This window comes from Mesoplodon bidens (genome assembly GCF_964165515.1).
Source record: "Mesoplodon bidens genome assembly, chromosome: 5".
Lineage (NCBI taxonomy): Eukaryota > Metazoa > Chordata > Mammalia > Artiodactyla > Ziphiidae > Mesoplodon > Mesoplodon bidens.
In genome coordinates this window covers 17066603-17210781 of record NC_138161.1, presented here as the reverse complement: position 1 = coordinate 17210781, position 144179 = coordinate 17066603, and the positions used below count along the sequence as shown (strand labels likewise).

At 37.4% G+C, this 144179-nt stretch overlaps 1 long non-coding RNA gene across 2 annotated transcripts; it reads right to left on the bottom strand.

Annotated features, from left to right (window-relative positions):
- Window positions 1-62172: 62172 nt before the first annotated feature.
- Window positions 62173-125981, bottom strand: LOC308618013. Of its 2 annotated transcripts, XR_014015948.1 has the most exons (9): window positions 125896-125981; window positions 121102-121178; window positions 113494-113672; window positions 87651-87719; window positions 76847-76883; window positions 69255-69333; window positions 67333-67479; window positions 65304-65405; window positions 62173-62293 (listed from the first exon to the last, which is right to left on the bottom strand). It is a non-coding gene; the product is annotated as an uncharacterized lncRNA (long non-coding RNA). The 2 variants fall into 2 exon arrangements; XR_014015949.1 differs by lacking the exon at window positions 113494-113672.
- Window positions 125982-144179: the final 18198 nt, after the last annotated feature.

Here is a 144179-nt window from a genome sequence, read left to right as displayed (position 1 = left end):
TGGTAGGGCCCACCTTCTCTTGGGTGCAATCCCATATTTTAAGGAGGCAAGACCTGTACAATTATGAGCTTTGATGATTGATTAGCAACTTGTCAATGGAGCAAACTCCATGACTTTTTGTGTATTGTTTTTTTTTTGTATCATAGGTTTGTTTTTCCAATTATAGCTTCCATTTCTTAAGTACTTAACTATGTGCCAGGCAATAAGCAATCTATGTATTTTTTCCTTAATCCCCATAAAGACCATATTAAGTAAAATTAAGACAATTTCAAAATAAAATGCACTTGACTGACATTAAAGCCATACGCTTCACTTGAAGGTTGTTGGACTGAATCAAGTCACAAGTAAATTATCAGCCTCCCCACCCACACCCAAAAAGGATTGATTTTAACAGAAGACACAGTGAGTTTCTTTACAAAATGTACCTCAAATCTACTCTTTCCACAAAGCCAATGTCATCACACCAGACTGTAGTTGCAGGAATCTCTCTTTTATCATTCCTTGATTCATTTTACTTAAGAAGCATTAACTGAACACTGATCCAGGAGGTGTTGGGCTCTGGGGTCCCTGGGGCGTAAAGATAAATGTGTCTCAAGTCCCGTTTATAGAGGGGCGCAAACCTGAATGATAGTGCATGAGCAAATGTGTGGTATTTAAGTCCGTGTTGGGGCAAGCTCAGAGGTTATTCCTCTCATCCCCACCCGCTCGCTCCCACACACAAATGTGGTGGTATGAACTGAGTTCTATGTTGTCTTAAATTTAGCATCACACGTTATATTTGGACTAATTTTGTTGCAAGTAATGAAAGTCCTATGCACATTATTGCAAGCTTAAAAGAGGAATTCACAGCTCCTATAGCTGGGAATACCACTGATATAACTCATGAGATGGAAGGGGAACATGCAGAAACTGAGACCCCTTTCAGCATCCACCTCCTTACTCTGGTTTTTATTGGTTTCTTTCTGTAGGCCACTCCTCCCCATCTAGCTGGAAACATGCTTGCCAGCAACCCAGTTTCACATCCTCCCAAATGAAAAAGATAGTTTCTCTTTACATGTTGATATGTTAACTGGAAAAAAATCACTCTATTTGACCTTACAAGGGACATATGGCAACCCCTAGACTATTTGGGCAAGGTCTGTATGACCTGTGGACAAGAGACCCACAGGAGGTTGAGAGGCAAGGCAGAATGGGCTTGTCAGGGCATATGACCAGAAGGAAGATGCAGCTATTCTGAGAACACAGCCCATTAGGATCACTCAACGTCTGAAAGCCATTATACTATATAAATGTTTTTGCAAAATGAAATGTTATACATTAGGCCATCATGACTCACATTTTGTCCACTATACAAAAGTCTAGAAAATGATAGAAACTAGAAGGATTGAAAACCTATTTTAGGGATAAAATATACTAAGTAGGAGGGCATGATCTCTTTCCATTCTTGTTAAAATCACTTCTATAAGAAAGAGTATATATGTTTTTACTCTTGTCTGGCTCCACTACAGTCTGGCATGTAAACTATGCCACATCTTATATTTTGTGAACCAGAGGCCCTGCTCTTTTTTATTACCTTAGACTTTGAGGAATCAGCAATCACAAGTGCCTCTATTATTTTTCTCTGTTCAAAAGCTCTGTACACTATGCCTAAGGAATCCAGTTTGGGATATATCCCTACAAGCCACAGGTTCTTTCCTGCCAGAGGATCAGGAAGAAGAGGGTGGGGGGTGAGTGGTGATCAAGGGACAGGATTGGTGATGACAGAGCTTAGAGCAATCACAACTTTCTCTTCACCATTTAGTTTTCTGTTTTCTTTCCCTGTGCAGATCTATCTCCACTACTACTTATGTTAAAGAAACACAAATGTACCCATGATTTCCTTGGGTAGTTTTTAATGTGGATTAGCTCATTAATAAATCACATGTCTTTCCTTTCTCTCTCTATCATTACATAACTTACACAACACATGAAACAAAATAGAAACATTCGTGTAGACATGACAAGCATTTATGCTTTATTTCTCACATAAGTGTAGTTATCCCATTTTTGTCATCAAAAATGTGTAATATTGAGAGCAAAAAGAAAGAGGAAAAGAAAGAATGTAAAGGAGGGGAGGTGTGTCATTTCTCATTTGCATTTCTGGATCTCTTATCATCCTCATCACCCTACCAGACCTTGGTTTATGTAACCATTTTCTAATGCCAGCATTTCCTACTCTCTAATGATAAATATTCATCTCCTATCTTCTGACCTCCTCTAATCTGCCCCCTTGAAACTAGGGAGACCTAGAGCAGAGACTATGAATGACTTGTTATGTAATTTAATAAAGAATCCAGGAACACTTTGAAGGAGCCCAGAATTCACTGAAACTAACAGTGTTTGCAGATTTGAGTTCTATTTCACTATAATCCATAATCTTTGGAATCTCTTAAACCTAACCTAATTTTTTGCACTGTAAAGACCTTGTTCACCAGAGAAAGTACTGTATAATAAATAGCAAGGGAAGAGTACAGGGCACATGTGCGGTCATAATTCAGAAAAGAGAAATTGCACTATTGTAACAGCACAAATGAGGTCATTGTGGTGCCAGGGCCGTAAGAGTCAGCATGCTCAAGGTGATAGCCACTAGCCCTTGATCAGCAATTTCCACTTAGTCAGACTCATGACCAAGGACAGAGGGCAAAGCATGAAACACATATCAGCAATAATTCAGGAGTAGAATACTGGAAAACTTAAAAAAAAATCTACTTGGAAACCAGAGATAAAACTAGGAACACAGGCCACAGCTGAGAGAAATGAAGCTAAAAGTGGAGAAACCATGGAGGAGCTGAGTCACAGGCCAAAGTACAAAAGCCAGGGCACACAGCATGAAACACCATGAGTCAGCCATCCTCTGGATAATGAGCAAGGAAAAAGCTGCCCTTGGGAGGTGCTGGATAGCTCTGCTTCTGAGTCTTAACTTATCAGTGACCTGGGGCTGCTTTGGGACCTGCCATCTGATACTTCAGAGTCTAGTGGACACAAGGACCCCCCAGGAGAAGTAGCTTTAAAAGAATTCAGATCCCACCAAAAGAAGGAGGGCTATTATTCTAAAATGTGTTCATATAATAAAGAAATAAGATCTGAGAGCAGACATTGTATGATTTCTAATCTTTTAAATTTAAGGTATGTCTTATGGCCCAGAATGTGGGCTATCTTGGTGAATGTTCCATGTGAGCTTGAGAAAAAAATGTGTATTCTGCTGATTTTGGATGAAGTAGTCTATAGATATCCATTACACGCAGTTGATTGGTGGTGTTGAGTTCAACTATGTTGAAGGAAGGAAGGGAGGGAGGAAGAAGGATGGAGGGAGGGAGGAAGAAAGATGGAGGGAGGGAGAGAGGAAGGAAGGAAGAAATTGAGAGGGAAGATGGGACCATATGGTAGCGAACTAGACTGCCAAGCTGAGGACTTAAGTCAGCAAGTTCACACCCTGAAGTTTCTTTGGAGGAGTAGAATAACCTCATATAAGCAGAATTGTGTACATTGAAAAAGATATTTTCTGTTGTACTCTGAACCTCATTTACATTTAAAATGTCTGATTTAATTGTTGCACAGTAATATTTTAAAATCTCATAACATAGTAGAATTCATAAATCCTATAAAATGCTATGATAATGAAAAGCTAAAATAATTGGTAAAGAAAATAATCCTTTTCCAAAATTTCACAAACTTGCTTCCTCAAGTTATTAATAGGTATTAATAAATATATAATTAATAATTAAAATATATTCTTATATATATGTATGTGGATGTGTATTCCAGTAAGTTTGAGAAACACTAGGAAAATACTTAACAGATTTCTTTACTTCAGAGCTAATGTTATTTACATCTCCCAAAATGGTATCTATTTACATCCTTCTCCCAAATTGTTTGACCCTGTACAATTTGTTCTTGAAATACCTGGAGACATCTTTCCTGGAGCTAGTATTCATTGAAACATCAGTTTGAAAAATTCCATTTTAGTTTACTGGTTTGTTCCTAAGAAACCAAGCAGTTTCACTGATTCTGTTCACTGAATGGGACCATTTGGAATAAAGGAAGCATTCAGGGGCAGAATCACCATCTCAAAATTGCCAAAATCTTGGTATTTTTCCTCAGAAAATGGTTCATGCATAGTACACAAAATGTCTTGTGGAGGGAATGATTTCTTGCTTTCAGGATTCTGAAGGCACATCAGGATCTTTTGTTCTCTTGTTGGAATTACTTTCAAATTCCATTTTAAAAGCTACTTCTTAACTGGTGGCCACAAAAGTTTATGTACCTTATGCAATGAGTACATTTTCAGACACTGAAAAATCAAGAACTGTGATATAAACCTTGGAATGCATCTTGGTTTTCTTTTAACCTTGGTCATGAATCAATGAATTGTGCTGATGCTTGAAATCCAGATTTACAAAATGAGTCTAATAATCCCTATTCTTCCACTAAAATGAGTCAAGGAGGTGAACGTTTCTGTAAACTGTTTAGCACTCTGCAGACGTAAATGGTACCAATCAGTAACTTTTGTTATAAACAATACATTTAGCACCCTTATTAAACTAAGTAGCTTAATCATTGAAATAGTTTACTCACCTAAAATTGCATACTCTTTGGGTATATATCTACATCAAAACCAAGGTCACATAAATAAGAAAGATATAAGTCAAAATCCCCATAGATTGTCAATTGAACTTAAGTCACATTGTGTAGACCTGCTTAAGTATCAGGACAACTCATCCATTCACCTATAATCTCTTGAATAAAAACCCAAAAAACAGGAAAATTTCCCCTTAAGGTTGCATTATTCACATCATCTCATAAACATTTTATGTAACTGATTCACTCATGCTGTTAGCTCTAATTTCTTGTTGACCTCATGTCACTATAAAACTGTGACTGGGAATAAAGGGAGAGGATTGGATATAATGTCTGTGACACAAAATATGGACTCATATTTGACCTAGGCACAGATTCTGAGTATTTTTATATTACTATGCAAATTAAAAGCATGCTGTTGACGCACATAGTCAATAAATCAACATGAAATATTGGGTTCCTTCCCTAGTTGTCCTCTTTACCAGGGTTTCTAATAGAAATCCCCATATTCCAAACTCAGCTCCTTGAGACCTCAAATCTGAACTTAATCATTGAACTATAGTCGTTGTTAAAAAATGTCACAGCTGAATGTTAAAAACTGGTAAAAGAAGAAAGATCTGTTCCCCAGGCACTTTTATCTGATTTCTAAAAATGTACTTGATAGGGTTTTGGGTTTTGTTTTGCCTTTTCAGATGACTCTTGAGAAAGAAAAACTCTCAACATTTACAGCAAGAATTTAAAAACAAACTGAGCAAGACACCAACACAGGGTTTGAACCTACTAACTGGCTAAAAAAGTAAACCATTTCTCCCCTCCCCCAAAAAAATGAGTAATTAGAAAATAAGCTTCAATCAAAGCTTAATCTATATGTTTTCTAATGCTAGAAAAATAAAACAAAACCAGAAGATCCAAATATTTTGCAAACACAATCTAGACAGTTCATTTGCTTCAAGTCCCTGATTTATAGACATTATAAACAATTGGGCAAAGCAATAGACTGCTGGAGTTTCTTCAAAAGAATGATGCAAATAGCAGGAAGAAAATTAATAAGCAACAGATGGACACATGAGCATTCTGTGTAACTGGCTGTGAGTACAGCATGTGCTGTTTTGTTTCTGCATGTGTCTCTTTGACATATGCAGTATTTGTATCTGTAGATATCATACAAAAAATCACCATCACCAAAGAGCTTGGATTTTATCAGTAACTATAATTTTAACAGAAGTGAGAAAGACAAATACTCAGAGTGAGAAAATATATTTTTCCTCTCAACAGAATACCCCATTTCCTCCAAAAACAAACAACTTATGGATAAGAAAAAGCAATGGTTTGCCAAAGAATCGACTGATGCCTGCAGTCATGAGGTAGTTTTTAAATGTGCAAATCAGTTCCATCCACAGGTTCACCTTTGATTCAAAGCATTTGGTTCTGATGTATTGAGGGGAATTTTCCAAACAAAAGTCTTCTTAATGACTGGGAATAAGTTATACCTCCACTCTCTGTCCAAACTTTCACCCTTTCCATGTCCAGTCGCTTATAAAAGTGATATAGAACTAAGAGACATGCAACTTGGGTTGAAAAAATAATCAGATAGAATATGCTTGTCTCCAGTTAAAAAAAAGGTTGTAGACTGTTGTCTTTTTATTCTTCATTCATAAATTCTAAAAAATACACAGTAAGTGCCAACTGAGCACAAGGTATGTGGAGCTGAGGGCATAAGTATCAGTTCCTATTTTCACAGAATTTGCAATCCAGCTAATAAAACGTAAAGATAAAAATATATTGAATAGACATAAAAATACGAATTAACATTTATTTAAAATACATATATACACATATAATGTATACATTTTCAATAAATTAGTCTGGCACCCATCTACCAAATAGTCTTACTAATTCATTTACTGTACTCTTTCAAATATTTATACATTATTTACTCAGCAAACATGTATTCATATCCCATGCCCAGATGCCACCACCTTCAACCCTGAGGTAGATATAAAGAGGCAAAAATATCATTACTTTGCAAAGTTCAAAGTCAACTAACTGAGACAGACAGGCAAACACTTATTAACACAATGTGGTAAGTACCAAGCACATAGTAGCTATTGAAAAGGAAAAAACGTTCTTGCTTTAACAAGTGAGACCAAAGAGCTATGTGGCTACAGAGGAATTGACTAATTCTGCCTGATAGGGCTGGGAAAGTTTCCCCAGGGGAAGTGGTATCTAACTTGAGTTTTAAGGGATGAATACACGTTTCCCAGGTGGCCAAGAGTAAAAAGGCTGTTCTGGGAAGAGGCAAGATCACAAGTAAAGGCAAGAAGATCCCACAAAAAATGTGTCACATAATCACTCATGCCCAATCTCAAATTTTCTTTGTGTGAAATTCTACTTCAGATGGATTTACTCTGTGCACTGTGTGCTCAGGGAATTTTGGTTATTCTGCACATGAATTTAAGGTTCTTCCTACTGTAGATAATTAGAAAAATAGGAAACTAGAAGTTGGGGAGAGGAAGAAGCAATAAATCATGAGGCAGAGAAAAAAAAAGAGGCAATGCAACAAAACTGTAGGAGACAGAAAGGAAGCCGAGGGAGGGCTAATCCCAAACCTTGCAACTGCACTTTTTGGTTTCTGGGTGGAAACATCCCTGAGGCTATGGATGGGAAGGGACTTTGTTATGCAGTAATCACATTCAAAATTGGCACCACTCAGCACTGAATTGGGAAATGGAGGTTGAGAAATAAGGACCACCCCAAGCTTGTTTTCCAATTCAGGCATGCATGTGAATGTCTGTGGAAATATGGTTAAACCAATGGTGAAGAAAGGTAATTTCAAGTCATAAAATCAGAAAGGCCTTGGAGATGTATATGGAAGACAGACACAGGGAAACTTCTGCACTCTCTGTTAACAGCATCAAACTAAACAAGTTCATAATGATTATATTATGAGAGAAGAAATATTGAAAAGTTACCGGTGATCAATATGTACCCATGCAATGCTATTATTATGAAATGAAGGTACATACCATGGTACCTTAGTGGTTGTTTTTATGGTTCTACTTTAATAAACATAAACTATACTCATCAGAATTTTGATTCTCATGATCTCATTTCACATAAGGTTTATAGAAATCTAACCCTAGATATTGAGAAAGAGACTACTGTATTATTTTCAACTAAACCCACCACATGCCATTTGGCTATATACAGAATACCTCAGGGGAACAGCAAGAAGTAAGTTTGGTAAAGTGAAACCAAAGAGTTTGAAATTTATCCCATAAGCAGTAAAAAAATCAAGAAAAAATTTAGGTAACTCTGCCTTGAAAATAATTGTTTATTACTTCCTACTCATCTTCACCATTGAAGGTTTTCATACAATGCTTTTAACTTATGTTGAATTTTCCTCAGAATGCAATAGAAATTTTATCTTTTATTGAGAACATATGCATTAAGGAAAGTGATATTACATGTGTATGAATACAAAATAACCAATTTTCTAAGTATAAGCATATAAATTATTCAGCCCAAAATGTAATGTACTTTGGGGTTCCTTAGTTGGGAAAAAAAAAGTCTTTTTTAACTGCATGCATTACTTCTTGGACAAATAGAAATTAGGCAGTCCTATTTGCCTAAGATTCAAGATCTCACTCCTGACTCACAAGGCCAAGTGCACTTAATAGATAGAAGGGAGTTGCATTCTGGCACTAGACACCAGTCATATGTAAACCATATACAGTAGTGATCTTCCTAGTGCCAGGAAAGCTCAAAACCACGTGAAATCAATTAACACTATGATGATGTTCTCTTCTCAAATTTCCCATTTGTTCTGTAGCCATTAGACACTGTGATCTTTAAAGTAGTTTTCCCCCTCTGTGCTGCTAAATGAATCAAGTTCTGCACAAAAGTAACCTATTTGTTTAATTCTCTTTCTGATTGTTGAAAGAAAACAAAATGTACTGGTTTATTCCTTAGGTAGTAATAGTAATTAACATTAATATTACTAATTAATTTCTAGACTGACCATTTAAAAATATGCTTACATGTTTATTGTGTGTCTTCTTCAGTAACTAAACTACCCAGACTCTAAGCAAGAAACAGTGGCACTCTCAAACTGAGTAATTCCAGGTGAGTTTAATAAAAGAACTATTTCCAAAGATGTGGACAGAACCAAAACTGGTAGTGGAGTCACCCGTGAGTAATGAGAGTGGGGAGCTCTCACCACTCTCAGAGCTAAAGGAAGAAGAATAGAGTGAGGTTCCCAGAACCCAGAAAGGTGACTGTATATAACAGGAGCTGTGGCCTTTGGTAAAGGGAGCAGTCAATCCACAGTGACCTAGCAAGTCATAAGCTAGCAGAGTAAATATCCCACCTTCATGCCTCTGTCTCCCTCAGTGGCCCAAATCAATCTGAAGCAGGAAGACAAGGAAGCTTTTTGATACAGTCCATACTGGTCAGCCTCAGTGGTGAAGCAGGGAGGTGAAGGGTGAAGAATGGATCTGGAGGGGTAAAGAGAAGCTATCTAGTGCAAAGCTCCATGAGGGTGAAGATAAAGTGTCTTGCTGGCTGTTGATCCCAGAACCTATCATTACCTGGCTATATCAATTTCCTAGGGATTCTGTAACAAATTACCACAAACTGGTGACTTAAAACAACAGAAATGTATCTTCTCATGGTTCTTGAGGCTAGAAGATTGAAATCAAGATGTTGGTGGGGTTATGTTCTCCCTGAAGCCTCTAATAGAGAATCTTCCCTTGCTTCTTCCTAGCTTCTAGTGGTGGCTCTTGATCCTCACGTTCCTTGCCTTGAGGCAGTATAACTCCAATATCTGCCTCCATCATCACACAGGTTTCTTCTCTCCGTGTGAGTCTGAATCCAAATTTCCTTCTTCTTATAAGGACATCAGGCATTTTGGATTAGCTGTCTACTCTACCCCAGTATGACCATCTAAATTTAATTGATTATATCTACAACAGCCCTATTTCCAAATCAGTTCACATTTCTAAGATACTGGGAGTTAGGATTTCAACATATCTTTTAGAAGGATACAATTCAATCCATTCCATTAGTAGACATCAAGAAATTTATGGAATAAATGGCACATTATACCATACAATATACAATAAGCAAGTTTTTTTAACAAAGTTTATTGCACATTTGCTATGCCACAGTTGCTTTGCTATGCTATGGTACAAAGGTAGGCATGTATACAGCATATTGCCTCCTCCATGAAACTCAGATTCTAGTAGAGGAAATAGATACACACACACAAAAATATCTACAAACAATAAATGCTGGAGAGGGTGTGGAGAAAAGGGAACCCTCTTGCACTGTTGGTGGGAATGTAAATCAATACAGCCACTATGGAGAACAGTATAGAAGTTCCTTAAAAAAACAAAAACAGAACTACTATATGACCCAGCAATCCCACTACTGGGCATATACCCTGAGAAAGCCATAATTCAAAAATACACATGCACCCCACTGTTCACTGCAGCACTATTTACAATAGCCAGGACATGGAAGGAACCTAAATGTCCATCGACAAATGAATGGATAAAGAAGATGTGGTACATATATACAATGGAATATTACTCAGTCATAGAAAGGAATGAAATTGGGTCACTTGTAGAGATGTGGATGGACTTAGAGACTGTCATACAGAGAGAAGTAAGTCAAAGAGAAAAACAAATATCATATATTAATGCATATATATGGAATCTAGAAAAGTGGTACAGATGAACCTATTTGCCAGACAGGAGTAGAGACGCAGATGTAGAGAACAGACGTGTGGACACGGGGAAGTGGGGGAGTGGGATGAACTGGGAGATTGGGATTGACATATATGCACTACCATGTGTAAAATAGATAGCTAGTGGGAACCTGCTGTATAGCACAGGATGCTCAGCTTGGTGTTCTCTGGCGACCTAGATGGGTGGGATGTGGGGATGGAAGTGAGGTCCAAGAGGGAGGTGATATGGGGATATATGTATACATATAGCTGAATCATTTCATTGTACAGCAGAAACTAACACAACATTGTAAAGCAACTAAACCCCAATAAAGAAAAAAAAATTAGGCAGGCAGAGAATAACGTGAGCCTGGAGCAGACAAAGATCCAGAAAGGCATCAATGCTGAGCAAGTCTTACATCAGAATCAAGTCTTAATCATAGTTATCAGGGCTCATATGGTCAGATTTCTAGGTTCTGAGAAGATCAGTAAGGCCACGGATCTATCCTGATCTCACAAAATTTCCTAGAGAGCCAATTAACTTTGGGGGATAGAAGAATGAGAGCAACTCAATTATTAGAAGTGTAATAATAATAATGATCATGATATTAATAATGTAATTTGACTACTGCTGGCCAGTTTATAGGGCATCTCATTATGACAACTTAACAGTGTTGGGGAGAAGATAATAGCTGTTACCCCATTTTACAGGTATAGAAATTTAAGAGAGTAATGTTGTGAATTTCTCCACATCATACAACGAAGGAGCAGGAATAATCAAGACTTAAATCCAGGTCTTCTAAATCAAATCCAAGATTTTTCTTCTATACATCATATTGCCTCTCCAAGTATAAGGTGGGAGTTTGGACAAAAGACACAAAGCAAAAAGAGCCTAACTTAGGAGCACTGGAAACAAGATCAGAGTAGGACCAACTGTTAAGCAAAACCAGGTAGCCTATGACATAGAGGTCTTTGAACCTCAAAGAAAGAGTATGTTCCCAAGGGGAAAGGACTAACAAAGTCTACAGTGAAAGCTATGTGTAACTAATTATAACAGGAAATGAGGACAGTCATCATTACAAACATATATAATGTCAAGGTAGTGAGCATAGTCTGAATACTGTAAAAAGGCATTTTCTAAAATAAAAGCAAAGTCTTCTTTTCTTGAAACCTTTGGTAGACAGTTGTCAATTCTCACTTGGCACCTAGGATACAATGAGACAGATCTGATGGCGTAAGTTCTGGGGAGAAGCTTTCTATGTGTTTATATTAGGTGAGTGGGTTTGTTTTTCTTCATCGTAATCTGTGAGAGGCTGCTTTTAGACAAGATCATGATACATTGTCATGCCCTTAACACTGAAATGAAAAAACTGAACCAAACCCACTTTGAGGGAAACTGGGACTGAGCAAAGTTTCACAGTAATGTCACTCCTACAATGCATCATCTACGTGACACAAAACATGGGATTCCATGACATTCCAGAACAATAAATTGCCTCCCACTTCTACTTTGCTTCCCACAACACACACAGACACACAAACACTCACACCAACTGTACTTCGACTGCAACTATGTACTAATAGAAAGGAAGTGAATGTTTATTCTTTTTTTTATTGAAGTATAGTCGACTTAATATTATCCTAGTTTTAGGTGTACACATTGTGAGTGATTCAATGTTTTTGTAGATTATACACCATACAAAGTTATTACAATGTTATTGACTAAATTCCCTGTGTTGTGAATAACATCCCTGTGTCTTACTTAGTTTATAACTGGTAGTTTCTGCCTCTTAATCACCTTCACCTGTTTTGTCCAGCCCTGCACTTCCCTGTCCTCTGGCAACCACTAGTTTGTTCTCTGTATATGTTTCTGTTTTATGTTTGTTTGTTTTGGTCTTCAGATTCCACATATCAGTGAAAACATACAGTATTTGTCTTTCTGTGTCTGACTTATTATACTTAGCAGAATATCCTTCAGGTCCATCCATGTTGTCACAAATAGCAAGATTTTTCTTTTTTATGCCTGAGTAATATTCCATTGTGTGTGTGTGTGTGTCTATATATATATATATATATATATATATATATATATATATATATATATATGCCTCATCTTCTTTATCCATTGATCTATCAATGGCCAGTTAGGTTGCTTTCATATCTTGGCTATTGTAAGTAATGCTGCAAGGAACATTGGAGTGCATACATCTTTTCAAATTAGTGTTTTCATTTTCTTCAGATAAATACCCAGAAGTGAAATTGCTGGATTATAAATATTCTTTTTACATTTATATGTATGTATATAAGCATCTGTGAGCATAAGCCCTTAGCTTCCATGCTTTCCTAAGTAGTAGGATCTTTTGACTGATAGAATGATCCCAATAATGACATAGGAAAAGGAGTTACAAATAAGATACAGGCTTATTCCTTGGGAAAACCAAGTAATAAAAAAGAACAGAAATAAAAGATTGGATGCTTATCTCAGAGACTTATCATTAAAAGTGAAAAGCTACCAAGAGAAGTAGATCTGTAAAATATTGCAAGTATTTGTGAAATCTTCCCTTCACCTTTTTGCAACTAATACATATTTTTTCAAGATAATAGAAGTAAATAAACATTTAAAGAAAAAATTAATGAAAGAGGGCTTTTTTTAAGGATTACTAACTGAATCAATTTATTTGCTTTTTTAATTTATCTCCCTTTCACCTTCCTCAGGTGCTTCTAAGTAGTCATCAAAGGCATAGGTTCAAGGGATGTTAATGCTACAAAGAACTTAGACATTACCTAGCAGTCCATTGGTTTAAAAATACTGTTTCCAAAGAATACTTTGTCCAAAATCAATAAAAGCCCAACATAAAATATGGCTTTGTGCTGGTTGAAATCCACTTGGGTCTTTTTCTCTCCCAGCCTCTATCTGTAATGCTCCCTAAAGGGATTCTGGGTAACTCTCCCCCAGAGCACTGGCTTATAAGAGTCTTTCCCATATATGAAAGAAAAAAAAAATGAGGTGCAGAAAGATGAAGGACTCCAACATCACAAAGGTGGTACATAGCAAATAAACATTTCTTCCTTCCTTTTTCTTCTCCTAAATTTGTCTTCTCATCCTTGACTCATTTTTAGATCTACAGAATGACTTCCCAGGTGAGGAAAACAGAAAATGGCACCAAATAACTGAAAACTGATTTACTTCCCTTTTCTTTCATTTCAAGAAAGCAAAACACCTGGCTGTGCAATGCAATCCCTTTGAAACTGACAAATAATCACAGAATATTTAATTATGGCCCATTTCCTGATAGTATCAGTTTTATGTGAACAGATTTGCAGCAATTAAATTTCTCAGATTACCATTTTTCAGAAAGTTCTCCATGTGCGTCAATGGCAAGGGATCCATTTCCAAACCTGTCTTGTTTCCTTAGTGAGTCAGTCTCTCAAAGCTTATATTGCAGTCATTGTTTGTATTAGTAAAGTAATTAATCCCTAAAGTAAGAAGAACAACTACATACAGTCTCTGTGAAATTCCTAGCCGAAAAAGTCATTTCAAATGGCTTGCTTTCCTACGTATTGCTTAATACTACCTAATCATGACTAGCACTGTACAAAAATATAGAACACACAGCAGAAGGCTATGGCAACAGTGGAACTTGGGAAAATATGTGTATTGGAAGAAAATAATATAATGCTGGTGAGCAATGAAAAGAATAATCTTGAAAAAAAAAGAAGGAACATATAAGAGTTTGGTGTATTGTGCTTTTCCAAACGTATGGCTTTATTTAGCAAACTTGGGACAGTCTATTTTTTCCATTATTATTACTTATGTGTCAGCAGGCATCACTTGGCCTTCTCCCTCTTAGGCCTGACGCTGAGTCAATGTTTAGAATCCAAACCACACATAAACTATTTTTCCCTTAGAAAGTGTTCATCTGATGACTTAATAAAAGTACTTTAATGGTTGGAAAGGAAAAAAAGTGTTTGTCTTGTTCTTTGAGATTGAAAGCTGCTTAAGATTTCTAGAAAATACTGAAGTCAGCAACATTCAAAAAGGAGAGTTTGGGGATGAGATCTCTCTACCTCTATGTTATTTTTACCATTTCCATACCTGGAAGCTGGAGTGTTACAGCCAGATGCAGAACAGAAATTACTACAGGAAGTGTGGCACAGGTGGCCAATTCTTACAGGACGCTGACTGCTGACTTCTAGGTGACTTTCTGCACATTGGACTTTGCATTTACCAAATTGTCCTGAGGTCAAGACAGTTGACCACTGACTCTAGTCAAACCAGGCAATTTCCGGAAAATCAAAGCAAAAGAGTGAAAAACTATAGCACTGAAGCCATGAATAATAACAATAGCACCACCAGCAATAATAACAGCAGATATTTTTAACATTTATCATATTCCAGCCACTAAGCTAAGCACTGCATGCATTGTTTTCCTCACTCTCACAACAACCCCTTCATTGCTGTTTTGCAGATGTGGAAAATGAAGCTTAGGAAAGTTAGGCAATTCATCCAAGTTCACAAAGCTAGTAAATCACAGAGTCAATATGAGAAGTCTGTTTTTCCCCCATCCCCCAAATCCAGCACTCTGTTTGTAATCAGTACAAAATACCACTTCCATCTCTGAAGAGAAGAAGCTGGACCAGATAGCCAGTCTGTAAATTCCAGGTGAACTCCTTCAAGCTTTTGATTTCACACCAAAAATTGTCTTCAAAATCTCTAGTAGAAGAGAAGTAACACATCATTTCCCAGAATGCATGGGAACACAGTCAGCAACAGCAATTTTCCTAATCCCATTTCTCAAAGCATCCTGTTCATCTGTATCCCATGTTCCAACTGAACAATTTCTGAGGGCTTTTCACCTTTCTGACTTTGTATTCACTGACATATTTTTCCTATTCTCACTACCCTCTCCCTTCTTGCACCTATACCTATCAAAATCCAAACAAGTCTATAATTTTCAGACTAAATACCACTTTCTCTACAAAGTTTTCTCATTAGATGACATCTGCTGGATGCACAATTTCCAATAACCAACCACATACATCCTGTGAGATGTTCTACATTTCTTCCTTATACACAACACAAGCAGGGGCCACACATACAAAAGACACAAAACTATCTAACACCTCTGTGTGCCTATTATGGAGATGGCTTACTTCCCTCTCACCCCTCACCCATAACCTCACATCAATTTTATCAAGTACAACCAATGATGTCATAATGCACTGCTCATTTGCTACAGTTTCTAAAGCACAAAAAAAAAAAAAAAAAAAGTGTAACTTCATTCATGGATGCTCCATAATTGTGAATCCTCATACAAATAAAAAAATGAACAATTCCAGGAAAACGTTGCTGGGAAATAATTCTGTCAAAAAATTCTGAAACAATAGCACAACCAGAGGTATGTGTGAATAATCATTTTGGTGACATGTTACAGTCATACTTCTTGTACTTCTGGTACTTTATACTCTTTGAGATTGTGTTTCAGTAACAGTTTCGTCAGCAGGAACTTTACAATCAGTGATCAAAGTTAACCATTTATCTAGGCTCAAAAAAAGAAACAAACCAACAAAGCCAATGATCATTACAATGAAGAGATTTTGTATTATATAACCTATAATCAACTAATATATCAAGGCTACCATAAGCATAAAACATAAAAATGTATCTGGAAACTTCAGATGGAAGGTGAGGGAATGAAAGGAAGACTAGGCTGATGAGGGAGGCCATGACAAATGTACAAGCAGAGGAGGAAGCTAGCTGGGGAGAAGGATCTGTGAGTTGATGTGCATTGGTAAGAAAGCACAGATTGCATGTTCTAGATGCAGACTTCTCTGCTCTCAGCACCCTTGACAGTTAGGCCTTCAGCGGGCTCAGCCAGGCTGGAAGAGTCCAAAATATTACCTAGGTTTTCCCTTCCTTAGAAAACAATAAAAAGTGTAGTGATACATTTTCTTTACAGTGAGGTCAATGTGACAGTTTGTCCTCTCAAGTTTCATGAAGAGTCGATTTCTTTTTAATCTGGTTGTATTTATATAAATTATTTTTATTTGTAGGGGATCAGTTAATAAGGATGTCTTAGAGTTATTTAACTCATAAAAATGCAAATCCTGGCCCTTATTCTAGAGACCGTATATTTGTGGGAGTGGCACAGGAGGGAAGAGCTAAAATTTGATCTGTTATAGCTCTTTATCTTCCCTGATATCTGATTTAGTATCATCATCAGGCATATCATATTATAGGAAAAGTGTGAACAGAAGCTTTGAATTCACAGCACAATTCTTCCACCTTTTTACAAAGTCTAAATGGTCTGAAGGTAAAAGAAGGATGATACATCCAATGTGGATATCAAATGGACATCAATGTGGATACCAAAGTTTTAGTATTTGAGAGACACACTTAGTTTAGGGTTTCTCCTTAAAAGATGGACACATTAAATTGACTTTCTTTCAAAGATTAGTTTATAGGCTGTTGTTTTGAGGCATAACTTCACCCTTTGTTAAGTTTAGTTTTACATAGTTCGTTTCTAAAATTGAGAACAGGTATATGACTCCCTTAATAGGCAAAACTACTGAATGTAAAACAGAAAGAAGTTGGTACTTAAGTCCAGAGACAACTGACCTCTTTAGTTCGACAGTACACACTGGGCATGGATGAGACTCATTGGTGATGTCACAAATCCTTGGTAGACCTAAGATGTAGGTAGGGAGAAAAGAAAAACAATGTAGAAAAAGACAAAAATAACAGTGAGAATTGAAATTGAGAAAATAAAGAAGAGCATGTTCTAAGAATGAGCTAAAGATGTCTCAGGGGTCATGTAAATTCCATGTACAACAATACATAGTCAAGGGACCCATTCTTCATGGAAGCAAATATTGTCCTTGGATCTATACTTGAAAATGCAAAACATCACATTATGGCTTTCAAACACTTTAACCTAGAGAGGAAAACACAAAGGCATTCCAATATAAGGAATACACTTTTCAAATGAATGCAACAGGATAAACAGTGACCTCTAATCTAAGTGTTACCTGGCCTGGAGCCAGGACAAATTAGCTCATGGCCTGGTGAACTGCATGTGTTTTTGCAGTTGCCTCAAGAATGCTCCACTGATGAGCCAGGCCACTGGTAACCGATTCCAAAGATACGATGCAGTAAATTGAAAAGATTTTTTTACCTTTCACACAGCTAAATTTTGGTTTTTTGCTCATAATTAACCCTATGATCTTCCATTATAAACCCCGCTTAATAGAGCTGGTTTAATAACATCCTGCCTTCTTATGGAAAATAATCAAGAAGTTGCTCTGTGTCACTCAAATTAAGGCTTATTTCCTTGTCAAATTCTTGTAAACGTACCATGAAATAGTCCAAAATAAACAGACTTGCTCAGATACAAAGGGCAAAATGAACTGTAGGACCATTAGGACTCAGGCCAGTGGTTCTCAACATTTGTAACAATTTAGAATCACCTGGGGAACAAAAAACAAAAAGAACTAACTTCTGGCCCTCCACCCTCAGACCAACTATAGTAGATATTGTGGGGTTGGACTTGGACATCAGCGTCCTTTGAAAGCTGCTCATGTGATTGTTATAGGCAGCAGGTTAAGTAGAGAACCGCTAGCCTATTTGCTTATGAGAAAGGCAGTGGGGTGATGGAAGGGAATTCACTCATAGATGGGAACTCAATCTGTAACTACACAAGGTGCCACTTGTGTGGTTTTGGGTGAGTGACTCAGTCTCTCTATGCTTCATTTTCCTCATCTTTAATATGGAGGATAAATATTTTCCCTCAGGTCCCCTCTGGGATTGTTTGAGGATCAAAAACTCACAGAGTGGCTTGCAAGTGACAAGTGAGTAAGCCAGGGCTCCCTCCCATTTGGATGCTCCCTTTCTCCCTCTGCTATTGACCTGACAGAAGCCCTCACAGACTAAATTATTTCTTCCCTCCATATTACCAAATACGGCTCTCTCATGAAAAGGAAGTAGTGGTTATTCATATTTAGGGATACTGTAAAATAAGTATTTGCAAATTTCTTCATTCTACAATCAAATTTTAATACCTCTACTATTAGCAATCTAAAAATATGTCTTGGATTATCTAATGTATATTAATAGGACATTTACCCTTAAAATAGTAATCCTCACATAAAAATAGACCTCTTGCAACCAAGTTTATTCTTTCATATAAAGGATCATTTTGGAAATCAGAAAAATGGTAGTTCCTAATCTTTTCATTTCTTTTTTCTTCACTCATGTAAATTTATCACAGGATCAACTGGATTGTCAAATATTTGAAGAATATCTAAAACTTCCAGAAAGACAGCATGGTAAAAACAAACAAACAAACAAACAAAAAACACTGTACAAACTAGTTAAGAGTGAGCACTGTACACATGTGGGCATGAGCTAGTACTTGGCTGGGTGTAAATAACTGATAATTCCATCTTAGAAAACTACAAATCCAGAGTCCCTGGATCACTTGCATACTTCTTACCAGAACTCTGTCATTGACACATCCACCCTTTTGCACGATTTCTCTCATTCAGAGTTTGTTTCAGGGAATGCCCTTCAAGCAATCAAACCATGCAGTGGCACACATGTGTCATATGGACCATAATTCACTACCAATTCCCATTCTTGAAAGAAGATGCTATATACATGTAGAACTGTTCTAGTCAGACTTCTTAATCATTGGATAGAAGTATCCAACAGCATATTGTGTTCAACAGCCTTATAAAGTCTTTCAGGGTGGTGACATCATCTATTTGCTAGGGCAGGTGGCTTGGAGGAGGAATAATCAAGGGGTTGCTGCCATGTTATCTCCCTCCTCTCCTTCAGAAGACATATGAATTTTAAAAATTTTACCAGTGTCTGGAATCCAAAAGAGATTAGGTGTAACATTTATTCTGCTCAACTACCAAACTTACACTAACCAGAAGAACCAAAACCAAAAGGGTTTGGGGGTTTCAAAAACTACATGTCTGCTCTTCATTCATTCATGCTCTTCATGCAGTTACTTACTCATTTAAAAAGCAATTATTAAGTTTCTACTGTGTACTAAACAATATGTGAGGTAATAGAGATGAGATAAATAAGACATAATTCCTCCCTTAAGGACGTTACAGTCTAGAATAAGGTTTCTCAACCCTAGCACTACTGATATTTAGACAATTCTTTGTTGTGGGGAAGATTCCTGCACATTGCAGGATGTTAACGTCACCCTTGGCCTCTAGTCAGTAGATGCCAATAGCACCCCCCCACCCCTGATCCAGAGTTATGACAATGAAAATTGTCTCCAGATATTACCAGCTGTCATTTGGGGGCAAGATAACCTCCAACTGAGGACTACTGGTTGAGATAGAGGAGATAGATATTGAAAATGCAATGAATGACATGGGTACAATAATAGAAAAATACATAGGATAAAATGGAGGCAAAGTGTCAGGAAATGCTTTTAGGAAAAAAAGGATTAGGAGTGTGATCACTGACCTTTCTGACTAAGTGCACTTGTTATTTCTACTGTAAAACTACCCAGGCTGGGGTGAGAGGCATCACATGAGGTAGGCCCTTCTTAGAACCCCAAATAGGACCTTCCTATTTGGCTTCTTATCCTTTCCAGCCTCCCCTGGATTGAAAGGGATAGTTTTCAAATATCCTTTTCAGTTCATTTTCCCCCTGAATGAAACTGTTCTGATGCCACATCCTCTTCTTTCCTAGAGCCCAGTAAATTTATTCACTCTTGCAAAATATTGCAAGAATGGCTAAGTAGAAGGAAAGTTTGAACCTCCCTCTGCTTCTGCATGGCAGGAGGGTGGCTCAGAAGGCCTCGTGTGCCATGTGGAGGTTTGCAAAGGCAGAAAAATTAAGAACTGATGATACTGCAGTGGACCACTAATGTAGCATGTGGCTAAAGTTCAGAGAGGTCTGCCAAGCCTGTAAGAGCCAAGGAGGTGTCAAGTCCCAAGAAAGAACCATTGTGGGTGTCCTTGCAAGGAGGAGCAGAGAACAGAGAAGAAATATGGAAGACTGGACATAAACAAAAGAAATCAAATGACACCCAATAAGTTACATAGGAAAAACCGGAAATAACCCGAAGGCATGTTAGAATTCCTCACTAGAATAAGGGTAATTGAGAAAGATGCTATTGGTTATAGAAAATAAATATGTTCCATATTCTTTGCCCATCAACCTTTTGGTTTGAAGACTTTCTATTCCAGAACACAAGAACTTTGAGATTGGAAATACAAAGTTCTGCTGGAGTGCACATCAGAGTGGTTTAAACAGGTCTGGCTACTCAGGGAAGACCTGGATATAAACATGTAATGTTGAACAGACATTGGAGAACGAATAGGAAATACCCTGTTGAAGACGGGACAAAGGAGTGTTCCAGCTAAAGGAATGGATGTGAGAAGCCCTATATGTGAGCGAGAATCAGGTGTATTTGAGAAGAGGAATATGTACATAGTGTTTCTAAGGTGAAGAGAGACATACTAGTCAATATTTATTCAGAATATATTATATCCCAGGAACTAAGCTAAATTCTTTATGAATAGCATCTTGATTAATTTTCATCACAAAACAACAAGGTGGGAGGTGTTAGTTTCCCTACCATTTAGCTACTGTTATCAACTTCTTCATCATAATCAGATTTGCATTTTAGAAAGTGTACAGGTAAAGGAATGAGCAAATGGATTAAGGAGAACCGATTAAGAAGCTTGCTACAGAGCACACACTAGGAGAAATTGAAGTTCCAGAGTATGTCATTAGTGTTTGGAATGGAAAAGAAGGGATGATTCATGAGTCACTTCAACTGTAAAGAAAATGAAAAAGACTGATGCAAGCAACTGATTTTTAAAGTTCAAAAGAGAGAGGAATTGAATGAAGCCAAACTTTCACCACAGAGAACAAACAGCAAACTACTACCACAAAGAGATGGATCAACAGGAGGTAGGAGGTCTGTCTGGGAGATGCAAGGATGTGAACAGGGGGAGCAGTGAAACAAGGAGCTAAGATTTGCACTGCTGAGTCTGAGGCATCTCGTAGCTTGAAATGGGGTACTAGAGCTTTGCAGTAAAAGATGTCTGAAGACATCGGTTTAGATGACTTTCATCTTGAGGTCAAAGTTGAAGTCCCAAACGTGAATATGACGGAAGGAGAGAAGAAACAAAACGATCACTGACAGTTGTGACTTAAAAAAAAACCCGTAGCACACATCTGTAAGACCACCCAGTCTTGCTTTCTGCTTAAACATTAACAAGTGCAAGGGCCAAATCAATACTGGTTTTGCTGATGTTTGCAGCTGAGGGACCAGGAAGAGTGACCATGATCTCAGAACTGCTTCTTTTCTATGGTTTTCCCTGATAAAACCATTTATATGCTTTATTCTCTCTCCTTACTCCTCTGAGAGCCATATGTTCATGTTATCCTACAATCATGTCCATGAACCTGTCTCTCTTACTTATTTCTCAACTGTGTCAAATCAGGTGGGAGCTTTGTGGGGGAGGTATGTATGTTTTAGTGTTGTTGGGACAAATAAAATAGTGACTCCCACTAAAGAACTCTGAGTTTTACCACTTGATATCTTTAAATGAATTCAATTTTATTTGTTGAAATGTCCCATCCCTGCTCTGTCCCAAAAAGAAGAGCCTAAATATGTAAATACTGGCAGGAATACAGCAGATGTTTAAAACTCTTTGCCTTTTCCTCATTATCTGTCTTTGGCTCATTCAATTCTGTTCACTTACCTTCTCCCCAGTCTGCAACTGCCAAAACCCCATCTTTCAGTATCTAGCCCCAGGAATCCCTTAGGGAAGCTGTCCCTGCTCTCTCCCAATGTGTGTCAATCACCCTGCCCCTGAGCACTTTACATCTCTCTTAAAGCATTCATTGTGTTCATGTATTTTGTGGTGTGTGTGTATGAGTGTGACTGTGATTGGAGCTAATGAAACAAACACATTGTCATATAATTAGTAACAATAGAAGGGCTTCATGGAAACACAAGCCATGAATCCTTTCACCCAGCCTCATCACTTCCTACTGAAAATAACCCTGTCAGTAGGAAAATCCCCCCATATTTGTAAATAGCAACAATGTAATCAGCCTTCAAAGCCTTCATTATGTTTCCTTATTGGTGATGCAGTTCTTCTTTCCATACGATGCAAGACATTGTCATAATTGAACCTTTGTATAATGGATTGGCAGAGCATGTAATCTAAACATCTGGATTCTTCTACACATGGCTCATTAGCTATTGCAGCAAAAATCAATATGAACTCTATGCTGATGTAATTAAATATGACTGGAAAAATACATGCTTCCATATTTTTGGTTATACATATGTATATATTTGACATACAATTCAATGTCATCACAGGAATTATTAAAAGAAAATTTTCTAGAGCCATGTCTGTTAACCATCATTGTACTACTTCCTGGAAGCAAGGGAAAAGTGAGTAGTGCTGGGCTGTCAGCCACTTCACCACATTGCCATAGTGAGAGAATATCTAATAATAAATAAATTCAGTCAAGTATCAGGATTTCTAGTCTGCTCTTTATGGTAAAAATACGCTTCAATTTGAAATTGTGCAGAATTGAGCAAAAAGAGGGTTTTTATCCAGTATTGCTTAATTTGCAAGAACACAAAAGAGGTGATTATAAATAATACTTTCACCCTCATTGCTGTCCTACTAAAGTGACCTGAAAAGTATGTGGCCTCACACTGAGTCAGAAAGAAAACACAGCTCATGAACTTCACAGTACTGGGCGAGCCAGCCTGGAGTAAAATCCAATAGCAAGGGAATTGAGAGAGAAGCAAACTATTACTGTTGCACTTTCACTCTTGCAGTCCCAATTTTGCCCTTTACAAGGCCAAAGACAAAGTAGTCCATACCAGAATTGGAGTGGCCTTTCCCTTTCAAGTTTCTGTAGGCATCAGAGCCTCAGAAAAGAGATGGCACCCTCCCGTATTTCTTCTTTTATAATTGTTACAAAGGGAGAAGCTACAGTTTTCTTTCCCCGTATTTGGTTATCTACCATGGAAAAATATTGTGTTACATATTTTCTCTCTTACCTGAAATCTCTCACCCTCATTCCAAACTACATAAATACTAAACCAAAGGTGGTATGCTGTTATTAATTTAAATCACCCAAACTGTCCTACACGGAAATAGATGTACAGGTTGTCTTCAATCAGATTTCTTGACCCTGAGATTTGCATACAGGGGGTTTGTTGGCAAGTCTTCACAAGAATAATATATGTAAAGGAGTGATGGAAGTAGGATTTTGCAGAGGGAAAAGTTGAACTGTGGTGCCGTTACACCAAAACTTCAGCATGGAGAATTCTGAGTTGAGGATGGTCCTTGAGAATTATCCCAAGCTAAATCAAGGGGGCCAAGTCTTTGGACTCCCAACTGACTAGTTATTGGATGCTGAGTTCTCCCAGCAAGGAAACATAACCTTGAGGGACGGAGTGTCCGTCTACCAAGGGCAATTCTCAGAGAGGGACAGAGCTCAGAGCCATCAGCAGCCAACATATTCAGGCTTGGAGAATGAGCACCTTGGCTCTGAAGATGGTGATCTGGATGGCACATAATAGTGTTCACTACAGTCCACCCTAATTTAAGATGCTTGAATCTACTTGCTGCTGGTAATAAGTTCTCCCCATCTAGGAACATCTTCTTCAGGATTCTAATTGATCTCATTTTCCAATGAAACTCACAAGAGGAAGGTTAGTAGAATGAACTACTGCTGCCCTTTCCACCACAGCTGTTCTCAAGGCTCTAAGTGATACTCATCAGTGCCTGCCTTTACTACCCATTCTAGATTCTCCACACCCTCAGTTTTACCTCTGTTGGTCTAGGTAGCTGACCCGTTGGGGTGACCCAAACTCTCATCTCTAAGGGATCTGAGTCTCTGGTCACTATGTAATTCTTGGGTCATGGCTGCTATACTTGTACATGACACCCCATCACGATGGAGTATGTGAGTACCAAGAAACACACCAGTGGATCAGTGGTGCCAAACTGCCCCAGTGTGAAACAGCAAACTTTCTTCCACTTGATAATTGGGGTCACCTACCTTGACATATCTTCTTTCCTTGCCTTCTTGTCTGTTGATATGAGGGGGCTGAAATGACCAGGCAACCATAATAACTTAAAGTTCAATAGGATTTTTATTTTGTCTCATAGTGAAACCATTTTCCTCCTGGGATCAAGGACCTCCAAAACACAGAGCCTAAAATTAAAGGAAAAGAAAGGTAAAATTTCCCTCAAGTGGGTCGTAGGAGTGGTGGCAAGCCGGGCCACTCCATTCCTATTTCTAGACCCTCTTATTCCACCCGCTGGGAAAACAATACCATCTTATGATCACTGATTTTTGTTATTTAATACACCCTGGAGGATGGCACTTCATCCTTCCAGGTGCCAACACAAAGTTGACATAGTTGTACCAAAAAAGGTATCCCATTCCACTTTCAGGCTGAGACCTTCTGGTTGGTACAGTATAACCAATCCAATTATACATTTATGGAACCAGGGATATGACTGCCATTTGGATATCAGTAATGAGCCCACCCACAATGAACATGACCCAAGCTAGCTCTTCATTTATATGTCCTCTCCAACAATGGAATACGATTTTCCCTGGGTATAACTGGCAGCTCAGAGCCTATGTTCAATTATCCTTGAAATGTCTACATAGTTTTTCTCTAGTGCATATTACCCAGATAATATTCATATGCCTCTTCAATGAAAGTTTTTTGAAATCATTACAATATAAGCATGTTGTGTTGCACTTTCTTTCTGATGACCATGACAACTTTAATAACTCTCCAAACAAAATCTAATACAAGGAAATACTACTTGAAATACAAGTGGCAATAATAAAATAAGTCACGTGTATCATTTATACTAAGATCAAAAGAGTTCAATTATGTATCTATATATCTATGCTTAGCTCTAACTACATATCTAATACATCTATTTACTTATGAATATACATGTATATGTATTTATATAACAATTCTGAACAATAGATTGTTAATAAACAACTGGTGCTTGTGTAAATGAGATAAGAAAATAGTCTCCTTACCTTGTGCAGGGTAGCATCAGTATGATTACTTCTATTTCCTGGCATCCAAAACTCTTCCCTCCCGGGCAGCAGGCATGGGTCTCATGGAAGTGTAATACTCCATATACTCTTCACACAAAGTTTCTGAAGAGCTACTGGGAGGTAACAATCCATGGGTCAAATTTCTTCATGCCCTGCCCTTCATCCAGATTATATTTTCAAGGATGTTTGTGTACTTAGCAGCCTTGGAAAATAGAGATAGATATCCCCCTCTGGAGCCAAAGGAAGGTTTGATTACAGACTTAGAAAATTAATGTATGTTTCCCTCCAGAGTAAAGGGCATGTTTGCTTACTGTACAGATTAGTAAAGATAATGTCTGAGACTTCCCTGATGGTCCACTGGTTAAGAATCCACCTGTAGGGGACACAGGTTTGATCCCTGATCGAGGACTATCCCACATGCCTCGGAGCAACTAAGCCCGTGCACCACAACTACTGAGCATGTGTGCTGCAGCTACTGAAGCTTGCATGCCCAGAGCCCATGCTCCTCAACAAGAGAAGCCACCGCAATGAGAACCCCGCACACCACAACGAAGAGTAGTCCCCAGTTGCCACAAATAGAGAAAGCCTGTGCACAGCAACGAAGACCAAAACACAGTCATAAATAAATAAATAAATAAATAAGTACATAAATAAATAAATAAATAAATAAAATAAGACTAGTAAAATGTTTATGAACATGAAATGTGTGGAAATTAAGTTAAAAAAAAAAAAAAAGACGAGTTCCCCAAGCAAAGGGCAGGTATCTTGCTTCCCATCATTAAAGATTTGAGTTCCCTAAATTCATAGTTCATTCCTGTAATGCAACCCACTACATGTATAGGTATCACCTGGACCTGTTTGCAACACCTGATGAGAAGTGTGTCTAAAGAACCAGTACAAAAATGCTGGGGCTTCCCTGGTGGCGCAGTTTTTGGGAGTCCGCCTGCCGATGCAGGGGACACGAGTTTGTGCCCCTGTCCGGGAGGATCCCACATGCCGGGGAGCAGCTTGGCCTGTGAGCCGTGGCCGCTGAGCCTGTGCGTCTGGAGCCTGTGCTCCGTGGAGGGAGAGGCCACAACAGTGAGAGGTCTGTGTACCGCAAAAAAAAAAAAAAAAAAAGTTAAAAAAAAAATGCTGATACTCTGGCTACTGCTATTGCTGTGAGTAATAAACTGCCCTTTATCTCTGACCCAGGGGTCTTGTATCTCGTACCAGCATCCAAAAATCTGTGGCAGGTTAATTTGTTAGTTTGCAAGTAGGATAAAAATCTCACCATCTTCACAAATCTAGACACTTCTTTATGTGATTATGCCAAGGGTTTATTCCTAACAGCAGTAAGAGTTATAAACACCATTGTACAAAACACTGAAGACAGATAGTAACAATCATCCACATACTTGTGTTCTAGCCAGAAAAGGGAAGCACTAAGCCATGAAGCTATTACCTTTCCCAAATCTTGTAACTATTTTGTGATGGAAACCAGAGCTAAATGTTGCTAGTCTGATTACTACGATGAGTTCTGCCTGATGAGTGTTTCTGATCTCTGTACTTCAGAGGAAAATCTTATGGAGTTTTGCATCCGGAGCTCAGTTTGGAGACTTTTATACACCTCTCATCTTCCAACGTTTAAACCTAAAAAGGGAATCACCATTGCTTTATTCCTATAAGAATAGCAATGTCGTATTCTACCATTTACACCATAATTAATTATCAAACTACTCTGACATTGGGACCAATGTTCTAACTCATCATCTTAGCCTTAGTTCCTCCAAAGCAGAGTCTGAGTGAGACAGAGGTCTGCATGCCAGGAATTTATATGCAAATGTGATCCCAACGAGCAGAAATGAAGTCCAGGAAAAGTGAACCAGGGAACAAGGGAAAGCCAGTACAAGGCTGCATCATCCAGATGGTCACCTGCTACAACTGATCCAGCTCAAACCAACAGGACTTCTGATGAGCCTTATGAAATGCAGCTTAGAAGTAGGAGAAAATATTGATCTCTAGACTTTTGCCCCCCAGCCCCACTGGTTCAAAGTGATACCATGGGCATTTTCTCCCTGAATTTCCAGGTTGCACATGTGTACAGACCAACCGGGTTCCCAGGGCAAGACCTAAGTATCCCCACAGTAGGAAACAGTAGATGCAAGGAGAGATGCTGTCAAGTCTATCTCATCTGAACACAGCTGGTGAAAACAGTGCTCCAAAACGATGCCTGAAATAACAGGTGGGGCTACAAGGACTGAGAGTGGTGTCCATGAGCTCTCTAAAATGTGCCTCTTCTGTAAAAGTTTTCGGTTATAAAAATGGTAGCCTCTCTATCTCTGATCAGAAACCAGCCACTGTGAGTCCTAACCATACTTCTCACCCACTAAAGAAATGCTATCACTCTGTTTCTTTGCACCAGCTATTTCTTAAATCAAAAACTCTGTAAAAATAAATTTTAAAAAAGAACTGTAAGGAAATAAACTGTGTTGGTTAAGTCAGTTTAAAAAAATGAATAGATAGACTTAAACAAAATGTCTGTAAAACATAAGAGTGAAGAGGATAAATTCTGGAGTTAGACTTGTCCTGCGATAGGTAGCTCTAATGTACATTGAGCAAGTGACTTAACCTCCTGATGCTTCTGTTCTCTCACCTGTGATAGGAAAATAGTAATCATACCTACATAAAAGGTTATTTATAAGGATTAAATATATTAATATTTGCAGAGCATTCTGAAAGGTGTTCAGCATGTGGTCAGAATCCATGAAAGTTATTTATCACCTATTAAATAAAACTTCATCATTTTTGATATTTTTTAGCTTAAGTTTAAGGCTAATTACAGAATAACAATTTCAATAAAACATATGGCTTGATTTGCTTATATTGGGGGTCTAAAATGATGGATGGGGAAATTCCCTGGTGTTCCAGTGGTTAAGACTCTGCCCTTTCACTGATGACGGTTCGGATTCAATCCCTGGTCGGGGAATTAAGATCCTGCAAGCCACACGGCATGGCCAAAAAAAAAAAAAAAAAAAATTGAAATAAAATGATGGATGGAATGTATTGAATTTGGGCAATATATAGTCCCAATTTGTCCATAACTTTGTAAGAAAGGAACAGGAAGACAATACCCAAATATGAACTTATACATCTATACAATTCCCTAAAGCCAGTGAGACTCCATTTTCTCCACAATTGCCTCTGCAGTCTCATCCCTATGCCCAGGTTTCAGGATGGTCCATGCATGTGCTGAGTTTTTGGTTCCATGATCACACCGTTCTTGCTCCCTCTTCATGACTCTCACAAGTTATTCCCTTTGTCTACAACACTATTTCTTCAACTCTCTGACCAATAATACACATTCTTCAGGGCTCAGATTCTCCTGCCACTGGGAAGCCTTCCTGGATCCCCAACTCTGAGCAAGCTTCCCTTCCTCTGTGCCCTTATGGCACCCCATATTTCCCTGTTATAGCACTTACCATCCAGCATTGTAATGACCTGCCTTCATCTGTTTCCCTCACTAGGCCAAATTCCACAGTTAATGTTTCATTTCCCTTATTTAGTTCAGTTCCTGGCACATGTAGACCTTTAAGAAATGTTAGTAGAATTAACAAAAGAGAATGAATAAACATATAAATAAGTTCATAGAACAAGAAAAGGCATAGAAGACACCAACTAGTTGAATTACACACAAAAAAAAATGACAGATCTGAACATTCACTTAGTTTTCTCATGTCTGTTCTCCAGTCCTCAGCCTCAAGGTGGGTTGAGCTCACACATGGTGGTGCCCTCCTCCTGGACTATACATTTGCACCTGCTCCTTCAGACTGATGCCTGACCATGCAGGTCTTCTACTGAGTTTCTAGCTTTGGCTGAGGCCAAGGAGAATTCCAGCTCCATCCTCTTTCCTAATAAGCAGGATTACACTGCTCCCTGTTGCCCTTTTTTAATGTGACCTCAACTACGGTCTTCATACTGACGTCCTTATCCTCTGTGAGGTGCATGGAGGATAAAATAGAGAGAGTCCAATCCAGGGATACAAACTCGATTGGTACAGTGATTGGGACATCACTTCAGTGTCACCAAAGACAAAAGCCACCCACTGCTCATTAACATAAAGTCATTTCCCTTAATTATCAATATTTCAGCAGTCTCTTTTCACTAGAATGTGATTATAATCCCAAATGATTCCTCATTATGAATCATGAACACAAACAAGAGGTACTATTTTTAAACTGAACTGAAGATTTTTAGGTCCTCTATCTTCTTTTTTGATGCTCTGATCCCCAGTCCTCATAGCCTTCCCTTAAAGATTTCTCCCCTGAGAAGAATCTCTACCAGCTCCTGTGGTTCTACAACTGGCCTACAAACCTACCAAGAAGAGAGATTATAAGGCTCAAGGCAGTGATTCTCAAAGTATGATCTTTGGACTACCTGGATCATAATCACCAGTGTGTGTATCCACAACTGAATGCAATATACCAGGTTTTATTGAGGTGGATCCCTTGAATGTCATCTTAAATCCCTCAGATGATTACTATACACACTCAACATTGAGATCCACAGGCTTGACTACTTCCAGTATTTTAAATAAAATAACCTTCAGACTTCAAAGTAATGAATGTCTCTCTATATAGAGCTGAACTGAAGGTCACTTGCTTAACTATAGGAATCATCCTGGCTCAGGTAATCATCTATGGAGCAGATTCACACTTTAAGATCAAGTGAATTAATGACATGATATGGAATTGAGAGCACACCAACTATGGAGGTTATTGACTCTGACATCTGACATCAGTTTAAACCTGAAGCCAGAATTTATGAGCTGCTTAGAGATATGTTTTCAACTTCTAGTAACTGAATGTTCTTGTGACAACAAACACAGCTGGAAGTGTATAGAACCTTCAGAGATTTGCTTGCCTGTGTGGTGGATATGCATGATTACCTGAAATACTGGAGAACTTAAAAGAAATATTAATGATGCTGAAGAATTCCTTCAAAGTTGAAGAATCCAGCTGTGGGTTGCATTTGAGTAACATCCAGAATTAATAAATTGGTGAGCAATGCCCTAGACACAACGGTGTCAAATAAATATACTAGTAAAGAGACAGTATCTATTTCATGAGTAAAAAAATTTTGAAGTAATCTCAGGACATTTTTCTTCACAAACAAGCCATTATTTTCCTATAAGGACAACCTCTTTGCTTGCAAAAATCATATTTATTTCTTGATCTGGGTAATTTGCATCTATGGTGAAATTCCTCTGAGTGAACACTCTATACAAGAAGTGAACAGCATATTAGTTTTTATTATATCAAACAAGGTGGTGATAATTTCCAAATGCAATCCTTGGACTGGAGGTTGGTTCTCACTTTGGGGAAAATTTTGTAAATTATTTTTACATGCTGAGAAAAGGCAGTCAATTCCCTCTTTCCCTATATACAGTTGTGTAATAAGATTCCAGAGAGAAAGAGAATCCCATCAAAGGGACACTTGATGTCCATCCACCTCTGATGCACCAAAAAGCTCCATCTTGAGTGAGCTGATGTGACAGTTTGCTAAGACTGAATCAGTATATGCCATCACTCACTTCAGAAATGCCAGAAACCTCTACAGGAATGAGAGATTAAATTACCCCTTGTAGGCACAACCGTATGAACATTATTTCAAAGGCATATATTATAGTCATTAGTTAAAATCTTTAGAAATAATACAGTATCAAGTATCAGATATTTCATAGACCCATACATTAATAAAAATAGACTTTTGTTCTTCCCAGAAGATGTTTAATTAAACAATAACAAGAAGAGCAAAAACCAGAATATAAGGTACGTTATGTTGAAAGAAATGCTGGTGCTTGGTATTTTAGCTTAGATTAATTATTTTTTATTCAGTAAAGATGTATTCATTGTTCCCTCATGTCTAATACCATACTAAATATCAGTAGTTCAAAGAACAATAATACAATACTGACTTTGCCCCCACATAAATTCAACTTCAATAGGGAGAAATAAACACATTAACAAATAATTATAATACAGTGTATGTTCATTGTCACAATATAGGAATGATTTTTTACATAAAGCCTTGGAGTTCTTATAAAGATACAATTTGAGTTCAGTCTTGAGAAATTAGGGAAAGTGGGAGACGAGCCTTTACACAAGGGAAGCTTCAAGTGCAAAGTCAGAACTGACTGGGCAAACACAGTTTATTCAGGTGCTGGCTGGAAGGTCCACAGCTGCAGCACAGAACAGATGAAGAACGGTGTCAGGAAACAAGGCTGGAAAGGTATTTTATAGTCCTCATGTGACAGACAAAGAGGCACTGAAAAAGTCACCCATGACCCTTCACAAAATAAAACTATTTTTCAACAGACTATTTTTTAAAGTAATTACTTAAATATTTCTCAATAAAAGTGGGCAACATGAAACGTTCCACCAAATAGGCTAAATTTGTTGAAAAATAATACAATCTTATGACCACATGAAGCTTAAAATTCCATTTACAGAATCATAAAAATTGCTTTTTGAAGTCACACGCAGTTCTGATAGTTCATAATTATAAGGAAACTAAACAGAAAGAAGACAAACTAGGTCAGCAATGTAGGGCACTAATCATCCGATTCTATTCAGTCTGTTTTAGAATTCTGAAGACTAATTCTTCCAACATGTGAAATTAGAAGATTGGCTTATTTCTAATCTTAGTAGGAAAGAAAAATAAAAATACATTCAAATTTTTGGAGCTAAAAATGGTGTGTAGGAAAACATAGGCAGAACACTCTATGACATAAATCACAGCAAGATCCTTTTTGACCCACCTCCTAGAGAAATGGAAATAAAAATAAAACTAAACAAATGGGACCTAATTAAACTTAAAAACTTTTGCACAGCAAGGAAACCATAAACAAGATGAAAAGACAACCCTCTGAATGGGAGAAAATATTTGCAAATGAAGCAACTGACAAAGGATTAATCTCCAAAATATACAAGCAGCTCATGCAGCTCAATATCAAAAACACAAACAACCCAATCCAAAAATGGGCAGAAGACCTAAAGAAACATTTCTCCAAAGAATATATACAGATTGCCAACAAACACATGAAAGGATGCTCAACATCACTAATCATTAGAGAAATGCAAATCAAAACTACAATGAAGTGTCACCTCACACTGGTCACAATGGCCATCATCAAAAAATCTAAAAGCAATAAATGCTGGAGAGTGCGTGCAGAAAAGGGAACCATCCTACACTGTTGGTGGGAATGTAAATTGATACAGCCACTATGGAGAACACTATGGAGGTTCCTTAAAAAACTAAAAACAGAGCTACCATATGACCCAGCAATCCCACTACTGGGCCAATACCCTGAGAAAACCGTAAATGAAAAAGAGTCATGTACCACAATGTTCATTGCAGCACTAATTACAATAGCCAGGCATGGAAGCAGCCTACATGTCCATCAACAGATGAATGGATAAAGACGATGTGGCACATATGCACAGTGGAATATTACTCAGCCATAAAAGGAAATGAAACTGAGTTATTTGTAGTGAGGTGGATGGACGTAGAGACTGTCATACAGAGTGAAGTAAGTCAGAAAGAGTAAAACAAATACCATATGCTAACACATATATATGGAATCTAAAAAAATAAATGGTTCTGAAGAACCTAGGGGCAGGACAGGAATAAAGAGGCAGACGTAGAGAATGGACTTGAGGGCATGGGGAGGGGGAAGGGTAAGCTGGGACGAAGTGAGAGAAGTGACATGGACATATATACACTATCAAATGTAAAATAGATACTTAGTGGGAAGCAGCCGCATAGCACAGGGAGATCAGCTGGGTGCTTTGTGACCACCTAGAGGGGTGGGATAGGGAGGGTGGGAGGGAGACACAAGAGGGAGGGGATGTGGGGATATGAGTATACGTATAGCTGATTCACTTTGTTATACAGCAGAGACTAACACAACAATGCACAGCAATTATACTCCAATAAATATGTTAAAAAAATAAGATATAATCCTCATCACTTAAAATATAATGAGGGAAAGAGTTGAGAATTTACATCAAAATGCTAAACATATTAATAAAGGTACGTAAAAGATATACTGGGAGTATCAAAGAAAACCTTCCAACCTCTTTGAAGGAAAGAAAAGATTTCACATGAATAGGGAAGAGCCTGGTAAAGTAATGGGGGAAGGAAATTTTAAGGCATCAGGGCACTGTTTCAGAAAATATTCATAAAGCATTTTACCATTTGATACTAAAGATATGGTACATCTCTTGTTTGTCCAAATATGATAAAACCCTGTTTTTGTGTAGTTTATATTTTTATTATTATTTATCGCAAGGTACAAGTGTTGCTTTTTTTTTTCAATTTGTTATTTTATTTTATTTTTTTTTACTTTTGACAGAGGGATGTTAGAGCCATGCTTACCAATTACGGTGACAAGGTATGGTGTCAGTTTGCTGTATACCTCCTAGAAAGTTAAGTTCCCTCTAAAGCATGATTTGACCACGAAATTGTATTTAGCAATTTTCTGTTTCATTGCCATTCATTTTATTCTTTGTGTTTCTGGCTCTTTTTTTTTTCCCCTGGATGCCAAAAGATACAATGATTAATACATAAAAACTCTGTGTCTTGGTTAACAAAAGTAGAAGAACATGACACTTGACAATACTAGGGCCTGACGGTTAACATCTGCCTGGGGATAGTCTAAAGCTATGTTGATTGAATCACAACTCAATCACATTTATATGCCAGAAATCATTTTTATAGCCTTCATAAACTTGTATTAATACTTCAAGGCTAGAGACAGAATGAGATGTTTCATTTATAGTGAGTTTGCTTACAGAAAATAACCATCTATGGATATCCTTTTATTTACTTATTTTTTAAAAACATCTTTATTGGAGTATAATTGCTTTACAATGCTGTGTTACTTTCTGCTTTATAACAAAGTGAATCAGCTATACATATACATATATCCCCATATTTCCTCCCTCTTGCATCTCCCTCCCTCTGAGCCTCCCTATCCCACCTCTCTAGGTGGTCATAGAGCACTGAGCTGATCTCCCTGTGCTATGCGGCTGCTTCCCACTAGCTGTCTATTTTACATTTGGTAGTGTATATATGTCCATGCCACTCTCTCACTTTGTCCCAGCTTACCTTTCCCCCTCTCAGTGTCATCAGGATGACTCTCTACATCTGCATCTTTATTCCTGTCCTGCTCCTAGGTTCTTCATGGCTTGATTTGTAACCCAAGATATGATCTATCCTGGAGAATGTTCCATGAGCACTTGAGAAGAAAGTGTATTCTGTTGTTTTTGGATGGAATGTCCTATAAACATCAATTAAGTCCATCTTGTTTAATGTATCATTTAAAGCTGTGTTTCCTTATTTATTTTCATTTTGGATGATCTGTCCATTGGTGAAAGTGGGGTGTTAAAGTCCTCTACTATTATTGTGTTACTGTCGATTTCCCCTTTTATGTCTGCTAACATTTGCCTTATGTATTGAGGTGTTCCTATGTTGGGTGCATAAATATTTACAACGGTTATATCTTCTTCTTAGATTGATCTCTTTATCATTATGTAGAGTCTTTGTCACTTGTAATAGTCTTTATTTTAAAGTCTGTTTTGTCTGATATGAGAATTGCTATTCCAGCTTTCTTCTGATTTCCATTTGCAGGAAATATCTTTTTCCATACCCTCACTTTCTGTCTGTATGTGTCTCTAGGTGTGAAATGGGTCTCTTGTAGACAGCATATATACGGTTCTTGTTTTTGTATCCATTCAGCCAGCCTATGTCTTTTGGTTGGAGCATTTAATTCATTTACATTTAAGGAAATTATCGATATGTATGTTCCTATTACCATTTTCTTAATTGTTTTGGGATTGTTATTGTAGTTCTTTTCTTTCTCTTGAAAATGCTAAAGAAGTTTCTTTAACATTTGTTGTAAAGCTGGTTTGGTGGTGCTGAATTCTCTTAGCTTTTGCTTGTCTCTAAAGTTTTTAATTTCTCCCTTGAATCTGAATGAGATCCTTGCTGGGTAGAGTAATCTTGGTTGTAGTTTTCCCCTTTCATCACTTTAAATATGTCCTGCTACTCCCTTCTGGCTTGCAGTTTCTCTGAAAGATCAGCTGTTAACCTTATGGGGATTCCCTTATGTGTTATTTGTTGTTTTTCCCTTGCTGCTTTTAATATTTGTTCTTTGTATTTAATTTTTGATAGCTTGATTTATATATGTCTTGGCGTGTTTCTCCTTGGATTTATTCTGCATGGGACTCTCTGTGCTTCCTGGACTTGATTGACTATTTCCCATATTAGGGAAGTTTTCAACTATAATCTCTTCAAATATTTTCTCAGTCCCTTTCTTTTTCTCTTCTTCTTCTGGAACTCCTGTAATTCGTATGTTGGTGCTTTCAATGTTGTCCCAGAGGTGTCTGAGACAGTCCTCAGTTCTTTTCATTCTTTTTTTCTTTATTTTGCTCTGCTGTAATTATTTCCAATATTTTATCTTCCATGTCACTTATCTGTTCTTCTGCCTCAGTTTTCCTGCTATTGATTCCTTCTAGAGAATTTTTAATGTCATTTATTGTGTTGTTCATCATTGTTTGTTTGCTCTTTAGTTCTTCTAGGTCCTTGTTTAACGTTTCTTGTATTTTCTCCATTCTACTTCCAATATTTTGGATCATCTTTACTATCATTCCTCTGAATTCTTTTTCAGGTAGACTGCCTATTTCCTCTTCATTTGTTTCATCTGGTGGGTTTTTCCCTTGATCCTTCATCTGCTGTGTATTTCTCTGTCTTCTCATTTTGCTTAACTTACTGTGTTTGGGGTCTCCATTTTGCAGGCTGCAGGTTCATAGGTCCTGTTGTTTTTGATGTCTGCCCCCAGTGCCTAAAGTTGGTTCAGTGGGTTGTGTAGGTTCCTGGTGTAGTGTACTGGTGTCTGTGTTCCAGTGGATGAGGCTGGATCTTGTCTTTCTGGTGGGCAGGACCACGTCCGGTGGTGTGTTATGGGGTGTCTGTGACCTTATTATGATTTTAGGCAGCCTCTCTGCTAATGGGTGGGGTTGTGTTCCTGTCCTGCTAGTTGTTTGGCATAGGGTATCCAGCACTGTAGCTTGCTGGTCTTTGAGTGGAGCTGGGTCTTAGTGTTCAGATGGAGATCTCTGGGAGAGCTTTTGCCATTTGATATTACATGGAGCTGGGAGGTCTCTGGTGTACTGATGTCCTTAACTTGGATTTCCCACCTCAGAGACACAAACCTGACACCCAGCCAGAGCACCAAGACCCTGTCAGCCATACAGATGGAAATACATTTCCTCTTGATTCTTGCATGTTCCTGGCCTGTGAACCTGCTCATGTTGGAGGGTCTCCTGCAGAGGCAGGGGTGTCTGTGGCTCACTGTGGGGACAAGGACATTGGCAGCAGAAGTTTTGGGAAGTACTCCTTCGCATGGGCCCTCCCGGAGTCTGCCATTAGCCACACAAAAGAGCCTGTTGTCTCCAGTGCTGGGTCACCTCAAGCCAAACACCATATTTACTTATTTTTTAAATCATCATATTTTTGAGTGTACTTGACCTGTGAGAAGGAAATATTTATTATGTCCTGTAAGTATAGGTTTTCATTAGCTATAGAACATATACTATGCTAGTTTTCTGGAAGGACATTTAGGCACCAAATACACAAATTAAGTACAGCTCTTGTCTGAAAATAAATAAATAAATATTTTTAATAAAAAGATGTGTAATTATTGGACCATTTCAGTAGATGTGAACAGTCTTCTATGTTCTGTTCCCCTTGGTATCATAGAGCACTTCAGTCCAGTATTCACAGACATTGTAGAAAAAAACTAATCTTATAATAAAGCAGGTATACAGGATGTGCTCTCCCACTCTCCTGTCCATCCTTCCTTCACCCATTCCACTTTAAGGCACTATCTTACTGCAAAAGAAGATTCTATAAAAGTCTATACCAGTTGACTGAAGAGCAATATTTATTTTTTAGAAAAGGAATCTTTATTGAAGTAAAGAACAGATGTTAGTCAAGGAAAGTGAGATTTTTGAATCTCCACCTTCCAAAATATGTTTTCATTTTGACCTTTTTAAAAAGCTTTTGTGACTATGTGTTCCCAGAATGCCTACCATTTTTAATTATTTCAATCACCACAACCATATGCTGTGTTAGTCTTATGTACCAGGATGTTCAAACTTAGAATATTGTATTCATATATGAAAAAATTAACTGCAGCACTGCATGAAAAATGAAATGAAACTATATGTTCTTGGATCATTTTTAGCAAATTTACATTAGCACTATATGTTTTTTCTCCCCTCTAAATGGACAGACATGGCCTGTATGTTAAGTGTTAAAGTTCAGCAACAGAAAATATATGATTTTAGTGAGCAAATAACCTACAGATAACTTTTAAACATTTTGCTTGAAACTTCCTAAATAATTATTTTAGCCATCTGCTTTGCTCTCATACTGGAAAGCCTAAGACATATGAAATCATCAAGGAAACTTATATTTCTAACCCCATTTTAAGAGTTCATCTTTGTGAATAAGCCATTCCTAGGACTGAAATTATTTTTCCAATAGTATCACTATATTGACAGTTTTAGTTTGTGATTTAGTATCCTTAAATATTCAACATTTTAAACAGAAATGTAACACTTGGCAATATCACTAGTTCATATTATACTAACCATTCCACTGAAAACAACTAGAAAAGATGAATAAAGTATTACAACTACACAGATGGATACAATTATACATTATATATACATAAATATATGTAAATATACATATACATAATTAAATATTTGAAGAGCTACTGAGACAGACAAGCCTTGAGGTATCAGGATCTAAGAAAAGGGAAGGACAAGAAGTTGAGTCCAAACATCTGGTTTCTCTATCCTCCAACAGACTTGTGCCAGACTTTAAGTAAAACCAAAAGATTAAGAAGCTGATTTTTTTTTTTTTTTTTTTTTTTTTTTTGCGGGGGCAATTGTCAAGATTCTGCCCTCGGGCTGCCCAGACGTTTCCAGTTCCTTCTTGTCTCATCCTAGCCCTGCCTTGATGTGGACTTGGGCTCAGCCCCCAAGTCAATTATGCCAAAATATTCAAGCCTCCTGTGAGAAGCTGATTATTTTAATATTCCATATATAAGTGAGCTCATACAGAATTTTTCTTTCCCTGTTTGACTCATTTCATTTAGCATAATGCCCTCAAATTTTATCCATGTTGTTGCAAATGGTGGAATTTCTTTTTTATGGCTGAATAATATATATGTATACATATATACACATACATATGCATATATATCTCATTTTCTTTATCCATTCATCTGTCAGTGGATACTTAGTTTGTTTTCATGTCTTGGTTATTGTGAATAATTCTTCAGTTAACATGAGGGTGCCTATATCTTTTCAAGATAGTGATTTCATTTCTTTCAAATATAAACTGAGAAGCTGGATTGCTGGATCATATAGTAGTTCTTTTTTTTAATTTCTTGAGGAACTTCTATACTGTTTTCCATAGTGGTTGTACCAATTTATATTTCTTCAAAAATGCACAAGGATTCCTTTTCTCCCCATCTTCACCAACACTTATCTTTTGTCTTTTTTATGACAACAATTCTAACAGATGTGAGGTGATATCTCATTGTGGTTTTGATTTGTGGTTCCCTGATGATTAGTGACATTGAGCATATTTTCATGTACTTGTTGGTCATTTGTATGTCTTCTTTGGAAAAATGTTTATTCAGGTCCTCTGCACATTTTTTATTAGATTGTTTTTTATTTTTATTTTTTACTATTGAGTTATATGAGTTCCTTATATATATTAGATATTAACCTTATATATGGCTTTTAAATACTTTCTCCCATTGAATAGGTTGCATCTTCATTTTGTTGATTATTTCTTTTCTATGAGAAAGCTTTTTAGTTTGACGTTGTCCCACTAATTTATTTTTGCTTTTGTTACTTCTGTTTTGGAGTCATATGCAAAAACTTATTACCAAGATCAATATCAAGGAGATTTTCCCGTATGTTTTCTTCTAGGAGTTTTACAATTTCAGGTCTTACATTTAAGTCTTCAATTCATTTCAAGCTAATTTTTGTGGGTGATGTAAGATACGGGTCCATTGTTTTGTATGTGAATATCCAGGTTTCCCAACGCCATTTATTGGAAAGTTTATACTTTCTCCATTGAATATTCTTGGCTCCCTTGCCAAATATTAGTTGATCATATATGTGTGGGTTTATTTCTGGGCTCTTATTTCTGTTACATTGGTCTTTTTTTATGCCAGTACCATATTGTTTTGATTGCTATAGCTATGTAGCACAGTTTGAAATCAGGAAGTTTGATGCCTATAACTTTAGTCTTCTTTCCCAAGGTTGCTTTGGCTGTTTGGGGTCTTTTTTGGTTCCATTTTTTCTGTGAAAAAAATACCACTGGAATTTTGACAAGGATTGCATTGTATCTATAGATGGCTTTGAGTAGTATGGACATTTTAACAATATTAATTCTTTTGATGCATGAACACAGGATAACTTCCCACTCATTTGTGTCTTCTTCAGTTTCTTTCATCAATGTCTATAGTTTTCAATGTATAGGTTTTTCACTTCCTTGGTTAAATTTATTCCTAAGTATTTTATTTTTTCTGATGCTATTGTAAATGGGATTGTTTTCTTTATTTCTCCTTCAGAATTAATGTATAGAAATGTAACTGATTGCAACTGTTTTTTTTGTATTTTGATTTTGTACTCTACAACTTCATTTATTTATTAAGTCTACCAGTGTTTTGGTGGAGCTTTAGGATTTTCTATATCAATAACTGTCATCAGCAAACAGAGACAATTATTTTACTTCTTCCATTCTTATTTGGATGCCTTTTCTTTCTTTTTCTTGTCTAACTGCTCTGGCTAGGACTTTCAGCACTATGTTGAAGAGGAGTGGTAAGAGTGGGCACCTTCGTCTTGTTCCTGATTTTAAAGGAAAAAAAATAGCTTTTCATGGTTGACTACAATGTTAGCAGTGGGTTTTTCATATATGGCCTTTATGATGTTAAGGTATGTTCCTCCTATATCCAATTTGTTGAGAGCTTTATCATGAAAGGGTACACTGTATTGACTTCTGTCAAATGCTTTATGTGCCTCTATCAAAAGTGTCATATAATTTAATCTTCACTTTATTAAAGTGGTATATCACACTTTTTGATTTCCATATGTTAAACCATTTTTTCATCACAAGGGTAAAACCAACTTGATCATGGTGCATGATAATTTTAATATACGTTTAAATTTGGTTTGCTAGGATTATATTGAGAATTTTTGCATCTGTATTCATCAGAGATATTGACCTGTGGTTTTCTTGTTTTGTGCTATTCTTATCCGGCTTTGGTATTAGGGTAATACTGGCCTTGTAAAATCAGTTTTGGAGTGTTATCTTCTCTTTTATTTATTGGAAAAGTTTGAGAAGCATTGGAATGAATTCTTCTTTAATGTTAAAGCTGGTTTTTAAAAAAAGTAAAGATATCCTAGTTAAAAAAAATCAAAGAACAATCTTTTGATCTTTATGTGAAAGTCTTCTTTTAATATATGTAAAGAGGAAACTGCACTCTACCTAACACCTTAAAAGAAACTTGAGTGATTGGAGATAAAAAGACAAGGAAGTCTACAAATGTTCTTGAGAACTTGGAACAGTTGTAATCAATAAACTTTCTATCATCAGCACTTCAAAGTAAAACTGTGCATTATTGCTGCTTTAAGATGTATGTTTCACTTAGAAAGGTATAACCTTCCAAGGCTGAACTAGGAAGAAACTGAAAATATGAAGGGAAAAATCACGTTATGAAATTGAAACTGTGATTAAAAATTTTCCAACAAAGTCCATGACCAGATGGCTTCACAGGTGAATTCTATCAAACATTTAGAGAAGAGCTAACACCCATCCTTCTCAAACTCTTCCAAAAAATTGCAGAGAAAGGAACACTCCAAAACTCATTCTATGAAGCCACCATCACCCTGATACCAAAACCAGACAAAAGCACTACAAAAAAAGAAAATTATAGACTAATATCACTGATAAATATAGATGCAAAAATCCTCAACAAAATATGAGCAAACAGAATCCAACAATACATTGAAAGGATCATACAACATGATCAAGTGGGATTTATCCCAGGGATGCAAGGATTCTTCAATATACACAACTCAATCAATGTGATACACCTTATTAACAGATTTAAGAATAAAAACCATATGATCATCTCAATACATGCAGAAAAAGTTTTTGGTAAATTTCAACACCAATTTATGATTAAAAAAAAAAAAAAAAACTCTCCAGAAAGTGGGCATAGAGGGAAACTGCCTCAACATAATAAAGGCCACATATGACAAACCCACAGCAAACATCATTCTCAATGGTGAAAAACTGAAAACATTTCCTCTAAGATCAGGAACAAGATAAGGAAATCCACTCTCACCACTATTATTCAACATAGTTTTGGAAGTCTTAGCCACAGCAATCAGGGAAGAAAAAGAAATAAGAAGAAACAAATTGGAAAAGAAGAAGTAAAACTGTCACTGTTTGCAGATGACATGATACTATACTTAGAAAATCCTAAAGATGCCACCAGAAAACTACTAGAGGTAATCAATGAATATGGTAAATTTGCAGGATACACATTATATTTGTATAACAACAGAAGTAATGCACAGAAATCTCTTGCATTCCTATACATTAACAACAAAAGATTAGAAAGAGAAATTAAGGAAACACTCCCATTCACCATTGCAACAAAAAGAATAAAATACCTAGGAATAAACTTACTTAAGGAGGTAAAAGACCTGTACTCAGAAAACTATAAGACACTGATGAAAGAAATCAAAGATGACACAAACAGATGAAGAGATATACCCTGTTCTTGTATTGGAAGAATCAACATTGTGGAAATAACTCTATTACCCAAAGCAGTCTACAGATTCAATGCAATCCCTATCATATTACCAATGGCATTTTTTATAGAGCTAGAACAAAAAATCTTAAAATTTATATGGAGACACAAAAGACCCCGAATAGCCAAAGCAATCTTGAGGGAAAAAAAAAAAAAATGGAACTGGAAGAATCAAAATCCCTGACTTCAGACTATACTACAAAGCTACACTAATCAAAGCAATATAGTACTGGCACAAAAAAAAAAGAAATATAGATCAAGATAACAGGATAGAAAACCCAGAGATAAACTCACACACCTATGGTCAACTAATCTTCGACAAAGGAAGCAAAGATATACAATGGAGAAAAGATAGACTCTTCAATAAGTGATGCTGGGAAAGCTGGACAGCTACATGTAAAATAATGAAATTAAGGGGGCTTCCCTGGGGGCGAAGTGGTTGAGAGCCCGCCTGCCAATGCAGGGGACACGGGTTCGTGCCCCGGTCTGGGAGGATCCCACATGCCATGGAGCGGCTGGGCCCGTGAGCCGTAGCTGCTGAGCCTGCACGTCCAGAGCCTGTGCTCTGCAACAGGAGAGGCCACAACAGGGAGAGGCCTGCGTACCACAAAAAAAAAAAAAAAAAAAAAAAAAAAGAATGAAATTAGAACACCCCCTAACACCATACATAAAAGTAAACTCAAAATGGATTAAAGTCCTAAATGTAAGACCAGACACTATAAAACTCTTAGAGGAAAACATACGAAGAACACTCTTTGACATAAACTGCAGCAAGATTTTTTTGACCCACTTCCTGGAGTAATGGAAATAAAAACAAAAATAAACAAATGGGACCTAATGAAATTTAAACGCTTTTTCACAACAAAGGAAACTATAAAAAAGACAAAAAGACAACCCTCAGAATGGGAGAAAATATTTGTAAACCAATCAAGAGACAACGGGTTAATCTCCAAAATATATAAACAGCTCATGCAGCTCAATACCAAAAGAACAAACAACCCAAGCAAAAATGGGCAGAAGACCTAAATAGACATTTCTCCAAAGAACATATACAGATGTCCAAGAGGCTCATGAAAAGCTGCTCAACATCACTAATTATTAGAGAAATGCAAATCAAAACTACAATGAGTTATCACCTCACACCAGGTAGAATCAGCATCATCAGAAAATCTACAAACAACAAATGCTGGAGAGGATGTGGAGAAAAGGGAACCCTCTTGCACTGTTGGTGGAAATGTAAATTGATACAGCCACTATGGAGAACAGTATGGAGCTTCCTTAAAAAAATAAAAACAGAATTACCATATGACCCAGCAATCCCACTACTGGGCATATACCCTGAGAAAAACATAATTCAAAAAAGACACATGCACTCCAGTGTTCATTGCAGCACTATTTACAATAGCCAGGTCATGGAAGCAACCCAAATGCCCATCAACAGATGAATGGATAAATAAGATGTGGTACATATATACAATGGGATATTACTCAGCCCTAAAAAGCAACAAAATTGGGTCATTTGTAGAGACATGGATGGACCTAGAGACTGTCATACAGAGTGAAGTAAATCAGAAAGAGAAAAACAAATATTGTATATTAACGCATCTAAGTGGAATTTAGAAAAATGGTACAGAAGAACCAGTGTGCAAGTCAGAACTAGACACACGGATGTAGAGAACAAACGTATGGGCACCAAGGGGAGAAAGTGGGGCAAGGAGGTGTTGGGATGAATTGGGAGATTGAGATTGACATATATACACCAATATGTATAAAAAGATAACAAATAAGAACCTGTTGTATAAAAAAATAAAATTAAAAATAAATTAAAAATAAATTTTAAAAAATGTATGGTTCAATGTTATAAATACAACAGTGACCACTAAACTCCCATTTCATTTGAATCCCTTACCACCTCATATGTTTTTTTTGTTAAATTGTCTCTTTTGTGATCTGAAAAATGTTATTTGGTGTATTTAATATTTGTATATGTAATAATATACTATATATATATATATATATATATATATATATATATATATATATATTTAATATATGTACCTCTTACCTCATTTCCATGCCAAGACTTAAGTCTACTGTAGGGTTCTAGTTGTTCAGACTGATAAAAATTGATGTTGAGATTGGAGAGGAGAGATATTTTTTAAATAGAGACATGCTAAACTGATAAATGAAAAGGAAAAGGAAAAGGTAGATGGAAGAGAAATAAAAGAGAGAAAAGAAAATGTGTGTTTTTAGAAATTCAAAGATTGTATATGTCAACTGTATTTAGGGCTTAAAGTAGGAGTTCTGGTGTATACAACCTCAGAGCACTGTGAACATGATGGATGATGAGAAACCATGAGGTGAAGGCTGCATGGCCTATAGGCCTCTACTGCTTCCAAGAAGTCAGAGGAGGACAGAACATAAGCTAGGGTTGCAGAAAAAGACCTAATTTTTCTACCCAGAGAGGATGAGCAATAATGAGTTGCCCTATTTTTCCAAGTCATCAAGGTGAACTCAGATGTTAATTTCTTAACACAGTCTTCCTTGATGTTCAGATTAAAGATATCTTTTGTCCTTCACTCTACCTCCAATACTTTATTCTCTAACTAGTTTAATAAATATAGTAGCTATAAATCTTAGTTCACAGATCCATTTTTAACTTTAATTTTTTAAACTTTAAATCCAATATTTTTTAAAACTTTAGATCTAATTTTAACGATTCCAGAGTTCCTAATCCACAAAGATGTTAAGAAAGTCTATCTCAAACAGTCCTGGAGCCCCTACCATCTCAGGGCAGCTCCAGAATCCAGGATGTTAATGGGATTCCTAAAATGAAAAAGGAGGTTCTCACTCCCTACCTATCATGGGCATGACTGACATCTGTGGTTTCTACTCAGTGGTGGTTTGGTGGATCTCTTATCCCAGGCTAGTGTTGAGATCCAGCCTCTAGGGTATCCTACCTAAGGGCAAAACCAACCAGAAGGGCTTGAATCCATGCTCTGTCTGGAGACCACTACTTAATTATCATTCCTTTAATTATTGATAATTCTCCATTTCCCCTACCCCAACCTGATTCTCAACGGTCTCCCCACTTCTCTATCCCTCCCCATTCTCCCCTCAGGATACCTATCACAATATCTTAGGTGGACCCTGATTTTTCCAAAATATGCATTTCCCCTTGGCATAGAGAGACCTATCTAACTATCTGAAAGAGGAAAATGGAAAAATGAACCAATTAGGTACCTCAGTTTTTTAGTCTTATCTATTCTTTTACTAAACAACTATTTTCTTCCCACAGGGAAACTTTACTTTTGATCCAGAGCCCATCCAGAACAAGATGGAACCCGTTCTCTCTCCTGAATTAAGAATAGTAACCCTAGCACTCATTCAAAAACTGGCTGAGTCTATTTGCCCTAATTCTCCTAAGCACCAGGTAGGTAAGCTTGGGTGCCAGGCACGATTTTTGCCTTTCAAAACATCTATGTCCCTTTGGAGAAATTCTTTCTAACTCACACTAGCTACATTCCAACCAGGGGAGCTATTAAGTTATTAATTCAATAAATATTTATTGAGTACCTACTATGTACTAAGCACTGAGAACCCTCACCAATATTTTACTTCTATGTTACTGTCTCCGGTAACCATGTTTTCTTTTGTGGGTGCCATCTTCCAGAAAAGGTAAGTCCAAATCTCTTAATATTCTTCTGAAACCAGACAGGACTCTTTCTAGGTATATCATAGGGTCTGATCTTCGCTGAGACAACATTTCACCATGTGTACTCCAGGCCATCAATAACAGTGTGATGGCTAATTATGTGTCAGCTTGGCTGGGTCATAATGCCCTTAAATGTGCTCAAACACTCTTTTGGATGTTTCTGTAAAGGTGGCTTTAAAGGAGATTATCATTTAAATTGGTGAGCTTTGACTAAAGCAGGCTGTTCTCTGTAATGTGGTTGGGCTTCATCCTATCAGTTGAGGGCATGAATAGAACAGAGACTGACCTCCCTTGAGCAAGAAGGAATTCTGCCAGGAGACTGTCTTTGGATTTGGACTGCAACTCTTCCCTGGCTCTCCAGCCTGCTGGTCCACTTTGCAGATTTTGGATTTGCCAAGCCTCCACAATCATGTAACCAATTTTTTTAAATCCATGTGTGTGTGTGTGTGTGTGTGTGCGCACATGCACACACATGTGTGTGACGTCTGTGTGTCTCTCTCTGTCTCTCTTTCTCTGTCTCCTATATATCTCCTGTTGGTTCTGATTCTCTGGAGAACCCTGACTAATACAGGTAGATAATGCCTATTTAAAGTGCCAGATCCAGGTAACTTTGTGATTGACCATGATAGAGTTCTCCCCCAAACCATGCAAAGTATCAAGTTTAGGCTTTTCATAGCTGTGATAATCCCCTTAGCCCCAACACAGAAGTCCTAGGAGGGTCTAGAAACCATGTGTTTCTAGCTTTCTAGCCTAAGGAGTGGAACAACAAATTCTACTTCCTCCTCCTCTTTTATCAGCTTCAGTAGTATTCAATAAGTTATTCTACCACATAAAAAGATGTGTTTTTGTCTTTACCACTAGACTGTAGACTCCTCAGGAGCATGAATCATATGCTACACACACCAACACTGTAGCACCAATACACCTATGGTGGAAACTCACACATAGTAGGAGTTCCATAAATAGTTGTTAGAGGAGAGAAAATTGAGGAAACTGTTTGCTGAGACACTGGATGAGAAAGGTTGGCCTAACTTAACCCCAAGAACTAACCCAAGCATGAAGGTGTATCTGGTTTAATTTTGCATACCTTCTCTGAAAAATGACTTACCAACCAGAACTTCACACATTGCAGTTATAAGGATGGATATTTTTCACTGACTCCAGTTCGCATGGTTTAAATATAATTTCGTTTTGCTGTGAACTTTATTTTCATTTGAAACTCTATGAATGTGAGACGATTTGAATCAAACCAGATGCAAGCATTCAGAATGCCCTGCACGTTCCTTTAAGCCTGTTTCACATGTGAAACAACTGAGTTTCACTTCACTTCAAGTAAACTCTCATCTGGAGTGCCACTTTCCTCTAAGGTCTTTCAAACTCCTCCACCATTACTAGGTGCTTTGCTGGCGGGGTGGGGGGTGGTGGGAATCAAATAATCTTCAAAAAAAAATGTTTTGCCCTTATTCCTTAAAAAAATTCCTTAAAATATCCCCCCTTTGGCAATTTTAAAATAATACAGAAATATAGGAGTAAGCAGATTTCATGTATGTGTAATGTTTGCATATTCAACTCACCCACACACACCAAGTGTCTTCTTAGTTCACTGTAGTTTATGTGGACCTATAATAATAGGCCAGTTCAGGAATGATGTCTGCCTTAACATTAACAGAAACGTGAGGACAAAGTTTTCCATTGTCTCATACCCTACTGTTTGGATATGTAAGTTTCTAACGTGGTTGGCACATGAGAGACGAATGATACTTGCTCTAAATTCAACTTGGAACCTCAACTTAGCCTAAACAAGATCTTTTTGCTTTTGCATTATAAGATTCACAGAGAACTCGAAAACAAATGAATTTGCAACTATAGCATATCCTCCTCAACTATTCTCATTTTTCATTCAAACTCTACTTCAGAAGTCTTATATCTAACATAAATGACCAACGATGAGTGTTCACATGCCGGACTAGTGACAGATGATGTCATTTGCCATCCAAACACCAAAGTGAATGGCCTCTATTCAAGTGAGTTCTGCTACATTCCTTTTAGAAGCACCCACATTTCATATGTCCATCTTTATACACAAAAAAATAATCAAAGGATGGAAATATCTTTACACAGCATCCACTTAGGGAAAATTATTTATAAAAAAAGTGAATGCAACAAGGAAAATTATGATATACATTGAAATATAGAAACATGGGAGAAAACAGCATTTTAGATCCATGATGGAAAATCACACAGAAACACAATGAAATGTAGTCCCTTTCTCATTTTTCCACTTCTGAATCGCTGTTGTGGTTTAGGGAGGAGAGAGAAAGGCAGTGACTTACTGCAAGCTGATCTGGCAGTCATGGGGGATCCACTGGATCACCTGGCTGGGTGCCACTGACAGTTCTGCTGGGATATTCAGAATACAGACTTTACAAAACTAATGATCACATATACTCAATGTCTACTATTGATACGTGCCAGGTGTTTTGGAAGCCTTACTGATTTCCTCAACGATCCTTTATTTACCAAGTGTCATTATGCTCATTCTTCTTATGAGGAAACAAGTTTAGCAGAAGCAAGTAGGTTGCCTCCCAAATCCAGAACCAAGAAGTGACAGGTCAAGATTCAAACTTTAGAACTGGCCTACTCAAAAGACCATGCTTTCTCCCACTATTAAACCTAAAAGAACAGAGCACAGGGCTCCTTTTTTTTTTCTTTTTAAATATCCCTACTCTACTGCTTATTCCTTAGTGATTCCAGATGTACACATTTCTTGGCCCACTCTAAATTAAAGATACTTAGTTTCTCATGTTTTAGTTATTGATCGAAGTAGTGAATTATATTTAAGAAAAAAATAACATAAAGTTGGCTAGGGGTGGGAGGGTAGGCCTCTCTTATGGGTTGAATAGTGGCTCCCCCCAAAATACGTTGAAATCCTAACCCTCATACCTCAGAATGTAACCTTACTTGCAAATAAAATCTTCATAAAATTAATCAAGTTAAAATGAGGTCCTTAAGGTGGGCTCTAATCCAATATGATTTGTGTCCTTATAAAAAGGAAAATGTGGACACAGAGACAGATAGAGGGAAGACAATGTGAAGACACATCAGAAGAAGATGGCCATCTGACTGGAATGATGCATCTACAAGCCCAGGAACACCAGAAATTGCCAGAAAATCACCAGAAGCTAAGAGGAAGCAGGAAGATATTCCTCTACAGTTTTCAGTGGGAGCAGAGACCTGTAGACACTTTGATTTTGGACTTCTACCTTCCAGATCTGTGGAAGAATAAACTTCTGTTGTTTTGAGTCACCGAGGTGGTGGCACTCTGTTATGGCAGCCCTAGAAACCTAGTAAGCCTCCAACAAATGAAAATCAAGAACTATAAAACCTTGCTACTCTTAGTGTGATCCCAGGACCAGCAGCACCTGCACCACCAGGGAAGACTGTGGAACCCAGGACAGACCGACAGATTCAGAATCTGCTTCTCACCAACCTCACCAGGTGATGCACATGCACATTCGTGGAGAAGCACTACTATAGAGAAGAGGGATTGCAAATGGGATAAACAGTAAATTTTGATGATCTGTAGCCAGAAAAAAAAAGAAGAGGGAAAAATATTGCCAGATGACACTTTTGAAATGCTGTTTGAGGACTTGAGGCTCCAGGAGGCAGGTGGAAGAGGAATATGTGTGCAGCTAGGCAGGAAGTGAATGTCTTCACCAGGAAAAGCAAAGACTATCCCTATGAAATATGCAGGGACCTGGAATGGCCAAGAAAGACACAACAGGAGCAGACCCAGGATGACCTTGGGAAGGAAAAGCTGAAAGTATGTTCAAAACCAGAGGAAATCTAAGAGGTGAGTGTGTGACAAAGGACAGATGCAGAAGTGCCATTGGCAGGCTCAGAGTAAAGCAGGTACATCTTCCTCTAATGTCTGAATAACCAGAGGGCTCCCGGGAGGCCTGGAACATAGCAGAACTCTTGGTTTTACAAAACCTTTTCATTAATTCCTATTAAGTAAATTTTGTCCTATTAACTAACTCCCCAAAAGTATGGAGTGAGGAGTGCTTCCCAAGGAGAAGCCCTAAACTGTCTAGCAGTTTCACCCAGGACCTCTGGGTCAGGGCTGGTGCTAGACTGGCTCCCTTCAAAACACACAGGGCTGACTCAAGTTGGGGTCATTTGCTGAGTTGTGGGAACTTGTTCAACACACACAGGAAGATAAGGGACAGAAAATAAGGGAGACATGATTGATCCCAGCTGAGATTTGGAGCAAGGGATGAAAATGCAAAGAGTCTGTTCCAGATGGCAAAAGTTCCAGAGTAGAAACTTCTCAATCTGAGTCTCAGCTTAGAGAGACCTCTGAAGTAGAGAATATTAGAATTAAATGCCCAGAAGCTGAAAACAGGTTGATGAAGGACTGAAATTGGTAAACCTTATCAGCAGCTTCCTTCTAAGCAGATCCACATCCTGGTGATAAAATTCTCATCAGTCTGGTAGTAAATGGTCCATACAGTTTCAAATTGAGGGCTGAAGATTCTTTATTCTTTTCTTTTCCCATTTATGGACATCACATGCCAAAAATCAATATATTACAGCAACAAAAAATTTTTAATCTTTGACTGGAAATAATCCAAATCTCTAGTTTTTCTCCAAATTCTTAATTTTAAGTCTCTCAAAGAATAGAACAACCCAATGAGTCATATACAGGCCTTTGCTTAACTCTGACAAAATCAAATCATACATCCATGTTGAATTCTTCACTTTATAGTAATTAAAATATTCACTAGAGATGAAAAATTTTAAATACACATCAGTAGAAAATTTGTGACAGAATAAAATAACTGTTTTATAGATTAAAGGGATTGCTGAAAACAGTTGTCTGCAATTATTCCATATGCGTTTACTTGGGATACTTATTTGGGGTAATAACTAGGTGGGGTGGCCCAAAAAAATCTATTGAACTATTAAGATGAACATTTTAAATAGTTCACTTCGAGAACAAATGAGATTGGCATATCAGCCCTTAATAACCATAACACGGATTGTAAAACACTGAAAGGCAGAAAAGAAAACACTCTGGAAATGCTATTCTCCACCACCTTCCCCCACACATACACAGCCAAGATGCCTCCCATTTTTTTAAACACAGGAAACATTTGTGGGACAAATGTAGAATAAGAAGAACTGTATCATGCTCCCAAGTCAGCTGAATTTGAAATAAATCAGAAGCTAAGGACACTGATACCCTTGTCCTATTTCTTCCTCTCTGCTTGTCATTTTCAAGGCCCAATATTTAAAAACTGCAGCCTTCCATGACCCCTTCCTCTGAATTTCAATTTTTGTTTCCATTTATTGATATGCATTTTAATGCATATAAATAGATGTTGTGGAGAAAATAAGATGACTGTCTTCAGACATTGGGCCTGGGATCTTAACCTTAAGATTATACTATTGGGCTTGCCTGGTGGTGCAATTGTTAAGAATCCACCTGCCAATGCAGGGGATACGGGTTTGAGCCCTGGTCCGGGAACATCCCAAAGGCTGGGGAGCAACAAACCCCATGTGTCACAACTACTCAGCCTGTGCTCTAGAGCCCATGAACCACAACTACTGAGCATGTGTGCCACAACTACTGAAGCCCACGCACCTAGAGCCCGTGTGCCACAACAAGAGAAGCCACCCCAATGAGAAGCCTGCACACCTCAACGAAGAGTAGCCCCCTCTCACAACAACTAGAGAAAGCCCGCACGCAGCAACAAAAACCCAACACAGCCAAAACTAAATAATTTTTTAAATAAAAAAGATTATACTATTAATAGTTCACTTATGTTATTATTTGAAACAGTCTGATTCAAAGAGTACAAGAAGGTTGAAGATTAAATGATGCATTTTAAGTAGAAAAACTACAGCCAAAATGGTGAACAAGCATTAGTCATGTCCCATCTTCATGCAGCAGCCCCATAAGGGGTCTGTGTGTACATGAAGGAATTCTATTTCTACCAACTCCTGGACTAAGAGCAGTCTCAGGATGACCATTGAGTTTTTTCAAAGTGTTTTTTAATCAAGAGTTTGACCACTGCTCATGTGTATACACCACTGTTGAACTTTCATTTCCCAGGGAAACCCAGTATCATTCACTGTGTTGAAGGACCTTTTCTCAAAAAGGCCAAGATGAACCTAATATTTGTCATAAAACAACTTTCCAAGCTGCCAACCTTGCCTTGGCTAAACAGTCGTACATATCTGTGGGCTTATGACTTAACAGCATCTCATTCCATGGTCTCCAGACAATTGCAGTGAAGCAGGGAAAATGATGTCAGGCAAAGTCATGTGATGCATTTGTTTCATATGGACACAGTCATGTTAGAAGTCAACCTCTCACTCCAAATGGACTCTTCAGAGCAGACTGGGACATCACTTTCCTTGTCATTATAATGTGCAGCACATCATCATTGCTAAGCCGGTTCCTTCTCTGCCCCCCTCCTTCACTCTGAAGCAAGATTGTACATGTAACACTTTCACGAATGTTAAAAACATAAATATGTTTTTCTGTGATTTTTTTGGCACTGCTTCATACTACCACTGGTTCCTTCCTTCTCTTCAAACTTGATGAAATCATAATGATTCATAATCTTTGGTTAGAATGGTTGTGCGATACACTTAGGTAGGGGCAATAAGCCTATTGTATTACCCAAAGAAATGGGTTTAAAAATAATAGAATGATGGCATCCTTAACTAAATCTAATGTGTCAGAGACTCATACAAGACTTCAGTCCTATTTGACACAACTAAAATTAAGCCAGCATAAATACCTTGAGCTTAGGAAACCACACGCTTTCTTTTCCTGTAGAGGAACAAGAGGAATCAGGATGATGACTGTCACAGATATTTTGGATAAGAGGTGTGACTCTAACCTATGCATCTTCAAACTCTGCAGCCAAGATGCTAACACTGAGGGCAAAATGACTGGAAACAAAAGGAATGAGAAATGATGAATGTGAAGTCTAATAATTTAATTTTAGTGAGTCATGTCAAGAGAAAACAGCATTTCAAAGGATCAAAAGGAAAGAAAAGGAATGTTGACAGTAGTCTGTGACCCAAATGAAGCAGAGAATTAATTACATCCTAAGAAGTAAAAGAAAATAAAGAAGTTGTCTAATTCAGTCTCTTCATTGTGCAGATAAGAAAATCGAGTAAGAAAAACACAGTGATCTACCTAAAGCCATTTGATTAAGAGCAAGAATAGAGATGTCACCCAAAGAACAACACTCCCAGTTCAGTTCTCTCTCTACCCTATGAAGGAAGATCCACACACATGAATAAAATTCTCCAAAAAAAAAAAAAAAAAAAAAAAACAGGGATAGATGGCGCCATTATAAAAATCTTATGGTTATTGGGGTTTCTTCTATGAAAGCTACATCTTTCTCTATATTTAATTAGTTATATCCTAAAATAGATGAATTAACCTACTCACTGAGTTAATTTCATATTTTCAGGGTGTGTATTTCAACTCTATTATTTACAGTGTTCTTTAAAAAAATAGAAATGTCCATAACACATACATATCAGGTTTGAACATCATTTTCTGTCATCCACCAGAAAGTGAGACAGATAAACACATTTCCACTCTGTTAAGATGGTGCTACCACCATAAACAATCACAATTCTAGCTTCTATCTAACAACACTCAAATCCAAAACTGATTTTCCACCCCAGTTTCCCCCTTGATTATTCATCACCTGGCACAAAAGAAACATGCAACATTTCTTCTCTCTCAAGAACATCTTTGAACAGAGAACACAGTGTATCATACAAATATCACATTGACTACAATCTAACTGGAAACCATGTGGTCCTGACATTTGCTGCTGTCCCTTCTTCTCTCTGCTAGCGCCATATGCAAAATTTACAACCTTCCAGAGAGTACTCAACTTTGCTCCAGGGACCCTCTGGTGGTGAGAAACCTCCTTGGGGATATATTTGTAGAGTTTTCACAAAGGCAAATTTTTCATCTTGAAGAAGTTTGTCAGCACTCAGGCTGCAAGTATCCAGGCAACTGTGAGATGAAGCACAAGGTTGGTCACAGGGCTGGAGAGAAAAGATGATAAGAATGTATGAATCAAATAAATGAGACCCATATCATACATTTGCCTAAGCTTAAGCACTGCTCTGACTGTAACACCTATTAGAAGAATTGTGAATAAAGAGTCACCTTCCAGAGACTTACACTCTTTATTTCTCCTGACTGCCTGACACCCAGTTCCAGATCTATTCCTTTGCATCCCTGGCCACACTCAGAAACCTGTCCTTCTGCACCCACCACTCTGCTCAGTCTCTTCCAACCCACCTTCATCACAGGGCATCATGTCTCGTTGTTAGGAGAAAAATATTCGTCTGAAAATGCAAGTGACTTATAACCAGACTTAACAGGTTCTCCTTCCCAGAGGCATATTACATCTCTGAAAAGGAACATGTTACCCCCAAGAAATGAGTTTCGAGTGCTGGGATTTGGGCTGAGATGTCTGGGAGCGCAAAGGTCCTCTCAGCACTTTGGAAATTATACTAGATGTTTTTTTTTTTTCCATAAACAGATACACTCAGCTCTAAGGTAGAGTTAGAATAATAGAAATCACATGAATTTAGGACATTTGGGACACTGGTTCTGGTTCCCCAAAGTGAGAGTCAAGTAAATCATTTTACCTCTCCTCTTCCACATATTCATCCATGAAGCAGGTCTCAGAATACCTACCTCAAAACACTTTCATGGAGATCATGAGGTTATTATATAGGTAAAAACATTTTACAAATATTAATCACCTTCATTAATGAAATTTATTTTCCTCATTGATGTTAATCATTAGGGAAGTACATCCTAGTGACTCTAATTTTTTTTTTCTTTTTTTTTTTTTTTCTTTTTTTTTTGTGGTACGCGGGCCTCTCACTGTTGTGGCCTTTCCCATTGTGGAGCACAGGCTCTGGACATGCAGGCTCAGTGGCCATGGCTCACAGGCCCAGCCTCTCTGTGGCATGTGGGATCTTCCTGGACCGGGGCACGAACCAGTGTACCCTGCATTGGCAGGTGGACTCTCATCCACTGTGCCACCAGGGAAGCCCCGACTCTAACTTTTTAAAGGTTTCTTCTAAAGTAGGGGTTGACAGACTTTGTCTGTAAAAAGTCAGATAGTAAACCATTTTGGCTTTGCAGACCATACAGTCCCTTCAACTATGAAACCCTGCTATTGTAGGGGAAAAGCAGCAATAAGTGATATGTAAACAAATGGACATGGCTAGATTTAACTCACAAGTTGTCTTTTTTTTTTTTTTGAAATAATCATGTTTTATTTTTCATCAATTAATATTTACTTAGTACTTGTAATAGTAGTAACAATCAAAAAGTTATAATGAAACAAATAGTGATATTTACTATATAATAGGTGCTGAGCTAGTTTCTATAGTTACAGTGGTAAAGGAAGTACCATATTTCCTTGGCCCTTAGATGCATGTTTTCCCCCCAATTTTTTTTTTTAATTTTTTAAATTAGTTTCTGCTTTATAACAAAGTGAATCAGTCATACATATACATCTGTTCCCACGTCCCTTCCCTCATGCATCTCCCTCCCTCCCACCCTCCCCATCCCACCCATCCAGGCGGTCACAAAGCACCGAGCTGATCTCCCTGTGCTCTGTGGCTGCTTCCCACTATCTATCTACCTTACGTTTGGTAGTGTATATATGTCCATGCCTCTCTTTCGCTTTGTCACAGCTTACCCTTCCCCCTCCCCATATCCTCAAGTCCATTCTCAAGTAGGTCTGTGTCTTTATTCCTGTTTTGCCCCTAGGTCCTTCATGACTTTTTTTTTTTTTTTTTGAAATTCCGTATATATGTGTTAGCATACGGTATTTGTCTTTCTCTTTCTGACTTACTTCACTCTGTATGACAGACTCTAGGTCTATCCACCTCATTACAAATAGCTCAGTTTCGTTTCTTTTTATGGCTGAGTAATATTCCATTGTATATATGTGCCACATCTTCTTTATCCATTCATCCGATGATGGACACTTAGGTTGTTTCCAGCTCCGGGCTATTGTGAATAGAGCTGCAATGAACATTTTGGTACATGTCTCTTTTGGAATTATGGTTTTCTCAGGGTATATGCCTAGTAGTGGGATTGCTGGGTCATATGGTAGTTCTATTTTTAGTTTTTTAAGGAACCTCCATACCGTTCTCCATAGTGGCTGTACCAATTCACATTCCCACCAGCAGTGCAAGAGTGTTCCCTTTTCTCCACACCCTCTCCAGCATTTATTGTTTCTAGATTTCTTGATGATGGCCATTCTGACTGGTGTGAGATGATATCTCATTGTAGTTTTGATTTGCATTTCTCTAATGATTAATGATGTTGAGCATTCTTTCATGTGTTTGTTGGCAGTCTGTATATCTTCTTTGGAGAAATGCCTATTTAAGTCTTCTGCCCATTTTTGGATTGGGTTGTCTGTTTTTTTGCTATTGAGCTGCATGAGCTGTTTATAAATTTTGGAGATTAATCCTTTGTCAGTTGCTTCATTTGCAAATATTTTCTCCCATTCTGAGGGTTGGCTTTTGGTCTTGTTTATGGTTTCCTTTGCTGTGCAAAAGCTTTGAAGTTTCATTAGGTCCCATTTGTTTATCTTTGTTTTTATTTCCATTTCTCTAGGAGGTGGGTCCAAAAGGATCTTGCTGTGATTTATGTCATAGAGTGTTCTACCTATGTTTTCCTCTAAGAGTTTGATAGTTTCTGGCCTTACATTTAAGTCTTTAATCCATTTTGAGCTTATTTTTGTGTATGGTGTTAGGGAATGATCTAATCTCAAACTTTTACATGTCCCTGTCCAGTTTTCCCAGCACCACTTATTGAAGAGGCTGTCCTTTCTCCACTGTACATTCCTGCCTCCTTTATCAAAGATAAGTTGGCCATATGTGCGTGGGTTTATCTCTGGGCTTTCTATCCTGATCCACTGATCTATCTTTCTGTTTTTATGCCAGTACCACACTGTCTTCATTACTGTAGCTTTGTAGTATAGTCTGAAGTCAGGGAGCCTGATTCCTCCAGCTCCGTTTTTCGTTCTCAAGATTGCTTTGGCTATTCGGGGTCTTTTGTTTTTCCAAACGAATTTTGAAATTTTTTGTTCTAGTTCTGTGAAAAATGCCAGTGGTAGTTTGATAGGGATTGCATTGAATCTGTAGATTGCTTTGGGTAGTAGAGTCATTTTCACAATATTGATTCTTCCAATCCAGGAGCATGGTATATCTCTCCATCTATTTGTATCATCTTTAATTTCTTTCATCAGTGTCTTATAATTTTCTGCATACAGGTCTTTTGTCTCCTTAGGTAGGTTTATTCCTAGATATTTTATTCTTTTTGTTGCAATGGTAAATGGGAGTGTTTTCTTGATTTCATTTTCAGATTTTTCATCATTAGTGTACAGGAATGCCAGAGATTTCTGTACATTAATTTTGTATCCTGCTACTTTACCAAATTCATTGATTAGTTCTAGTAGTTTTTCGGTAGCATCTTTAGGATTCTCTATGTATAGTATCATGTCATCTGCAAACAGTGACAGCTTTACTTCTTCTTTTCCAATTTGGATTCCTTTTATTTCCTTTTCTTCTCTGATTGCTGTGGCTAAAACTTCCAAAACTATGTTGAATAAGAGTGGTGAGAGTGGGCAGCCTTGTCTTGTTCCTGATCTTAGTGGAAATGGTTTCAGTTTTTCACCATTGAGGACGATGTTGGCTGTGGGTTTGTCATATATGGCCTTTATGATGTTGAGGAAAGTTCCCTCTATGCCTACTTTCTGCAGGGTTTTTATCATAAATGGGTGTTGAATTTTGTCGAAAGCTTTCTCTGCATCTATTGAGATGATCATATGGTTTTTCTCCTTCAACTTGTTAATATGGTATATCACATTGATTGATTTGCGTATATTGAAGAATCCTTGCATTCCTGGAATAAACCCCACTTGATCATGGTGTATGATCCTTTTAATGTGCCGTTGGATTCTGTTTGCTAGTATTTTGTGGAGGATTTTTGCATCTATGTTCATCAGTGATATTGGCCTATAGTTTTCTTTCTTTGTGACATCCTTGCCTGGTTTTGGTATCAAGGTGATGGTGGCCTCGTAGAATGAGTTTGGGAGTGTTCCTTCCTCTGATATTGTTTGGAAGAGTTTGAGAAGGATGGGTGTTAGCTCTTCTCTAAATGTTTGATAGAATTCGCCTGTGAAGCCATCTGGTCCTGGGCTTTTGTTTGATGGAAGATTTTTAATCACAGTTTCAATTTCAGTGCTTGTGATTGGTCTGTTCATATTTTCTATTTCTTCCTGAGTCAGTCTTGGCAGGTTGTGCATTTCTAAGAATTTGTCCATCTCTTCCAGGTTGTCCATTTTATGGGCATAGAGTTGCTTGTAGTAATCTCTCATGATCTTTTGTATTTCTGCAGTGTCAGTTGTTACTTCTCCTTTTTCATTTCTAATTCTATTGATTTGAGTCTTCTCCCTTCTTTTCTTGATGAGTCTGGCTAATGGTTTATCAATTTTGTTTATCTTCTCAAAGAACCAGCTTTTAGTTTTATTGATCTTTGCTATCGTTTCCTTCATTTCTTTTTCATTTATTTCTGATCTGATTTTTATGATTTCTTTCCTTCTGCTAACTTTGGGGTGTTTTTGTTCTTCTTTCTCTAATTGCTTTAGGTGCAAGGTTAGGTTGTTTATTCGAGATGTTTCCTGTTTCTTAAGGTGGGATTGTATTGCTATAAACTTCCCTCTTAGAACTGCTTTTGCTGCATCCCATAGGTTTTGGGTCGTCGTGTCTCCATTGTCATTTGTTTCTAGGTATTTTTTAATTTCCTCTTTGATTTCTTCAGTGATCACTTCGTTATTAAGTAGTGTATTGTTTAGCCTCCATGTGTTTGTATTTTTTACAGCTCTTTTCCTGTAATTGATATCTAGTCTCATAGCATTGTGGTCAGAAAAGACACTTGATACAATTTCAATTTTCTTAAATTTACCAAGGCTTGATTTGTGACCCAAGATATGATCTATCCTGGAGAATGTTCCATGAGCACTTGAGAAAAATGTGTATTCTGTTGTTTTTGGATGGAATGTCCTATAAATATCAATTAAGTCCATCTTGTTTAATGTATCATTTAAAGCTTGTGTTTCCTTATTTATTTTCATTTTGGAAGATCTGTCCATTGGTGAAAGTGGGATGTTAAAGTCCCCTACTATGATTGTGTTACTGTCGATTTCTCCTTTTATGGCTGTTAGTATTTGCCTTATGTATTGAGGTGCTCCTATGTTTGGTGCATAAATATTTACAATTGTTATATCTTCTTCTTGGATCGATCCCTTGATCATTATGTAGTGTCCTTCTTTGTCTCTTCTAGCAGTCTTTATTTTAAAGTCTATTTTGTCTGATATGAGAATTGCTACTCCAGCTTTCTTTTGGTTTCCATTTGCATGGAATATCTTTTTCCATCCCCTTACTTTCAGTCTTTATGTGTCTCTAGGTCTGAAGTGGGTCTCTTGTAGACAGCATATATATGGGTCTTGTTTTTGTATCCATTCAGCCAATCTGTGTCTTTTGGTGGGAGCATTTAGTCCATTTACATTTAAGGTAATTATCGATATGTATGTTCCTATTCCCATTTTCTTAATTGTTTTGGGTTCGTTATTGTAGGTCTTTTCCTTCTCTTGTGTTTCTTGCCTAGAGAAGTTCCTTTAGCATTTGTTGTAACGCTGGTTTGGTGGTGCTGAACTCTCTCAGCTTTTGCTTGTCTGTAAACGTTTAAATTTCTCCATCAAATCTGAATGAGATCCTTGCTGGGTAGAGTAATCTTGGTTGCAGGTTTTTCTCCTTCATCACTTTAATTATGTCCTACCACTCCCTTCTGGCTTGTAGAGTTTCTGCTGAGAGATCAGCTGTTAGCCTGATGGGGATTCCCTTGTGTGTTATTTGTTGTTTTTGCCTTGCTGCTTTTAATATGATTTCTTTGTGTTTAATTTTTGACAGTTTGATTAATATGTGTCTTGGCGTATTTCTCCTTGGATTTATTCTGTATGGGACTCTCTGTGCTTCCTGGACTTGATTAACTATTTCCTTTCCCATATTAGGGAAGTTTTCAACTATAATCTCTTCAAATATTTTCTCAGTCCCTTTCTTTTTCTCTTCTTCTTCTGGAACCCCTATAATTCGAATGTTGGTGCGTTTAATGTTGTCCCAGAGGTCTCTGAGACTGTCCTCTGTTCTTTTCATTCTTTTTTCTTTATTTTGCTCTGCAGCAGTTATTTCCACTATTTTATCTTCCACCTCACTTATCCGTTCTTCTGCCTCAGTTATTCTGCTACTGATCCTATCTAGAGTATTTTTTATTTCATGTATTGTGTTTTTAATCGATGCTTGATTCATCTTTAGTTCTTCTAGGTCCTTGTTAACTGTTTCTTGCATTTTGTCTATTCTATTTCCAAGATTTTGGATCTGGGAAATAGAATCTTGGATCATCTTTACCATCATTATTCTGAATTCTTTTTCAGGTAGACTGCCTATTACGTCTTCATTTGTTAGGTCTGGTGGGTTTTTATCTTGTTCCTTCTCCTGCTGTGTGTTTTTCTGTCTTCTCATTTTGCTTATGTTACTGTGTTTGGGGTCTCCTTTTTGCAGGCTGCAGGTTCGTAGTTCCCGTTGTTTTTGGTGTCTGTCCCCAGCGGCTAAGGTTGGTTTAGTGGGTTGTGTAGGCTTCCTGGTGGAAGGTACTAGTGCCTGTGTTCTGGTGAATGAGGCTGGATCTTGTCTTTCTGGTGGGCAGGTCCACGTCTGGTGGTGTGTTTTGGGGTGTCTGCGGACTTTTTATGATTTTAGGCCACCTCTCTGCTAATGGGTGGCGTTGTGTTTCTGTCTTGCTAGTTGTTTGGCATAGGGTGTCCAGCACTGTAGCTTGCTGGTCGTTGAGTGAAGCTGGGTACTGGTGTTGAGATGGAGATCTCTGGAAGATTTTCGCCGTTTGATATTATGTGGAGCTGGGAGGTCTCTTGTGGACCAGTGTCCTGAAGTTGGCTCTCCCACCTCAGGGGCACAGCACTGACTCCTGGCTCCTCAATTTGGGATGATGTGTTGTCTATTCATGTATTCCACAGATGCAGGGTACATCAAGTTGATTGTGGAGCTTTAATCCGCTGCTTCTGAGGCTGCTGGGAGAGGTTTCCCTTTCTCTTCTTTGTTCTCACAGCTCCTGGGTCTCAGCTTTGGATTTGGCCCCACCTCTGCGTGTAGGTCGCCGGAGGGCGTCTGTTCTTCGCTCAGACAGGACAGGGTTAAAGGAGCAGCCTCTTCGGGGACTCTGGCTCACTCAGGCCGGGCGGGAGGGAGGGGCACGGAGTGCGGGGCGAGCCTGCAGCGTCAGAGTTCGGCGTGACGTTGCACCAGCCCGAGGCGCGCCGTGCGTTCTCCCAGGGAAGCCGCCCCTGGATCCCGGGACCCCAGCAGTGGCGGGCTGCACATGCTCCCGGAAGGGCGGTGTGGACAGTGACCTGCGCTCGCACACAGGCTTCTTGGCAGCGGCAGCAGCAGCCCCAGCGTCCCACGCCCGTCACTGGGCTCCGCGCTTTCAGTCGTGACTCGCGCCCGTCTGTGGAGCCCCTTTAAGGAGCGCTCTTAATCCCCTCTCCTCGCGCACCAGGAAACCAAGAGGGAAGAAAAAGTCTCTTGCCTCTTCGGCAGCTCCAGAGTTTTCCCGGACTCCCTGCCGGCTAGCTGTGGCACATTAGCCCCCTTCAGGCTGAGTTCTTGCCGCCAGCCCCAGTCCTTTCCCTGCGCTCTGACCGAAGCCCGAGCCTCAGCTTCCAGCGCCGCCCGCCCTGGCGGGCGAGCAGACAAGCCTCTCGGGCGGGTGAGTGCCGCTCGGCACCGATCCTCTGTGCGGGAATCTCTCCGCTTTGCCCTACCCAGGTATGTGGGGAGTTTCTTGCCTTTTGGGAGGTCTGGGGTCTTCTGCCAGCATTCAGTAGGTGTTCTGTAGGAGTTGTTCCACGTGTAGCTGTATTTCTGGTGTATCCGTGGGGAGGAAGGTGATCTCCGCGTCTTACTCTTCCGCCATCTTACCCGGAAGTCTCTCACACAAGTTGTCTTTTGCCAATCCCTGTTCTGAAGACAAAGTGCCAAAATAGGGATACATGTTCATTACAAATATGAAAGAGCCAAGGCATCTGTTTTGAAACTAATCATTCATTCTTCCACCTCTTAGACCAAACAATATACTTGACAGTACCTGTTTCTTTGACTTTCATCTTAGCCTCCACATAAACTAGTTCTCTAACAAACATCTCATAAGCAAAGAGTAAAGATGATGTGCATTCTTACATAAGTGCAATCTATTCTCCACTCCATGGTCCCACGCCTTGTGGGCAGGCCCCCCTGATGTCAAAATGCTATTGGTAGCCCTGTGGAAGAGTGGCTTGCTGGTCAACACTTCTCACTTTATCTCTCTGGGTAAGTGATAGAGAATAAGGCTCTGATGAAGGAAACAGGAACTGATGGCACAGGCTTTCTGATGCAAAGACTTCCAGACTGTGGCTCTCCTATTTTAGAGTAACTGAGTCCCCATCATCACATCCTGTATTTTGACCCTGCCAAATGCATGATTTCTAGGTGTTCTAACTATCCCTTTGGCTACTTGTCCTCTCCATTACCCCTTGCCCTGGAGCCACCACTGCAGAACTTCTGTCATTGTCTTTGCTCTAGCCAGCAGGGGCAGTACCCACAAGGAAATATTAAACAGCAGCAGAATTATAATCCAAGTTATTTTTAGGTCACACTCCTCTGGAGTGGGTAGTGCCAAATCAGTGTGTCTACTTCAGCAACTCCTCAAAAATTGCACGTTAATTGTCAGGGTGTCTCCCATCTTCTGGCCTCTACCCTGTCCCCCTTGATACTTCCAAACATTGGTTCCGGGCATAACCTGTCACCATACTCATATAGGAAAACACACAAACAAAAATAAAAATTAAAAATCTCTCCATCTCTACAAGTGTTACCATCATTAAGAGTCTACAATGCAGTATTATCTGGGATGTATCTCCCACAGGCTCAGATGTATAGCACTTTGCTTTCATTCACTTTAACCTTCTCTGTCTAAGAATCTGGATAAATGCTGGGGTGAAAGTCAGTCCCTACAGACCCACACAAGTAAATATAAAGCCGGGGTCCTTGTGCTGTGACTTCTCTCCCTGGGAAATGTGGATAGCCAGGCTTGTAACTGTTCTACCTGCTGACCTAATCTTTCTCGAAGTTTCACCCATCTTTCCTCTCCAAACCCCTGCTGCTACACAGACTTATTGTCTATCACCTAGAACATTATCTTTCTAACTAATCTCTCTTGCATCTGTTTGCCCCATTTCACGTGCCCTCCACCATTAAGAATGTTTTAACTAAAGTGCCAACCTGTCCCTTCTTTCACAGGTGTGTGGCCTGGGGACCACCATCATCAAAGCAAGCAGGAGAACTAGTTTAAATGCATATTCCTGAGCTCCACCCTTGGAAATACTGAATCATAGTCTAGGGGTGGAGCTTAGCAATCTGCATGTCTTCATTTCTTAACCCTTCTCCTTCCCACCCTGTAATTATCTTGTCTATTAAGTGTTAGAACCATTGGCTTAGAGGAAAAGAGCCATCTCCAAAGATGACCTGACCTTTTACTGCATGTCCACAAAGTGTCAAACTGGTCCACTCACTCTTTCTCCTACCCTCACAGGTCCGGTGGAAATGTGATAGAGCTGGTCATCACGGTAGCTAAATGTTTCTCCAGGTTTTTTTTCTGGAAGCATAAGCTTGGACTCTCAGAGGTGCTGTTTGTTTTCTTGACTTTTGGAGGTGAGACTTTTCCCACCCACAAGCCCAGGCACTAAACTACAGCCCCCACCCTGTCCTTTCACACAACTTCCACCATGTGGGTGGAAGTTGTCTAATTGTGGGAGGACATGGAACTTGAGGCATGAGCTGTGTTCTTCCAACTGCACCTCTGTTGGCATCCACTGGGAAAGCTGTTGGTGGGAGGACTGACTTCATCAAAACATTGCATCCCCTATCTCGAATGCTCCTCTGACAGCAGGGGCAGAGTCTGCATACCTGGGAACCAGGTTCGTGACTAGCTCAATACACATTTGTTGTATTAATGTATCGTAGAAAGAAGCAATCAATCAAGAAAGGAACAAATGAATAAAAAGCCCAGACTCAGGGAGAGGGTGGGCTGAATACCTTAAAAGTCATTTTTGTTATGCACAACCATGATTTTTTAACATCTTTATTGGACTATAATTGCTTTATAATGTTGTGTTAGTTTCTGCTGTATACAAGCATGATTTTTGACACAGTAATTCAACACATCTGCTTGTTGGTTTACTCTTTGGGAATGATATTCTGGAAAAGATTGAGTATAAGAAATAGTATGAATTATACTCTCTTTTTGTGATTATTCCCTCTGCAATGTCACTATTAACCAAAGCCAATAAATAGTAAACTTCTCATTTATTCATTATTCCTACTGTTGAAATTATGATGAGGCTCCAACATAACAGCTTCCCTCAATCATCATTTTGGACAAACAGAACATTCTTTAGAAGCATATGGATGTGTGGGTGTGGGTCTGTGGTGCATGGTGTGGGGGAAGGATCATGAAGGCCTGGAAAAAATAATACTTTGAAACTCAAAAAGCAAATTGCACCTATTTCAGCAAATTGGAAATTGATGGTGTGTAACTCTGAAGGGCTTAGCAGTAGCTATTATTTCCATCCAGGCTATTATTAACTGGTAATATTTTCTCTAGTAAACATTCAATTACCATAGCAACAGGAGTCATGTCATGTGGACACAAGCACTCCCCGGTTTTGCCAGAGAAACGGATGGTGTTTTAAATGAACTTTAGAAAATGTAAAGAGACCTGCCAAAAAATATTTTGGGAATACTAAATTCAATTTTTACTGGAGACAAAGGAAAGAAGAGAACTCTGATAAATTGGAAACTTCACAAACTCCGCTTCTGTTATACTGCACCTGGAACCTTCTCAACAAGCACAGAAGTGTCTTTCCTCCTGTCTGAGCCAAACCCTCTGCTGTGCCCTAGGTGTCATCCCATGTCCCCTTCTCATGCACTTACTTACAAAGTCAAATACAGCTTCTAAATCTTCTAGCTTCAGTCTCTTCCCCCACTGTCTCCCCATGGATATCCTTTAAATTATCATTTGTATTGACATGCAACATGCCTGAAAAACATAGCAAATCATAAGAGTACAGCACAATAAACTATTTCAAAGTGAACTAAAAACAAACCTATGTACCCACTGCACAGTCAAGAGATAGAATACAGCAGTACCCAGAAAGTCTATATACATTCTAGTCTATATATTAGTCCCCTGTCCTGAAAGGTAACTGCTAGGAGTTAATTTTCCTTGTGTTTGAAATTTATATAAATTGGCTTCATATTACACACTCTGTAGCATCCAGCTTCATCCACTCAAAAATATAGTCAGTAGAATTATCCATATTTTTGCATGGAAGAAAAGTATGTCCATTTCATTACTCTATTAGTTTTCTACGGCTGCTGTACCCACAAAGTAGGTTGCTTAACAGAAGTTTGTTGTCTCACAATTTTGGAAGCTAGATATCCAAGATCGAGGTGTCAGCAGGGCTAATTCCTTGTAAAGGAAGATCTGTTCCATGCTCGTCTCTCCGTTTCTGGTGGTTTGCTGGCAATCGTTGGCACTTCCGGGCTTGTAGGTGTATCATTTTGTTCTCTGCCTTCATGTTCGCAAGGCATTCTCCCTGTTTGTATCTCTCTCTCTTCACAAGGCATTCTTTTTATAAGGTCACCAGTCATATTGGATTAGAGACCCAACCTATTTCAGTGTGACTTCATCTTAAATAATTATAACCACAATGACCTGATTTCCAAATAAGGTCACATTCTAAGGTTCTGAGGATTAGGACTCCAACATGTGAATTTGGAGGAGAACACAAAGCCATAACAAGTGCTATAAATTATTCCATTGTATAAATATACCACAGTTTATTTATTCATTCTACTGTTGTTGGATATTGGGTAATACCTAATTTGGGCTACTCTACACTGGGACCAGGGTTGATCCTTGACAAAATCAAAGAGCATGAAATTTGCCTTTGACATTGCTTATTTCTTTGTGATGGGCATCCCACTGTATATTTTCCTCCCTTCTCAATGTCTTTTTTCTCTACAGATTCTATATTTTTCCAGCTGCTTAACAATTAATAACAATAAGGTTTGCTGATTTGGTCTTCGGAAGTTACACCTCTGCCCAAATTTCCCTGTAGAAGGAGATTCCAGAAGAACAGAAATCATTTAAACTGAATGGAATGACTCTCTAGACTTGAACTTCAGAATGTGGGAAATATTCAGAGGAGAGCTGGCATAATTTTTCCCAAATCAAACAGGAAAACCCATGGAGACTTTCATTACACAATAGGACCCACACATAGTGTGCTAGTAGATACCACGTGATAAAATGATAACAGGTACTTCATTACTTCCTCAATAATGCTGCACAGAAAACATCCACTTTGACTATCCATAGCTTAGAACAACAATTATTTATTCTCACAGAACTGAGTGTCAGCTACAGTTTGGCTGAGCCAGGCTGGACTCTTGATCCAAGCTGCAAGATAGGTTCAAGTCTGCTCAACATTTTTTTTTCTGGGGTCCAAATTTCAGAGGCAAGAAAGGTAAGGTTAGTGTGCAAAAACATTTCAAGCCTCTGTTCAATTCAACATCTCAACCTCACCTCAATTCAACATCTAATTTACTAAGGTAAGCACCATGACCAAGTAAACAGAAGTAGGGCAAGGAGGTATATTCCTCCATGGAGATGAGGAGAGTGAATATTTGTTAAATAGTAAGGTAATCCACCACAGAAAAGATGAGAAATTTCTATGTTTAGATGACATAAGGTAGAGATAGAGACAAGTTGAAATTATTTGCCTCTGACTTGATGATTTTCTTAGATTAGCTAAGGACTTCTTAGGCTGAATATCTTTCCTGATATTCAAGATATAATGGTGAGCTGACAAGATATAATGGTGATTGCATTAGTTTGCTAAGGCTGCCATAACAGATACCATAGACTGGGTGGCTTAAACAATAGAAATTTATTGTCTCACAATTCTGCAGGCTAGAAGTCCAAGATCAAGCTGTTGACAGGGTTGGTTGCTTCTGAGGCCTCTCTCTTGGCTGGTAGATAACTGACTTCTTCCTGTGTCCTCACATGGTCTTACTTCAGTGTGTGTCTGTGTCCAAATTTCTTCTACCTATAAGGACACCAATCATACTGGACTAGGGTCCACCCTAATGACCTCATTTAAAATTAATTACTTCTTTAAAGACCTTATTTCCAAATACCATAACATTCTGAGGTACCAGGAGTTAGGATTTCAACATAGGAATTTGGGAGGGACACAACTCAGCCATAACAGTGGCCAAGAGCATAGACTATGGAATCAAAGAGAAGTGGATTTGAATCATGCATCCACCACTTTCTAACTGTATGACCAACTTTTCCAAACTCTCCAAACCCCAGTTGTCCCATCTCTAAAACTGGAGATCATAATACCTCCTCAACAGATTGCCTTGCCATTGCTTTTAGGAGTAAATGAGATAAAACACATAAATTACTGCCACAGTATCTGACACAGTATTATAAAACACAAATAATTACAGCTGCTGTTATTATATAACATTTAACATGTAACATATTATATAACATACGATCGATTTGTAAAATCATGTAATATAAAAATCCCCTTTCATCCCAATGAAAACAAGATACCTTCATTTGTAGGCCAGAAACAACCCCTAAATAATTTTATATATTTTTATAAAACCTTTTTCTTTTTAATTAAAGAAAAAAAACCCACTTTCTTAGTCTTTCCCTACAAAGGTCTTCTGAGCCAGGTATGCACGTTATTTTGCAGCTGAAGAATGTGGAGCACATGGACGTTTAGTGATATGACTGGCAACATGGAGTTAGTGGAAGATAAGCTACTACAAGAATCCAGTCTTTCTCTACAAGCTTGGCTCACAGATCTCAACTGAACTGACTTTACTCCTTTCTTTGCTTTGATGATCACACACAGTTTGACTGGAAAGTTACACTATAATTTCACAGTGATTACATGCCCCTGAAGATCATTTTGTAAGTAAATGTTTTGAAACCAAAGATAATAATTGTTATACGACCATAACCTTTTTTCTTATGCCATATTCTCCACCAAGAATTTAACCAAGCTAAAGTTACACTTCGGAGTCTCAGTAGCCTGCTCTGGGCTCTGTTCTGCAGTTCTGGAACTACAATGCCATCAGGCTATCTGGAGATGCATTACTGTTTTCTGGCCTCTGGGATAACATCTATCCTTTCTACTTAAGCACAAATACAAAGAAAACTGCCACAGTGCTCTCGACACGAGGGCTCTCAAACACAGCACGCTAAGATGAATCAGAACACAGGTCTTGCATAAGTCGTTCAAAAGTGGAACATCCTGTCCAGAAGCTCTGAAATGTGTTCCCAATATCTGGACATACCAAAGGTCCTCCTCCCTTTTTAGAAACTTCCTAATTGCTTGGCCACATTGCCTCCAGGAACATTGCCCGGTTTGAGAATTCTGTACTCTAGGTTGGTAGCTCAGAGCTAACTCTACCTAATAACTCCAGAGGGTAACTCAGAATTGTGGCTTCTTGAGTTCTCTGTTGACAAATAAAGCAATAAACTACAGTACTGTGTAATAGGGACCCCTGTTCTAGGTAGTCTATATTTCCTGCATTTTCAAACCTGTCTGAAATTTTATAACGAGTGATAAAAATTTAGATTGTACCCATATATAGACCTACAGAGTGAATAAGCAATTCTTTACCCATAAGATTATCCTTCTAGCTCATAAGTCCCAGAGTAAAGAGCAAAAGAGAAGTATCTTGACAATTACATCTGCCTTTGGCATTGGACAATAAATTATATTTATCAGCTACCATTTTTCCAGAGTCACAAGAGAAAATGTGACACTTTTTAAAGATAATAACAAAAAAGGCTTACAGTTTACATTCCTTCAGTCTCTGTCACTTAGTCCTCAGAACCCTGTCTCACTCTTCTGTTGTCATGTGGTAAAACTCATCTGGAACACATAATGTTTATATTGATTTTCCTTTTTATTCCATCTTCACTGTTTGGTGTAAAAGCAAAGGCTTTCTGGGCTTAATAATGTTTTTCACTCATTTCGTGGCAATGATTTTTAGAAACAGAAATGATAGCAGTTTCCATATTCACAGTTCCCAATAAACTTGTCAACAAAAATTCTCAAAGAGCTTTCATTAATCACTTTTAGTCATTTCTTCCATGCAAATGAAGAGGGCTAGAACTGATCTGAGCTGTGCTTGCAGTGGATTCCATGGCAAAATCTAAAATAATATTGCTTTTTTTTCCCCAAAGAATTGAAGTTTTCCCTCTATAATTCCTAGATACTGATAATACTAGGGAATCTGACTTTCCTGAAGACAGGAAAATAAGGAGAATGCACCTCCTGTTTGAAGCAGGAAAAACAAGAAAAAGGAGGGAAAAAAAAGCACCTTCTTTAGAACCGTCTTAGGAAAACATATAATTTATGTTTAACAGTTTATATTGTGCTCATTTGAATCCAGAGGATATTGTTTTGAACATTGAACTATTGAAATCAAGAGATAAACAATAGAGAGGATCAAAATTAAAAGTTAAATTCTTGCATGTGTGTAGATGTGTGTCTCTGTGTGTGTTTTCTTCAAATGGGCAAACCAGCTTGTATTTTCTTTCATCTGAAACCTGCTTTGGCAAGGATTGCCCTTCCAGAACTTCGGATAAACTATTTAGGTGGGATTTCTGGATTGGTTGCTGGAAATGCGATCCCAATCGGCTCCCTGATTTCCTGTGTAACCTGGAGAGCTTAATCTCTGTACCCTGTTTCCTCATCAGTAACTTTATTCAAATGTGGTTGGGGGTGAGGGCGGAGCGGTGGGAAAGTCACACGGAGGTCAAGAGGGCAAAGGGAGAAACGCAAGGAATCACTTTTTTTAAGAGTAGTAACGTAGATTGCCTGAATATCTCATCAAGCCTTCATGGGCCACACATTTTTGCTGGGAGGATTCATTATAAAAAGCAAGAAAGAGAAAAGATTTTGTAGGTACATCTATCTATATATCCCAAAACTATTATAGTTCTTTAAACTTAGGCTATGGGTAAGATATAGAATGAAGGTGGAGTGGTATAAGTTTCTACATATCCATGACCCTCTCTCCTCAACTAAAGCCACTAAACCATCAGATTTGAAAGCAGAGAAGAGTGAGAATGTTATTTAAGTCAGTTTAGCTTTCTTAATGTGACTGTGAAACAGTGGTTTTCAACCCTGAGTGGGCATCAGGATCTCATTTAAATCTTTCAAAAAATATAAACGTTTGGCCCCACACTTACACTACTGAATTAGAATTTCTGAAATACTCATAAATCCCCACAGGTAATTTTGAGAAGCAGCCAAAATTGGGAAATATGTAGGCCTGAATGATTCTGATTTTTTTGGCATTCATAAAGAACATTCTAATCACTGATTGCTATTTTTCTTTACTCATTTTAAAAACGTTAAGTAGGGCCTCCCTGGTGGCGCAGTGGTTGAGAGTCCGCCTGCCGATGCAGGGGATACGGGTTCGTGCCCCGGTCTGGGAGGATCCCATATGCCGCGGAGCGGCTGGGCCCGTGAGCCATGGCCGCTGGGCCTGCGCATCCGGAGCCTGTGCTCCGCAACGGGAGAGGCCACAACAGTGAGAGGCCCGCATACCGCAAAAAGAAAAAAAAAAAAAAAAAAAAAAAACGTTAAGTAGACATAGTCTGAACTAAGCACTTGAGTTTGTGTTGAAGAGTTACAATAGGTACTTTCCTGCCTAACACTGTCCAAAAAAGTTATTTGTATTTCAAATTCCTACCACCCCACCTTGTAGATCAGCAGAATCTTAGCCCTTGAAAATATCTTTCCCTGGGTCAAGTTTTCACAGCCATGGCACTATTGACATTTTAAGTTGGATGACTCTGTTGTGAGGGACTGCCCTGTGCATGATAGGATGTTTAGCAGCAACCCTGGCCTCTGTCTACTAAGTGCAGTATCACACATTCTCCTCCAGTTTTAGCAAACAAAAATGTCTCCTTCATTGCCAAGTGTCCCCTAGAGGGCAGAATCAGCACCAGCTGAGAACCACTGCCTTGTCTGAATGGAGGAAACACACAGCAATAGCATTACATAAAATATTTCTCACCCATCAAGCTTTCCTTGACTTGGGTCTTTCAGAACACTCAGGTGATCTTCCTGATGCTCTGGCAGTAGGGAGAACTTGTTCCATCCATTGATGGAACAGATTCTCCCTACTGCTACCACCATTTGTTGCATCCTTTAATTACCACCTCTACTCTACTATCCCTGCTGTCTCTACCAAGGAGAGGTAATTACTAACCACTAATCACTGCTCCATTCCACCATTTCTAGGGGCAATCATGGCACTATTAAAGGCTATTCTCCTTCCACAGACCTCTCCTGTGAAGCTATCCCCTCCAAGTTAAGTCCATCTCAAAGAATTAACTGCTAGAGGCTCTAGACATCAGGCATCACTGTGACCTTGGCACAGTATTTTTTTAACACCTTTATTAGAGTATAATTGCTTTACAATGGTGTGTTAGTTTCTGCCTTATAACAAAGTGAATCAGCTATATGTATACATATATTGCCATATCTCTTCCCTCTTGTGTCTCCCTCACTCCCACCTTCCCTCTCCCACTCCTCTAGGTGGTCACAAAGCACCGAGCTGATCTCCCTGTGCTATGTGGCTGCTTCCCACTAACTATCTACTTTACATTTGGTAGTATATATATGTACATGTCACTCTCTCACTTTGTCCCAGCTTACTTTTCCCCCTTCCCGTGCCCTCAAGGCCATTCTCTAGTAGGTCTGTGTCTTTATTGGCACAGTAATTTGATGGACCCTGAAAATGAGTGAATTGTATTCCCTCTGAGGCATAATAACTATGTTTAATTATTTGTCATTGTACTTTTTCATTTCTTTTACCATATTCTTCCCTGAATAACTGAAGTAACAGGGAGGGCTTTCTTTATACAATCTTGGAGAGATATAGTCTGAAACAAAGTTACCTGAAGCACTGGATAGGTTTTGTAAGTCAATAGTAGAAGCAAATGTCATGAAAGCCAAGATGGTACATATGCCCATTCTGGGACTCAAATTACATCCAAAGGGTAAGAAGGTAAATGGGAAAGAGAAAATCTTGAACTGACAAAATTTAAATACTAAATTGATAAATGTAAAGGCAGAGTAATTATTTCAACTTAAATTGGAAATTCGAGTTTTCCTTGACAGTGGCAAGGAAGCTGTTAGAGTTAGGCTTGGGTATAGAAAAGTTATTTTAAAAAATATATTTCTGCAGGTGTGAATCTGTAAATGTTTAATGACAACCCCTACACCATTTTCACCCTGGACAAAAGCCTCTGAACTCTCCAAATGATCTTCCCACTTCTGCTTGAGCCAACAGTTTTTCCATTTCCCCCTCAGTGGAAAAGCAAACTCAATTCTATGACAATAGTTTTTTTAGCTTTTTTGTCCAAAAGATTGGTAATATCATGTAAAGCTTTTGAGTTCACAAAGTGCTTTCTTGTCCATTATCTCAATAATTATCTTCATTTTTCAACTAAGAATCAGGCAAAGAAAGATGAAGTAACTTGCTCAAAGTCAATAAATAACAATTCTCAGACTACCATGTTGATCTGCTGATTTAAACATTGTGTACTGTACAATGTAGCCTGTTAGCTAAATATTCCAAAGTGCTTTCGGTTGACAGGAAATAAATTTTATGAATATCTTAGATTATAAAATAATTGAAGCAGAGGACTACCTTCCATGTTTGTTGATTTGCATCATTTGGTACATAACAAAACAGTATTGCAAGGGGCACAGATGGATATGAGATCCTTGCAATGTTATGACAGGATCTTGGCTGGCTTCTTAACAACCTATTTTGTTTTATGTAGGCACCACTTTCTCTTGGCAGATCCCTGGCTTGACTTCCTTTTCATTCTGTGTTGTTTTTGCTGCTGAGGATCTCTGGGATAAGCCTCATCACGTACTGAAAGCCTGTGTCCTGGAATGGTTTGTCTTACAGTTCAAATACTGACTATTCAAACCTCCCTGACCCCTTCCTCTAAAGGTCAGTACATAATGGAGTCATTGTCGCTCATGCTCAGATGCAAATACTGTGTTCAGTTTTATATTCCATTCTAATGAATACGGTGAATACATATCATTCCTCTTCCTGTCCACACCCTTCCCAAGGATCTATAAAAAGGGAGGGGACAGGTGGGGTTTTCCCTTTTTTTAATCAGGTTTCCTGGAGTTTTCTATTGTTTCAACTGGGAATAGTCTACTAATAAGCAATTAATATTCTGAATTTATCATCTTATCACAGAAATTTCCAAATCCTTTCTGATAAATAGAAATCATTTTCCAAATGTTCTCAAGGGAAGCAGGAACATCCCTAACTACTAGTCTCCTGGTACAAGAACATTTGGTCATCCTAGCTCACAATCCTGATACAAAAATTTTCACCCAGTATAAAAGGCAACTGCTTAATATTAGTTATGACTAGGAAAATTCTGGGACAAAATACTATTAGTGATGCATTTTATTAACTGGATATTATTCTCATTCCTTCACTGCTTCCTATTTATGGAAACTTATGGGTAGGTGAATTATGCTAGTTACAACTATTAGACAAACAAATTCTCTAAATAAAATTCTCAGTAAATTGAGTAGGAGGAGAGAAGAGAGAGAGGAGAAGGGGAATGTGAAAGATAAGAAGCCCATAATTATCATCAGTACAGAGTGAAATTATTACAGCTACAGATTTGGCTTCTCTTAAACTCTGGAGGCTTGGCAAAAAGATCTAAATCTGCAGGGTTTTTCCAATGAATGTGTAAATATAGTATGAATTGTCATTTCTATAAAAGCCCTTTGAGGTTGTATGTGACTGTATTTTTGGCTGTTTAGGGCAATTTCATCTTATTCCGTGACTACCACCAGCTGAGGTTTCTTTCTTTGCCTCCCCCATAACCAAAGGTCTACCTGACATCTCTGCTTAAATGGTTCATTGGTACCAGAACCTCATATATCCCAACTGAAGCAATTCCTTTAAGTAAAATGGAACAAGCATCTGAAATTCCTAAACTTGACATATTTTATGTCTATTAAAAAATATGTTTGACAGGTGAATACAAAAGTAGAATATGCTAGGGACTTCCCTGGCAGTCCAGTCGTTAAGACTTTGGGCTTCCAATGCTGGGGGCATGGGTCTGATCCCTGGATGGGGACTGATATCCCACATGCTGCAGACAAAAAAAAAAAGTAGAATATGCTACTATAAAAAACTAAATTAACTATATGGGAATGAGGACATTAATACCTTAGTTAATATTATTCCAGTGTTTACTTGCTTTTTTGATTCTCCTAAAGGCATGGGTAATTATTAGGTTAAAAAATTGATGGTATTAAGTACCTTTATTATAATCATAATGTGTTCCTATGACACCATTTTCCCCTAAAACTCCTGTGTGTCTTCCCTCTTTCTTCCTATCCTTATTTGCTTACCTATTATTCTTCATTTTATTTACTTTACTATTTAGGATCTTTAAGGCTCAATTAATTAAAAATATATGATCAATTATCTAAACAAAATTATTTATTTTCAAAAACAAATATGGATTACCAGCCATTTAAAAATCAAAATATTCAATATATCAGAAAATAGACATTACTACAAGTGGGTTTATTTTTGCTTATTTGTAACACTTGGTTACTGTTCTAATCTAACAGTTCATAGTGATAATCTTTACTTTAAACAATCTCATAATGCTGTTAATGGTTTTATTTTTTACACTTGACCCATCCATAAAAGTACCTACATGACATTATAATTTAGCATTATTAGTGGTTAAATTCCAAGCTAACGCACTCAATTAGAATGAGACCTCTGATTCTTGAATCAACAATTTTCATATGTTCTATTTTTAGAATGTATAAGTTATGTAGTCTGTGATGTGTCCAATAGGGTGAACATGATGAAATGTATAAAACCTTACAAGTAAGAATGAGGCCCATTAGTCAAATTGTGCTTTTAATCTGTAAAGGCATTACATCATGAGTCATTTAGAGGAAAGGGTAGAGTTTCCTCTTGAATTCATTACAGAATGAAAAGTAACATTTAGAAGGTAGAGTGTACAAAATGAAATTGTACCTCTCAGGTATAAGTATTTTTCCCATGAGAAAGTACACCTTCTATTTAAAAAGAGACCAACAGTATTCTTTCTCTAATTCTTAATACAAAAATAACTGAAACCTATGAGCTCATTAGTGAAATCTCTAGGACTCCTGATGCTAAAAAGAGGGAGTGAAAATCAAGGCCATATAAATATATAGCAAAGAGAGATTGTTTCATTTAGGGAAATGGTATATGTAGATTTTTTAACTTGTGTCTAGAAAATTTTCTAGCAACAAAAAAATCCAGTCAAAACATATTTCTTGAAGAGCGCTGGGTAAATAAATTGGATGGCTTCTCTCACATTCTTACCTTATGATTTACCAAATTAATATTCAGGAATTTCCAAAATTCATATCCTTGATTAAACATTAAAACAAGTGAAAATTAAAATTTTAATGTATTTTTTTAAGATGGCAATAAGTAGGCCATAATATAAAAAGCTAGTGAGTATCAGTTCTCTTCTCTTCCAACCAATATCCTGGCCTCTCAGCTTTCTCGTTGTAAATGGGGAGTTTTACAAATCCTTACCTATTTTACAATGTTACTATGAGAATAAATTCAAGTGACATATGTGAAAGAATTAGAAACGTGAGCTATATCAGGATCATGTAATGAATAGTTGAGAGAATTTGAGCATATTTAGCCTGCAGAAGAGATGATTTGGGGTGCATGGAATAGATGTCAAAAAAATTTTCATGGATTAATCCATGGAAGCAAGATTAGAACTACTCAATATTACCTTCAACACACACACACACACACACGCATGTGTGAATGCACACACAAACTAATAGATATATATTAACAGAGAAAAGGGTTGGAGTCAATGGAAAGGAAGACATTTCTAAAGAACTTTGAGAAGTATGAGTTTCCCTACACCGGAGATGTTCAAATATAAGTTAAAAGACATCAGACGTTATTATAGGAGCTGAAGAGAAAGTTAATTTACCAAAGGGCAACTGGGCTATATGATCTTTATGTCTATTCCAGAGTTAAGAACCTAGTATCTTGAAATGTATACAGCATAAACATATAGAATTACTACTGATCTTGTTATTTTCAACGTTCTTTGCATAAGTGCCCAAACTACCTGAAGCGTGGGCTTCATAAAGCTATAAGGTTCTTTCACAGGGACAGTATTTTTATATTTTCATCATCTCCATATGAAGGAGAAACTAAGCAAGCAGAAGTGCTAGAAATGTTAGTAGGAGCAAACCACCAAGTACGTAAATACATATGTAACAGGCTGGAAAACTGGGCAGGGAGGAACGTCACAATAGAAGGATGAGGCCTTACCTAATGGCATTGCTTTGCCCTGGGATTAGCTCTGTGCCTGCAAAAAAATGAAGAAATAAATAGGTCACTTATATGGTTTGGGTTTAACCAAATTGATAAGATCTGTGATGTTGAAGACTTTGTATCTAGCTGTGAATAGATAAAACGTGTAAAAAAATCATTTTAAGTGATTATACAAATAATTTATTATAATTATGAAGAATAAAATTGATAATCACTAAATTAAATAAATTACACATAGACTAGTTAATTCAGGTCCTAATCTTTCTTTTCCTCAATATCATTGTTCCTCGTTGTTGTTTTTCCATGAATTACCCAGATAATTTCCTCAAAGCTCTATATCTTTGCCTTTCTGCAAACACACTGGATGAGCTGTGAACACAATGTTAACACTCTGGCAGTGCTCTGAGGAACTTTGGCAACATCTAGCCTTTTGCTGGGAGGCCTGGAACTGCCTCTTAGCCCAATTTTAGTATCAAATTAAAAATATACTCAATATTAAATCAAAGGGACATAAAAGTTTATTTAATAAACATCTTGGGGTGTCGTGCTAGAAGTTGGAGCCATGAAGATAAACATCACCAACAATGAGATCTTGTGGTTCAACAGACCCATTTCAATCTCTCCAGATCCCACCTTAAAATATATATGTACACATATTCAGGAGTCTCAGATGAGTCCTTCATAAGGTAGTTGTGTACCTTATTATAAAGAAATTTCACAAATATGGTAAATATTTGTCCTAAAAGCCCTTTAAATAGAGTACCATGTTGACCTATAAATTTTAGTCTAGATCAAATGGCAATTTTATAAAGTTTTTTATAGTAAAGGCATATATATATAACCCACTAAATGAAACTTATTTCAAGTATTATTTCTTAAATTAGCTTTTAATTATAAATAGTTGAAAAATCAATTTTAGATAAATATGGCAATAGAGTTAAGCTGTGGCTTGCCTGAAAACTCAGATATTAGTGTACAGATATCTCACCAGAAATGGAAACTCAGTGAAATCTAAAGTTCTCAAAATGTTCAAGAAAAGTCATCCTATTATACAAACAGCAATACTTCATTCCTTAATCTTTTTTTTTTTTTTTTGGCCACTAGAGTCCACTAAAATAGTTATCCATGTTACAAACCATTTCAACAGAAAGAAAAGCTCAGAAAATTAAACATATTTAACTGTCTAGAAACCATCAACTAAATAGGAAGTTCAAACTAAAATTTTGCACTTATAAGATGATAATAGTTATATGTGCTTTATTCAAATCAGAAAATATCAATTTGTAGCAACTAAATAGAGTCCAGATGAAGGCAGAGATGTAAAAATTCACCTCTTTCCTGGTAGCTCAAAATAAAAATGGAAATACAAAAATGTTTGAACTTGGATGAGACACAACAACAGGCAAGAACAACTTGTACAGAATTTTCCATTGCCCTTGTTTCATCTTCTTCCTCTCTCCTTCATTAATCTTGATTCTCTTAAGATGGGGAAGGAGAAGGACAGTAAGATGGGAATGGGGGTGAGTAGACAGAATTGCTGGGAAGGAAAATAACATGGACACCTTCTTCTAAGAACTGGGTCTTTTCAATTTATAATTCCCCAGGGTCTAATATAGTCCGTATAACAAAACAGACATACAATAAATATACATAATGGAATTAATGTTTTCTTCCAATCTTTGAGTTTCATTTCTCCTCCTTTCTTCTCCTCATTCTTCTTTCCTTTCACCTCCTTCTCACACAATTACCCGATTTAAGCATATGTCTTTCAAAAGCATAGCCCACTTCCCAGATACCTTTTCTAGATGAATTCAAGCTCCTAGATAAAAGTGAAAGAATCTGGAGATAAAAATAACTAAAGGGATAGGTACTCTTTTAGTTCAGAGCCAGGCAGGAAAATTCTTGCCCTATCCATCATGGTCTGCCCAATCCCATTAATTTCTTGGTCTGGTTTTGCTAGGGGATAAAATTCAGAACCCCTATGCTGACTTAAAACACTCAATTTGCTGGTACACGGACCAACTGAGTCAGAATCACCTGACATCCTTATTAAATATACAAATCCCAGGGTCTCACCCCAGACCTGTTCCATAAGAATTCTCTGGGGAGGAGAGATATGAGTATTTGACTTTTTCTTGAGCTCCCAAAGTGATTCTCAGTGCAAAATATAGTTTGAAAACCACCATTCTAGAACATCTGACCCAATTTCTAACTTCCTTGAACTTAGGTTTTCTCCACATTTTCCTCAAGAAGATTTTTATTCATTCATTCACTATTCATTAAAGGCCTGGTTCAGACTTCCAGATTCCAAAAGAAAATTAGCCTGAGTTTAAATATGTTAAGTGTTTTTAACCTCCTACAGAAAAGTATCTGCCTAATCAATAAATTAATATATACTTCAGATCATGGATTTTTAATTTTGTTAATTAAAATTTAATTAATTTTATTAATTTTCCTTTAGAATAAATTTCTAATAGCAAAAGCAATTTCTTAAATGTTTCATTTGAATCCATCATTATGAATATCAATAGCTCCATAAGAAAGGTTATAAACATGGTACATTAATAAAGAGTGAGGGACTTCCCTGGCGGTCTAGCAGTTAAGACTCTGCTCTTCCACTGAAAAGGTCACGGATTCGATCCCTGGGGGGGGACTAAGATCCCACGTGTCATGCGGTGCAGCACGTCCCCCCAAAAATAATTAAAAATGAAAGGCTATTTGACTCAATAATGATACAGAGGATTCCCTTTGGGGTGGGATAGGGAAGGTGGGAGGGAGACACAAGAGGGAGGAGATATGGGGATATATGTATAAGTATAACTGATTCACTTTGTTATACAGCAGAAACTAACACACTATTGTAAAACAATTATACTCCAATAAAGATGTTTAAAAAAATAATGAGGGCTTCCCTGGTGGCGCAGTGGTTGGGGGTCCGCCTGCCGATGCAGGGGGCGCGGGTTCGTGCCCCGGTCCGGGAGGATCCCGCGTGCCGCGGAGCGGCTGGGCCCGTGAGCCATGGCTGCTGAGCCTGCGCGTCCGGAGCCTGTGCTTCGCAACGGGAGAGACCACGGCGATGAGAGGCCCACATACCGCAAAAAAAAAAAATAAAAAAAAAATAATAATGATACAGATCCAGTTTGGAAGCATAATTTCCATCACACCTTCCAGCATGACAGCCTTCATGGGTGTTACACCTGTTTAGTTACACGGGGTCTCACTCTCAGAAGAGGCCCAGCACTTGGTTTAATGTACTGCTTTGCCTTCTTGAAATTATTAATAATCCAAACTTTGAACCTGAGTTGTGTAAGCTGAACTCACTGGGACCATGAAGCACGTGCATGAGCAGAGGAGATACAACCCACTGGGAGGCAGCCAACACGTGCGGGCTTAGGAGGTGAGCTCAGCCCGTCATTGCTGGAGGTGGGCTGCGTGGAGTCTCTGGCCTGGCTAATCATTGTGCACACCTGGGGTAGCTCTGGGCTCCTCAGAACCTCCAGAAGCAGCTGTGGTAAGATAGGGACCCACATTGACATTGACAGTGACAGCAATAGCAGCAGTGACAGCAGTGGTTGCAGCCCTGGAGGAAAGGAGGGCCTCCCATGGGGGAAGGACCCTCAGTGGGAAAGCAGCTGGTCTGACCTTGCTTGGAGCTCATCCTCATAGCATCTGCACAGCTATTAACTCCCTGGACTAGCACAGGGACAGAAACTTCCAGTACACAAGCAATAAACTTTGTCAGTAAATTATTACAAAGTCAAAGTGGACATTGCAATAAGACATATCAGTGAGCTATTAGATTTGTCATAGTTTAGAGCCTCTGGTTTTGAAAACTGCTGCAACATTGCAAAGCAGGTATCTGCAGGCTTCAGAAGGGAAATTTAAAGATCATCACATTTGATGGAAAAGATGTAGTATTATTATTTTATTCTGGCATAGAAATACTGTATTTTGTATTTGCAAGTTTATGATGTTATACATTTATCACTAATACTCCTATTTCATTTTATAAGTAACCGATTATTTTTTAAGGAAAAAGCTGTGTATTTTACTCTTTCAACTGAACTTTATAAATTTTCTTTTTTGAATGAGGAATCCTGCATTTTCACTTTCAAGTGTGTCCTGAAAATGACATAGCCATCCCTGCCTGAGAGGAAAAGGCCTTTGAGGCCATTTTATAATTGAGAGGACTAAAATCTGTGAGAGTTAAATGGCTTGGCCATCTTCCCAAAGCCAGCTAAGGAGAGTTGGTTCCTAGACTTAGAATTTGAGAAGATAGAGCCTTGAGCCCATCAAGAACCCACCTAGAACCCATCTAATTATGAGAAGGAAAGACTCAGGAGTACTTGCCTCATTAATAATAACCACAGGGAAACAGAGGAGCAGCCAATGGTACACAGTCACCAGGGACAGCAGAGGAAAGTAAAAAATAGGCTTGCGCTCATTACCTGGCATCCAGCAGGAGAAGGAGCTCTCAGATTCAGTAGAAACTACTTGTCTTTTTCTTCTCAGTTAAAACCTGCACTTTTTGGTGATTGCCTGTGGGCACCAGCCAAAATCCCTGTGCATTGTAAGTAATTGAGGCCTATTTTGTATACCATCACTTCCAAAATTGTAAGGTGCACACTGATATCCTGGGGATCGTGTCAAAATTCAGATTTGGATCTGGGAGATCTCAAGTGGAACCCAGGAATTTGCCTTTTTAAGCAGCTCCCAGGGACCACTGCTGCTGCTTGTCCAGCCATCATGTTTTGAGAGACAAAGTTAGAGAGACCACTTCACCCTAGAACAGTGCAAATGTGATAGTGTGTACTTACTATGGTGCCATGTCAGTTGTGAAAACACTGACATAATTCCATAAAGACTAATAAACAGCCATTGGACCAGGGCCCACTCTCCCTGGTAATCCAGCTTCTCTCTAGGCCTCCCCAGGACCCAGCAACAAATGGCAGATTCCATTGGGGGCCTCCAGAGTGGATTCAGAGCTGTCAGAATTCATTCTGATGGGTCAGTGACAGGCTGACCTGTTCTTCAATGTTCCGACTGTCACTCTGGGAAAGGGCTCCCAGTAAATAAGTGTTAAATGGCCCTGTGGAAAGAGTTCAAGACTTGCTGCAGTATAGACCCCTGCTTATCTTTCCCCAAACTTATTCAACTACTGGTCCTTTTTTGGCAAACGCTGATCTAGCCCACCCCACTCATCTTGCTCATGAGAAAACTGAGAATCAGAAAGTGAAGGTTATTCACCCAAAGTCGGACAGGAAGGGAGAAGCCAATGCAGGGTCAGAAATCAGTTCTCACTCTCAAATATCATGCCCTGTTGAATTTTCCTAAGATAAAAGATGATTTAGTCTGACTCTCATAGACTGGTGACAACCTATAAAGTTGATATTGTGAATAAGTTAAACTATTTGTGTTAATATTATTTAATATATAGCACCATTTCTTTAACTTCAAACTCTCAGCCTTGAAATATATTTTTATCAGGGCTTTAAAGATATTATAGGAAAATTCTCCTGTATCTAAAATTTTTAGGTCATACTGTTCAAAACGCCTCATTGCAGATGCAGAATTGAACTAAAGTGACCTGCTTAACATCACATAGCTATTTAGTGACAAATCCAAGACCAGGACCCAGATCTCTTTACTCTTCCTGCGGCACTCACTCCTCACAACCACCATTGCATTCACTTTTATTTTTTAAGGCAAGTATCTGTGTGAATGACCAGTTTAGCACAATGCAAGCTGCCGTGTAACCAGTGTAATCATGTAACCTGACTACAAGTTTACTTTTCTCCGGGACAAGGTGTGAACAACCACATCTGAGAAGTGAGGGGAGCTTAGCAATGATGTACTACTGTAGGCTTGAGGAAACTGCCCTCTACTGAGATGCAGAGGGGCATCCCTTAACTGTACCTAAAGGAACAGTTTTTGAAAAACAAGGACTGAATCATTCAGTTCCCTGAGGTCCAATGAGAAATAAAGGGAGTAGGCAGAGATATAAGTAGATGGAAGCAAAATGTCTTGCCATGTACCTTGGTAGAAAATTATTTTCCAGCTGCAATCATATTCACTTTTACAAGGGCATGAGCAATTGTAATACCCATCGTCCAGCATCTGGCTTCTCCGGCATGGCCTAAGGGCATATCTGTTACTGGGTTGGATGCTCTCTTGTGAGAAATCTGGGAGCTACATTCCCTGCTTTACATCCACCCCAAACCACGAGGACACAGCAGTTACCTTTGTGTTACCAGATAAGATTACAGAAGGAATTAGAGAGGTGCCTGTGATTCCGTTTAAGGCCAACGTAATTTCTACGACCTCGTCATTGAAGGGCTTTGCAGAGGAAATAAGCATCATCAGGTTGCAAGGATGATTTTCCTGTCCAATCCTAAAAAGGAACTGCCCTCAATAAATCATCTTCCTAATGGAAATGACAGAATTATTCTCCCAGGAGGGGTCAACCTGGAGGGCTGCACAAACCACACGTCCCGCTCAAGGGTAATAGGAAGGAAATGCACAGCCATCGCTGCCTGGGAGGATCTAAGGCTTCCTAGGGACTGTTCATCTCTCTCCCTCTGAGGTCACTTTTAATGCCTTTTACAAGTCATTGTTTACATATAAAGATAGAACTCCTCTTAGTAAGTAGGCTGTATGTTTTTTTGTTTGTTTGTTTTGGTTTTTTTTTAACTCTCTCTGTGGTTAATCACAGAGGAAACGGAAAAAAGTCCATCATGTATTTTAAGTAAAAAGGAAAGGTGTAAAATTAATATAAAATAACTTGGTATTAATGATGCCAGGAAAAATTAAATAATATTGGGGAAAAAAATCAACTGGTAACAGGGGTAGCTTTTGTGTAAGATTTTATGTGATTATCTTTCCTTCTGTGTGCTTTTCTAATTTTAAAATTTTCTGTGCTCTAAAATTGGATTTTAAGATACTTGTTATTTAAATTCATTTATTCTATAATTCGTAACTTAAAATAAGGGTTGGGCTGCATACTAATATCAGAATCTACTTTTTGAAGTGGAACAGAAAGATACGGATACTGTAATGGAATTTTACAACCAGAAATAATAATTCACTTTCTTCATCAACTGCATTAGCTTAAGAATTTGTAATGAGCTTTGTAAATGGCATTAGGCAAAGAAACTTCAGCTCATTCTTTCTGAAATGAATTTGTTAGAACTCAAGTTTTCTTTTCCAATCAAAATGTTAGGAAATGCCACTCCCAATCTGACTGAGCAGTCAGGCCTTTGATTTCTGAGAAATTCTTGCTCAGCTCACCAGAGAATGAAAGGTCAGCTTTAAGGAAGTTTCTGGAACATGAAGAATCTCAATGAAATTGGCTAGAATTTTTTGAGTGGTGAAAAAAATATCCCTTCAATAAAGCATGGTATATGGGAGTTAAGATCACAGTTTTATCAAATTCAACCTAGGCATTTAGTCAGATCCTTTGAAACTTTTTCCCATGATTAAAATTCTTATTTGTTGCATTTTTGGCATGATGACTAAGTGATTTGGGGCACTGGCCCAAAAATCATAGATTTTTTTTTTGTTCTTGTTGCAACAAATTAGAGGAAACCTTTTTTTTTTTTTTTTTTTTTTTTAAACATTCACCATGTATAGCCAGTTTGGGGGGAAAAATCACAATTTGTTATATGTTATTTTTGCATTTTTAACTCTTTTCCCAAAGATTGCCATGATAAATTCTATGGAAAACTTGAAGAGAGCAGTTCTCCAAGTATGGCCCAAGGAATCCTAGGGGTCCCCAAGACCCTTTTAGAGAGTCTACAATTTCCTCCCTCTTCCATCTAAAGATCTGCATAGAGTCATATCATAATAGATTCAATGCAGATGTATATAAGAGAGTTTAACTTCTATTAATCCAGACAATAAAAATATTTGTGAAAAAATGTAAAATAATGCCACTTTCTCAATGTTCTATTTTGAATAATATAGTTATTTTCACAAATATATGTCAGTTGTGTTAAAAATTTGTATTATTGCTTTTTATTACTTTTGTTTATTACTGTTATTTTAATGTAGTAATAAAGATTTTTAATTTCTCCATTTTAATTTATAATACAGTAAATATTGATAGCTATAACCAACCTAAATCAAAGGTCTTTGGTATCTTCAATCATTTTAAGAATATGAAGAGTTCCTGAGACCAAAAAGTTTGATAACGGCTGAAATAGAGAAATTCCTTTCAGAACAAGCTCAGAAAGGAGGCTAGAGGTTGAGAGAACACATGGAATAGAGCTATGTTTTTCTGGCTGAGGCCATCCTCAATCAGCTGGCCCACCATTTGTATAAGCCCAGCCAAGGGCAGATGTATTTGGCCTAGATTAAAAGATACCCAGCCAAACTGTAAATTTCTGAGAACTAATAATTTTTGTTTTGAGCTACTAAGTTTTGGGGTGGTTTCCTGTTCAACATTATTTTTACAATAAATAACAATTTGTTCCTCCTCTCATTTCCACAGAGAATTCACCATATATTTACAATGAATCCCACACATTTATGCTTCATTATATATTGTCCTATATTGTGAAGTGATGTTTCTAAACTGTTTGAAGGAGGAGAAAGATCAAGATAGCAGAGTGGAAAGATGGTGAGCTCACCTCCTCCAAAACTCATCAAAAATACATCTACATGTGGAGCAACTCTCAATAGAAACAAGACTGGCAGGAGAGCTCTTCTACAACCAAGGTTGTAAAGAAAGATCCACGTGGAGTCAAGTAAGAAGGGTAGAGAAACAATCAGATTGAGACCCACATCCATGGAAGTGGTGTGTGTCTATCACAGGCTCAGAGATCCTCCCTGGGGAGTGAAGGGTTCAAGCCACATATTGGGCACCACAGTCATGGGGTTCAATGCTGGGAAAGGGAGCCCACTTAGCTGGTTTGAAAACAACTATAAGAAAGTGAGACTCTGCTCATACATGCAAGAGTGTATGTACATGCTTGCTCACTCCCAGGAAAAGCATGAAGGAAGCAGATTGAAAACTGCCTGAAGCTCTGACTGGCTCGCTGGGACCACACCAACCTGCAACCCAGCTTACACCAGATGCCTGCTCCAGCCTCTCTTGCTCCAGCATTGCTTTCCACTAGGCTGGATGCTGCCATTCCCAAAGAGGGTACACATAAACATAGAGGAAATTAAACCTGCTTGAGCCCAAACCTCAGGACCTTTGCTCCAACCCTTTGGGCCCCAGCCACCTCATAAGGCAGTGACAGTCACTGAGCACAGGATAAGCCTCAGTTCACACCTGGATCTGGTTTTAGCCCTACCTCATATCAAGATGGCAGTTGTCAGCACACCCAGGGATAAGACATGACCCATGCTCACTTAAGATCCTGCTCTCCCACCAAAGTCACTGGCCACATACAGACTGCATAGGGATGCCCCCTTAAAGTACACCCCTTCAAGACCAGGACAGGTAACTCTTTCACCTAATTTCATAGAGACAAAGAAATTTAAACAAATGAGAAGATAGAAGAATGTTTCAAACAAGAGAATGAGAAAAAATAAACCTGAAAAAAACCTAACAAAACAGAGAAATAAGTTACTAAACAAAGAGTTCAAAGCAGCAGTAATAAAAATGCTAACTGAACTCTGGAAAAGAATAAATGAACACAGTGAGAACTTTAACAAGGAACTAGAAAATACAAAAAAAGAAACAGAACTAAAGAACACAATAACTGAAATGAATAATACTCCAGAAGAAATTAACAGCTGACTAGGTGATATAGAAAAATGCATAAGCAGTCTGGAAGATAGAATAGTGGAAATCAACAAATCAGAGCATCAAAAGAAAAACAGTTTTTTGTTTTTGTTTTTTTTAATGAGGATAGTTTAAGGGACCTCTGAGGCAATATCAAACATACTAATATTTACATGATTGTGATCTCAGAAGAAGAGAGAGAGAAAGGGGCCAAAAATATATTTGATTAAATTATGGCTGAAAACTTCCCAAGCCTGAAGAAGAAAGATGTACATCCAGATACAGAAAGTACAGAGAGTCAAAAACAAGATAAACCCAAACAGACCAACACCAAGATATATAATAATAAATTAAAAATAGAGAATTCTAAAGGCAGAAAGAGAAAAACAAAGAGTAACATGGGAACAACCATAAGGCTATCAACTGATTTTTCTGCAGACACTTTGCAGGCCAGAAGGGAGTAGCATGATATACTTAAAGGGCTGAAAGGGAAAAACCTACAACCTGGGATACTCTACCCAGCTAGGTTATCATTCAGAATTGAGAGACAATAAAGAACTCCTCAGACAAGCAAAAACTAAAAGAGTTCATTGATACTAAACTGACCCCAAAAGAAATGTTAAAGGTTCTTCCCTAATAGAAGAGAAAAAGTTACAAGAAATAAAAATTTATAGGATAGAAAAAAAAATTCCATTAGTAAAAGCAAAAATTGCAAAAATCAACTATACTAGAATAAACAGTTAAGGGATAAACATGAAGGTGTGAAATATGACATCAAAAACACAAAATGTGGGGGGTGACTAAAAAATGTAGATCTTTTAGAACATGTTTGAACTTAAATGACTATCAGTCTAAAATAAGTATATATAATTATAAATCAACATATATGAACCCCACAGTAACCACAAATCAAAAACCTACAACAGATACACAAAAACAAAAGAGAAAGCAATACAATCATATTGCAAAAGAAAATCATCAAACAGGGGAAGAGACAAAGAAGAAAAAAGGAACTGAGAAGAGCTACAAAAACAACCAGAAAACAAGTAAGAAAATAGCATAAGTACATACCTATGAATCACTTTAAATGTCAATGGACTCCATATGAATAACCCAGTAATTCCGCTCCTGTGTATACATCTGAAACAAACAAAAACACAAATTTGAAAAATACATGCATCCCAATGTTCATAGCAGCATTATTTAAGATTGCTCAGATATGGAATCAACCTAAGTGTCCATCAACAGATGAATTCATAAAGAAGATGTGGTATATATATATATATATATATATATATATACATACATACAATGGAATACTACTTAGCCATAAAAAATGAAATTTTGCCATTTGCAGCAACATGGATGGACTTGGAAGGCATTATGCTAAGTGAAATAAGTCAGACAGAGAAAGAAAAATACTGTATGATAACACATATGTGGAATCTAAAAAATACAACAAACTAGTGAATATAACAAAAAGAAACAGACTCACAGATATTGAGAACAAGTTAGTAGTTTCCAGTGGGGAGAGGGAAGAGGGAGGGGTAATATAAGTGTAGCAGTTTAAGAGGTGCACACTGTTAGATACAAAATAAGCTACAAAGAAGTATTTTACAACATGGGGAATATAGCCAATATTTTATAACAACAATAAATGGAATATAACCTTTAAAAATTATGAATCATTATATTGTACCCTGTAACTTATTGCACATCAACTATAATTCAATAAAAAAGTCAGTGCACTAAATGCTCCAATGAAAAGGCATAGGGTGGCTGATTGGATAAAAAAAAAAGAGAACCATCTATATGCTACTTACAAGAGACTCACTTGAGAGATAAAAACACACACAAACTGAAAGTCAAGGGATATAAAATGGTATTCCATGAAAATGTAAATGAAAAGAAAACTGGGCTAGCAATACTCACACCAGACAAAATGAACTTTAAAATGGAATCTGTAACAAGAGAAGAAATATATAACAAAGAAGGGCATTATATAATGATAAAGGATAAATACAAGAAGAGGATATAGTACTCGTTAATATATATGCATCTAATAAAAGAGCACCTAAATATACAAAGCAAACATTAACAGATATAAAGGTAGAAATTGAGGGAAAAGTTGACTGTAATGCAATATTAGTAGGGGACTTTAACACCCCACTTACATCAGTGGACTGATTATTGAGAAAGAAAATCAATAAAGAAACAGTGGCCTTAAATGACATATTAGACCAGTTGGACTTAACAGATAACTATGGGACATTCCATCCAAAAACAGCAGAATACACATTCCTTTCAAGTCCGTACAGAAAGTTCTCCAGGGTAGATCACTTCCCAGGCCACAAAACAAGTCTCAACAAATTTAAGAGGATAGAAATTATATTAAGCATCTTTTCTGACCGTAAAGGAATGAAACTAGAAATCAATTTCAGGAAGAAAAATGGGGAAAACACAAACACATGGATATTAAACAATATGCTACTGAAGAAAACCAATGGATCAATGATGAAATCAAAAAGGAAATCAGAAAATACCTCAAGACAAATGAAAGTAAAAACATAACTTCCAAAATCCGTGGGACTCAGTAAAAGCAGTTCTCAGAGGGAAGTTTATAACAATAAAGGTCTACATCAAGAAACAAGAAAAATCTCAAACAAACAATCTAACATACCATCTAAAGGAGTTAGAAAAAGAAGAACAAAATCCAAAGTCAGCAGAAGGAAGAAAATAATAAAGATCAGAGAGGAAATAAATAAAATAGAGACCAAAAAAATAACAGAAAATAATCAATGAAACCAAGAGCTGGCTTTTTGAAAAGATAAACAGAATTGATGTCTTTAGCCAGGTTCACCAGGAAAAAATAGAGAGGACACAAATAAACAAAATAAGAAAATAAACCAAAGAAATTGCAATAATCAATATCACAGAGATACAAAAAATCATAATACTACAAACAGTTATATATGAACATATTGGGCAAGCTAGAAGAAATTAATAAATTAGGATGAATAAATTCCCCAAATCATCCCACAAGGCCATCATTATGCTGATATCAAAACAAAACAAAGATTCTATAAAAAGAAGAATATTAGAGGCCAATATCTCTGATGAATATAAATGCAAAAATCCTCAACAAAATATTAGCAAACTGAATCCAACAATATATTAGAAAGATCATACACCAAGATCAAGTGGGATTTATTCCAGGGATGCAAGCATAGTTCAATATCTGCAAATCAATCAATATGATACACCACATCAACAAAATGAAGTATAAAAATCACATGATCATCTCAATAAACACAGAAAAAGGATTTGACAAAATTCAATACCCATTCATGATAAAAACTCTTATCAAAGTTGGTGTACAGGAAATATATCTCAACAAATAAAGGTCATATGTGTCAAACCCAAAGATAACATCATACTCAATGATGAAAAGCTGAAAGCTTTTTCTCTAAAATCAGGAACAAGACAAAAATGCCCTCTCTTGTCACTTCTATTTAACACAGTTTTGGAAGTCCTAGACACAGCAATCAAACAAGAAAAAGAAATAAAAGAATCCAAATTGGAAGGGAAGAAGTAAAACTGTCACTATTTACAGATGACATGATACTATATATAGTATATCTAAAGTCTCTGCCAAAGAAACGATTAGAACAAATAAATGAATTCAGTAAAATTTCAGGTCACAAGATTAGTATACAGAAATGTTTTGCTTTTCCACAAACTAAACAGGAACCATCAGAAATAGAAAGCAAGAAAACAATCCCATTTAAAATCACATCAAAAAAATAAAATAAAATATCTAGGAATGAACTTAACCAAGGACGTGAAAGACCTATGCTCAGAAAACTGCAAAACATTGATCATGGAAATTGAAGATAATATAAAGAAATAGAAAGATATCCCGTGTACATGAATTGGAAGAATTAATATTATTAAAATATCCATACTGCCCAAAGTAATCTAGATTTAGTGCAATCTCAATTGAAATACTCATGACATTTTTCACAGAACTAGAGCAAATAATTCTAACATTTATATGGAACTACAAAAGACCCCAAATAGCAAAAGCTACAATGATATATTGCACAGTACAGGGAATAAAGCCAATAATTTATAAAAACTTTAAATGGACTATAATCTATAAAAATATTAAATCACTATGTGTACACATGAAACTAATATAATATTGTAAATCAACTATACTTTATTTTTTTAATGACATAAAAAATTTAAACTACTTGAGGGAATATATCATACCTTTTCTTTTATGGTTCAGTAAATATTTAATTAATTCATGGACTATTTGGGAACCTGAAATTTCTAGACAGAGAAGGATTCTTTAAAATTCCTTATTTCTTACCTCACTCTCTTTTACCCCCTTAATGTCAAAAGAGAGAGAACTTCCCTTTTGAGGAATTAGTTTATCTTTCTTGTGTTTGTTTGTTTGTTTTTCTCCAAGGTTCAAACTCAGTGGGCCCCAGAACTCAATGGGTATACAGCAATGGCCTGATCACACAACATACAACAATGGCCTGATCTGCCAGAAGAAAACATTTTCAATGTAATAATTTTCACATTCCTATCATCAAAATTCTAGAACTCTGTAATCTGCTTTCTCCATTACTTTTGCTATTACTATTATTTGGGGAACTGTTCAAAAGAAAAGTGAGGAGGAGAAGAACCAAGATGGCAGAGTAGAAGGACGTGCTCTCAATCCCTCTTGCAAGAACACCAGAATCACAACTAGCTGCTGGACAATCATTGGCAGGAAGACACTGGAACTCACCAAAAGAAGATACGCCACATCCAAAGACAAAGGAGAAGCCATAATGACATGGTAGGAGGGGTTCAATCACAGTAAAATCAAATCCCATAACTGGTGGGTGGGTGACTCACAGACTGGAGAACACTTATACCACAGAAGTCCACCCACTGGAGTGAAGGTTCTGAGCCCCACGTCAGGCTTCCCAATCTGGGGTTCCAGCAACGGAAGGAGGAATTCCTAGAGAATCAGACTTTGAAGCCTAGTGGGAATGGATTGCAGGATTTCGACAGGACTGGGGGAAACAGGGACTCCATTCTTGGAGGCCACACACAAAGTAGTGTGTGCATCAGGACCCAGGGGAAGGAGCAGTGACCCCAGGGAAGACTGAACCAGACCTACCTGCTAGTGTTGGAGGGTCTCCTGCAGAGGCGGGGGGTGGTGCTGTGGCTCACCTTGGGGACAAGGACACTGGCAGCAGAAGTTCTGGGAAGTACTCCTTGGCGTGAGCCCTCCCAGAGTCTGTCATTAACCCCACCAAAGACCCCAGGTAGGCTCCAGTGTTGGGTTGCCTCAGGCCAAACACACAACTGGGAGGGAAACCAGGCCCAACCATCAATAATCAAGTGGATTAAAGTTTTACTGAGCTCTGACCACCAGAGCAACACCCAGCTCTACTCACCACCAGTCCCTCCCATCAAGCCTCTTAGATAGCCTCATCCACCAGAGGGCAGACAGCAGAAGCAAGAAGAACTACAATCCTGCAGCCTGCGGAACAAAAACCACATTCACAGAAAGACAAAGAAAATGAAATGGCAGAGGGCTATTACCAGATGAAGGAACAAGATAAAACCCCAGAAAAACAACTAAGTGAAGTGGAGATAGGCAACATTCCAGAAAAAGAATTCAGAATAATGATAGTGAAGATGATCCAGGACCTCGGAAAAACAATAGAGGCAAAAATAGAGAAGATGCAAGAAATGTTTAAAATAGAGAAGAGGCAAGAAATGTTTAGCATAGAGAAGATGCAAGAAATGTTTAACAAAGACCTAGAAGAATTAAAGAACAAACAAACAGAGATGAACAGTACAATAACTGAAATGAAAACTACACTAGAAGGAATCAATAGCAGAATAACTGAGGCAGAAGAATGGATAACTGACCTGGAAGACAGAATAGTGGAAGTCACTGCTGCAGAACAGAATAAAGAAAAAAGAATGAAAAGAAATGAAGACAGCCTAAGAGACCTCTGGGACAATATTAAACACAACAATATTCGCATTATAGGGGTCCTAGAAGGAAAAGAGAGGCAGAAAGGACCTGAGAAAATATTTGAAGAGATTATAGTTGAAAATTTCCCTAACATGGGAAAGGAAAGAGCCACCCAAGTCCAGGAAGCACAGCAAGTCCCGTAGAAGATAAACCCAAGGAGCAACATGCCGAGACATATAGTAATCAAATTATCAAAGATTAAAGACAAAGAAAAATTATTGAAAGGGAAAAACAAAAAATAACATACAATGGAATTCCCATAAGGTTAACAGCTGATATCTCGGCAGAAACTCTACAAGCCAGAAGGGAGTGGCATGATATACTTAAAGTGATGAAAGGGAAGAACCTACAACCAAGATTACTCTACGTGGCAAGGGTCTCATTCAGATTTGCTAGAGAAATTAAAAGCTTTACAGACAAACAAAAGCTAAGAGAATTCAGCACCATCAAACCAGCTCTACAACAAAGGCTAAAGGAACTTCTCGAAGTGGGAAACAAAAGAAGAAAAAGACCTACAAAATATATCCAAAACAATTAAGAAAATGGTCACAGAAACATACATATTGATAATTACCTTAAACATGAATGGATTAAACGTTCCAACCAAAACACACAGGCTTGCTGAATGGATACATAAACAAGACCCATATATATGCTGTCTACAAGAGACCCACTTCAGACCTAGAGACACATATAGACTGAAAGTTAGGGGATGGAAAAAGATATTCCATGCAAACGGAAAACAAAAGGAAGCTAGAGTAGCTATACTCATATCAGATAAAATAGACTTCAAAATAAAGAATGTTACAATAGACAAGAAAGGACAGAACATAATGATCAAGGGATGAATCCAAGAAGAAGATATAACAATTATAAATATATATGCACCCAACATAGGAGCACCTCAATACATAAGGCAATTGTTAACAGCTATAAAAGAGGAAATCAACAGTAACAAAATAATAGTGGGGTATTTTAACTCCTCACTTACACCAATGGACAGATCATCCAAAATGAAAATAAGTAAGGAAACAGAAGCTTTAAATGACAAAACAGACCAGATAGATTGAATTGATAATTATAAGACATTCATTCCAAAAACAGCAGATTACACTTTCTTCTCAAGTGCACACAGAACATTCTCGAAGATAGATCACATCTTCAGTCACAAATCAAGCATCAGTAAATTTAAGAAAATTGAAATCATATCAAGCATCACTTCTGACCACAACACTATCAGATTAGAAATGAATGATGGGGAAAAAACATAAAAAACACAAACACATGGAGGCTAAACAATACGTTACTAAATAACCAAGAGATCACTGAAGAAATCAAAGAGGAAATTAACAAATATCTAGAGACAAATGATGATGAAAGCATGATGATCCAAAACCTATGGGATGCAGCAAAAGCACTTCTAAGAGGCAAGTTTATAGCTATACAAGCCTACCTCAAGAAATAAGAAAAATCTCAAATAAACAATCTAACCTTACAACTAAAGGAACTAGAGAAAGAAGAAAAAACAAAACCCAAAGTTAGCAGAAGGAAAGAAATCATAAAGATCAGAGCAAAAATAAATGAAATAGAAACAAAGAAAACAATAGCAAGCATCAATAAAATGAAAAGCTGGTTCTTGGAGAAGATAAACAAAATTGATAAACCATTAGCCAGGTGCACCAAGAAAAAGAGGGACAAGACTCAAATCAATAAAATAAGAAATGAAAAAGAAGTTATGACAGACACTGCAGAAATGCACAGCGTCCTAAGAGACACCTACAAGCAACTCTATGCCAATAAAATGGACAACCTGGAAGAAATTGACAAATTCTTAGAAAGGTATAACCTTCTAAGAGTGAACTAGGAAGAAAAGGAAAATATCAATAGACCAATCACAAGTAATGAAATTGAAACTGCGATTGAAAATCTTCCAACAAAAAAAAAAGTCCAAGACCAGATGGCTTCACAGGTGACTTCTCTCAAACATTTAGAGAAGCATTAACACCCATTCTTCTCAAACTCTTCCAAAAAGTTTCAGAGGAAGGAACACTCCCAAATACATTATATGAGGCCACCATCACCCTGATACCAAAACCAGACAAAGATACTACAAAAAAAGAAAATTACAGAACAATATCACTGATGACTATAGATGCAAAAATCCTCAACAAAATATGAGCAAACAGAATCCAAAAACACGTTAAAGGATCATACACCATGATCAAGATAGATTTATCCCAGGGATGCAAGGATTCTTCAATATATGCAAATCAATCAATGTGATACACCATATTAACACATTGAAGAATAAAAGCCATATGATCATCTCAGTAGATGCAGAAAAAGCTTTTCACAAAATTCAACACCGATTTATGATAAAAACTCTCCAGAAAGTGGGCATAGAGGGAATCTACCTCAACATAATAAAGACCATATACGACAAACCCACAGCAAACATCATTCTCAAAGGTGAAAAACTGAAAGCATTTCCTCTAAGATCAGGAATGAGACAAGGATATCCACTCTCACCACTATTATTCAACGTAGTTTTGGAAGTGCTAGCCACGGCAGTCAGAGAAGAAAAAGGAATACAAATTGGAAAAGAAGAAGTAGAACTGTCACTGTTTGCAGATGACATGATACTATACATAGAGAATCTTAAAAATGCCACCAGAAAAATACTACAGCTAACCAATGAATTTCGTAAAGTTGAAGGATACAAAATTAATGCACACAAATCTCTTGCATTCCTATACACTAATGATGAAAAATCTGAAAAGGAAATTATGGAAAGACTCCCATTTACAATTGCAACACAAAGAATAAAATACCTAGGAATAAACCTATCTAGGGAGACAAAAGACCTGTATGCAGAAAACTATAAGACACTGATGAAAGAAATTAAAGTTGATACCAACAGACAGTGAGATATACCATGTTCTTGGATTGGAAGAATCAATATTGTGAAAATGGCTATACTACCCAAAGCAATCAACAGATTCAATGCAATCCCTATCACATCAATGTGGCATTTTTTACGGAACTAGAACAAATCATCTTAAAGTTTGTATGGAGACACAAAAGACCCCGAATAGCCAACGCAGTCTTGAAGGAAAAAAACAGAGCTGGAGGAAGCAGACTCCCTGACTTCAGACTATACTACAAAGCTACAGTAATCAAGCCAATATTGTACTGGCACAAAAACAGAAACATAGATCAATGGAACAAGATAGAAAGCCCAGAGATAAACCCACACACATATGGTCACCTTGTTTTTGATAAAGGGGACAAGTGTATACAATGGAGAAAAGAATAAGTGGAGCTCTTCAATAAGTGGAGCTGGGAAAACTGGACAGCTACATGTATAAGAATGAAATCAGAACACTTCCTAACACCATACACAAAAATAAACTCAAAATGGATTCAAGACCTAAATGTAAGACCAGACACTATAAAACCCTTATAGGAAAACATAGGAAGAACACTCTTTGACATATGTCACAGCAAGATATTTTTTGATCCACCTCCTAGAGTAATGGAAATAAAAACAAAAATAAAGAAATGGGACCTAATGAAACTTCAAAGCTTTTGCACAGCAAGGAAAACCATAAACAAGATGAAAAGACAACCCTCAGTATGGGAGAAAACATTTGCAAACAAATCAACGGACAAAGGATTAATCTCCAAAATATATAAACAGCTCATGCAGCTCAATATTAAAGAAACAAACAACCCAATCCAAAAATGGGCAGGAGACCTAAATAGACATTTCTCCAAAGAAGACACACAGATAGCCAGGAAGCACATGAAAATCTGCTCAACATCACTAATTATTAGAAAAATGTAAATCAAGTCTACAATGAGGGATCCTCACACCAGTTAGAATGGGCATCATCAGAAAATCTACAAACAACAAATGCTGGAGAGTGTGTGGAGAAAAGGGAACCCTCTTGAACTGTTGGTGGTAATGTAAATTGATACAGCCACTATGGAGTACAGTATGGGGGTTCCTTAAAAACTAAAAATATAATTACCATATGATCCAGCTATCCCACTACTGGGCATATACCCAGAGAAAACCATAATTCAAAAAGACACATGTTGTGCTTCCCTGGTGGCGCAGTGGTTGAGAGTCCGCCTGCCGATGCAGGGCACACGGGTTTGTGCCCCAGTCTGGGAAGATCCCACATGCCGCAGAGTGGCTGGGCCTGTGAGCCATGGTCACTGAGGCTGCGCGTCTAGAACCTGTGCTCCACAATGGGAGAGGCCACAACAGTGAGAGGCCTACGTACCGCAAAAAAAAAAAAAAAAAAAAAAGACACATGCACCCCAATGTTCATTGCAGCACTATTTACAATAGCCAGGTCATGAAAGCAACCTAAATGCCCATCAACAGACGAATGGGTAAAGAAGTTGTGGTACATATATATAATGGAATATTACTCAGCCATAAAAAGGAACAAAACTGAGTCATTTGTTGAAATGTGGATGTATCTAAAGACTGTCATACAGAGTGAAGTAAGTCAGAAAGAGTAAAACAAATAGCGTATATTAACACATGTATGTGGAACCTAGAAAAATGGTACAGATGAACCAGTTTGCAGGGCAGAAGTTAAGACACAGATGTAGAGGACAAACGTGTGGACACCAAGTGGGGATAACCACGGTGGGGTGAGGATAGTGGTGTGCTGAATTGGGTGGTTGGGATTGACATGTATACACTGATGTGTATGAAATTGATGACTAATAAGATCCTAAGTATAAACAAACAAACAAACAAAAACAACCTATACTAAACTTTCTTTGGGTTATTTGTATGGAAATATGTTAATATAAATATTTCAGACATTACATGAAATTTCTAAAAAAAAATTTTTTTTAAGTGAGTCACTGTCTGAAGAGAGGTTGGATCCTGTTCTGTGGTAGCCTCCAAAACAATCCCTAAATGCCTTATCATCTCTGCCATATGTCCCCTGAAACCTTGTGCTCTGAGAAGCCCAAGACAAAGATGTGAAGCTTGTGTTCTAGATCCTCACATTCCCTTTCCTGTCTCTCTCTTTTCTCACCTCGACCTCCTAGGAACTCAAGGCCTCCATTCTTTTTTCTGACTGAGGAAAGCCCTACAATAAACCAACCATTTTCCCTTCAAAATGTTCCAAGCTCCAAAATTTACTTGCTTTCTTCCCCGACTGAGTCCTTACCAATGTCACCACTCTCACTAAAGTGTCCTTTACCTCACCGTAATGTCTGGTAGAAGAATTCTACTAAAGTAATTAATGTGAAAGAGCATTAGCTTAATAAATTAACTTGAACAAGTGTTTGCATAAAGGAGACACTTGTTAATAAAATTATGCCAGTGATAATGATACTATGTGTGGCACAGTTTGCTATCTGCTTACCATAATATTCTGTTCTATTTTCCTTCCTGGGAACACAGCCTGCTTCATATCCAAGGTTACTTTGGAAGCTGCCTGTTGAAGAACTTGCATTTACCAGGTTCCCTGAATGACTGTGTGGAGGAGGGCTTCTTGTTAACCTGTTAACTGTTAATATGCACTACACAGAAACTTTGATTTTGTTTACATTCAAAAATATTGGGGTTAATTTGTATAACAGCTATAGTTACAGTAATACACCATTCTTTTTTTTCAACTCACACATGCACACTGTATTTTATTTTTACGAGATAAACTGACACCAAGCATGGATGACCACAACAAAAGCAACAATGATTGCAAAGTAATACACCATTCTTTTTTTCATAATGTGACCTATCCTTTTCATGTCCATTCATTCACAAACAGAAGTACCAAACTTTTTCCCTATAAGGCCAAATAGTAAATATTTTAGGCACTGTAAGCCATAGGATCTCTGTTGTGACTGTTCAACTCTGTCATTGTAGCATGAAACAAGCCACAGACAATCCATCAAACAACCGGGCATGGTTGTGTTCCCAAAAAAAAAACTTTATTTACAAAAAGAGAAGAAATGCTGGATTTAGCCCATGGTATACTTTGTCAACCCCTCTGATAAATGATAGGTAATCAAAAATCAAACAACAGTCCCTTCACAAAAGAAACTAGAAACTTAGCTTTCAAGGTGCTTGATTGGGGCTGGAACTTCTAAGATGGTTTCACACTCCGATCTGGTGTCTCACCCATTGTGACTGAAACATCTGGAGGCTGACTGAGCCCAAGCTTCTTTACATAGATCTCTAGAGTTCAACAACGGAAGCTGCAATCCTTAAGACCTTAAAACGTGTAAACTGCAAAATGGTGGTCTGAGTACCTTGCTAGAGGTTTGTGCAAGTTAGAGTAGGAAGAGCAAAGATAGTGAAGAGTGGTAAGGAAAGTACTACGGAGGCTTCATACTGGAAATGACGCTTAGGCTGGCCCTGAGTACAGCTGGAGTGTAAAGTAAGATGTAATAAAATGTTCATTTCAAAAATATTGATATGAATACAGAGAGATTAAAAATTAATAAAAGGGAAAAGGAACTTCAAAAACTGACTTTTGAAACCGTCTAGGCAAGAGATCTTAGCTAAGGCCATGGAATTGGAAATGACCAACAGAGGTAGAAATCATAATATATTTAAGACACAGAAACTGATAAGATTCAGGAAGTAAGGGGAAGTCCAGAAGAGTAGGATCAAGCCCATGTTTCTGACCTGGCAAAAGGATTATGCTAACAAACAAAACACAGGAGCCAAGGTTTGGCAAGTGTCAGGGGTGGTAGCAAGAAATTACTGAGTTTGAATTACCTCTCACATATTCAGGCAGAGAGCTTCAAAAGACAGTAGGATAATTCAATAACAGGGACTAGACCAAAAACATACATTAATAATCCTCAGATTAATAAATGAGTTAAGTCAGGGAAAGTCTAATGAGAAAAGAGGCTTGAAGAAAGAACACTGGTCCACAACCCTACGTTAAAAAGAAGTGATTGATGAGCAGTTAAAACATGACTGGAAACAAACAGTGAGAAAGATGAGTGGAAAAACCACAAAAGCACTGGGAAAAATAACTTTCCAGATGAGGTGAGTATTCTCACTATATTTGGAAGTTCAAAGATCATGGGTGAGTTTTTCTGGCAAAAGTTCAATTGAGACGGAAATTTACTTAGAGTAGGTGATAAAAAGTGAGGAAAGTGTGTGTAAATAATCCCCATAGAACTCAGCCATGAAGCAAAGAAAAAAAAAAGAATTTAAAAAGAGTTCAAGGTGAGAAAAGAATCTTAATAATAGTGGAGAAACTTGAAATGTTGAGGAGGAGCTATTGCAGAGGTTATGATAGAAAATAGAGAAGGAAGAAGTGCTATTTTATGAAACAAATCCATAAGGAAATAAAGTGGGAGATAGCAAAGAGAAGAGATGGAAAATTTAAATAGAGGAACACCTCATCCTCCCATGAAGAATGTATCCGTGTGGAGGCAGAGTTCATGCTCTATCTCATCTCTGAAGAAGGACTTGAGGTCATCTGCATGGAAGGATGTGAACTGTGAACTCCCATGTGGCACAGAGGACCTGCCTGAACACTGTGCTAAGAGACCACCAAATTTCAGCTTGGCTTCCACCTGCACTAGACCATAATCCTAAAAGTAACCGTAACCCTCAGGCTATCTTTGCTCAAGAAAACACAAAGCTGCCAAACTGCAAAAAAGTACATTGTCCCAACCCACCTTGCTAAACCATTTTCAGTAATTATCCACCTATCTCCTTCTGTAATTTTTCTACTTCCACTTCACCCCCTAGTCCCTTCCCATTTTATTTCCCTATGGTTCCTTTTTGTTCCCTATCCGTTCTCCATTTAAAAACCTCAGTCAATGTTGTCTTAATTGGAGTGAAACTCAGTTTATATTGGAGTCTCTCTTCCTTATTGCAGTAGTCTGAATACAGTCAGTTTTGCCTCATTTAACAGTCTCTGTTTTTCTCGAACAAGGGTATGGGAGTAAGTGGGGGAAAAACTGAAGAAGGGTTCCATCATCCCCAACAACTACTTCACTAAACCACACTCTATTTCCCCTCCGAAAATGGAAGTGTATGTGCAAGCAAAATTACCTTTGGACTTGGTGATTGTATCAGTTATCTATTGCTGCCTAACAAACTATCACAAGTCTTTGTGGCTCAAAGCAACAAAAAGCTTTATAGCTTTCTTAATTCCGTGGATTGGCTGAGATCAGCTAGGTGGGTGGTTTGCTGCTCATTATATTACAGTACACTTAACAGGGTGTTGGACTGGAGTTGAACTTCTAAGATGGCTTTACTCTCAATATTTGGTGACATCCAGAGTGACTAAAAGTTCTAGGAGCTGATGAAGCTCAAGCTCCCTTGCATGATGCTGGATCTCAAGAAGCCAATAATGCTGTTTAAAACCTAAGTCTGACAACCCTCAGAATGGGAGAAAATATTTGCAAATGAAGCAACTGACAAAGGATTAATCTCCAAAATTTACTAACAGCTCAATATCAAAAAAAAAAAAACCCAATCCAAAAATGGGCAGAAGACCTAAATAGACATTTCTCCAAAGAAGATATACAGATTGCCAACAAACACATGAAAGAATGCTCAACATCATTAAACATTAGATAAATGCAACTCAAAACTACAATGAGATATCATCTCACACCAGTCAGAATGGCCATCATCAAAAAATCTAGAAACAATAAATGCTGGAGAAGGTGTGCGTAAAAGGGAACCCTCTTGCAATGTTGGTGGGAATGTAAATTGATACAGCCACTATAGAGAACAGTATGGAGGTTCCTTAAAAAACTAAAAATAGAACTACCATACGACTCAGCAATCCCACTACTGGGCATATACCCTGGGAAAACCATAATTCAAAAAGAGTCATGTACCACAATGTTCACTGCAGCTCTATTTACAATAGCCAGGACATGGAAGTAACCTAAGTGTCCATCAACAGATGAGTGGATAAAGAAGATGTGGCACATGTATACAGTGGAATATTACTCAGCCATAAAAAGGAATGAAACTGAGTTATTTGTAGTGAGGTGGATGGACCTAGAGACTGTCATAAGTGATGTAAGTCATAAAGAGAAAAACAAATACCATATGCTAACACATATATATATGGAATCTAAAAAAGAAACTAAAAAAAAAAAAAAAAGAAAGGTCATGAAGAACCTAGGGGCAAGATGGGAATAAAGGCACAGACCTACTAGAGAATGGACTTGAGGACACAGAGATGGGGAAAGGTAAGCTGGGATGAAGGGAGAGAGTGGCATGGACATATATACACTACTAAATGTAAAATAGATAGCTAGTGGGAAGCAGTTGCATAGCACAGGAAGATCAGCTAGGTGCTTTGTGACCACCTAGAGGGGTGGGATAGGGAGGGTGGGAGGGAGGGAGACGCAAGAGGGAAGAGATATAGGAACATATGTACATGTATAACTGATTCACTTTGTTATAAATCAGAAACTAACACACAATTGTAAAGCAATTATACTCCAGTAAAGATGTTAAAAAAAACTCCTAAGTCTGAGATCACACAGTTGCATCTTCTTTCTGTTCTATTGGTCAAAGCAAGTCACAGTGTCAGCCCGGATTCAGTAGGAAGGGAAATAGGCTACCCTTCTTGATAATGGTGTGACACATAACCAACAGAAATGGGAAGAATTGGCAGCCGTATTTGCAGACATCCTACCACGACAATTCACATCCTTCCCACATGTAAAACCCTCTCACTCCCCTCCCAGCACCTTGAAGACCTCCCAGTATCTTGATCACCTAGTGTTATTAAGTGCTCGTGGGAATATCCCACACTTAGATGGAGGAGAAAAAAAGGATTGATCAAAGTTTGGAGTTTGTGAAAGGCTTCAATGGGAGAGAGTAAAAAGCATGGTTGCTGGGGGATGGAGTGCAAACCTTGAAATAGCTCACTTGAAAGAACATGGGGTGGGTCCAGGATGAGTAATAAAGGCTGTAAAGTGAAGAAAGAGATGATAGACTTTTACATTTATCCCATTTGATGAGATAAATCATCTCTTAAGTGGGGAAACCTTTATCTTTATCCTTATCCCTTTCAATTACATCATTGGCATTGGTCCTAATCCAAGGGAGTGACAGTTTCCAGTACAGTCACTTTCTGCAAGCTTCAGCTTGAAAAATAAAAATTAAGAAGATGAAGTTCAGCACTTACCTTTCAAAAAGGCAACTGTACAAACTGCAATAATACTTTCAGATGCTTGTTATGCCTCTAGCAACTGCATTTCATAACTATTCTGAACACGTAATTATAGCTTCTAGCAATTTTTTTTCCCATTGGGTCAGGAAATTCACTATTTTATGAAAGAAAAAATCAACCACATTTGATATATATCATGCAAGGACAAGGTAATAAGCAAGATTTTCATAATGCAGTGTAATATGAATCTCTAAGACAACTTATGAAGGAATAAAAGTACAGAGAAATTGGCATGAGATATCTCATCAGTTGATTTCCAAGGCAGACTGGGTCTCCAAAACCTTCTAAGGCTAAGGGATTTGGGGGAGAAAAGAAGAGAATGAAGGGTTTTTTTTGTTGACACCAAAAAAGAAACACCTTTTATTTTATTTTCTAAATGTGGTACTACAGTGTGAAGGGGAAATGTGTGGGAAAAAAAGGAAGAAAAACCTCTTGGGAACTTCCATGGAAAACCACTCACTGGGAACATTTTGACCAATATTTCTAAAAAGCTTTGTGCTGCATTTTACATCCTTCTATTTCCCCTCCCACTGCAGAGCATTCCTAACGAAACCAATAGAATACCCTTCTTCCTAAGGTCACAAGCCTTGACTAGGTTTTTCCCAAACCAAGGAAAGGAAATTGAAAGTTGACAGGAAAGGAATAAATAGAGGGAAATACTAGATAGATAGATGATAGATAGATAGATGATATAATTCATTTCCCATTTCATTTACTTTTTTTCTTTTACTGTCTTTATTAAAAAGAACTTTTAAAAGAAATTTCACTTATTTGAATCTAGTACTTCATTCTTAAGTCAAACTATGTATAAAGCCAGCTGAGATATGAGGCCACACCGAACAGCCACCAAATAATACTACCAAAGCTACCATAGATGGGTGAGAGAAAAAAGTTTGAGAAAATTTATTTTGCAGGGGAATTTTTTGTCCTCAGGCTATATCCCATGAGGGGTGTAGAAAACCAACTGAGTTGTAGAAACAACTGAGATGTTTAAAACCCAAACGCAAAAGATCTTCTCTGTAGAATTATGCATTAACTGGACACATTTTTATGGTCATTTATTCCATATTATTTTTAATTTTTAGATTTTTAATTGATTAGGAACCAATTTTAACTGAATTTTGTTTTATAATTATATAAACTATTTACAGGATGCAAAAATTATATCTGCAAAATGACATGTACTCAAAGAAGCCTAATTTCTCCTCCAATCTCCAATGTAACTTCTTTAATTTTATGGTTTATCCTTTAATTTTTTAAATAAAAGCAGATGTATATATGTATGATACTTTTTCTCTCACAATTAATAAACTGTAGCATATTACAAAATTGGTTTCATCTCATATTTTCACTTATCCAGACAATTGCTCCATAGTAGTGTATGAAGACTACATTGAAAAGTTTATCTGATTTTCCAAAGGGTAACCTGTATACAATATCTTTATATTTATATAATTCCATTAGGCTCCATTTTTGGTCATTATCAATTGGTTTTCTACTATATACCATACAAATATAATGCATATAAATTATATATATATTGGTTATAAATTTGCTACTACAAACGGTATTAAAATTAACTAGTATATTCTTTTTCCCTTTCTTCTGTTATCGCACATTTGGTTTGAAGTATTATCTTTTGCTTTCAATTATTAACAATAAGGTGAATAATTTGTATTCTGTATTTTATATGGCTTCTCCATTCTGCCTCCATTTTTTATATTTGTACTATGTTGCTATTGCCAGAGAATATAGCTATTACATATGTATGCTTCTCTGCTATAGTCATCATTTTATGTGACTTATACATGTCAGTATATATTTTAAGCTCACAGTAATTCTGTTTTCAGCACTTTTCCAGTCATTTGGTTGTCTGAAAAATCTTTCTCTAGTAGATTCCTCAGGAAGCACTCATGAAAACTATAAATCCTAAGTTCTCATATGCTCATAGTAGTTTGTCTACAAGCCTTTATAGTTAAAAGGTAGTTTGGCGGAATATAAAGCCCTTGGCTCATATTTTTTTCTCAAATATCATAATAATGCTACTCCATTGCCTTCTGGCATAAAGCATTGACATAAGCAAGTCGTACAAAAATCTGATTTTATTTGCATGATTAATTTGTTTTACTAAAATTTATCTTGATATTGGTAAATCTGGTTGATTGTCTCTGTATCTGTTTTCTGTTGCTGTGCAACAAATTGCCACAAATATAGTAGCTTATATTTATTAAATATAGCAATAAAATTTATTATCTCTCAGTGTTCATGGATCAGGAGTCTAGGAACTTAGCAGGATTCTCTGCTCAGGGTCTCACTGCAATGAAATCAAGAATTTGTCAGGGGCTGTAATCTCTTCTGAGGCCCGTGGTCTTTAAATCCTGCTGGTTGTTGACAGAATTCAGATCCATACAGCTAAATGACTAAGATCTCTACTTTCTTCATGGCCATCAGTTGGGGGACACTCTCAGCTCCAAGAAGCCATCCATCATTTCCTGCCATGTGGCTCTCTCCACAATATGGAAGTTTGCTCCTTCAAGGCCAACAGAATAGTCTTGTTTTAAAAGACACTATAAACATATTTTTTTCTAAATATTTTTTAGAAGTCACCCTTTCTGTGTATTACTTGTTGAGTTATATATTTATTCCATATTTAATATTTAAAAGGAGTTGTAAGAGCATAAAAAATATGTAGTATAAAAAACAGAATAAAGAAATTAAGGCAAAGAGAAATTAGTATAGAAGGAATAATGATTTATTAACAGGGTTCTCCAGAGAAACAGAACCAATAGGATGTATATATAAGTAGGATGAGATTTATTTTAAGAATTTGGTTCACAAGATTATAGAAACTGGCAAGTCCAAAATCTGCAGGGTGGACCAGCAGACTGGAGATCTAAGATTAATCAATGTTCCAGTTCAAGCCCCAAAATGATCTGCTGGCAGAGACTTTCATTCTAATCAGGCCTTCAACTGATTGAATGAGGCCCACCCACATTATGGAGCACAATCTGCTTTATTCAAAGTTCACCAATTTAAATATTAATCTCATCCAAAACACACCTTCAAAGAAACATCCAGAATAATGTTTGATCCCATATCTGGGCTCTGTGGCCCAGCCAAGCTAACCCATATAATTAACCATCACAAATGGCCAAGTTTAAATTCATACCCCCAAATGCATAATATGAAATCGTATTTATATAGCTGGTCTACAATTATATTCTAAGTTCTCTATCTAATGAAGCAGGGAATGAAATAAACTTTCCCTCTGAAAATTTTTTTCTAATAGAGAAACTTAAGAGAAATTTTTCCTGTGGATCCTCATGAAAAGGGCACTTTGTGGTACAGTAAGCAACCTACCAGTTGGTTTCTCTAAATAACACCAATGGCGTAGTTCCAACATCTAATTTCCATAAAAATAATTTTATGAGCAAACAAAAAATATGGCTTAATTCAGCATCATCTAGGGTGGAATTTAGAATATTTCTGGAAGCACATGGATTACAAATTCTTTAGTCAATTCTCCATGAATATTATTATACCCAACTCTTTTTTGATAAAAATTGCATAGCAGGGAATTTTAAATTATATTCTCTGACTAAAACCTGAAGGTCATATGGCATGTAGGCACGTAAGCACTAGCTAGCAGAGTTTTATATGTTAATGGGCTCATAGGGAGACTGACATCCCCTTATTAAAATGAGAAACCCAACCAAGACTCAGGCTTGAATAGACTCTCATCCAACTACTGCATGGATTTGATCCAAGGTAGTGACTCTGGGAAGACCTAACATTTTACTTAGTTCTCAACTGCAACTGAGGCCCCAAAGTCGTCCATTATAGACCATGGCTACCAGTATTTTGACATAGAAAATATTGTGAACAGGTGTTACAAATCACCACAGCAACCATTTATAATGTCAGTAAAGCATTTGTAGAACAATGATGATTAAGTCTAGAATTTAAGCTATGTTTGCCTTCTAGTGACCTTTTATAGTGAACAAAAAAGCCTTGTAAGGTACAGATTTTTCTGCAGTTCTACTAAGAAGCCAGGGTTGAAAATTGTTGAGATGTAGTGACAGATTTACCATAAATTCCATGAATGGCAGGAAAGAAAAATGAAACCAAAAGAAGGATGTTAGATCTGGAGAATACAGTAGATCCAAGAAACTGACAATTATGGTAAGAGTTGAAGAACAAGAAAGAAGGGAGTGAGAAAATTGGAATGATAAAATAAAGGACCCAAATGTTAAAATAGGAAAATTCCAGCTTTCAATTTCAGGAAAGACCCAGTTCCACTTAGAATTTCCAAGGTGTGATAACATAAATTAATTACTGATGTGAAATGAAGAAAAGTTTTTAGAAGAGAAAAGGCTAGGGGCTGTAAGCCTAGAGTTGCCAGAGTCTCAATGTCCATTAAGCCAACATATGCTCACTTCTCAGAATTAGAAACTGAATTTCAATGATTTACTAATTGTTATTCCCTGTTATTTATGTAAGGTGAACTGACTGAACTGATTGGTTGCAAAACAACAGCTAGAAAATTAAACACAAATTGGTTCATAATTCATCCATTTTGTCAAGTCAATTAAACTCTGCATGTTCGAAACTTTGTCATCAACAATAGTGATTAATGATTGAAAAGGGAAATATAGAAAAGTTAAATGAAGGAAAATGAGAACTTGGATTTATACAAGTTGACTAGTTTTGAAATAACATTGACACACTGATAGTAAATGGGAAAGTCTAGTGGTAGAGAAAATGGTTAAAATTTCACAGAAAATTACTTCTAACAGAAATATCATTTTTGATTGCTCATCTTCTAAATGAATATTTTGTTAACAATCATCATTTTCAAGATGATTTTTCATCTTTCCATTGTGGTTACTAATGCATCTGAGTGTCTTGTACATTCTTCTCCAGTGTTGTATATAAAAGGTCAATGGAAAAATAAATCACTTTTTTACAACCTATACTGTTGTAGGTTGAATTGTGTCCCCCAAGAACCCACATGTTGGAATACTGGCCCGCAGTGCCTCAGAATGTAACCTTGTTTGGAGATGTAATTGATTAAACTAAGGTCATCCTGGAGTAAAGTGGTCGTCTAATCCAATACATTTGGAGCCCTTATAAAAAGGGGAACCATACATGCATACAGAGATTGAGTTATGTGTCTACAAGCAAAGGAACACCAAAGATTACCAATAAACTCCAAGAATCTAGGAGTGAGGATAGAACATTTTCTTCCTCAGAGCCCTCAGAGAGAAGCAACCTTGCTGACACTTTGATCTCGGACTTCTTGCTTCCAGGCCTGTGAAGCAATAACTTTCTGTTCTTAAAGCTACCTAGTACACAGTATACTTTGTTATGGTAGCCCTAGCAAACTAATATGCACAATATTGGGTAAATATTTTAGACATGGGTAAGATGGATTAAAAAGTTGTTCATAAGGTTTAGTATCTATAAATTAAATCAAATCCCTGAACTAAATAAAATATGACAGAGGCAAGAAGGACATTTCTCTGTGCTTTAAGAACACGTGGCAAATGAAAAAAAAAGAATTGCTAGCACAAGGAATGACAATCTTTTGTGCTTTCTCAGCTCAGACTTCAAGTACCTTCATTTGCTCACTCCCCTGCATTTATTCTAAGACCAGCTAAGAGAAGAGAATTGCTGCCCTTCGTTGGGGAGTTTGTATTCTATCCAACGAAGTGGATAGAACAGGATACTGAGCCTCCCATTAAAAGTTTGCTAGGGGGCTTCCCTGGTGACATCCTGGTTGAGAGTCCACCTGCTGATGCAGGGGACGTGGGTTCGTGCCCCGGTCCGGGAGGATCCCACATGCTGCAGAGCGGCTAGGCCCGTGAGCCATGGACACTGAGCCTGTGCTTCTGGAGCCTGTGCTCCACAGCGGGAGAGGCCACAATGCTGAGAGGCCTGCGTACCACAAAAAAAAAAAAAAAAAAAGAATGAATATGAGATATCCTGGAGAAGGAACTATTGGCATTGATCAGGAAGTGTGGAGAAGAGAGATGAAATAGCATAACTAAGCTATGGACATGTGAAATAATGTGGAATGTTGTTTGCCTTACAAATGTGTTTGGGCCAGGTCATCATCTTAATGTGGGAGAGTAGTGAAAGAGGAGTTTGTTCAAATTATGAATGATATTGTATGCCATGCTGAGTTGAGACTTTATCCTCAATAATACGAGGAGACGTGAAATGACTTTCAACTTAGTGGGAGGTCACTGAGTTTTAGAAATCCTATTCATGTAACAGTCAGGAAGATGATTGAAGGAGTTTAAGATTAGCAAATGAGAGGCCCTCTCCCATCAAGTCATTGCAATAATCTCATAGTGAATGCTGATGCCTGGACTAAGGTAATGGCAGTGCAAAAAGGTAAAAGATTTAGATATATATTTATGGGGTAGAATGGGCACTTGAGCCAGATTGGCTGGAAAGGAGGAGGAAATCTACAAAGTTTAGCAGGTTTCTGGCTTGGACGTCTGTGTTGTGGTGGTGTCATCACCAAGAGTGGAACATAGAAAATGAGGGTCAGTTTGGTAAGGATGTGTAGACTCTGAGATGTCTGTGAAAGATTCTTCCAGGGAGCCCTGGAACACACTTTGTGAAGTTATATTTTCATGATATGGTGGTTGTGTATTTTGTCAAGTGAACTGGATCTCCGTATCCCAGGTTTTCTTCTCTTCCTGTGAGAGTAGGTGACAAGAGGCAACTTGCATAAGATTTAAAAGACAGAAGTGAAGTAGCAACCATATTTTTTTGCTTTGTCGTTGTTGTAACTGGACATAAGATGCTGTAGCTACATACCCATGTTCTACCTGGTAACTAATCATGGTGACAGCATTCAGCATTCGAGCCTGCATAATCTCCTGTCCCTACTGTAGACTGCTCTTCAGCACTGCATCTTTGACTTCTGGGCCAGTTGAATCACAAATTGCCAGATTCTTCTCCAGGACACACTCGTTATCAAAGTAGGAGGCTTAGAGGTATTAGGAGACTGATGAGGGTCCCATTCCATCTTCATGTGTCCACTCATCTCATTGGCTCCAGTTTGTCCTCAAAGGTTCTACCTCCTCATCAGAGGTTACAGCTTGTCCATGCTTCCCTTCTTGAATGCCTGCTTTGATGACTTCAGGTTGCAGTATCAGATACAGAAGAAAGAATCTCTCATGTACTGTGAACCAGCTCCCAAAATTGCATAAGGTCAAATCTCTGTAGGAAATCCCTATTAGGTCTACTTCTCTGATTAAACCCTGATGGACATAACAAGGGTAGTTTTTATAGACAGCTTTGTCATTGTACACAGCTTTGAATACATAGCCCAACACTTCAAACACTTTGGCCCCTGGGACAAAAGGTCAGAAGTTTTAGGGTTCCACCAGCCTAGGGCACCATTGTTCAGTTTTAGCATTAAGCTCGTGGTCCATCTCCTCAAGCTGATAAACGATGTGTACAAAAATAGACAATTTAAAGCAGAGTGTGGTAAATGCTCTCTATAAAGGGCCAGTTAGTAAATAATTTAGATTTGTAGCCCATAAGGTCTTTGTCACAACTATTCAGCCCCCATTGTTGAGCAAAAGTAGCCATTGACAACACATAAATGAAAGAATATGGCTGTGTCAAAGTAAAACTTTACTTATAAACACAGATGATGTGTTAGATTTAGCCACTGACCATGATTTGCCAGTACCTGATTTAGACAAAATAGTACAAGTTCTTTATCATAAAAAGTGCACTTTAAAAATTCATTAATACATTTAGCATGGAGAAAAGAATTAATGTTGGGGTCAGATAACCTAGGATGTAATCTCAAGTCTAGCACTTTCTGATGCTCCATTTCCTCATTTTAAATGAAGACAAAAAGGTAACTACAGTGTTGTAAAATATGTCCACAAACTTTTTGACATGTCTCTTTTCAAAAAAATAGCATCTAATTCCCTTCCCCTTGAATATGAACTGTACAAGGTGACTCATTCCAAGGGAATAGAACATTGCTGAAGTGGCATTTACATAATTTCCAAGGATAAGTTAGAAAAAGGTGATTCAGCCTCAACTTGACTCTCTCTTCAGGTACTCACAACCTAACTGCCAAGCTATGAGGAAGCCAAATGGCCAAATGGAAAGCTCGTATATAGGTGTTCTGACCATAGCCCCAGCAATGGTCCCAGCTGACAGCCAGCATCATCTGTCAGACATGCAAATGATCAAGATATACCATGATTCTCATCCCAAGCCTTTGGGCTGGTCCAGTTAATGACAAGTGGAACAGAAACATTTGTCTCCACAAGCCCCATCTAGATTGCCAAAACATAAGTAAAATAAATGCTGTCATTGTTTTAAGTTACCAAGTTTTGGGGTATTAGTAACACAGCAATAGATTGCTAGAATATAAAGACTCCTCAGTTATTACAGTAAAAGAATTTTGTAGGAATCTCCCAAACCTACTAACCTACTGACTTGTATCTTACTACCATACATAAGCATGTGTGTCAACTGACTATTTTTTTTTAAATGGAAGTATAGTTGATTTACAGTGTCGTGTTAGTTTCAGGTGTACAGCATAGTGATTCAGTTATATATATATATATTCTTTTTCAGATTCTTTTCCCTTATAGGTTATTATAAAATACTGAGTATATGGGCTTCCCTGGTGGTGCAGTGGTTGAGAGTCTGCCTGCCGATGCGGGGGACATGGGTTCGAGCCCTGGTCTGGGAAGATCCCACATGCCGCGGAGCAACTAAGCCCGTGCGCCACAGCTACTGAGCCTGCGCGTCTGGAGCCTGTGCTCTGCAACAAGAGAGGCCGCGACAGTGAGAGGCCCGCGCACTGCGATGAAGAGTGGCCCCTGCTCGCCATAACTAGAGAAAGCCCTCACACAGAAACGAAGACCCAACACAGCCAAAAATAAATAAATAAATTTAAAAAAAAAAATACTGAGTATAGTTCCCTGTGCTATACAGTAGACCCTTGTTGATTATTTTATATATAGTAGTATGTATATGTTAATCCCAACCTCCTATTTTATCCTTCCCCCCTCCTTTCCCCTTTGGGTAAAAAGTTTGTTTTCTATGTCTGTGAGTCTCTTTCTGTTTTGGAAATAAGTTCATTTGTATCTTTTTTTTTTTTAGATTCCATGTATAAGCGATATCATATGATATTTGTCTTGGTCTGGCTTACTTCACTTAGTATGATAATCTCTAGGTCCATCCGTGTTGCTGCAAATGACATTATTTCATTCTTTTTATGGCTTAGTAATATTCCATTGTGTATGTATGTATATGTGTGTGTATGTGTGTGTGTATGTATATATATATATACCTCACATATTCTTTATCCACTCATCTTTATCCACTCATCTGTTAATGGACATTTAGATTGACTTCATGTCTTGTCTATTGTAAATAGTGCTGCAATGAACATTGGGTGCATGTATCTTTTTGAATTATAGTTTCTTCTGTATATATGCCCAGGAGTGGGATTTCTGGATCATATGGTAGCTCTAGTTTTAGTGTTTTTAAAGAACCTTCATACTGTTCTCCATAGTGGCTGCCCCAAGTTATATTCCCACAAACAGTGTAGGGTGGTTCCTTTTTCTCTGCGCCCTCTCCAGCATTTATAATTTATAGACTTTTTAAAGATTTGTTTTAATGTAGACAATTTTTAGTCTTTATTGAATTTGTTACAATATTTCTTCTGTTTTATGTTTTGGTTTTTTTGGCTGCTAGGCATATGGGATATTCCCCAACCAGGGATTGAATCCGCACCCTTTGCATTGGAAGATGAAGTCTTAACCACTGGACCACCAGGGAAGTCCCTATTCGTAGACTTTTTGATGATGGCCATTCTGAGCAGAGTGAGGAGATACCTCATTTGTAGCTTCCCAACAATCCAAAGAGAGGATTTAAGAGGCCACAGAGAAGATTTAAAAGGCAGAACACAATGATCTAACCTGGAATTTGGCCAAAACTCTAGGCTTAACACTTCTAATTATATCAAAAACGATGTCATGGGACTTCTGATGACCAGCCTAGAATAGGACTAGAGCTGGCCAAACCACCTTTATTTGAAATGAAACACCACTGCAAACTTAAACCCTTGTGAATTTTGAACTAGAAAGTTTGGTCTTTAATTTATTTTGGCCAGAGTGCTTTCCAACAGAAGTGTAAATCATATTTTTTAAAAAGTTACCTCGGAAAACACATGAATAGTTATAGGTCAGTTACAGTTGGTTCATTTAAAGTTCTTTCTTAAGTTCAAGATAATAAGATAGAGTCTGGGGCTTGGGGGAACAGAATGTCTACTCTTTTGGTCTAAATATTGGATCTATGTTTGTATATTTTTATTTTCATAAGGATGGAGATAATACTGAAAGTGAAAGAAAATAGAGATAGAATAAACCTAGAAACATGGGTTTTTAGTTTGATGTGATGACATGTATATGCCGATCAGAGAAGTAATGGTGATAGCTGTATAAGTGAGTAGATGTGAGTGAATATAAATATTGAAATTACAGGATAAGCCTTAAAGAGAATGGAATATGAGACAATACTTCAACTTTATTTCCTTATAGCACATTTTCCCTTTCCCAAAGCTACACACTGATGACACTGGCCTACATTTTCTCCAACTTACCATTCTGTCCCAAAATACCATAACTTTGCCACTCGATGATCTTTTCCTGGAATGTCCTCAGGGTAGTATTTTGAAATGAAAAAAATATGAAGTCATACAGTCCTGGATTTGGAGGACAGCTGCCTCAACTAACTGTGTAAACTTGAGCATTTGTTATTTATGACCATCAATTTCAAGACCTGTAAAATAGAGATATAGAATATCCTTCTATATGGTGGTTATACAGTTCAAGTAAGAAAATATTCATGAAACACTTACCACTATATCATAGGATAAGATGTAGGGCAATTACGTAAAGGATTATTTCCCCAGAACCCCTAATTTCTTACTCAGTGACTCCTACTTATGCTTTGCAATCCTTATGCAATGTCACTGCCTTTTTACGGTCCTTGCCAAGGCCCCCAAGCAAAGTTTAACTTCTTTCTCCAGACTGTAATAGAATGTTGGCCACGTTGTATTGTCTTAATATGATTATGTGTCTGGCTGTCTCATGTAGATTTGGGACCTTATTAATTCCTTGTGTGTTTTGTCCCTTCATGATGATAGTCTAGAAATTTTTATTTTGTAATAAAGGCATTTATAAACATGTCATTTATAAAAATTAGTATGTGCCATTTGAGAGAACTGAAGGGTGGATTACTCAGTATTTGGAAATGTTTTAGTCTGCCTTATAGAGTCCATCGCTCCCCCTCATCTGGCTCCTCCTTTCCCAACTATCACTATTATTTGATTAATGGCTCATCCCTGCTCATCTTTATGACTTTGCCTTCATGTTTTCTCAAGTCAGAGGGATTTTTTTTGGTAAACCTATACCCTTATTAATGAAATACGACCAATCAATGCTATAAAGTACTCTTGAAATGTGTAAATATTATGCATTGTCCAAAGGGGCAGTACTAATTGCAAAAGGAATGGATGGAAAAACCACTGCTGTACAAATTTAATTTTAGAAATACATTTTTCTCCTAAGTAAGGTTTTCACAAAAAGATTAAACTCTGATCCTTTTAAATCTACATATTCTTAAGCTGCTAAATTTCTAGAAATAATAATTATTATGTAGCTAATATTCTTTAGAGTATTTAATATGGCACAAGCACAAAACTGAAAACTTTTTCTTCTCATTTTTATCACTATGGCAAACCTTAAGAGAGAGATATTATCATTGTGTTAATTTCACAGATGAGGAAGTCCAATTAACAGGAGACTAATTCAAATTTTATTAGCCTGGTTTGAACATTCTGTACAATTTATATACAGACTCATGTATTGGTAGAATTAGCCACCATCTAGGGTTTATGATTTTTTTTTCTTTTTTTTTTTTTTTTTGCGGTACGTGGGCCTCTCACTGTTGTGGCCTCTCCCGTTGTGGAGCACAGGCTCCGGACGCGCAGGCTCAGCGGCCATAGCTCATGGGCCCAGCTGCTCCGCGGCATGTGGGATCTTCCCAGACTGGGGCACGAACCCGTGTCCCCTGCATCGGCAGGTGGACTCTCAACCACTGAGTCACCAGGGAAGCCCTATGATATTTTTATTATTACCTTTTCTCTTATTTGGGTAAGTGTATCAATGACTTATATGAAGACTTTATTGGTCATCAATAAAGTGAATTTGCTTATCTGATTACCTTCTCTCATCTTCGAACTCACATGAATGGGAAAACAGATAAATACATTTCATTAGAAAAAAGGAAGCAGAGAAAGAGAAAGTCACTAAAAGTTCAGGATTGGATGCTTCTTACTACAAGTAGTAAAGGGAAGGAATCTGGGCAGTCAGACGACTTCATGAACACATGCAACTTTGTGAGCAGATGAAACATTCAAAGAAAAAATGTGGTCATCCTGGTAGTCATTTTTATTTTCTTTTACCAGTACTGCAGAGGTCTAAGACCTAAAGTAAATCATTTTTTTTTCATTTACTCCACTGACTTTGATGTAATAAACAGAAAACTGATTTGAGGTAGCCTTTCAAATTACTTATATATACTATAGGATTACTCCAACTTATCAGATGATTCTCCAAAATAGAATCATGTAATCCTGCAGACCAAATATTTTTATTGATACACATTTCACCCTAACACACATATTCCTTGAAGGTAGAGGTTAAAGCACCTAGGGGCTCCTAACATGGTCCACTAGTCTCTAAGTGATAAAGACTTGGGGTCTTTTTTGCAATCCATCAAATGTGGTTGAATCTTTTCTCCTGGCATCTTCCTAGACCATCACTGAGGTCTGGATCCAATAGGAAATATCTCATTAGAGCAAACTCCAAAAACTTGATCTTCTAGAGGGAGGAAAGCAGAGGGAGAGAATACTGTGCTTCAGTGAGAGTAACTGGATGGAGAAATTAAAGGTAATACTCCCATTCTGTGATTGGTTCCTCCAGGAATTTTGCTGTTTATATCCTTGATAAGATTGCCTGTCTACAAATTATAAGACCCCAATATGTTGTTTCTAGATGTGATTATTATGTATGCTGGTTTGACTACCTCATCAAAAGTGGTTATAAGTTTTATCATATTGCTATGCAAAGTAGGCATCCCTAATGTATTGATGCTGATAAGTTTAGTGCTGTTGATTAGTGCTGAGGCAAGAACTGGACTTAGAATCATAATTCATATATTCAAACACTCTACAACTTTGCCATGAGGCACTATAATGTAGTAAAAGACATCATCTTTGAGATCATATAGTTCTAAATTCAAATATACTTATACGATACACACACACACACACACACACACAAAATTAACCTCTTTGTGTCTTATATTACACACATTTAAACTAAGAGTAGTAATATTTTCCCTGCAATATTATTTTGAGAATTACAGATAAATGTTATAAAATGCATGATGCACATGGTGGGCATACAATAAAATTTATTAATATTATGAAAACAGGAAAAAGACAACAGAGAAAATCAAAGCCCAAGTGTTGGACTTGAAATGATTAACAAAGTGTATAAACACCTAAAATGACTAATTTTTAAAAAGAAAGGAAGGTAGAAAGGAAAGAAGTGAAGAAGGGAAGGAGGAAGGAAGGAAACACCAGTAACCAATTACCAACGTTAGAAATGAATGTGGGGACATAACTACAGATCTTACATCAAACGGTTATTAAGGAAATATTTTGAAGACATTTATGTAGAAAATAATTCAGTAAATTTGACAACTGAGATAAATAGACAAATTCCTTGAAAAAAAACACAACTCACAAAAACTGATGCAAAGTAAGAGAAAAATCTGAATAGCACTAAAGAAATTGAAGTCATAATCTGAAACCTTCCCACAAAGCTACAAAGAAAGCTTCAGACCAAGATGGTTTCACTGACGAATTCCATCAAACATTTATACCAGTCTTGAATAAACCCTTTTAGAATATAAAGGATGAAGGAATACGTTTCAATTGATGTTATGAGATCAACACAGCCTTAATACTAAAACCTAAGGAGGACATTACAAGAAACAAAATCCCTAATGAATATACATGTAAATATTCTTATCAAAATATTAATAAGTCAAATCCAGCAATACGTAAAGTGATAATACATCATGACCAAGTATTCAAGACTGACTTTACAACTGTAAATCAATCAATGTAATTGATTAACGGAATAGAGGAGAAAAATCATGTGCATATATTCAATGCATGCCAAATAAGTTGAGAAATTCAACAAAAACTCATGAAAAAAATCTCAGTAAACTAAAAGTGCAGGAGGACTAACTCAGTATTATAATAGACATCTATGGAAAACCTACTGCTAACATAGTACTTAACAGTGAAATATTGAACACTTTTTCAAGATTAAGGATGTTGACATTCACCATTTTTATTTAGTATCATTCCAGAGGTTCTAACCAATGAAATAAGGTTGTAAAAATTGAGTAAGGTCATAAAGATTGGAAAGAAGGAAATAAAAATGTATTCAGACATGATTATATATACAGCAAATCCTAAGGAATATTATTGATATTCAGAATATCCCTAATGTCAAATTAATTCTATGCTAAGGAATGAAAGAAATATCCACTTATTGTTTGTATGCTTCATCAGTTAACATATTCATCAATATATTACAGGTTGTATTTGACTATTACTTCCATGTAGAAGAGGAATATTAATTCAGGAATAAAGCATATGTAGGTTGAGTACCTACCATCAAAATTGGCCCTACCCTCAAGGAATTTTCAGTCTTATAAATTCCAGGGCTTGCTTAATATGGGACTTGGATCACACTCACATTTTACAAGTAAATTCACAGCCAGCTAGTATGTATGTTGGTTGTGCTGTCCAGGAACTACAACTTACTGGTCAGCCTCCCCACTGTTATCATATACATAAATCTATTGTTCCATGACAATTTACTAGTCAGATGGGATAATAAGTAAATCTGAGAAGTGACAATTCTTGGGTAAAGCAGGGTCCTAGAGAACTTGTCACCCAACACAGGGAAAGGAAAACTATTATTCAGATTACCTTTAGATAATCTTCCTAGAAAATAGATTTCATATAGCTCTTTTATTGTTTCCACTTTATAGAGGAGGGCAGAATCCCATCAGAGTAACGATTTTCAATTTCAGGAGTCAGAAATTAAAGACCTGGGACCATAATCTTAAAACCTGTGCAACTTTTAATGTTATTCTTTTTACCCTCATGCCATAGGTCAGGTTGCCCAGGAAACAAACTAGACAAGGATATGTATGCAGGTGGTTAATTAAGGACAGTCCTTAGGAACACCTATAAGGGAGGTGGGAGGAGGCAGCAGGACTGAGCAGAGGGAGAAGTTGAACTGTGATGTGGTTGCAATAGAGGCTATCAGTGATGCCTCAGGGAGCTCTAAAGCTGGTTGGCCCTTTAATGATGGGCAAAGGGGGTCATCTTCTTTGCACCTTCTCATCAACCAGTCATTGAAGGTGGGCTGTTCCACACTTAAGGTGCATAACCATAACTGTGGGCAAGGTTGTTTTCTTTGGCAGAGGACAATTCCTGAAGACGGACTCAGTTGTGAGCTGTCAGCAGGTAACATTCTTTGCAGCAGGAAGAATGAGTGTCTTCAGTGCTAAAGGGAGCGCCCAGTAGTGTATAACAACATCCTGTACACCTCCCAGTAAATTGCAATAAAATTCTGGAGCAGAAGGGATCTGTGTGTTTCACTGAAGGCATCTAAGAAGTAGGGGTTTACAGAACTGCATCTCACACTGAAGCCAGGGGAAGAAATAGAGGCCCTCCCAAGCAGAAATGAGCAAGCATCAGGCTGTTTGGGCACCTGATTCTAGAAAGAAACAGAAGCAAGGAGTAGGTCCAGGTCTAAGAGGCAGCCCTGATGCCAAGCAGTTAAAAAGTGGTTGTGTGCAGAACTCCCTCACATGTGACAGGGAAGCAGTGACTCGAATAGATAGCAGAGCACTGTTCCTGAGCCCCATTTATGGCTCAGGCTGTACTTCTTGATAGACTGGTAGGTCATGGGAAAGCCAGAGCTTTTGGTGATGAGGTGGCAGCCACTTCAAGATGCATTGTTAGAAACTACTAAAAACAAACGAGAAACAGTGGCTATTTCAGTAGGCAGAACTGGAGACATAGAAGATATATTTTCATGTCTTTCTTTTTATAAATTCATGGGGCTAAATGTAGTAGAATTAAAGTGATTTTTACTTATTTTTTGTGTTTTTCTGTATTTTTTATATTTTAATTTATTTTTAATATGTTTAAAAAAATTTTTACTGAATATATTTGATTTACAATGTATTTTTAAAATAGAGTAATTGAATTAGTATCATCAGGATCAGCAAAATATTACATAAGAAAGGTTGTATGAGAGTGTCCCTTCCACCTTACAGTCATTCTACCATGAAAAGTACTCTTCTGAGCTCAAGCATTACTTGGGCCATCAAACTTTCTTACCTTGCTTTCTTTCTATTTTTATTTTTATTATTATATTTACTAGTATTTATATTATTATAATACATAATTAACACATATTATATAATATATGATATATTTTGCAATTATGTATTTTATGTATAAATGTAATATTTTATAATTATGATACATAATTTTATATACTATTATATTTAATATAAATCAATATTTATTATTCTATTTTATTAATGCACCCTATTTATCCTTTGCTTGATCTATAATAGTCCTCATAGGTTTCAATATTTTTATCCCAAAATGCATGCATTTAGGGTGAGTTAGCTAAAGAAGATAGCTTCTATAGGAAATGAAATTTTAATCTGGAAGAAATGAAAATGGCTTCAACTCATATGGAGAGAAACGCACTCAAAAAAAAAAAAATACAAACCCGCCCTAATGTTGCAAGACAGGTCTTTGGCAGTGACCTTTTTTGTGCTGTGTAGCCACTGGGTTATCTAGAGCCCTGTTGGGTGAGCCAGAAAACTTGGAAATGTTCAGATAAGTCAGGGTCAATGTGACCTTTTTATGTACTCAATTCTTGGGAAGGTTGCTAGCTTAAAACGTCTCTGAACGTAAACAAGAGAAATAGTTACTATTCCAAAACTGAAACTAAACTAACAGGTTGGAGAAGATCATTTACTGCTTCAGAAATTTGCAAAAAGAGATGACGGGAGTATAAATTTATGACAGTTTTATCAAATAACTGAAATGCCTTTCATGTAACCTTTATTTTGAACATGCTGATAGTTTTCATATAATTTCTCTGTATGATATATCAGGTTGTTAAAATGTTTTCCATATGCAAAAATTAGTTGTAAAAAGCATCCAGACTATTATTAGTGATTGATTATTCAAGAAAAAAAACATAGCTCTTTATGTCATATGAACAAACTTTGGTTCTGATGGTTATGTAAATATGCAAGCTGAAACATATAGGGTGATAAAAGCTGAAGAGACTGGAATACTAGAGTCAGCTTGCTGCAGTAGTGTATGTCAACTTGATTTCTCAGGAAGTGATGAAATATGGTGAAGGAACAGGGGTGATATAAAAGAGACCCAGAGAGAACATTTTAAAACATTTTTATAACTTAAAGTGAAATGGTTAGATGATGTTGTCTAGTGTTTTAGAGCATGGTTTTGAAGCCAGACAAGTGTGAATTTACAGCCTGGCTTCCCACTTACTCCACACATAACTTATGAATGCATTCCCTCTGAGCCTCAGTTTACTTCTCTGTAAGCTGGGGATTAAAAGATTGCCTCGCTCACAGAATTAGTATGTGTAATAAGTGAGATAAAAATGAAAAGCAACTAGCAACTACTTATTATTGTTGTTAGAGTAAATGAGTTTTAATTGTTACATAAGCATAATAAATGGTAACTTTATTATGATAATTGAAAGCAAACAGTCTAAACAGGATATTGTGTTTCACCTCCTTGGCTAATATTTTTCATTAAGCCTACATCTAACAACTAATATATAACATATTTTCCTTCCAAATGCAAATCTTAACATTTTATCGCATCGTTTAACCTTCCTTTTGTTCCTACCAATCCTAACAAAACAACGTATTTCTTCCTCTCCCTAATGATTAACCTCCAATAGGATATATGAGAGAAAATCCAGCACCAGCTGCTAGCCTGATGTATTTTGCAGTTTCTAAGAGAAAAAGGAACAGAAACACTTGCTCTGACCATGCTATAGCTCCCAGGGCTGGGATGGCGCCAGTAGGAGTCCGTGTGCCATGGTCCTCAGCACGGCTCTGCCAATCCTAAAAAAAAAAAAAAAAAAAAAAAAAAGTGTGTCTATATTGGCTGATTCATTCATTTTTTTTTTAAAGGAGCAAATATTTATTGAACGCTCATTATATGCCACAACACTGTATAGATACAGATAATAAAATATATATTCCTATATGAGTAAAACATACTCCCTTATTTCAAAAGAACCTATGACTCAAGTTTCAGGCAGAAACAAATTCTCAACATACTACATTAACCAGTTATTTTTATTTTATATCACACACAAGGTGTTGTTCCACTCAACATAAATATGGAATATAATAGAACTGTATCTTTTTCATTAATAAAATTGAATTGCAGCATATATCATGCAATTTAAGATCAAATACCTATTTTTAATGTTTCCATTAGCCATCTTAAATACTTTGTGAAAAAAAGTTCAACTAATAAACAATTCAATGTCTCTGTTGAATAAAATGTGTTAATGAATTCAATGACAATTAATAATCATATAATTATTTGAAATGGTTTCAAAGACTACCTTCCAAAGGCTTAGATGGTTTCAGAGGTGAATTTTTTCAAATGTTTAATATATAGTATTTTGTTGTTCAAACTATCCCTTATCTTACAAAAAAAAAATCATTATGTATAATCATATTAGTAATAACAAAATTTTAAGTATCACAAAAATTTACAGACAAATGTCACTAATGAGTATAGATTTTAAAGTACTAAATAAAATATTTGCAAATAAAATCATACAGTAAAATTTTATAGGTATAATACATCACATTTATAAGTCAAAGGAGAAAAATCATATGGTTTCCCAATAGGTACCCAAAACTTAATTTGTAAAAGTTAGCTTCTATTCCTGACTGTTTTTTTTAACTTAGAATAAGAATAGATGACTATTAATTTAATGTAGAAAATTATACACATTTATGTATATATAAATAAAATAAGCAAAAATCAGGTCTAATGGTGAAATTTAAAAGCATCTCTATTAAAATCCATCACAGGCAAGCTGCCCATTTTTCCATAATTATTTTCCTGTAAGTACCAGTCAATGAAATACAGTTATAAAAATAAATGAAATGTGAAAATATTAAAGGGGAAGAAAACACCACTACAATTATTACAGGTGATATAATTTTATATCTAGAAGCCCCAGTTGGAAAATAGTAAACTCAGAAAGGTGGCGAATTGTAAAAATAAAATAACTATAAATCAGCAGTTAGTTGGAGTATTCCAGTCTCTTGAAGTTTAGTTAATATGAGGCATTCTATGCACTGTGGAAGTTCAAAGCCATCCTCAACATTTCTTTTTAATTTCCAGGAGGCTTGTGTTCTCATAAGCACATTTGACTCTGCACTCCTGTTTTGACATAGACTATGTCTCTTGTGTTAGAAAATTGTATTAAATAGTAAGAATATAGGCTTTAAAATAGAAGTGTATACAGGAGCAGTATTCATTTACTTATTTTTCACCCATGTTCAAATCAGGTATCATTTATAAACCTGTTAAAGAAAGAAACAAAATATATTCTCTCTTCATTTTTTGATTGTTTATTAAAAGGGAAAAGGTATAACATTTTAAATTGAAATAGTATGTCCCTTATTCCTCATTCAGTAGAGTGTTTATTTCATAAGTCTTAAATTTACTGAGAGGAAGAAATTTGTTAACTCTCTTAAAGAAACAGCATGCTACTGGAATCTCCATAAGACAATATTTCCCTTTTATACCTCTTGAAAATTCTCACTACAGATGTGAGAGATGTTTGAATTGAATGTTTAACCTGTAAATAATATGATCATAATTTCATGAGTTCAGTAGTTTTAACTTGCATGCTACAAAGCTTGTACTTTTTATTTCATGTCAGTTACATTAATAAGCTGATTTGTCATCTCAGCATTACTTGAGAATCTGTGAGTATTTTAAATTACTAATAGTGTCTTCAAAGTGTGTTCCATAAGACACAGGACAGAGATTCATTCTTGGGAAAAATATTTTCTAGAGGAAAATATGTTTCAAAGTAGTTCTTAAAAAGAAATAAATTTGAGTAGCTCTTTTTAAAAAAGTCTTCCCAGTGATTAAACAAGCAAAATATTTGAAAACAATGTCATATAATTTGCAAACATGCTCTTTAAAAATATATAAATCTTCTCTCAAGACTTTCTCTCTTTTTAAATATTGTTGATTGATTCTGTGTGCATGAGACCAACCCTATGTGAACTGATTTGAACAAACTCTTCAACTTATTCATCAGTCTCCACTCAGGACAGTAACACATATGAGAAAAAGAAAAAAGACTGATATTTCCCGATATGTACTTACCACTTGGATTTCTACTAAGATCTTTTACATATGTAATTTTATCCATATTGTCTCAGAGATGATGGTGAGTTTAAGAAATTTGGATGATATCAAGAGAATCTAGAGTGCAAACCTGAGCCTCTTAACTTTCTCTCTAATGATGACTTGTGTTGCCTTTGCATTTTCATCTTATGTGGCAGAAAAAAACATCTGTGTAATTTATTCTACTCAAAAACAAGAAAGAGTTCTATCACTGTCTAGTTTTCTATTATCTTTTTAATTGTGGCATAATTTACATGGAGGAAAATGCCCAGCTTTTAACTGTAGAATTCAATTAACTTTGGCCAATGTGTACACCCACATAACCACAACCCATTGAAGACACAGAGCACTTGTATCACCCCTGAAAATTCCCTCTCTGCCCTTTTCCAGCTTATCTCACTCCATACCACCTCTGCACAACCACTGTTTAGATTTCTGTAACATCATATAAAGTCACATAAAAGGAGCCATACGGTATGTTCTCTTTTGCACCTGGCTTCTTTCACTCAACTTAAAGTTGTGAAATGCACCCATGTTGTTCTGTGTATCAGTAGCTTGTTTCTTTTTTCACTGAGTGTTACTGCATTTTATGATCATGGCACAACTTGTTTATTCACTGGTTGATGGTTATTTGGATTTTTTTCTGTTTGGGTTTAGCATGAATAAAACATCCATAAATTTTCTTATATAAATTTACTTGTAGGTGTATGTTTTATCTCTCTTGTATAAATGCGTAGGAGAGGAATTTCTGATAGATATTTGTTTAGTTTTATAAGAAACTGCCAAACCATTGTCCAAAGAGGTTGTACCATTTTATTCTCCCACCAGCATGTTTGAGTTCCAATTTTTCCACATCCTCGCCAACAGTACCATCAGTCTTTTTAATTTTAGCCATTCAAGTGGGTGTTAAGTGCTATCTCATTGTAGACTTCAGGAAAATACATTTCCCTGAACACTAACGAAGTTGATTATCTTTCCATGAGTTTATTGGCTGTTCATGTATCTTCTCTTGTGAAATGTCTTTCTGTTTTTTGTCTATTTTATATTAGGTTTGTCTTTTACTATTGAGATTTAGGAGTTTTAAGAATATTTTTAATACAAGTCCTTTGTCAGATATATGTACTTTGAATATTTTGCCCAATCTATGGATTGTCCTTTCAATTTCATAACAATGTCTTTGATAAACAGAATTTTAATTTTTTCTAAAATCTGACTTACAATTTTCCTCTCTTATGTTTTTTTCCTTCCACGTCTTATTTAAGAAATCTTTCTCTATCCTGTGATTGTGAGGTATCCACTATGTTTTCTTTGAGAAGTTCTATAGGTTTAGCTTTTACTTTTTGGTTTATGATTCATCCCAAATTAATCTCTGTGATTCATTACCTTTAGAAGATGAGATTTTATAACCAGAATCTCACTTATTTGCCCTTGAAAGTTAATAAACCCTACTACTTTTTTGAGTAGAACAACCTCCCTTAATATAAAGTAAAACTCACATAAAATCACAATGAAAAGCAGAAACAAGCATAACTATAGTCACCTGACATCAAAACAATCCAAGGCCAGGGTCTTCTCACCTCAGACCCTACTCACCTTCCCCTAAACAGAACTCCCTTTCACAATATACTGCTACTTTATCCTCCCATCTTTTATTTTATTCTATTTCTGACAGTTCTTCCTTTCATCCCAAGGAAAAAAATTCAAAATATACCATGTTTTATGAAGAAGATCAAAATGTAAAGTCACCTTCATAAAGATGTGTTTTTGCAGTGGGTTTTCTTTGTGGAATGTGTGATTTGTAATAAGCATTCATATTCTGAGTAAATAGAAAATCCTTGTTTCACTCCTCTAACAACTTTATACTTCAAAAACCTGGGAGCCATCTAACTCCTCCTTCTTCCTCAACCACACATTTAGGGTTGTCAAGTAAATACAAATCACCCAGATACATTTGAATTTCAATTAAAAAATTAATAATTTGTATGTTATCCAACTATTGCTTGGAACATACTTACACTAAAAAAATTATTTGTTGTTTATCTGAAAATCAAATGGAAGTGAACATCCTGTATTTTTATTTGCTAAATCTGGCAACTCTACCCACATCCAATTCATCACCAAACCCACTAAATCCTAATTTCTCAATATTTCCTAAATTAAGCCCATTTATTTCCATCTCTACTATTCGTACTCTTGGAAAAGACGCCATATTTATACCCAGATTGCTTTACTAACTACCAATCTCTATTCTAAACATTCTTCACTCTTTGTTAAAGCTATAAAGATTCTTTTAAACACGACCCTGATCACATAACACCCTCTTCAATCATTCCCATTGCTTTTAAGATAAAGTCCAAATTCCTAAACTTGGCTTTCACTGCTACATCTTACCTGTCCAGCTTATCTCTAAGCAATCATGATCTTGTACTCTCCATATATTCCAGTCATTTTGAAAAAACTTTCAATCTGTTGAAGAAGCTAGACTCTGCCCTTTGGTTTTAATATTCACACATGAATTTTCTTCTACCTAGAGCATTCTTTCAACCCATGAGTCTCACTCACCATTTCTGTTGGACCTTGGTCTGTTTGCCCTTAGATATATTACTTTCCCTTCCCCTGCTCTGCTCTTATTCAACTCTCTAAATTGATGTTGTAATCATCCCCTATTTACCTATTGATGAAGGAGAGATTCCTACCCTCCAACTATAGTGATGGCTGAACCCTGACACCCAACACAGGACAGATAAGACTGACAGTAGCATTAGTCACAGATACTCATAGCCTGGGAGCCAAAGACATTGCACAGAGACACACAAGGGTTGCACTTGGGCACAGAGTGAGCAACCAAGGTCTGTGGGAGGCAGGCTTTGTAGTATCAAGAGGGTGAGGTGTCCCTGGTTACCACAGGAGGATGTGATTGGCTTGTTTGAATTACTATGTGGGCTGGTAGAGAACACCATCTCTACTCAGGATTAAGCAGGAAATATGCCTTGTCCCCTTGATAAGAAGAGTTGTTTGACTAAAGGTCAATATCAATAGGAGAAGAGTGGGGAGGAGAACTTGCAATTGGACTATTCAAGGCCCTCTCAGTTTCCTCAGATGTCAAGGCAGCACATAATATTGGACCTTAATTTTAGGCCTTACACCATAACTAATGAACTTGTAAGGATGTACAACATATCATGCCTCCATCCAAAATGACACCTGAAAAGGATTAGATTTACCTCTCACCAAAGTCAGAAATGTAATTAAATGTAATGTCAGCCCAGCAATCCCAATCCTAGGCATATACCCGGAGAAAACCAAAATTCAAAAAGATACATGTACCCCAATATTCATGGAAACACTATTTACAATAGCCAGGACATGGAAGCATCCTAAATGTCCATCAAAAGAGGAATGGATAAAGAAGATGTGGTACATATATACAATGGAATGGTACTTAGCCATAAAAAAGAACAAAATAATGCCATTTGCAGCAACATGGATGGATCTAGAGATTGTCATACTGAGTGAAGTAAGTCAGACAGAGGAAGACAAATATCATATAACACTTATATGTGGAATCTAAAAAAATGGATACAAATGAACTTATTTACAAAGCAGAAATAGAGTCACAGATGTAGAAAACAAACTTCTGGTTACTGGGGTGAAAGGCAGGGAGAGGGACAAATTGGGAGATTAGGATTAACATATACACTACTATATATAAAATGGATAACTAATAAGAGCCTACTGTATAGCACAGGGCACTCTACTCAATACTCTGTAATGGCCTATGTGGGAAAAGAATCTAAAAAAAAAAAAAAAGAGTAGATATATGTAGATGTGTAACTGATTCACTTTGCTGTACACCTGCAGTACACAACACTGTAAATAAACTATACTCCAATAATTTTTTTTAAATGTAATGTCAGGAAAATTGTCCAACATTTTAAAATGGGCAAAAGAGATTACTGGTTGTCCTTTCAGTGGAGTTATGGAAGCCAGAGGTTATCTGATTCTTTTTAACTATGTACATTTGATTCTATTTCTAATGATTAGGTGATTTTAAAGCTTTGCAGAGGTAGAAGTCACATTGCAGAAAACTGATGGTAACGCAAATGATTCTTATTTATATCACTGCAAATGAAGTTTGTTAGTAGACATATTTATCCCCAGCCTGCAGATGACCCTAAACATACATGATTAGGTTATATTTATTCATCCTGTAGGATATTAATCAGTTTTGTTCCACCTATTAGTAAATTCATGTCAGCATTCCTGATTTTGTGTGTGTATATATGTTTATATTTATATATTCTTCAAATTCTCGTTTGAACAAGTTTGAACATCTTCCTGGTTCTCTCATTAATTAGGGAGTTTAATATCATCTTTGATACATGTTTACATTTTCATGAGTCATGATTTTACCTTTTTGAAAATTATACCTTAGCAATGAAGATAACCATGATTTAAAAGAAAACAAAAAACTATCTTGGTAAAGGAAATACAAATATACTTAAATGTAAATGTTGCCTTGAATTAGGCAGTGAAACTAAGATTTTTTAAAATTTTATTAGTTTTTTTAAATAATAGGCTTTTATTAGATTTGTACATTTTATTTAATTTGTGAATTTAAAATGATAAATATTTAAGAGAACTAAGTAAACATACCGCAAAAAAAAAATGGGACAGGAAAGACATATGTGCCCATTTAAAAAGTGTAGCAATTTTTATTTATTTTAAAGTATGCATATTTGCTAGTCCTTAGTCTAACACGAAGGGCATTAGCCCAGGTCCAATCCTTTGCTTGGAAATACGGAAGAATGTTTCACCCTCAGGGAGTGCAGAAGGCTCCAGTTTTGCTTTCTTCCAAATTCAAAGTTTGGCTGTTCACTCTGGTGACTAAACTTTCTTTGAAAAACCTTAATTCCAAAACTCTCCTTACCCTGAAAGTAGCTTAGGTCACACCAGAAAATTGCAAGTGTCATTTTGACTGACAAAGCATAAAAGAGGTTTGGCAGCAAATTTTCGTATACAAGTAGTTGGTAAATGACAATTCTGAATCTCTAAAACAACATTAAGAAACCTGACAGTATGCAAAACCTGAGATTTTGTTGCTAAAAGTGAACAACATTAATTTCCGAATATAGTTTACATGTGACTTGGCTTTTACCATTTGATTCACTTCTTATGTAAATGAGCTTGGTGAAAAGCAGTGGCTGCAGGAAACAGGTGGGCAGAGAGGTTCTTTGCGAAAGAAGCAGGTGATTCTCCACCATCATCCTCTCCCAAATCTGAACAAAATTAAAAAAGAAGACCCTAGAAAAGTTCCCGCTACACTTTCTCTTGAACCCATTCCCATCACGATGGGCCCAGTGAATTATACTTTCCCACCTCAGGGCAGGGAGCAGTTATGTACTGGGCCCTGCAAGGTCAGATGTTTCAGAAAAAGAATGTAACCTGGGGAAAGAGGGAGGATGGGATGGGCAGAGCTCCCCAACAAGTTGCTTGCTGAATCCTGTTTAGCCTCCCGCCCCACTCCCCACCCATTTAAGCAAAAAATGACAGCATTCCTGGCTTCTGGTGCACCATCCCAGCCATTTTTACCAAGTCCAACTGGCTTTGCTACAACAAGAAACTCTGATGAACTAAAGGAAGCCTTCACATGCAAAAGCAAAGTGCTTGCCATGTTCCCTGTAAAACCAGTGAAAACAAAATGTCACTGAAACTCACCACAAACTATGCCTCCTACACTAAACTCTCTCCAACTCATCAGCCAAAAATTACCCCTCCCCCTCAATATCTGTAAGCATTTATTGCCATTGCCCCTCATTCTGCTGTGTACATATACTGCTCCTGCCGTTATTCTCAAATTTGTGTACAAGTTTTCCTTCCTCAACTAGAAAGTTAAACTAAGAAAGAAACCAAGAGAAACCATGGGTCATGCCTTTTGTATTTAGTAAGCAAGCTCGGAATTTATACTTAAGTATATGAGAGTTTAATAATAATGAGTTCCCCATACCTCGATACCCAATGTAGATTACAGCCTTTGCTCTGGAACCAATGAATCTTGTTATGTTAACTTAAGAAGGACAAGGGTAAATCCCTTGCCCCTCCATACCAAAAATATAAATCTTTTATATTTACAAATTAAAAAAGAAAACTGAGCTGAGTCCAGTGGTCTTAGGAAACCCTGAAATGCAAAAAAGCTTCATAGAAGCTTGGAATGGCTGATACATTAAGAAAGAAAAACAAATTTTTAATGCCTTAAAAGTCATTGTTGATGATGTAGTGTAGATATAATTCTTTACTACATTCCTAAAAACTAGAGAATATATTTCCAAAATATGTAAACTGTTTTTATGCTTTCCCTTAAAATATTATAATCAGCAGCATATCATACAAATTCACTAAAAAGGAGTCAGAATCACTGAGGTTACTCCACCAGTTGGGGATTAGTTTATTGCTGAGTGTTAAAGAAACTTAAATAGCAAAGGACTGAGTTATTGAGTTTTCTGTTTGGGAACCACTCAGTTCTTATAGTTTAAACTGAAGCTGACATTTTAAGTGAATTTATTAGTCTCACTTCATTCCAGGACCAGATGGTAGTCCAGCTCACACACATGGACACCTTGGGTTATATAACTTAATCCAAAAGGGACATATTAGTATCACATCTTTCTCAGATGGTGAACTTTCCAAGGCCAGTTCCTTAATTTGATGTCATATTCTAGCTTGCAACTGAAACTTCCTCTTATACCACCCAGGAATCAAATATGTTTTACCAGTAAAATATCATTCTGCAAATTGTACATTATAGCCTTCAGGGTGACATTAAGATACTAAGTTTCTGGTAACCTGTGATAAAAAGAAATGTTCACATATTGAGGTATGGGCAAGTCATTCTGGCTTATACAGGAGCTAACTTGCATTTTATGCTAACTAAAATAGCCTGTTTGTTGCCTATCAAACATACATTGTACATCTGCTTTAATTATTAAAGAAAAGTGTGAATTGACCAGAAGTAAAGAATGTCCATGCTAAAAATAAAGATTAAATGCCTCCCTTCCTGGGACGCCAATGCTGGTACTCCTTCCATACGAAGACTCCCTTCCCAGGTGCCAAGGCCATATTGACTAGCTGTGCAGGAGCTGATCTGTTTTATTTAAACCTTGAAGGAATGTATCCCTGACTTGCTTGATGTTCTTTGTTCTCACAAGACATAAAACTGTACTGAAAACCAGGCTTCCCTAGAGCAGTTTCTCAAAGTGATCTGGGAAGCTGGCTTCCAAACTATAGTCCTCAGTTTGGCTCAAATAAAACTCTTTTCTATTCCTATTGTTAAAAAAAAAAAAAAAAAAAAAAACAAAGGAGACCAGCCCTCCAAGGCTCTGCAGAGGGTTTGCCAGCTTACTCAGTCTTAGAGGTAAATATTTAAAGTAAGAATGAAGTTCCCCCAGAGGGCTAAGAAAATCAAGTTAACAAGATTATATAGTAGAGAATAAATTAGGAAAGATTAAGAGGAAATACTATAGTTGGTAGTTTTTTTTAATACAAATTTTCATTTCATTCATTCTAAGATACACAATTAATGATATCTTATAATTGCTAGTAGCCAGGCTATTGTCATACCATAATTGCCATTACCTCATACAAACCAAATTGGAATTTTTCCTGGTGGTATAACTATCAGCCAGCAAACTATTTAAGGACGATTTGATGAAGAAATGTGAATCCTGACTGTTACCTGAAAATCTTCCCTTGATATTTGCTCATAAGATCCAGAGAGTTCACATATTGCATCAAGACTTACAGAATAGGTGTCATTGGAAGAGAATTTCAGAAACAGCAGAGGAATATTCTTAAGAAATGTTGTGCTACCAACATTCTTAATGGCACAGATGATGATATTGTTGGAAAAGCGCTAACATCAATGTCTCCAAGTCAAAAAGTATTTCTAAAAAGATTTTATGTGAAAGCATCTTAAGAATAAACAATTTACTTGGCATATGTTCTTTTTACCTATGCTAAAGAATGATATGTGATAAAAATACATCTCTAGATATAAAAGAACTATTTTAATGACTATAAAATAAAAATTCTAGGTTATAAGAGAGCATTACTACATAGTTCAATTGGTATGGTTTCTCTGTTATAGTACATAAAACAATGGATCTTCTTCCAGTTGATGGTGTCTTAGATTAAATGATATACAATATCTTTAGATTATTGGGCACAAAAACAAGATTCAAGCCAGAAGACCCCCTTAGGAATACTTTCCCTTTCATCCAAAGCATGCAACCCTCAAAAAAGGCTTTTCTGCCCTCTGGTTGTCCCGGTGTAAGGGAGTCTGAGAATGTTGATGGGATTACAGAAGAAAAAAGATCCTTACAATAGGCTTAAAGGCATCACAATGAACATCTCAATAATGTAGTCGCCTGAACACGTCACCTCAGATTTTACAAATCCAAGTGCCAAAAAGTGTCTCATCACTTTAATTACATTATATAATTTCAGAGATTACATCTACATTATATCACAATTGAAAGTTTTGTTGAGAAAAGTGCATTTAGCACCATAGCCATATTTTGTTCAAACTGTGCAGCAATGCATGGTTCTGTGAATGATGTTCCTTTTATCATTAAGTTGTACCATTTTATAAAGTGTTCTCAAACAGCTACTATTTTCCACTTGAGAACTGAAAGCATCTACACTCACAGGTCTTACGGTTTCCATCAACAGGACTTTACTATTCCAGGAATATAAAATTTATTTGCCCAGGAATATAAAAGTTGCAAATCACTTTATTTTTCATTCCAAGATCTTCCTGAAATACCCATCAAATCTTCAATAGAAAGAATCAAAAGAAAAATTATAGCCCAAGACTCTTTGAAACCCTTATTTCAAAATCTTTGCTATACACAACAGAACTAAACAATTATATTATGATTCTTACCCAATCACAACCAAGTCCCTGCACTGAAAGACCTGTCTTAAACCAGAGTTCAAAATCTCACAAATATATCAATTTTGTCCTCCTCCATCTGAGATACTAACAAGGTTCTCTCAAAGTAGTGTTATTTCTCCCAAAGTTTTGAAAGACATGATTTCTCAGGTAAAGGAAGTCCAATGAATGGAAAATAGAATAAACACTAATATAACTATATTGAGAAGAGGGAAGAAAGCACAAGACACAGTATAAGAAAGTTCAATCCTGAGTCACCATAATATCCAGTAAGTAGATATTCCCTAAAATTCATGAATTATAACATGGCAGGATATACACATTATTTATGGAGATGCACAATATTTACAGAGATGCACAAATTCCAGAAGAAGCAATTAGAAAATAACGTTAAATAATGCGTCTGGGAAATAGGATATGGGAGCAATAAAAAGGTATGAAACAAAAATAGTACATACCTAAACATTTCCCCTTTTCACTATAAAGATTTCCCAGTCCCCTGATAGCCTTTGAGTATCTACCAAGCACAAGCAATGGTTGATAACTCCTTTGCTACGGCAAACTCTGAATAAATGACCTCTCTCCATTCTCATTTCGGTGGTCTTCCTTTATTTCCACAAGGTGTATGGTTTATCTTACAATGGGATTCTATGTCACTGGTAAAAATAATGGAGTAGATTTGTGTTCACATATATGTAAAACTCTCCAAGATATATTATTTTTTAATGTAAGTTTCAGTACATTGTATTATATAATCCCTTTTGTGTAATAAAAAAGACATATACATTGTTAATAGTAGATAATATTGGAGAGCCACTGGGGGTGGGTAAAGTGCCCTTTACTTTTTAATTTTTTCCTTCTTCATACTGCATGAATTTTCTACTTATATAGATGTTCTCTGGCAAATGCAATTCTGGGTCAGTTTTATTTCTTTTAATAATATATTAGGACTATTCCTAGATGGTGGTAGTTTTTCTCTTTTAGCTTTATACATCCCTAGAAGTTCCCTAGGCTTTTTGGAATGTTTCATTTAGAATTCCAGGGAGCCAAACAACCTTTTCAAACATGAGAGTCTCTGCAATTAAGATATAGGCAAAGATATCCTAGAATTTAAAAACGTGAAGGTAGTTAAGGTCTTAAATGTTTCTATTTGTAGGAAGAGATAAAGGCATCTCAAACTGATAACCTGATCAATCTTAGTTTGATGGTGTAGGAAAATGTGTTACATGTAAAGCTACTCATCCTTTAGAGCACAACCTTCTGTTATCTGATTCTGATTCTAAGGAAGCTCCTGATCTTTCATTGTCTTTAGTAGATAACTGATGGTGATGCAAATAATTCTTGACTATCGACATGCAAACAAATTCTCTCATTTAAAAAGAAAACTCTCCTCACATCCCAAAGAGATCCAGTTTTGCAAAGATTTGCAATTCATTTCAGTATTTCTGATTCATAGATATCTCTGCTATTTACTTTTTCTTTGAACTAGTTGTATCTTCTGTCTGGGACCCTCATTAATAATGAGGGTAATAAAAATCTTTAACATGTGTTCATTTTATATCTGTATGAGAGTCATGATTTTAACTTTTTAGAATGTTTTCAATTACCTCTCCTACCAATTGATGGTTAAAAGAAACAAATGTTTTCTCTGGGCACTGACATTAAACAATGAGAGGCTGGGTTATGATTCCATATACAAATGGAAATATAACTTATCTGAATCTCATTTTGTATCTTCTCTATCAACTGAGAATAACATTTCCCTCAGGAATTCTTGTAGTGATTAAACGAGATAAAATTCATTCAATGAGAGAATTGAATGAGGCTGATATTAGAACAGCATTGCCTACAGATAAAGAGCATTTGCTGACTCACCCACCAGGTGACTCCTTGTGGGTCCCAAAATAGTTTTAGGATTGGGGTTGCCAGAAAAACCAACCATGCAATCAGAGGGTTGGGCCTTTCAGCCAGATAACTTCTGCCCAACCTCCAGGGAGGAAAAAAATCTAGAGGTTGACTTCAGTTGTGTGGCTCATTATTTCATCAATCACACCTAGATAATGAAATCCAGATAAAAACTCTAGACATCAGAGCTTGGCTGAGCTTCCTGATTGGTGATACACATGTGCCAGGATGGTGATATGTCATGATGACATGGAAGTTTTATGTTTGGGACCCTCCAGACCTTGACCTGTGCATCTCTTCATTTCACTAGTCCAGATTTGTATCTTTATAATAAAGTTGCAGTGCTTTCCTGAGTTCTGTGAACCCCCAGATTTGTAACCATTTGTCAAAAGCATGAGTAGCCTGAGAATCCCCAGAGCTTGCAGCTGGTAAAAAAAGTAAAGGCAGTCTGTTTAAAGAGTGTGCCCTTAACCTGTGAAGTCTGCACTAACTCTGGGTAGTTAGTGTAGAAATGTACACACTTACCCTTTCTATGGCTCTCAATGTTCCCATATATGAAGTGGAAGTAATGATGCTACTTACCACTTGTATGGTTGCTATGAGGATCAAATGTGTTAACATTTGTAAAGCATGTTAATTTATGCCTGGCAACAACAAAGCATTATACAGATGGGTTTTTTTAAATAATAATAATAACCTTTAATATCCTTTCAAATATTAACATTCTGTAATTCTATGTCTCTCAGCATAATTGTTAAAGTATGTGCTATTATACAGCTTGATAAACCCCACACATAAATTAGAAAATGTTTTTTAAAAATATACTAGAAATTGGGACCTTCAAGATGGTGGAGGAGTAAGAGGTGTAGATCACTTTCCTCCCCAAAATACATCAAAAATACAACTACATGTGGAACAACTCCTAAAGAAAACCAACAGAATGCTGGCAGAAGACCTCAGACTCCCCAAAAGGCAAAACACTCCCCACGTACATAGGTAGAGCAACAGAAAAAGTAAAAACAGAGAAAAAAGAATAGAGACAGGACCTGCACCTCTGGGAGGGAGCTGTGAAGGAGGAGAAGTTTCCAAACACTAGGAAGCCCCTTCACTGGCGGGGACAGGGGGTGGGCGTGGGAGAGGGTGAAAGTTTCAGAGCCACAGAGGACAGCACAGCAACAGGGCTGCAGAGGGCAAAGTGGAGAGATTCCCGCACAGAAGATCGGTGCCAACCAGCACTCACCAGCCTGAGAGGCTTGTCTGCTCACCAGTCAGGGCAGGCGGGGGCTGGGAGCTGAGGCTCTGCCTTCGGAGTTCAGATCCCAGGGAGAGAACAGGGGTTGGCTGCATGAAAACAGCCTGAAGGGGGCTAGTGTACTACAGCTAGACAGGAGGGAGTCCAGGAAAAAGTCTGGAACTGCCGAAGAGGCAAGAGACCATTGTTTCAGGGTGTATGAGAGGAGGGGATTCAGAGCAACACCTGAACGAGCTCCAGAGACAGATGCAAGCTGCTGCTATCAGCGCGGACACCAGAGATGGGTATGAAATGCTGAGACTGCTGATACAGCCACCAAGAAGCCTGTGCGCAAGCACAGGTCACCATCCACACCTCCCCTCCAAGGAGACTGTGCAGCCGGCCACTGCCAGGGTTCCGTGATCCAGGGACAACTTCACTGGGAGAACACAGGGCACACCTCAGGCCGCTGCAACATCACACTGGCCTCTGCCACTGCAGGCTCACCCCGCATTCCGTACCCCTCCCTCCCCCAGCCTGAGTGAGCCACAGCCCCTAATAAACTGCTCCTTTAACCCTGTCCTGTCTGGGCAGGAACAGATGCCCTCAGGCGACCTACACGCAAAGGTGGGGCCAATCCAAAGCTAAGAACTGTGTGGACAAAGAAGAGAAAGGGAAATTTCTCCCAGCAGCCTCAGGAGCAGCAGATTAAATCTCCACAATCAACTTGATACACCCTGCATCTCTAGAATATCTGAATAGACAACGACTCATCCCAAAATTGAGGTGGTGAACTTTTGGAGCAACTGTAGAATTGGGGTTGGCTTTCTACATCTAATTTGTTCCTGGTTTTATGTTTTAGTTTAGTATTTAGAGCTTATTAACATTGGTAGATTTGTTTATTGGTTTGGTTGCTTTCTTCCTTTTTTTTTTACTATAAATATATTTTTTTCCTTTTTCCTTTTTCTGAGTGTGTATGAGTATGCTTTTTTGTGTGATTTTGTCTGTATAGATTTGCTTTTCTCCAAGAGTTCTCTCTGTCCATTTTTTTTGTTTTTTTCATATAGTTTTTAGTGTTTCTTATAATTAGTGGAGTTGTTTTAAGGTTTGCTTGCTCTCTTCTTTCTTTTTTTTTTTACTACTTTTCTATTTCCTTTTTTTAAAATATTTTTAAATTTTTTATTTCAATAACTTTTTATTTTATTCTATTCTTTTCTTTCTTTCTTTCTTTCTTTTATTCTCCCTTTTCTTATGAGATGAGTGGCTGACAGAGTTTTGGCCTGGTGTCAGGCTTGAGCTACTGCGGTGGGAGAATCGAGTTCAGCACATTGGTCCACCAGAGACCTCCAGGCCCCACATAATATCAATCAGTGAAAGCTCTCCCAGAGATATCCATCTCAACGCTAAGACCCAGCTCCACTTGACAACCAGCAAGCTACAGTGCTGGACACCCTATGCCAAACAACTAGCAAGACAGGAACACAACCCCACCCATTAGCAGAGAGGTGGCCTAAAATCATAATAAGGTCACAGACACATGAAACACACCAGCAGACCTAGTCTTGCCCACCAGAAAGACAAGATCCAGCCTCATTCACCAGGACACAAGCACCAGTCCCTTTAACCAATAAGCCTACACAACCCACTGAAACAACCTTACCCACTGGGGGCAGACAACAAAAACAATGGGAGCTACGAACTTTCAGCCTGTAAAAGGGAGAACCCAAACACAGTAAGTTAAGGAAAATGAGAAAAAAGAGAAATACAGAAGATGAATGAGTAAGGTAAAAATCCACCAGACTTAACAAATGAAGAGGAAATAGGCAGGCTACCTGAAAAAGAATTCTTAGTAATGATAGTAAAGATGATCCAATATCTTGGAAATATAATGGAGAAGATACTAGAAACGTTTAAAAACGACACAGAAGAAATAAAGTGCAAACAAACAATTATGAACAGCACAATAAATGAAATGTAAAATTCTCTACAAGGATCCAATAGCATAATAACTGAGGCAGAAGAATGGATCAGTGACCTGAAAGATAAAATAGTGGAAATAACTACTACAGAGCAGAATAAAGAAAAAAGAATGAAAAGAATTGAGGACAGTCTCAGAGACCTCTGGAACAACATTAAACACACCAACATTTTAATTATAGGGGTCCCAGAAGAAGTAGAGAAAAAGAAAGGGATGAGAAAATATTTGAAAAGATTATAGTTGAAAACTTCACTAATATGGGAAAGGAGAGAGTCAATCAACTCCAGGAAGCACAGAGAGTCTTATACAGGATAAATCCGAGGGGAAATATGAAAAGACACTCTACCCAGAAAGGATCTCATTCAGATTTGAAGGAGAAGTTGAAACCTTTACAGATAAGCAAAATCGAGAGAATTCAGGACCACCAAACCAGCTTTAAAACAAATGCTAAAGGAACATCTCTAGGCAGGAAACACAAGAGAAGGAAAAGAACTACAATAACAAACCAGAAACAATTAAGAAAATGGTAAAAGGAACATACATGTCGATAACTACCTTAAATGTAAATGGATTAAATGCTGCAACCAAAAGACATAGACTGGTGAATGGATACAAACACAAGACCCATATATATGCTGTCTACAAGAGACCCACTTCAGACCTAGGAACACATACAGACTGAAAGTGAGGGGATGGAAAATGATATTCCATGCAAATCAAAAGACAGCTGGAGTAGAAATGCTCATATAAGAAAATATAGACTTAAAAAAAAAGACCATTACAAGAGACAAAATAGGACACAACATAATAATCAAGGGATCAATCCAAGAAGAAGATAAAACAAATGTAAATCTTTATGAACCCAACATAGAAGCACCTCAATACATAAGGCAAATGCTAACAGCAATAAAAAGGAAAATTGACAATAACACATTAATTAGCACCCCACTATCACCAGTGGACAGATCATTCAAAATGAAAAAAAATGAAGAAGCACAACCTTTAAATGACACATTAAACAAGATGGACTTAACTGATATTTATAGGAAATTCCATTCAAAAACAACAGAACACACTTTCTTCTCAAGTGCTCATGGAACATTCTCTAGGATGAATCATATCTTGGGTCACAAATTAAGCCTTCGTAAAATTTAAAAACTGAAATCATATCAAATATCTTTTCCAATCACAATCATATGTGACATGATATCAATTACAGGAAAAAAATCTGTAAAAAATACAAACACATAGAGGCTAAACAGTAAACTACTAAATAACCAAGAAATCACTGAAGTAATCAAAGAGGAATTCAAAAAGTACCTAGAAACAAATGACAATGAAAACACGACCACCCAAATCTTCTTAGATGCAGCAAAAGCAGTTCTAAGAGGGAAATTCATAGCAATACAATCCTACTCCAATAAAAAAGAAAAATCTGAAATAAACCACATAACCTTACACCTAAAGCAACTAGAGAAATAAAAAAAAAAAACCAAAGTTAGCAAAAGGGAAGAACTCATAAAGATCAGTTAAGAAATAAATGAAAAAGAAATGAAGGAAACGATAGCATACACCAATATAACTAAAAGCTGGTTCTTTGAGAAGATAAACAAAATTGATAAACCACTAGCCAAACTCATCAAGAAAAAAACGGAGAAGACTCAAATCAATGAAAATAGAAATGAAAAAGGAGAAGTAACAACTGACATTGCAGAAATACAAAGGATCATGGGAGATTACTACAAGCAACTGTATGCCAATAAAATGGACAACCTGGAAGAAATGGACAAATTCTTAGAAAAACACAACCTTCTGAGACTGAACAAGGAAGAAATAGAAAATATAGACAGGCCAATCACAAACACTGAAATTCATACTGTGACTAAAACTCTTCCAACAAACAGAAGTCCAGGAACACATGGCTTCACAGGCGAACTCTATCAAACATATAGAGAAGAGCTAACACCTATCCTTCTCAAACTCTTCCAAAATATAGCAGAGTGAGGAAAACTCCCCAACTCATTCCATGAGGCCACCCTCATCCTGATACCAAAACCAGACAAATATGCCACAAATAAGAAAACTACAGGCCAATATCACTGACGAGCATAGATGAAAAAACCCTCAACAAAATACTAGCAAACAGAGTCCAACAGCACATTAAAAGGATCATACAACATGATCAAGTGGGTTTATCCCAGGAATGCAAGGATTCTTCAATATATGCAAATCAATCAACGTGATACACCATATTAACAAACTGATGGACAAAAACCATATGATCATCTCAATAGATGCAGAAAAAGCTTTTGAGAAAATTCAACACCGAGTATGATAAAAACCCTCCAGAAAGTAGGCATAGAGGGAACTTACCTCAACATAAGATAGGTGAAATATGACAAACTGACAGCCAGCATCTTTCTCAATGTTGAAAAACTGAAACTATTTCTTCTAAGTTAAGAAACAAGAAAAGGGTGTCCACTCTCACCTCTATTATTCAACATAGTTTTGGAAGTTTTAGCCACAGCAATCAGAGAAGAAAAAGAAATGAAAGGAATCCAAATCAGAAAGGAAGAAGCAAAGCTGTCACTGTTTGAAAATGACACACTATACATAGAGGACCCTAAAGATGTTACCAGAAAACTAATAGAGCTAATCAATGAATTTGGTAAAGTAACAGGATACAAAATTAATGCACAGAAATCTCTTGCTTTCCCATACACTAATGATGAAAAATCTGAAACAGAAATTAAGGAAACACTCTCATTTACCATTGCAACAAAAAGAATAAAATACCTAGGAATAAACTTACCTAAGGAGACAAAAGACCTGTATGAAGAAAACTATAAGACACTGATGAAAGAAATTAAAGATGACACAAACAGATGGAGAGGTATACCATGTTCTTGGATTGGAAGAATCAACATTTTGAAAATGACTGTACTACCCAAAGTAATCTACAGATTCAATGTGATCCCTATAAAACAACTAATGGCATTTTTCACAGAACTAGAACATAAAATTTCACAATTTGCATGAAAACACAAAAGACCCCGAATAGCCAAAGCAATATTGAGAAAGAAAAATGGAGCTGGAGGAATCGGACTCACTGACTTCAGACTCTACTACACAGCTACAGTAATCAAGGCAGTATGGTACTGGCACAAAAACAGAAATATAGGAACAGAATAGAAAGCCCAGAGACAAACTCATGCAAATATGGTCACTTTATCTTTGATAACAGAAGCAAGAATATACAATGGAGAAAAGATAATCCCTTCAATAAATGGTTCTGGGAAAACTGGAGAGCTATATGTAAAAGAATGAATTTAGAACAACCCCTAACACCATACACAAAAATAAACTCAAATGGATTAAAGACCTAATTGTAAGGCCAGACACTATAAAACCCTTAGAGGAAAATATAGGCAGAACACTCTATGGCATAAATCACAGCAAGATCTTTTTTGACCCACCTCATAGAGAAATGGAAATAAAATAAAAAATGGGACCTAATGAAACTTAAAACCTTTTGCACACCAAATGAAACCATAAACAAGATGAAAAGACAGGCTTCAGAATGGGAGAAAATATTTTCAAACAAAGCAACTGACAAAGGATTAATCTCCAAAATATACAAGCAGCTCAGGCACTCAATATCAAAAAAAAACAATCCAATACAAAAATGAGCAGAAGATCTAAATAGACATTTCTCCAAAGAAAATATACAGATTGCCAACAAACACATGAAAGAATACTCAACATCACTAATCATTAGAAAAACGCAAATCAAAGCTGCAATGAGAATGTTACCAGGGAGAGCTTCAAGATGGCAGAGGTTTAAGATGTGCAGATCACCTTCCTCCCCACAAATACATCAGAAATACATCTACATGTGGAACTCCTACAGAACACCTACTGAACGCTGGCAGAAGACCTCAGACTTCCCAAAAGGCAAGAAACTCCCCACGTGCCTGGGTAGGACAAAAGAAAAAAGAAAAAACAGAGACAAAAGAATAGGGACGGGACCTGCACCAGTAAGAGGGAGCTGTGAAGGAGGAAAGGTTTCCACACACTAGGAAGCCCCTTCACGGGCAGAAACTGTGGGTGGCAGAAGGGCGAAGCTTCGGAGTCACGGAGGAGAGTGCAGCGACAGGGGTGTGGAGGGCAAAGCGGAGAGATTCCCGCACAGAGGATCGGTGCTGACCGGCACTCACCAGCCCGAGAGGCTTGTCGGCTCACCCGCCGGGGTGGGCGGGGCTGGGAGCTGAGGCTTGGGCTTCGGTCGGATCCCAGGGAGAGGACTGGTTTTCGCAGTGTGAACACAGCCTGAAGGGGCTATTGTGCCACGGCTGGCTGGGAGGGAGTCTGGGGAAAAGTCTGGAGCTGCCGAAGAGGCAAGAGACTTTTTCTTTCCTCTTTGTTTCCTGGTGCGCGAGGAGAGGGGATTAAAAGTGCCACTTAAAGGAACTCCAGAGATGGACGCACACTGCGGCTAACAGTGCAGACTACAGAGACATGCATGAGACGCTAAGGCTGCTGCTGCCACCACCAAGAAGCCTGTGTGCGAGCACAGGTCACTATCCATACATGACCTCCCGGGAGCCTGTGCAGCCCGCCACTGCCAGCGTCCCGTGATCCAGGGAAAACTTACCAGAGAGAACACACGGCATGCCTCAGGCTTGGGCAATGTCATGCCGGCCTCTACCACCACAGGCTCACCCCGCATCAGTACCACTCCCTCCCCTGTGCCTGAGTGAGCCAGAGCCCCCGAATCAGAATCAGCTGCTGCTTTAACCCCATCCTGTCTGAGCAGGAAGAGACGCCCTCAGGTGACCTACATGCAGAGGCGGGTCCAAATCCAAAGCTGAGCCCTGGCTGCTCTGCAGACAAAGAAGAAAAAGGGAACTCTCTCCCAGCAACCTCAGGAGCAGCAGACTAAATCTCCACAATCAACTTGATGTACCCTGCATCTGTGGAATACCTAAATGCACAACGAATCATCCCAAATTGAGGAGGTAGACTTTAGGAGTAACGATATATATATATATATTTTCTCTTTTTGTGAGTGTGTATGTGTATGCTTCTGTGTGTGATTTTGTCTGCAAAGCTTTGCTTTTTCCATTTGTCCTAGGGTTCTGTCTGTCCTTTTTTTTAATTACTTAAATTTTTTTAATAATTTTTTTATTTTAAAAACTTTCTTTTCTTTTCTTTTCTTTTATCTTATTCTTTCTTTCTTTTATTTTTTCCTCCCTTTTATTCTGAGTCGTGAGGAAGACACGCTCTAGGTGCTCCAGCAAGGCGTCAGGGCTGTGCCACTGAGATGGGAGAACCAAGTTCAGGGCACTGGTCCATCCACAAGAGATCTCCAAGTTGCACGTAATATCAAATGGTGAAAAACTCTCAGAGATTTCCATCTCAATGCCAAGACCTAACTCTACTCAAAAACCAGCAAGCTACAGTGCTGGACACCGTATGGGAAACAACTAGCAAGACAGGAACAAAACCCCATCCATTGGCACAGAGGCTGCCTAAAATCATGATAAGGCCACAGACACACCAAAACACACCACCATACATAGAACTGCCTAACGGAAAGAAAAGATCCAGCCTCACGCACCAGAACACAGGCACTAGTCCCCTCCAGCAGGCATCCTACACAATCCACTGAAGCAAACTTAGCCACTGTGGACAGACACCAAAAACAACAGGAACTATGAACCTGCAGCCTGCAAAAAGGAGACCCCAAACACAGGAAGTTAAGCAAAATGAGAAGACAGAGAAACACACAGCAGATGAAGGAGCAAGGCAAAAACCCACCAGACCTAACAAATGAAAAGGAATTAGGAAGTCTACCTGAAAAGGAATTCAGAATATGATAGTAAAGATGATCCAAAATCTTGGAAATAGAATGGAGAAAATACAAGAAACGTTTAACAAGGACCGAGAAGAACTAAAGAGCAAACAAATAGTGATGAACAACACAATAAATGAAATTATAAATTCTGTAGAAGGGATCAATAGCAGAATAACTGAGACAGAAGAACGGATAAGTGACCTGGAAGATAAAATAGTGGAAATAACTGATGCAGAGCAGAATAAAGAAAAAAGAAAAAAAGAATTGAGGACAGTCTCAGAGACCTCTGGGACAATATTAAGTGCACCAACATTCGAACTATAGGGGTCCCAGAAGAAGAAGAGAAAAAGAAAAGGACTGAGAAAATGTTTGAAGAGATTATAGTTGAAAACTTCCGTAATATGGGAAAGGAAATAGTTAATCAAGTCCAGGAAGCACAGAGAGTCCCATACAGGATAAATCCAAGGAGAAACATGCCAAGACACATATTAATTAAACTATCAAAAATTAAATACAAAGAAAAAATATTAAAAGCAGAAAGGAAAAAACAACAAATAACACAAAAGGGAATCCCCATAAGGTTAACAGTTGATCTTTCAGCAGAAACTTTGCAAGCCAGAAGGGAGTGGCAAGACATATATAAAGTGATGAAGGCGAAAAACCTACAACCAAGATTACTCTACCCAGCAAGGATCTCATTCAGATTTCTTGGAGAAATTAAAACCTTTACAGACATGCAAAAGCTAAGAGAATT